Source organism: Peromyscus leucopus, chromosome 1 (genome assembly GCF_004664715.2).
Source record: "Peromyscus leucopus breed LL Stock chromosome 1, UCI_PerLeu_2.1, whole genome shotgun sequence".
Taxonomy (NCBI): Eukaryota; Metazoa; Chordata; class Mammalia; order Rodentia; family Cricetidae; genus Peromyscus; species Peromyscus leucopus.
In genome coordinates this window covers 64143075-64287253 of record NC_051063.1, presented here as the reverse complement: position 1 = coordinate 64287253, position 144179 = coordinate 64143075, and the positions used below count along the sequence as shown (strand labels likewise).

Sequence of the window (144179 nt, the reverse complement as noted above, 5' to 3'; positions counted from 1 at the left end):
ACAGACTCTGCTAAATATACCCTGCTGGATGTCATCAGTCTTGGTAGAGAAAATGCCGTCACAAACTCTATGAACCATATGCTTCAGTAATTATGAACAGTAGATGTGAATACTGCTCCCCTCTGTCTTAAGCAAATTGATATATGATAAAACTTACACTGGGAACTCTGAGTCAAGGGCATGTTTTGAAAAGACAACAATATCATTATTGCTCCTGAAATAATTGTGGTAATCTAATGGACCACCATTATTTATATTTCTTCAGCACTGAGACTGTTTTTCATGGCAGAACCTTCTGAATCGGGATCAAAGCATACATAGTCCATGCACAAGAGCCTTCATGACCCTGAGCATCTGGGATGGGTGGTGTGTCAGCTAGGGCATGGAGAGATGCTGGGGGACCCATCTGGGAGGCTGTGGGTGCCTCATACTTTGCAGATGGCAAGGACCCCTGCAGACTTTAGGGCCTGCTGGTCACTTCCAGAGTTTCCCATGCAGCTGGAAAAGTGAACTGCTGAAGTCCCATGTGAATGACTGGGCAGTGGGTACGTTTGGCCAGCTGCTGGTTGCTCCTGGTTCCTGATCCTTTTTATATATTTTATATAAAAGTCCTTTTCCAATTTCTCCACTGCCCAGCAAGTGGGTGCTCCTTAGCCCACAAAGCCATTGATGGGTTACAGTTTCTTCCCCAAGTGGTCTATGGGATAAAAGTGGCACCATTGCTAACGGACAGCCCCCCCAAGGGGGTGTTTGTTGAGGGTTCCGGACCAAAAGACATTTGCTGAGCACACACTCACTAAGGGGATGCTTGCTTGCTCAGGCTCACTCTTTGAGGAGACACTGGCTGAAGGACACTTGCTGAGTAGGCGTTTGCTGAGGGGACATTTTTCTCGTGGGACAGCCTCTAAGGGGATGCTGGCTAAGAAGGCGCGAAGGGGCCACTGGTCAAGGGCCCATCTTCTCTAAGCACTTGTTGAGGGACTTCTGCTGAGACACCTGCCCCTGACTGCTAGAGGGCCCTCGCTACACCTAAATCTGCCTGATGCTTCTACTTGACACTTGTGCTAGGGAACCTCAGCATCCCTGCTGCTGCGGCTAACAGGCCTGTGTAGGCAGCAGGTGGCAGTAGTTCACCTCTGGGGAGCGGGTGAGGGCGGCTCTGCTCCCCGTGCACAAGGCCCTGCTCTCATCACTCACACAGCCCAAGAGGGGAACCGCGCTCTTGCCTCTTCCTTAACCTGCTCTCCCCAGGGGACTGGCAGCACTGTGTGAGGAACGCTGTTTTTATTATGCTTGTTTTATTTTGAGCTTTGTTTCTGATAAAAAGTTCATGGGCTTTTGGTAACTGGGGACTAGTGTACAAACCTCTTGGTGCCCAATCAGACTTACAGTGTGCAAAGATTCCAGCCAACTTCTGCGAGGAGTTCTAAGAGCCAGGGGACTACCTGCTGCTTTCCCTGGGGCTCCATTAAAAAGCAGGTGGGAGGGGCTGTGGGAGGCTGAGCAGCCATGGGGCCCGGCCACCTTGCCAGACTCTGGGTCCATCAGGAAATCGGTACTTCTGGCTCGTTAGGCAAAAAGAGTCCCCGGTACTATCATGGATGGCGAAAACTATTCCAACTAATAATGCTTCAAATTCATCAAGGAATTAATTATTTCGGAGCATTTAATTAATTTTAAACAAGCAATTACGCGTCAGGCAACAAGCCTTCCTGAAGGGAAATGGCAGATTGAGATGAACTCATTTATGTAGAGGTTGTTCCTCTCAAAATGCCACCCAGGGGAGGGGCAGTGAGAAGATGTGAGTCAAGGGTGTCCTGGCTTGGCAGCCATCTTGCTTCCCGTCTTCGTGGAATTTGCCTCCTGCCTGCTGGCTGCACTGTAGCTCACCTGGAGTCTTCAGTTTGTCACAGAATAAAGCACGCTCTCATGTACCTGGAATCTGGCCTTTCCTGGACACAACCAAGCCACAGAAAGGGCTCTACATGCTACTCCTCAGGATGTTGGGGGTTTCCAGCCATTTCTTTTACAATCCATATTTTAAAGGAATCACATCCTTTTTCTAGGTGTGCAAACTATTTATTGAAGTGCATCACACACTTAGCAAAGTGCCAGAGCTGTAAAGGTCGGATTTGATGAGTTTCATAAACTGAGCATGTGGACAGTACCCCGTGGAGAACTGGCGGAGCCAGCTGCTGGCCCCAGTCTCCTTGCCTCCATCTGCGTGATGTGCAGGTTCTCTGTGGTGTTCTGTGGGATGGTTGACCACCACTCACTGCTGACTGTATCTGTTGCCTTGACTGGGAGCAGTTGCACTTCCTTCATTATTTGGCTATTAAAAATGATATTTTGATGATTATTATATGAATGGGGGAGATGTGCATGTTGGCTGTGTCTGAGAGCACAAATATGTGGCCATTGGGATGCAAATAGTCATCCGAAGTCCTATTCTGTTGTCCAGGCCTTTGGGAGTTCATGAGTTTCACTGACCTGGGTCTTGCAAATGGTAAGCCATGCAGTCATCACTTCATGCCTCCCTCTTGTTGTCCATTTGAAATGAACATGATATCTAACAAGCTCCACTGAGGTCTTCAGACATGCTGTGTGGGGCCAGAGCCATCCATGAGTGTCATGAGCCTTACTATGAGTGTCTATTCAGAGGCAGCGTCTATGAAAACTTTCTTCATGCATGGATGGCCTGGGTAGAGTCGAACTTCTACGGCCCTGAGCAAACCTACAGGCTTTAGTTTCTCATCTGGATTCCAGCCAGAGTGGTTATCATACTGTATTCTTTGTATTGACCCAGTGAGACAGAGATGGAATCTCCTTGCTGTGGAATCTCAGGGTCTGGGGTCCAAGCATCTGCCCACACGTCCATTTCCACCTACATAGAGCATTTCCTTTATGGCTGGCTTTGGCTGAGAGGGGGAAGGATGAAGACACATTGCTGTGTGGTCCCAACTTGGCGATGGGAGGATCAAGGTGAGTTTTCTTCATTCTGGGGAAAATTTATGACCCTGGCTGCTTAGTGGTTTGAGAGCTTGTCTGGGGATACTGTTCACCTGATTTGTTGCTGGGCTGCTCTGCACACAATCTTTTATGTAAAAACGTTCTTTTTGGCAGAAACCTCTCTTTAATCTGTGCTTACTCATTAGCCATCGTGATCACTGTTGCTATGATTCACACCTACATTAACCATTTTTTTTTAATGTTACGGTGCATGTGAGCCTCTGTGGGGAGCAAGCTGGTGAGTCTAGCTCTGGGCTGAGGCTTTGATATGAAGGGGTCCTGGGTCACAGGTACCAGAGTACTGGGTCAGACAAGTACCAGAGTCTCCTCTCCCAGGCAGTGAAAGAAATCCCTGCTTATCTCTGTTGCTCAGATATCAGTTTATATAATACACTTTGTGATGGATAGATAAGTTCTCCAGTCCTTAAGTGAGCTGGAAGTAAACTATCTCTAGCTATAGTGACTTACTTTGGAAATACAGCATGGAAATGTCCCACATAAGCATTTAAACACAAACTTAACATGACCCAGCAACTCCATAGCCGGGTATTTACTCAGGAAAAATGAAGCTCTTATCCTTCTGTGCAAAGACATTGAGTATGTTTTAAAATTATATTTTAACTAACAATAATAGCCTATGTGGATATCATAGAGTGACAGATTAGGTTGATTAAGGTGTCAGTTATTACAGCTACAAGCCAAATGTAGTCTACAACACTCAGCCTGTGAGGTGCATCACTCACAACATAGGTGGAACGCAAACAGCCTGTTAAGTGAAACATGAAGGATGCTGTGTCAGTCTCTTTGTTGTGAAGAGGAAGATGGAGGGGGAGAGGCAGGACAGAGCTTGTGGGCAGAGGAAACTGGGTGCTTAGCTAGAGGGGGCTGTAGGATCAAGGACAATCCTGATGTGACTACAGTGCACACATTATATTTTACTCAGTGACCAGAGTTCATTACACTATGCGTTTCACAGAGTGAATTTTATCACATGCCAATATTACATTAATAAGAACTGAGATGGTTTAAAGATGCCATTGCAATCTTATAAGATGAAATCCTCCAGTTTGCTGCAGAGACCACCAGCTACCACAGGGCAGCTTGGCCACATCCTGGCAGTTCAAGCCTCATTGGGCACCAGCAGGATAGAGTTGGCTGCTATCAAGTGTGGTCTTTCTTTTTCCCAGCCTTCAGGTTATTTGTGACCTCGAATCTATCCAGTTAGTCTGTGTCTTCTCGTGGTGTGGTTGGGGTCTAAGCAAATGGCAAGAGAACAACTTTGTAAACGGCAAATGGAAACACTCACAGCTCTGATCTTCTCCCCGAGGCACAGCTGTAGACTTTCTGTTGGTCAAGAACATGCTGTGCCTGCACACAGAATCTGGTCCGAGGGGACTCAAAGTTTAGAGACTCAAGGAAGCAGGTCTTGGGTCATGTCATGGATCTTGACCTGAGGATGACAAAGAACACCTGGAAGCAGAGGTGGGACTGTGACATCTCCACTGCCACTTCAGGGACTGAGCAGCTGGAACCAACCGCCTGCAGCTGCTGTTGCCCCTCAAAAACGCTCAGTCTTCATCGACTTATGTTGAGCCGTGCCAGACCTCACAGCTCAAAGGTCCTGCAGGTGGCAGGAGATGACCCCCTTATAGACAAGCAGTTCCAAACACTCCTGTGTTGACCTCCTCCCTCCTGGACCACTCATTTTCTTGAGATGATAATCTCATAAGAGATAGATCACTCTCAAAGCCTAGCATGCTCTCAGATAAGGGGAAAAGGCAAGATGTACACAGTGTCTCAATTCTTCTGTGGACTGCTTTCACGCAGAACATTCTTGGAAGGTTGAAGCGGTGGCTGCCTCGTCCAGTCTTTTGGAGACTCTATCTGTGACATTTGCTAATTATATCTCCGTGATTCCTATTATCATATAATTATACTATTATCATCTTTGCTTTGCAAGTGGAAAGTGGAAGAAGCCATGCTAGGTGCTGTCTGAGCAATGTACAGCCAAGATTAAGTTGTCTCAGCTGAGTGACAACAGGTGTGACCCAGGCAGGCTGTCTGTCTTCCACACTGCCCTTAAGTTATGCTGGAAATACCATTACTGCTTAAGACTTCATAGTAACTTAGTACATGACATTGTTTCCCCTGGAGGTCACAGAAGCCACTGTTACTCTCCTGTAGATCAGGAAGACGAGGCTCCATGGAGTTATGGAGGAAGAGGTAGTATAATAACAGGAAATGCAGATTTTTTTTTGCCAAGTGTTCCTTGCACATCAGTTACCCCAATTCACAGTATTATTTAATCCCCACAATGCCCACACCTGTCTTCAGCCCTGGCATCAATGCAGTGGGTGGGAGTTGCTGATGTTGCTGGTGCCAAGACAGCAGAGGCTTCTTCCATGTGAGGCCAGGATGGATAGTTAGTTATTGGCCCTCTAAGAACAGGGTTAATTTGGTGCTGATGCTGCGCTCAGTGCCCTCTCTGTTCACTTGAGCATGGTGCTGTACCTCAGGGTTGACTCTTCAAAGGTTGAAAATGCAAGAAAAGTGCTTAAAGTTCATCAGTAGGCATGCTGGGGTCCTTTTTTTTTTTTTGATAATCATATGAATTGATTTTCCTATGCTGAGAAATCTGGAAGATCAAACAAGCAGCCATAAGCCCGTCTTCTCAAAGGCCTCAGAAGCTTGCAGTTACCATGTTCTAAAGAGCAAGAATACAAGAGAGGGAAGCCCTAACTGGGAACCCTAAAACCCAGGGCCACTTTCCCCTGGAGGTGACTTCTGACCATCTGAGACAGGTGGGAAGGGCAGAAACTGGGACTCCGAGCCTGGGATTATCCCGGATTTGGTCTTGACAAGGAGGGACACGTATCTAACAGAGGGAGAGTAAACTGGAAGTAGATCAGCCTTTCGAGACAGGGCCAGCCTTGTGTTACCTCAGCTACTGAAGGTCCCCGGGGATTTGGACCTGTCAGTGATCCATCCTAGTCACTGTCCAGGAACCAGGAGGAACTTTCTTTGGAGAATGGCAATCCATTCAGAGCCTCAAATCATCTCTACAATTAAAAAATGCATGCTGTCTGTGCTATTAGTGGGGGCATGCCAACTGGAGAGAGCAAATTGTGTGACTCCCTTGATGTTCAAGTATGTGTTTACATTTAGGCAAGCTGGCCTTTGAGTTGTTGCTCACAAAGGGTTTGTTGGGGACCAGGAAATATCTTCTGATTTTTCTTAAGATTGGCAAGTGTTTATGGAGTTAAATCCATGATGTGCCAATTTAATCAAGAATATCCTGAGATAAGTGCATCATACAACTGAATGTGTCAGTGTGTCACCTTTCCACCTGGAAGATAACTTGTATTTGGAAAACTTCTGTCCCTTAAATACATATGTTATCAAATGAGCCATACCATGGTTTAAGGAGTTGCATATAATTTCCTGTATGCCCCTTCAGAAACTAAGTAATTTGTATATTATTGATTTTTAGAAGATCTTGTAGCTAGGGTTTGTCTCTGTTATTAAGATCAAAGTATAAGCATATGTGTATTTGTATGTGCATATATTTGCATATTTATATGTATCTATATATGTGCATATATGTTTATATATATATTACTGTGTTTTCAATTTTCAAATGGAAATTTCCTAAACATTTATTAAAGAAAATGTTGTTTTGCCATGTGGTTTATTACAAATGCTTATTCTATGCCAAACCCCATCAAAATAGCTAAAGTGATGAGCAAAGAAGACACATTGAAAACTAAGAAAACAAGCTAGTGACAGAACAGTCTCCCACAATGGAGCTAATCAGAGGGAATTTGATGCACTCATGTATAACACATGTGGAGGGTTGAATAGACACATGTATAACACATGTGGAGGGTTGAATAGACACTTGTATAACACATGTGGAGGGTTGAATAGACACATGTATAACACATGTGGAGGGTTGAACAGACACATGTATGACACATGTGGAGGGTTGAATAGACACATGTATAACACATGTGGAGTGTTGAATAGACATATATAACACATGTGAAGAGTTGAATAGACACATATAACACATGTGAAGGGTTGAATAGACACATATAACACATATGGAGGGTTGAATAGACACATATATAACACATGTGAAGGGTTGAATAGACGCATATATAACACATGTGGAGGATTGAATATAACACATGTGGAGGGTTGAACAGACGCATGTATAACACATGTGGAAGGTTGAACAGACACATGTATAACACATGTGGAGGGTTGAATAGACACATATATAACACATGTGGAGGATTGAATATAACACATGTGGAGGGTTGAACAGACACATGTATAACACATGTGGAAGGTTGAACAGACACATGTATAACACATGTGGAGGGTTGAATAGACACATGCATAACGCATGTGGAGGGTTGAATAGACACATATATAACACATGTGGAGGGTTGAATAGACACTTGTATAACACATGTGGAGGGTTGAATAGACACATGTATAACACATGTGGAGGGTTGAATAGACACATGTATAACACATGTGGAGGGTTGAACAGACACATGTATGACACATGTGGAGGGTTGAATAGACACATATATAACACATGTGGAGGGTTGAATAGACACTTGTATAACACATGTGGAGGGTTGAGCAGACACATATATAACACATGTGGAGGGTTGAATAGACACATATATAACACATAGGGAGGGTTGAATAGGGAATTGAAGAAGTTAGCAGAACATTGGAAACAAAACCAAAAATTAAATAAAATACTTCATGCCTTTAGAAATCATAGAATTGAAAACCACAGAAGTCAAAATAAAGAGCAGAATGGATAGGTTGGTTAGAGGACCTAGCTAAGCAGTGCATTAGGGAAGAGAAGGACGGATGAAAAGGAAGCACCCTGACGGAGGCAGAGAGAAACACAAGAGTCACGGGAGGGTCCCTGAGATGGCTCAGCAGGCAAGGCGCTTGCTGCTGAGGCTGTGGCCTGAGTTAGGTCCCTGAACACTGTGGCGGAAGGGAGAACATGTTTCTGCAGGTTATCTTCTGACTTGGGTATGTACACAGTGACACATGTGTGTTCCCCAAACAAATAAATGTAATAAATAGGAAAGGAAAAGCACAGGAGGTGCATCCATCACCCCCGAGAGCCCCAGAACACACATTCTTTCCCTCTTTCATATTCATCCAACCATTTGGCTTCTACAGTTCATTTCTGCCTTGTCTATGTTTTACACATCTGTATTCTCTTCTGCCACATGGCAACCCCCTCCAAGTGCATAGAACCACAACGAAAACATCTGATTATTTCTCTGGATTCTGTAGACTGATGGGCATTTCCTAGGTTGCCCTCTCCTGGCTTTCTCTCTGAAATGGCCTCTGGGCACAGGCTGGGGTGGAGGCAGCCAAGCTGCTCTTACGGTCTCTCACCTGGATACTTTTGTGGCATGGTAGCCTCAGGTCTTCCTAGAGTGACAGCTCGTAACAGAATGCCACTCAGTGCCATGTCACGGCATGTCCAAGACCAGCCCAGAATGCAGTGTGTGAAGAAGCAGTTTTCACCTCTGGGTATATGAGCATCCATGTTACCCCACAGAGGAGTTATGTGTGGGAACAGAGCTCAGGACCATGTCTGGAACTGCATGGCACCTCCATTTAGGCAGGTGTAGCTACCATGGCCAGACCTGCTTGCTTCCCAGTTCTTGTGAGTCAAAGCTTTGCTCATAGCTACCTTCCCTCAGTGCTAGGCCTGTGGAGTTCATCTCTTAGATGTCGCTGTTCTTGACTCTTCATTTACACAATGTCTATCTACTGATGTAACCCCAGCCTGATGGGCATTAGACTGTTTGAGGTTTGGCTGTTCAGATGCTGCGACCAAGTGTTCCCTTATGTTTGGTGCCTGAGGTTGCATAGGATGGATGGCCTCTTCCTTGGGCGCCCTGTGGGACGAGGCCTCGCCTGTCTATGTTTATAGAGTCTGACCATCTCCTGAGGAGTACTAGCTCTATCCGTGTGGCAGAGAGGGGGTTGTCCTTGTCACTCTGTAGATTTGCCCCTGTTTGGCATTTCTGGTCTTTTTGCTTTTGTTGGTCACAGTGTCTTTGCACAGTTTGCTTCCTATTTCCTCAATTCTCAGTGAGGTTGAGGACCTTTGAATTTGCTGACCTTCAGCCACCATCTTTTGTGAACTGTCTTTTCCCTAACAGATCACCTCTGTTAGATTCTATAATTCTGTCTTCATATCCTAGATTTTTGTCAGTTAGACAAGTAATTTCTTCTCCAACTTTGTGCTTGCTTTTAGACTTTAGTGGTGTTTGTGGAAATAGAGATGTTTGTAGTTCTATTTTCATTAACCTAATTTCCTTTCAGGGCAGTGCAGTCCCCATCCCGCCCCCCCAAGATATTGTCACATTTAGTTTATACAGCAAACCTCACTGTGCCCACGGGTGCAGCTAATGCACCGCCGGGCTAAGCTCTGGTGTTTGGAAATGAGTTCTTTCCCCTCTGTTCTCAAACCCAGTCTCCTCTGAGCATGGGGTTCACAGCATCGGGTTTCTGCACCATGGCAGCGCCACCGGTCGGCTTCCGACTTCCCGGGGTGCTTTCCTTTCTGTCCCCGGAGCTTCTCCTTGGACGTGGTGCTCTGCATTCCAAATGAGATTCTGTTCATCCTACCAAGTACGCAATGCCTCCAGGAACCTATGAATTTGTCTTGTGTCGATTCCGGAATGTTTTCATTCACCATCAAACATTTCTACATTCTTACATTCCAACAAAGATTTTTCTGGAGAAGGTCAGTCAGATAATCTCTGTTTTCAACATGGGGCATCTCTCACTGGCATTCCTCTCTACCACAGGATGGACATTAAAATGTTTTCACCATCTGCTTTTCCATCTGTTTCTCTGTGGTTTATGTGAGCTTCTAAATAAAAAAATTAAAGTGTAGATGATGGGGTAAACTGAATATAATTAAGGAATTGTTCTACGTTCTGCCAGTGAAACTGTCATTAAAATGAACATGATGAGAAGTCTGTGTCCTGGGTGGAAAGATGGGTCCTCAGTCTTCTTGTCACCTACCCCCAAACAACCACAGGCAGCTACTGATCTGTCACCATCTCTGCTGATCAGATTGTACCTCCTAGAATTTTATATTGATGGAATCATGCACTGTCTGTTCTTCCTTTCAATTATTTCTTCCTTCAGTATAGTTACCCTGACTTCACCTCTGTGGTATGAATTGATGGTTCATTCTTCCATGGCTGAGTGCTCCACAAGTGGATCATGGTATGGATACATCAGGCTTTGCTTATCCAGGCCCCCTTTTGATGGACACCTGAGTTTTTTCCATTCTCTAATTACTCTATATGAAGCTGCTATGGAATGACAGTATCACAACTTTACAAGGACATATGTCTTCATGTTTCTTGCAAGAAAAATGGCTGTGCTATATCTTGGCTGTATGTTTAAGATTTAGTAAACTTCCACTTGTCTTTCAAAGTGGCCGTTCTGTTTGTTTTCTGACAGGCATCCTGTGAGGCCCAGGTCTCCCAGAGCCTCACTCATACTTGAGTGGTCAGCCTGTACTCTAAGCCACTGTACCAGATGTCAAGTGGTTTCTTGTTGTAGTTTTCATTTATGGTTCCTTAACGACTAGAGATGTTCATCAGATTATCGTGTGCTTATCCCTCATGTCTCTATTTTCTTTGTAAAATGCTCATTCAAATTGTCCATTTAGAAACACTTGGATTATTTGTGTATTATTGAATTTTGCTTAACTCGAGATAGAATCTTTTTTTCATATGTATTTTCTATTGGAAGTTTTTAGATTTTTAGATTTTTAGATTTTGCATTTAAGCCAATGATCATAGTTTTAAAAAATTTAAAAAGATGCATGAATCTTTGTATGTGTTCATATGAATACAGTGCTCACAGGGGCCAGAAGCTAGAGTTACAAGTGATTGTGAGTCACCTGACATGGGTGCTGGGACCTGAACTTGGGTCCTGCTAAGCCATTTCTTCAGTTTCCTTCCTCACCCCCCATAATGTGATGTAACCCAGACTGGCCTGGAATTCACCGTATAATCCAAGCTAACCTTAAACTAACAACACTCCTCCTGCCTCAGCCTCCCAAGTGCTGGGGCAAAAAGCACAATCCATCCTGAGCTATCGTACCTTTTACACCTGCTGACTGTTCTGGGGTGCTGTACTACAGAGCTGCGTCCCCAACCCTGTGATCTATTTTGAATTTACTTGTGTAGATGATGTGAGGTATTGAAGCCCACGTTTTGAAATCTGGGTATTTGCTGATTTTTTTCCAGCATAATTTGTTGGAAAAAGAAGTTCCTTTCTGTACTGAATGCCCTTGAACCTCTGTCCCAGCCTATTGGTCTTGTTGGTGTAGTCTGTTTGTGCAGCCTCTGCACGGCCTTGGCTCATTTGCCTCCTTTACACCTCACTGCCTTGGCCATCATCTTCCCCAAAAGTCTGAGAACAGTCCTAAAAGCTGTCTGACTTTGTTGATGCTTTGGAGGTTGTTTTCAGCATTCCAGGTCCTCTGCTAAGGGTTTCGGAGAGAAGTCTGATGAGATTTTGATTGATGTTGTGATTATGCCAGAGACTAATGTGGCATCGTGATGATATGAGGCTTTTGATCATGAAGACGGCTTACTGCTCTACTCCTGTAGGTCTTCTGTAACTTTCTCTGCAAAGTTAAAGAATCATGTGAAATTAAATTTAATAAAGCAATTAAAAATAAAATCATAAATTAATTTTTATATGAAATAGGTTTTATTATAGTTTTTGAATGTCTTTTGTGAGATTTATACTTAGCTTTTCTATGATTTTGGTTCTATCAACAATGTTTAAAAATTTCCTATTGCTTGTTGGTAATATGTATACACATTTGAATTATGAGCATCTGCCTTGTAGCCTGCAAACTTGCTGAACAATCTGTTATCTCTACCAGCTTTAGATTTTATTTTAGATTCTGTTAGAGCCTCTGCATGGCTGATCATGTCAGCCTTGACAAGGGATTGTGCCTCTTTCTTTCCTACCAGATTTCCTTTTCTTGCCTTTCTGGACTGTCAGGAGCCTTCCGTGTAGTGTTGGAGTGGTGCACACAACACTGCTTTGCTCTTGACACTGGGTGAAAGTGTCTGGACTTGACTCTCAAGTGTGGAGTCAATCGGGCTTCCTGTAGGAAGAGCACCTCTCAAGGTCTTATTTTGCAGAGAGCGTTTTTGGTTTTTTTTGTTTTTGTTTTTTCAGGCACAGATGTTACATGTTCTCTGTTTTTATGCATCGAATGAGACATCAAAGCTTGTGTCTTTTAAAATTTGTTGCTTTGATGAATTGTACAGATTAGTTCTGAGATTTAAATGATGTGTCTGTGTGTGGGTATGTATGAATATAGATGTTTCTGGAAGTCAGAAGAGGACGCTGACGCTGGAATCCCTGGAGCTGTGAGCCATGTGACGGGAGCTAAACTGTGGTCCTTTGCAAGAGCAATAAGTGCTCTTAACCAATGATCCATCTCTCTAGCCCCCAAGCCATGACTGATTGATTGACTGACTCCTTCCTTCCTTCCTTCCTTCCTTCCTTCCTTCCTTCCTTCCTTCCTTTCTTTCTGACAGGAAGTCACTATGTAGCTCAGGCTGGCCTGGAACTCACCAGGTAAAACTTGAACACACAGAAATCTGCCTGCCTCTGCCTCCTAAGTGCTGGGCTCAAAGGGCCATAGCACCATGTACTGATTGATTTTAAAATGTTAGTCCAACCTGACATCCTAGCACAAACTTTACTTGATCGAGTGTGTTATGCTTTCTACCTGTGGAGTTTACAGACTAAACTTTATCTAGAAATCTTGAACCTATAGTCACGAGAAATGGCTTATAGTTTACTTTGCAATTCTTTTTTCTTTTGAATCAAAGCAATGCTTCCTCATGATGACTGGAGAAGTATTTTCTTCAATTATCTCAAGAGGTTTGTGTGTTATTTCTTGGGTGCTTTGTAGGATTAACTAGCAAAGCTACCTTTCCAGAAGTATTTTCTTAGGGGGAAATTTATTTGCTTACAAATTTAAGATATTTAGATTTCATATTTTTGTCTTCAAGCAGTTTGCTACTTAATCTAAGTTGTCAGTTTATTGGCATAAAGTGGATGTCACTCTCAACCTCATCCCCAGTCATTCATGTGTGATCTCATTTTAATTTTTCCTGATCAGCTTGGCTAGAGATTTATTGGTGTCTCTAACATTATCAATGAACATGTTGTTGGTCTTAACTAATTTGGTATATTGTCATTTCTGTTTTATATTTAATTGCTTTCTGCTCTGACTGTTAGTACTTCATTTTTCTTGTCTTCTGCTTATTGGTATATTTTTTTACAGTGGAGGCTGAGCTTACTGATTTAAGCCCTTTTTCTTTCTATAGGTCTGTGGTGTTATGAATCTTCCTTAGGTACTGCTTTTGTAGTACCTAAATTTTTTAAAGATTTATTGATTTTTACTTTATCTGTATGAGTGCTTTGTCTGTCTGTCTGTATGTCTACACTGTATGCATGCATTATTCATGGAGGCCAGAAGAGGGTGTGAGATTCCCCTGGAATTAGAGTTACAGATGGTTGTGAGCTGCCATGTGTGTGCTAGGAATTGAACCTGGGTCCTCTGGAAGAGCAGCCAGTGCTCTTAACTGCTGAGCCTTCTTTCTAGCCCCACATCTCATATCATTTACTTATTGTTTGTTTGAACTTTTACTGATTCTTTGTGGTTTTCATATCATGCATTCTGATCCCACTTATCTCCCCATCTCCTCGAATCTGCCCTCTGTCTTGCAACGGCCCCCCAAATCAAAACCAAATGTAAAAGAAAACCCAAAACCAAAGAAATAAACAAGACAAACAGAAAAAGAAGAATCTCATCATGGAAGCTGTGGCGTGGCCTGGTGAGTCACCCAGGTTACCCTTTAGTCCATTCATCTTTACTTCCAAGTGTTCATTGCCTTAAGTCCTTGGTCTGAGTCAGGCCTCTGGCTTCTGCTACACCACCTGTAATGGGCTCTCCCTGGGACTCCTCTTGGACATCCTGTTGTTGACCTGTGTCATGGAGATCCTGCTGTTTGGGGTCTGTAGGTTCATCCCCTTCACACACTCCAATTTTCTTTACTGTAATCTCAGATCATGTTCTAATTTTTCTTTTTAATTTTTGTTTGCTTAAAAATGTGTTGTTTCTGAATATTTGGAAAATTTCTAGAAAGATTTCTTTTTCATTGTTTTTTGTTTGTTTATTTTGATTATGTGGTAGTCAGAAAACACACGATGGACTGCTTCTAACTATTTCAGATTTGGGATTTATTTCACAGCCTAGAATGTGGGTTTGTTTTGGCAAATGCCCCATGGATACCACAAAAGAATATGTAGTTACATTAGGATGGAAGATGAACAACACAGGATCCAACACTTGTGGACCTAGACCCTGCCAGCCAGAGACCCTCGCCTAGACATCTACCCAGTCATGTGACTTCATGTTTACTTGTGTACTTCAGTGTTCTAACTAGTGATCCTAAGTTATCCTGCATCCTGGCTCACTGTTTTTGCGGTTTACTTGGGTCAGGTTTGGGCTTTGCCAGGTTCTAGGATGGAGAAGGAACTGATTCGATGTGTCCAGGCATCAGACCGGTTCCTCCATTCTCTGAGAAGCTTCCAGGACAGCCAGCTACCCCTGCTATTCACCTCCCGTAGCCAGAAGTTTCTCTGGTCCTGCCAGGCCCTGTGGTTGGGAGGAATCTCTCCCACCTGTGTCCCTGAGTTGCTTGGTCCCAAGTAAACACACAGAGGCTTATATTATTTACAAACTGTATGGCCTAATGGCTCAGGCTTCTCGCTAGCTGTCTCTTACAACTTAACTCAGCCCATTTCTATTAATCTATGCATTGCCACGTGGCTTCATGGCTCACCCGTACTTTCACATCTTACTTCTCTTAGCGGCAGCTCACAGCGTCTGTCCCACTCTCCTTTCCTTCTCCTCTCTCCAGTTTGAATGTACCACCTCACCCTATTCTGCCTCACCATTGGCCAAACAGTTTTATTTATCAACCAATCCGAGCAACACATATTCACAGCATACAGAAAGACATTTCACAGCGACCTCCATTCTTTGAGAAACTTCTGGGATAGACAGCAATCATTCACCAGTCTCTGTTCTCCTTCTATACCATGGGCTCCCACCATCCATTTCCCCATCCTCACAGGGCTCTGCTTTCTATTGGGCATATCCATCCTGGACAGCAGATGAACAGAATGTGTGTTTCCAGAGAAGCTCATGGGATCTGACAGTTTGGGAGACCTGATACTCACTGGAGTCAGGCTGATTTATGGGATACATCTTTTTTTTTTTTTTTTTTTTTTTTTTTTTTTTTTTTTTTGGTTTTTGGTTTTTTGAGACAGGGTTTCTCTGTGTAGTTTTGGTGCCTGTCCTGGATCTCACTCTGTAGACCAGGCTGGCCTTGAACTCACAGAGATCTGCCTGGCTCTGCCTCCCAAGTGCTGATATTAAAGGCGTGTGCTACCACCACCCGGCTATGGGATATATCTTGTCATGCCACTTGGAAACAAGTTGGTGGGAGGGGATCCAAGTGAAGGATACTCAGATGTGGGTAACTGGGGACAACAGAAACAGATGGGCCGAACTGATACCCAGTGAGTGATGTATGCCATATGGGGAACCCAAGGGGAGGGCTGGGGTAACTGGTCTGGATAAGAATTGTAGGGTTCATCCTATGCACAATCGGAGGCCTAATAGTTCATGGTGGGTTATGTTGTAGGGGTGAGCAGGCAGGTGAGGAGCAGGACTTTCAACCCAGTGGTGGTTTGGGGCGGAGAAGAGGGCCTCTCACTGGGGCCCAGGTTACGGAGTGTCTTCAATTGAAGAAGACCAGAGTCTGCGCACACCAGAAAAGGTTTCAGTATGGTGGTTAGTGATCATCATTTGGGGTTCTGTAGTGGATGAATTGTAGGACGGGACAGAGTCAGAGAAACCCCAGGGTCTGGCTCCAGGGTGGGTCTGGGATAGGAATGAGGTTGTTTCCGGGAGCCCTTAGCTTCTCCCCAGGGACTGTCTTGACCCTGTCCTTACATCTTCAACTGCTTCCTGAATCACCAGGGAATGAGCTAGTGTTACCCTGAGCAGGGCTCCCTACCACCCTTTGCTGAGTTGATTCTTGGTGTGTCATTTATAGAACTGAATTTTCTTTTCTTTTTTTTTTTTGGTGAGACAAGGTCTCATTGTGTAGCCCCACCTAGTCTGGAACTCGCTTTGCAGACCGGGCTAGCTTTGAACTCATAGAGATCCACCTGCCTCTGCCTCCTGAGGGTTGGGATTAAAGGCGTTCATTACTATGCCTGGCTCATAGATTTTAATTTTTACTCCCTCTCAACAGTCAACCAGTGCTGGATGGTACTGCCTCTGCATCTTTCTCTTTGACTGTCTCCAGTTCTGTCTTCCTTTGGTTCTCTCTCCATATCTTATCTCTTGCTTCCTCCCCTTCTCTCCACTTCCCTCTCCTCCCCTCCTCTCTCTTCTCCTCCCTTCTCCTCCCCTCCCCTTTCCTCTCCTCACAGGTGTTTTTCTAAAAAGAAAACTTGACCATGTCCCTGCTCTGTTCAGCGTGACTTGGTGACTCTATATTCAGTGAGAGACAAGATCAGCTCTGGAGAATTCAAAGACTTTGGTCAGCCTGAGCCCAAAGTCTTTTGGCTCTGGGATCGGCACTGTCCTCTCTATGGGCCCGTGGGCCTCTATGTTCAGTTGTACTGCTGCACAAACACCTGTCCATCCCCAAGAACACATGTCCCAACCAGGGTCCTGGCACCCAAAAGAGCCTGCTGGAGGCAGGCACCAGGCTCTGGCTGTCAGTGTTGGAGCCAGGCTGTGGGCTGACTGATTCTCTGCTCTCCGTGGGGTTGGGCAGCACCTAGACAGGATGGACACTTCACATACTTTACTAATGAAATGATGCATCAGCAAGTCAGTCTCCACTCGGCATGTTTGGAAGACTAGTTTACAGGTATTTGGAAGAGGGTGTGCTTGTGAATTTTGATCTAGAGGCATTCATTGATCAGTCTGTAGGGCAAGGTGTCTGTGCCTGGACATGTAGAGACAGGGCCCTTGACCTCCCTATTGCAAGTACCAAGATGAGTCTTCAATCAGCCAGGTGCTGACCAGCAGAAGACTTCGGGACAGTGTCTGCCTAGAGCTCCTAATTTGCTTGGCTTTGCTCCTCCCTTCCTTTTCTCTTGCTCAAATTTCCTATCAAAAGCCCTTTGGGTGCCTGCCCTGAAAAACTTTCTCCCAGAGTCCAGAGAAGGTGCTACAGGTGGCGGAAATCTAATCTGGTGGATATCAAATGAATCTACTTATCTGAGGGCATATCAATAAATCTACACACACCATGCTCCATCACATCATTGTTCTAAGGGAGCTTCAACTCTGCCTCTGATCTCTCTGCTCTTCTCTCTCTGTTCTACTGCTTCTCTAAGTCTACAGCTTCTTTTCAGCTCTCGTTCTTAGCTCCTCTCTTGCCTGACTCCTTACATTTCTCACAAGAGACTCATTGCAATCCTGAGAGAAGTTTCAAAATCCTCAAGGTCATAGCACATTGCTAGAATAGAGGATAAGGAGCACAGCCATTACCATGGTAACTCAAGGTTCCAAGGTCTCAGGACCAGAAGGAGGGGGTGTGGTGCCCAGTGTGACAAACTCTGAGACATAGCTTTTTATCAGCAGACTTGGCAAGTGAAGAATTGGCAGGTTTTTCTGCATTTTTTTTTTGTGTTAGTAGACTTGGTGAGATACCTGAGACTCTGACCTTGTGTGTAACTGTAAAGTTTTAAACTTATGATCTATTTACAAAGGCCTTTAGTCTAGTTTGAACTTGCTCTGAGGTAAAAATGAGCTAATTGTGTGCAGTTTGTATTAGACTGAGGAGAGATTATTATTTTCTGTGTTAGTCTGAGCAAAAGTTACAAAGCAGGCCTTAAGTGTCTACAGTCTCGTGGGACAACGGGCCTGGCGATGAAGCATATTCTAATATATTTTCTATATATCAAAATTATACAGCTAAATGAAAAATTCATCTTCCTGACCACCCGCAGATATATGTGCCCATAAGATTGAGATGTAATCATGAGATTACATATAAACATTTTATGAAAATGCATGGTAATGGGGAGCTTATAGCTGTAATTGCATAAGAAGTTTGCAACAAGAAACAGCCAATTCATTCAAAAGGCAATAACTCCAACACGTCTTGAGTGATGGCTTAGTTCTTTACCAGAACCCTTGGTTCTGATAGGTTGACCTTTTGAACAATAGTTGTCACCTGTTGTATACTCCCATGGCCTTTTGCCACAAGCTCTCAATAATCTCCCTTATAGACAAACAGCACCCCAGACCCTCAGGCCATGTGTCACCTCCAGAGCAGTTGAGACCATCTCCCAGGACTTGGAAGATTGTCTTCATATGCCCACACTCCATGTACATGTGACTCTGTGAGTCCCCTGCTCCAGGAGCTGGCTGTCACTTAGCATACCTGTTTTACACAGCTGAGCACTGTATCTAGGTGCCGACTGAAGCTTTGATATGTCTTGTGTGCTTCATGACAGTCTTGAGAGTGACACACAGGGCTTTTGAGTGTCGGTAGCTCAGGTGGACCGCTAGGTTTCTGTGGCTTTGCCAGCACTGCCTGTAATCATTGTCAGAAAAAAAAAAAAACACAGAATGCCACACAACTTCTGACCCACATACAGCTGGGCTAAGGGTTGGAGTGAGGGTGACATGAGTCTGCAGAACCTCTGATCCCTGTAGAAACATGGTGGCTTTAAAAGGTACATATTGCCTGAAGTCCTTTGCACATTTGGTAGGAATTAGGAGCCATGTGACAGATGGAGTCTGGGGACCCCACTGTCCTTAGCCCTCAAGAGGAGAAGACCAGTCTCCTCCAACAGAGATTGAGGTTTTGGGATCCCTGGTCAGTCCCTTGAGCCAAGTCTGTAACCAGCATGGACACTAACGGCTGGACCCTGGCTGGGGTCAGGGTCTTCTGAAGACACCTGCCCTGTAGCAGGCAGCCTAGCTCTTTCAGGGCAATAGGTGCTGTGGTCTGTTGGGTGGTGGGCTTCAGGAATGGTCTGAAGGTCAGGATACTGAGTTTGAATCTCTGTGGAAAGGTCATTCCCCAACTCCTGCTTTTTGTCAGTGTCCAGAGGTGTGTGTCCCGGGTCCCCTTTCTGCCCTGGTTTCGTTTTGACTTCATAGGCTCCTGGCAGAGCTGGAGACTGGCTGGTGCTCATCAGGTGGCTGGCAGGCTGCTTCTGCTTAGCAGTATTCTCAGTCTCTCCAGGTGTACCTACTTTATCTTCTTTCCCAAGCCTTTTGTTCTCCTCTCCTATTACCCTCTGCAACCATGAGGCACCTTCTGCTGGAGGACAAACCTCCCAGCAGAAGCCACTGGAACTGGGTTATGTGTGTGGAGGTCAAGGCTGCTGCTGGTTGTTGCAACCCCTGTATGGTATGCAGAGCTAGAAGATCTGTGTGTGTTGGCATCTTCATCTGGAATCCAGTGTGCCATGGTCTGTTCTGCTCTCCTCAGATGAGAGAGGCTGCAGCTACAGGCTGATCACGGTTGGTTGGAAAGAATTCTCACATGAACGCAGACTTTGCATCCTGAAAGGGTCCTGGCCTGGGACCTGAGAACCACGTTGTGGCAGCTGGCTGTGTTGTTCTAAGCAGGATTCAGGGACTGGTGGGAGGGTGTGCCAACCGGCCTGCTCATCCGACTCGGTTCTGGTGAACTGGTTAGCAGGTTCAGGTCTGGAGAGGTGTGGCTCCTCCTAGGAGGAGGCTCTCAGAGCCTGGGCTGCTCTGTGCAGCACCTTGTCAAGCGCCTGCTTGACTTCCTTGTTCCGCAGGCAGTAGATGATCGGGTTGATGAGGGGTGTGAGCACTGTGTAGACGACCGACACAAGCTTGTTGTAGTCAAAGGAGTAAATGGCACGTGGCCGGGCATAGATGAAGAGGGATGCCGAGTAGAAGATGACCACCACGGCCAGGTGCGAGGCGCAGGTGGAGAAGGCCTTCTGCCTGCCACCAGCGGATGGCATGCGCAGCACCGTGCTGAGGATGGCTGTGTAGGAGAAGACAGTCAACACCAGCGGCCCCAACAGGATGAGCAGTGCCAGGAGGAAGTCAACCAGTTCCGCAACTGACATGTCGGAGCAGGCGAGGTTCAGTAGAGGGGACACATCGCAGAAGAAGTGGTTCATGATGTTGGGGCCACAGTAACCCAGGCGAGAAATAAAGAAGACCTTCCCCAGGGAAATGGTGAAGCCTGAGAACCAGGAACCACCAGCCAGTAGGCTGCAGAGACCAGGGCTCATGATGACCGGGTATCGAAGGGGGTTGCAGACGGCCACATAGCGATCATAGGCCATGACACCCAAGAGCGCGCACTCGGTGCAGGCCAGCGCCAAGAAGAAGTACAGTTGTGCCATGCAGCCTGTGAAGGAGATGCGCTGGAACTTGGGTGATACCAAGCTGAACAGCATCTTGGGCACCGTGACAGAGATGTACCATACCTCTAGGAAGGACAGGTTGCTGAGGAAGAGGTACATAGGTTTGTGCAGTGAGGGACTGGTGCGGATCACTGTGATGATGAGCAGGTTCTCTGTGATGGTCAGCGTGTAAGCCAGCAGGAACAGCCCTAGAAGGCTTAGGTGGAGCCCCAGGGAGCCTGGAAATCCTACCAGGATGAACTCAGTCACATCTGAGCTGTTGCTTCTGGAAGACATGGTTGGCCACGACTCCACCTGAGGGAGCAGAGGGAGAAGAATTAGGTGTGGGAGAGGCCAGCAACCCCTTGAGCTGAGTTCCCTTGGAGACAGAAGAGACCTCATCCTCATATGCCCGTCCCCCACCACTACTGCCGAGAGCTTGGCTCACACTAGTTGTAGCATCTAGGCTTGCTTCTTGGGACTGACATTTCAGCTCAGCACATATCAGACAAATACCATCCACCCTGGAGGACACATCTTGGCATTGTGAGGCTATCTCTGAGGCCTGGCTATAGGAAGTAGCAAATAACAACCGAGATGGTGACCTGAGACACTCTCCAACTCCAGGCTGGCTTTTCTAGGCTCAGGCCACATGTCCCGAATTAGGGAGAGGCTGTGGCTGGGGTCACTTTAGGCTCAGGAATGAGTGAACAGGGGCCATCAGTATCGGGAGAAGGGGCTCGGGACGTCTTAGGGCAAGTGGCCAGGCTTGAGGAAAGGTAACAAGGAGGGAAGTCTGGGGTCACCAGAGGGGATATGTGGTCAGTAGAGAGGGCAAGGCCTCCCAAGAGTGATGGTGGCTCAGCAGGATTTGCCCCAGGATTCAGCTCACCCTGCAGCACTGCCAGCACTCAGAGACCTCGCTGAGGGTGGAATTGCTACAAAGACCGTCACACAGAAGGTAGAAGTCAGTTTTCTTTTCTGCCTGGCTGAGGAGAGGGATCATCCCTCTTTGCTGGCTCAGGGGCTTCCCAGGCTAGCTCAGGCCTTCCGAAATGCGGCTGCATTTAGTCGAGGCCTTTGCACTTATGGAAAAGTACACGTGTTGGGGGTTGAGAAAATGGTTTTATGAGTAAAGTGCTTGTTGAATGAGCATGAGAATCTGAGTTTGGAGCCCCAGAACTCATGTAAAACTGGACACAGGAGCATGAACCTGTAATCCCAGCGTTCTTGTGGAGAGACGGGAGGTAGAGAAAGGAGACTCTCAGAAGCTCACAGATTGGCTAGTCTGGTATGTGCAGTAGTGACAAGGAACTCTGTCTCAAACAAGGTGGAAGGAGAAGGCTGGCATCTGAGGCTGTGCTCTGACGTTTATCTATGTGCCACAGCATGTACGCGCCTGCACTCACACACATGGACATGCACACACAGGGATTAAGATACAAATACACAGATAAACCTATTCACTCGGAGTGGCTGGAAAAACTTCTGCTTGTTTCCATAGCTAGTGTCGTGGCTGTCCTTGCTGCATCCTCACATGACTGCACAGGAAAGTATGGCTCATTTGCTGAACACACTGGTTTATTTCTCAGAGAACACATTAGGCCAGTGTAGCTGGGGATCAACCTCCAGACTTTTCTCCATTTTCATTCTGTCTCTAGAGTGCTGTTAATAAACACAGCCGGTGACCGGCACAGAACCCAGCCGCTCCATACTCTGCAGTCCCCAGGTGTCCCCGGAAGGTGTTCTCAGACTAGAGCCCAAGCTAAGCCACGGGACTGAGCCTGGGGTAGAGAGGATGCTGCTGTAGGGGCCTCTGGTGCTAGTCAACAAAAAGATCCTCCCAGGGCATCTTCTCTGTTCTACAACCCACGAAGTGGCTTTCGGAGTAAGAATGCATGACGGGCTCCTGAGAGGGTGGCTTTTCAGCCTTGCCTAGGGCTTCTTAAGTACCCTCTCTACTGCACCAAGAATTTTGTGCCTCCAACATATCTCAGCATGCTGCTCAGTGCCTGAGCAAGGAGGATAATTGATGTGTAGTTTTTCTCCTGGAGATCACAGATGTAGCAGAATTCTAGGACAGGAGCTGGGTTCACATCCCACCCTTTTCTTGGACAGGACACCTCCTCCCCGCAAGCCCCAGATTTTTCTGTCAATCAGGGTTATGGTGGGACTCCCCCTGGGCTACCTGAACAGCCATAGCAGACACCATCCCCGCCACATCTGCTCACAGAATGGGTGGAAGGCATGCTCTAACAATAGGGAACCATGCAGGTTATACCTGCCCTGCTGGCTCCATAGAGCAGGGAAGATCAGGACTGCTACTGACCTGGCTGAACAGGACAAGTTCACTGCCAGCGTGGGTACAAAGGGTCAGTCTAAGCAGGGTTAGGCCTAGTTGTCTGGGAAGATCTTAGACGGTCAGATGTGGTGGTTTGGGTTGGTACAGAGACCATTATTTTGCACAGCTGGACCACTGATGCTGCTATCTCTAAGTGGCCTGTCTGGGAGCTGAGCTAGGAAAAGCCAGACATTTCCCTGATGCAGAGTCTGCAACCCACAACAATTGCTTTCTGCTTAGATCTGTTGCCCATCAGCTGTGGGCATGGGACAAATACCTCCCTCTTCCAGCTGTTTCTTTCTCTGAAAGAAGCAGCAGCTGTCATTTTATGTGACGGGAAGCACTGCTGGACTCACGGCAGCAAGCCTAAGTTTCTGCCATGTGGACAGGTGGAGACAAACTGGAAGCTGCTGGGACCCAGGAATGCTGAGGCCAGAGCAGTAGCGACACCATGGACAGGTACCCAGGAAGTTTGCATGTAACATACATGTTCCCCCAAACCTAAGACCTAATCACAAACCCTATAGTTAAACTTAGGTTCACATACAGGACATCTAGTCTTACCTTCATGCCATGTGTACACATACTGAGTACAGGGCCTCACAAGGATAGCAGACTCCTGCCACATAAACAGACATGCCCCCAGGCAAATCTCTGGCACACACAGATAGCCCAGGACAAACACCAAGCTCTCAGACGCAATACCACCACCACCACTTCCCACAGAAGCCAGTGGACAAACACAGCTTTGAAACAGTGGTGATCTTAAAAACACAGATATGTTACCCCTTCACATGGACATCTGCCCAGGAGGAGCATGGTCACCAGAAGTCAGCCCCAGGCTTACTGCTCAGCTAAGCTACAGCTCAGACTCATACTGACATATATGATACACACATAAGCACACACACACATACATGCACAGACACAGACACAGACACAGACACAGACACACACACACACACACACACACACACGTGCATACAGGTGTACAGCCAGGGTGAGGCATATGCAAATGCATGAAGCATCTGTACAGGCTCATGCAGATGCACACACAGACACATACAGGTGCACATGCAGGTGCACACATAGACAGATGCACAGAGGCACACAAACGCATGAAGGCACAAATACAGGTGCACACTCAGGCACATATATAAGCACATGTAGATACATACACACAGCCATATGCAGGCACACACAGATTCTTATATGCATACATGGGTCCACATAGACGCACTTGTACACCCGCCTCCCAGCTCTCACCTGCATGGGTGGGGTTAGGTGGCAGATCTGGGGCTTTGAGTCTGTGCTGACTGCCAGCTCACCCAGAAGGTGCCAAGGGCTTCATGGCTTTGTTCAGGATTTCCGGAAGAGCCAGTGTTGCTTCTGGAGACCTTACCCTTGAAGATGCAGAGGGGCTCAGTGTGAGAGATGGTGGCTCATGGTTCTGGAGGCAGATGGAGACCAAGACTGGTGGAGATGACTGGGTGTCTGACTGTAGGCTCCTGGGACCCCCTGGATCTCAGATGAAACCAGCCCCGGCACTGCACTCCAGGAGAGGGAGGTGGGGGGTTTGTCCTTGGATGGCGCTCAGCTTCTCCGTGCCTGTCTAGGTCTGTCGCAACAAGATCAGAACACAGAAGACACAAACCCAGAGTCTGGGTGCACATGTGACCCCACTCAATAAAAGAGACCCCCTCACATCAGAGACAAGTATCAAAGGCCAGAGACGAAACAGGAGCTCCTGTCACTCCGCACGGGTGGGAATTGAGACCCTGTGTTCTCAGGTTCCACCCCACTCTACACCCTCAGCATGGGGAAGGCGGCTGAGAGCTGGGAAGCTGCAGCCATTGCCCCGTCATGCCTCAGCCAAGCGTGCTTTTAGGGAAGAGACAGGGCATGTGTGTGGGAAGCCCTTCTGGCTCCTGGCAGAGCAACTAACAGGAGAGGTCTTGCCCAGCTGGCGCTTTGCAGAGGGCTGGAGCTAGGAGGAAGAAGCAGAGGCCACTCCCTATGCCTGTCCCTGGGTGGTTTCTGGTAGGTTGCTCTCACCTTATCCTCATGTGTTCCCCTGAGACCATGCTTGTCAGCCAGACTGGCTGTACCAGGAGAAGATGGACACTTACTCCAGCCAAAGACCTCAGGGGGCAGGGCCGGCATGGGAGGCATGACATGAGCAGACAGACCATTTAACACCCAGCATGGAGCCTAAAGAGCAAATCACCTGGGGGTCCCTGGGCCCCTTGGCCCTCTGCTCCACTTCAGGATCAGGGTCATGGGTATGGGCCCCTCTCAAAGCCATTATGTCCCATCACCGCTTTCCTGATCCCTCGGCAGTCTGTTTTGAGGATTATAGCATTGGATGAGCTATTAAAGGAGACACAGGACCCTCTGCCTTAGCACCGGGGCCCTGGGAGGACCACATTCGTGGCTCTGCCCTTGCTGGGGGCTGAGGTGCACTGTCTCTGTCCCTAGACCATGACAGGCATAGCAGGTATCTTTTCAAGTGTGCCCCATGGGTAGGTCTGGCTTGAAGCTCCATGGTGATAAGCTAAGGGGCCAGAGGGCTGTGGGTAGTGAGGGGAAGGTCTCTGGGTCTGACAAGGAGGCTTCTGGCCCAGCATGTGCAGGCAGAAGAGAGGCCATTCCAGTTGCAGAGGGTAGTGGACCAGCTTCCTGTAGCTAGTGGACCCTGCCACTTATTTCATGGTCCTGGGTCTGCTTGCTGATGCAGTCCAAACCCCGGGGACTGCCTAGGGTCGGCATCCTTGGCTCCATAATGCCTGCTTTAAAATCGTTTTACAAATGTTAGTTGCTCATTTGTTCCTCAGACACGTCTGTTGGGTTCCAGACCCCAGATCCATCACATCCTCGGTTTCTTCAGGGGTCTCGGGTGTGAGGATGAGGTGTCATAGGTTTTGATAAAGGGCAGCTTTACAGTGGGGGTGGTGGGGGTGGTACATGTAGGGGCTGTTTGGAGCTGGGCCTGAATGTGTAGAGACTGGGTTACCACCTAATTCTCAGGCCATTCTCCCCAGTTGACCCCCCCCCCCAGAACTCAAGACTGGGAGTACAGCCTCCAGCGCCCTTTCCCACCATTGCCCCAGTCTCCAGGCCTACACCAACATGCTCTCTCACTCTTAGCCAACCCCATTTCTCAGAGGGAAGCCACAAGGTGGGGAGCAACTTCCTGATTCCTGTGACCTTATCTTTGCCAACAGGCCCCCTGAAACTTTGCACGGTGTCCTGGTCTTTCCCAGTTCTCTCTAGAGCCCAAACTCTTCCTCTGCTCTGCTTCTCCATTCTCTCTTGGCTTCTAAGATCAGCACTGAAACAGCTCCACCCTTCTATACAAGGAGCAGAAATGCTGAAGCCCCAGCTCCAAGACCTGCCTTCTCTCTGTCTTTGTCTCTTTCTAGAGTCTACACTTGCACGTTCTTCTTCATGCCCATGTTAGGGGAATACCCAGGAAGGCAAGAAGAGGCCCAGCCCAATCTGTTCTCTGCTTGCTACCCTCTCTACTCCTGGGAAGACTCCAGTGAACATACCAAGTCTCAAACATGCTTCCAAATCTAGCTCCTTAGGCAGAGAGGCTATTCCTGCACATGCAAATTCTCAGTTTGTGGACTCAAAATTCCACATCTTTGTAAGTTTGTAAGATTGAGACTTCCAGCCCATCACCTTGATGCATTTTCACATTTATTTACACTCCCTTTAGTGTCTCTCAGCTTTCTGAATAAAGATGTCTCACATATTTGGGGCCAGTTCTCACATACTGGCTATTTTTGTGGACCTGCTGGAACTCATTTTCTGTGTGGCTCATGCAAAGATGCATGGCTGACTCCCTGGTCTTCTGCAGGCTGAACTCTGCGGTGCCATCTAGCTTTCATGCGTGTTCTCCGAACATTTCTACTTCAGTCACATTATCTGGTTGTGACTCACGCCTAACTCTCTTTTTTTTTGCTCATCTTTCTGGGCAGGTTTCCAGCTCTTGGTGCAGAGTCGGTCAGATCTGGAAGAGCAAGAAGCATGTTCGTGTGGGTGGGTGTGATGAGTGAGGAGCTTCCCTCTGCCCTCTGGTTCACAAGCACCTGGTTGTGTTTACTTATGATCATAAACAGACACTGAATTTTATTTATTTATCTATTTATTCTTTGCACCTCTTAAGATAGTAACACGATTTTCCTGTGTTGGTTTTTCCAGTGTGGCAAATTACCAGTGACTGGTTACTAGGGTCAACACTGCCCAAATGCTGGTCAGAGGAAGCAGTTAGGGTGTTGCTGCTTTGTGGTTTGGGGTCTGGAGTTTCCTTGGGGTGGCCTTTTGTTTCTTTAAAACAGCTTTAAGCAGATTTGATTGATGTTTGATAACCACACACAGAGTACACAGTTTAGTGTACTCTAGAACACACCCATGGGCTCCTCACTGCTGTCCACATAGTGAGTATCTCAGGGCTACACACTTGCCTCCTTTCTCCCCCAGGAGACCACTGGTGCTTTCTGGTACTACAGCCTAATTTGCATTTCCTAGAACTGCAAAAAGTTCAGTGTGAGTGAAATCAGGCAGTCTGAGCCTTTGATTATCCATGTCGCACACACACAAAAAAAATTTGTGACAATTTTCCATCATAACCTGTGGGTGATTAATTCTCATGCCAGTGGGTAGACATGGAGTTGTCTCAGTTATTGGCAGTTATGAGCAATTCGGTCATGAACACTCATGTACAGTTTTTTCATATTCCCAGGGTTTTAATTTCATAACTCAATGTTTTAATTTATTTTATGTAAACACCTAAAAGTAAAATAATGTGGCAGGTGGTAGGTGTATGTTTAGCTTATGAAGCTCCCAGGCCGTCTTCCCTCAAGGCACTCAAAGTGAATGATGATGAAGATAAAATATATTAATCTGGGGAATGTAGATAATGTAATGCCTGGAGGGAAAGCCATAGCTTTGGGGTGTTCATTTGAATAGAAGACAAGCTTAAGAACCAGGGAAGTCTTAAGAAACTAGAAAGAGAAGAACAGATCAAATGTAAATCATAGGAAGAAAGAAGTAATAAACAAATGTTAGCAAAAATGTGGATTATCAACAAGCCTGGAGGTCAACTGGATAAAATGTTAATAAAACAAAGTCTGTTTTATTCAGACTAGTTAAGATAAAGGAGAAAGTCCACAAATTATCAGTAGCAGTTGAGAGATTGAAGAGGGGTTTCATGTGGATTTCACTAATGATTAAAAGTAGTACAAGGAATTTACAAATAGTTTTATTACAATAAGTTCATTAATGAGGGTTAAATTTACACTTTCAGGAGCACTGATATAATCGCAAATACATTATTTAAATATCAAAGGATTTATCAAAGAAATTAAATTTATAACAAACACTTACCGCTCTGGAGGTTCCTCAGAAAAACCAAAAAGAGAACTTCCATGTGCCTCAGCTAACCACTCCTGAGTATTCACACAAAGGCCTCCGAGTCAACATTCCACAGAAATTCTTGCACATCGGTTTTATGCAGCAGTGCTCATGATAGCCCAGCTATGGGTCATCCTAGAGACAAAGATATGAAACATACACAAAATAGAATATTATCCAGCTATAAAGAAGAGCAAAATTCTGTTCTTTGCAGGAAAATGAATGTAGCTGGAGACCATCACATTATATGATATAAGTCAGAGTCAGACAAACATGTTTCCTTCACTTGTGGATTCTAGACTGCACATGACAAGTAATTCATGAATATATGGCATGAAAGCAGAAGTGAGACTGGGGAATGACAATGACTAGCAAGCAGGGGGTGGAGAAAATGGAGAGAGTGAGGGTGAATATGGCCAAAGTACGTGTTTTACCTATATGAAAGTATCTTCATTAAACCAAGTACTATGTGCAATGAGTATGTCAATAAACTATTTAAAAAACTTCCCACATGTGTCTCACATGAAAACATCAAACATGAAAATGGAGGGATGTAGCAGGAATCTTAAAATGTCTTATTAATAAAATCAAACCTGAGCCAGGTATTGGGGTGAATGCTGGAAGATCAGAGAAGCAGAACAAGCCACAGCTACCTCACCTCGCTAGTTCCTCAGCTGATCCTGTTTCCTCAGACTGGAAGCTTCTGTGTTCTCATCCCAATGGCTCTCAGCTGAACTGCTACTCGAAAGCCTGAATGCTTAACCAGTCAAATGCTTAACCAGCCAAATGCTTCTAGTTTCTGGTCCTCACGCCTTATATATCTTTCTGCTTTCTGCCTCACTCCCTGGGATTAAAGGCTTGCTTTCTGGGATTAAAGGTGTGAGTCACCATGCCTGGCTGTTTCCAATGTGGCCTTGAACTCACAGAGATCCAGAGGGATTTCTACCTCTGGAATGCTAGGATTAAAGGCATGTGCTACCACTGCCTATCCTCTATATTTAATATTGTGGCTATCCTGTTCTCTGACCCCAGATAAGTTTATTAGGGTGCACAATATTTTGGGGAACACAATACCACCACAGAGGGAGGTTACTGGCATAGAAGAGTCTAAATAGGGAGGGGATGAGAGGGTAGAGGAGAGCAAGGTGTGGTGGGGGGAGGAGTATCGGAACTAAGGATGCTGGGATGGAGAGATGGCTCAACTTTTAAAAGCAGTTGCTGTTGCTCTTCCAGAGGACCTGAGTTTGGTTCCCAGCACTCACATTTGAATGGGACACTCTCTATGGATAGATAATGCTTTCTCCAGAAGCCATGGGTTAGTAAATGAAAATCCCTGGTTCCAGAGACCCCCAAAACAATACAAGTGATTGTCATTACTCTTAGTTGTCCACTAGAAATTGATGATAAGATCCTAGAGCTGGAGATACCACTTGCTCATAAAACATAGGCAAATCAAGCTGTAGCAGAGCCAGGAGCTTCCTCCCCAGTGGCTAGCTTCCATATTACCAGAAGGTGCTAGTCAGGCTCCTGGGGGAGAAAAGTCGTCAGTAGTTTTACCTAGCTGAGAACCATGTGAACTACAATAATGACCTGCCAGACAAAGTACACCCTCTGGTAGAATAGTAGCATGATTGTTATGGGATTAACCAACCATTTTTTGATTGCATCTGAGGTCTACTCCAGAGACAAGAGTCTGTGGCTGGGGAGACCATAGGCCCTTGGAGGAGCCTACTACTATTATTTTGCTATATGGTCACATTGTCTAACTGCCTTCTCAACACTCGTGTGTGTATGCCCACAGGTTAGTGCTGCATCCAGTCTTCATCAGAGAAGCTTCTTACTGTGGGAGGTTATGGTTGATTCACAGACCCATAACTGACCAAAGCGCCAAAAATAAGCAATGGTACAGTGTTGGGGGGCGGGAAGGGGACTGCTGGATTACCCTCTCTAGTGCTCCGGGAGTGTCAAGGAAGAGGGGGCAGAAAGAATGCAGGAGCAGGGGGATAAGGAGGCATGCAGCAAAAAGATGTTATCTGGATAGCACACAACCATTGCATCCGTGAAGTCACTGCAGATGTAGTTATCTACAGACCTGTACAAGATTTAGTCCCTCAACATGCCATCACAGATGGTGGAGAACCCTGTGGGGCCCATCCCTCCACAAGGGACTATTGACAATTAATGATTGTTGGTGTGTGTGTGTGTTTGTGCGTGTGTGTGTGTGTGTGTGTGTGAGAGAGAGAGAGAGAGAGAAAATGACTAGAATTCATTATATAAATGTATAAAACTGTCAAACAATAAAAATAAAAAACTTTGCACAAAGAAAAATTCAAGTTCAAAGAATTTTTGCTAGTGAAATGTATCAAACATCCAAGGACACATGATGTGAAATGGGAGAGAGAGAGAGAGAGAGAGAGAGAGAGAGAGAGAGAGAGAGAGAGAGAGAGAGAGAGGTATCTTGGATCTCTCATGACCAACACAATCTTGATATCAAAATCTGTCAAGAAAATAGATTTACAGAACAATATCCCCTATGAACAGAGAATTTCTTTCTTTTTATTTAAATTTTTTCACTCATTTTACATACCAACCACAGATCCCCCTCTCACCCCTCCTCCTGCTCCCCCGTTACCTTACCTCCTAACCCACCCCATCCCCTTCCCCAAATGGAAACATGGCGGAAACAGCAAAGCCTGGTACATTCAGTTGAGACAGGACCAAGCCCCTCCCCCTGAACAGAGAATTTCTAATAAAATCTTAGCAACCTATAAAAGGATAACATATTGTAAGTGTCATTTCTCCCAGGAATGAGATGTTTAATATTAAAACATCATCTCAGCTGATAAAAACACTTAGCCTGATGTCCTGCTGGGTTAATTTCCTGGAGCCTATGGTATAAGGAGAAAACAGATTCCTAAAGGTTGTCCTCTGACCTCTAGGCACTATATGATTTTGTGTGTGTGTGTGTGTGTGTGTGTGTGTGTGTGTGTGTGTGTTTATGTAATATTTTCAATAAATTAAATAAAATTTAAAAACCCATTAACATAACTCATCATTACTTGATGGATACATGTTTCTGTGACTGATGTAGAAGGCGGGTGATGGGAAGGTGCTTCAGGATCATTGTCACAGCCTGGGTTCCACAGGCACTGACAGTTCTCAAAACTATTCTGCCTGGACTCTCTGCATTCCTCATCCCTAGCCTCGATGCTATAAATTGCTACAAAGCAAGCTTGGCCCACTCAGAGACATCAGCTTGTGTTTAGGGAAGTCCAGTAGAGAGTTCAGCTATAAGGACCTGCTGGCTGAGTTCTGGGGACCTGGACAAGCCCTCTCCCAGTTCTGAATTCAATGGACAAAGAGGCAGGGGAGGCAAACAGGATTCAACTGAGATATTGTATGATGTAATACATATGTCCATTTATAGCAATTTTTTTGTATTTAGTTTTTCAGTATTGAGGCTTAAACCTAGGGCCTCATATATGGTAGAGACATGCTGTATTACTGAGCCCCAGCCCCAGCAATCCAGTACTTAATTGTGCAGAATGTCTATGGTTTTTACAGACAGAGAAAGGAACTAGATGAGCCACAGAACAATGATGAAAAATAACAAAATGCCAAAATGTAGATTTGTTTTTGTTTTTTAAGACATCAGGATTTATCTGTGTATCCCAGGCTGTTCTGGAACTCACTCTGTAAACCACACTGGCCTCAAACTCACAGAGATCCACCTACTTCTGCCTCCCAAGTGCTGGGATTAAAGGCATGTGTTACCGCTGCCCAGCTAAGATGTAGACTATTTTATCTTAATACTTAGAGCTGCAATAAGAATAGTAGTGAGGCATGGGTATAAAGATAGAAAAGCAGATGAATAGAACACATGGGGACTCCAGAAATACTCCTACACACTCAGCTGATGGAGCCAAAGGGCAAAAATATCCTAACCAGGCATGGGAAAGACAGCAGTGTTAATATCCACTTGGGAGGATCCAAAGCCCCACTCTCTACCTTACTCCATGTGCAGAATGAGTTTGAGATGGAGCTGGGACCTCAACAGACAAGTAGAAGCTACAGAGCATCCTGAAAAAACAAAAGCAAAACCCTGGAGACATTTTTACAACCAGAGCATGGATGTTCTGAAAGAAACACGGAAGCAAGAACAACGTGAACTCTGCGGTATGTTCAGAAGCATTCCCCCGATTCTGCATTGCCAGATTTACACATTTCCAAGCAGGAACACTTCTTATATTTTTGTTCTTCCTGCCTCCCTGTATCTCACTGCTCTCAGAGTGATTGGTTTTAAAGCTTAAGATTAGTTTGAGGCCATGGGCCTGCAGGACTCTGATGTGGTGAGTGTATGAATGTTGCCTAGTCAAGGCAGATGTGTTTGTGGCTGCCAGATGCAGTGACCACAACGTCTTTTTGCAATGTTGTTAGTCTGTTAGTCTTCTTGTTGAAATGTTTTGATCTCTTCAGTGATTTTTTTCTGTGATTGTGGTATAACTTGCTGACAGATATGTTAAAATCTACCAGCTACATTTCCGTCAGTTTTGAGCACCCACAAAAATCTTTAGGTCATTTCCTTTTGTGCTTGCAAAATTAAAATTCTTGGAGAATTAGACATTTTTATGATGACAGAATGATTTATTTTGGTCCCTAGTAATGCTTTTTAAATGATTTTTGCAAGATATTAATATCTGTACAGAGTAACTGTCACACAAGTTGTATTAGTCAGAGCATCTACCAGATCAATTTCACCATTACCCCGGAAGGCTGGCTGGCGTCTCCACCTGCTCCGTGTTAATCCTGCTCTGTGGTGACTGTCCACTCACCACCCATTCCTGATGGACGATCTATTTCCTGCATTTTAAAATCATGCACTTCAGTTCTCTGGATAATTTAAACCCATGATACACAAGATAATTTTCTTGTCATTTTTCACTATGATTTACTTACGTATAATCTACAGAAAAAGGAAAAGCTGAATATAAAAGGCAACTGCCTCACGCAGGACATCTTTGAGTCATGAGAGCAGGTGCCCACAGCAAGCTTGGAACCAGTAGTCTTGGTCTTCCTGCGGCCTTGGTGTTCCTGCTCCCATATCTGCTCCTAAGGCCTGGAAGACTCTGTTCCTGGGCTACCATCCTGAGCCTCTGTGTCTGTGCCTTATCTTTATTTACAGAAATGTGTTCTTTGTAGAGCTGAAGTTTTTAATTTTGTTAATTTTTTGGAGGGGTAGCTGTATTGACTTTTTTACTTGAAGAAATAATTTTGTAAATAAAGCTGCAAAGAATGTGGTTGAACAAGTGTCCTTGTGGTAGGATGGAGCGTTCTTTGGGTATATACCCAAGGATGGTAGAACTGGGTCTTGAGGTAGATTGATACTGAATTTTCTGAGGAACTGACATATTGATTTCTATAGTTGCTGTACAAGATTGCGCTCCTACCAGCAATGGAGGAGTGTTCCCCTTACTCCACATCATTGCCAGCATGAGCTGTCCCTTGTATTTTTGATCTTAGCCATTCTGACAGATGTAAGATGGAATCTCGGCCTGGTGGTGGTGGCGGCAGCAGCAGCGGCGGCGTCGGCGTCGTCGTCGTCGTCGTCGTCGTCGGCGGCGGCGTCGGCGGCGCACGCCTTTAATCCCAGCACTCGGGAGGCAGAGGCAGGCGGATTTCTGTGAGTTCGAGGCCAGCCTGGGCTACCAAGTGAGTCCCAGGAAAGGCGCAAAGCTACACAGAGAAACCCTGTCTCGAAAAATCAAAAAAAAAAAAAAAAAAAAAAAAAAAGATGGAATCTCAAAGTAGTTTGGAGTTGCATTTCCCTGATGGCTAAGGATGCTGAACATTTCTTTTAGTGCTTCTTAGCCATTTGAGTTTCCTCTATTGGGAAACCTCTGTTTAGATCTGTACTCCATTTTTCATTGGATTATTTGGTTTTTTGATATTTAGTTTCTTGAGTTCTTTATACATTTTGGATGGGGGAGGGAAGGTAGGGAGAAACTGGGAGGAGTGGAGGGAGGGGAAACTATAATCAGGATATATTGTATGAGAAAAAAATCTATTTTCAAAAAAAGGAAAAACATAAAATACAGCAACATTATTAATCAACAGAAAAAAGAAACAATTTTGTGAAGTTTGCATTACTGAGGAAACAGCACACATATTAGAAAAAAATTCCTTCCAAATACTTCTCAATTACCTGCTTATGTTTTGAAGGACTCAGCTATTAATTTTTTAAACCTAGTGTAGCTTTAAATTAAATCATATGTTCTTTGCATGAACTTACTGTAGTTTTTTCCCTTAAAGTTTTCTTAATAGTTTTCTTTTATTAATGAATATCCATTACAAAAGTGTTAGATTTCTTTATGATAGTTTTGTGCAAGTGTATAATCAATCTACTTTGGTCTTGTTTCTGCTCCATCGCCCTCTTGTGTGTCCCCCCAAACCCAGTGATCCCCTTCTTCCGAATGATCCTTTCTACTTTCATGTCACAGATATATATTTTTATGTATATGCATATTCAATCACGTGAATGCATATTCAAATATGTGTGTGCACCTATATGTGTGTATGCAAGTATGTGGAGGCTCAAGGTCAATGTGAGGCATCTTTCTTGATCAAGCTCCACTTTATGCCTTGAGGTGAGGCTTCTCAGTTGAACCCAGATATGGTCTCTCTAGCCAGATTGCTTCAGGATCCTTCGTCTCCATCTTCTGAGGGCTGGGATTACAGGTAGGTCTTAAGTCCATCCAACATTTATGTGGATTCCGGAGATCTGAACTCTGACCTTCATACTCGTGCAGTGAGCACTTTGTCCACTGAACCACACTTCCTGCCCCTTAAACATGAATATTTTAAAATGTAGATGCCGCACATGAGAGAAGACATGATACTTGTCTTCCCATGGTGGGCTGGTTTTGCTTACACGTTGTCTCAATTTCCATCCATATTTCTGAAGATGACATGGCTTTGTTCTTCTTTACGGAATAATACTCCACTGTGTTTGTATACATCTCATTTTTGCATGCATCATTGACAGCTGTCTAGACTGGTTCCTTATCTTGGTTATTATGAACAGTACAGGAATAAGCAAGGGTGTGCAAGTCTCTCTGTGACATGTGGCTCACATTCATTCACATGTATTCACAGGTGTGATCGGGCTAGGTCAGATGACAGTTCTGTTTTTCAGTTTTTTTGAGAAACCTCCATGCTGATTTCGACAGAGGCTGCACTAGTTTATACTCCTGCCAGCAGTATATACTAATCCTTGCCCACATTGTTAATTTTGCTGACAGCCATTCTGACTGGGGTGAGATTGGAATCTCAGCAGAGTTTTGATGTATATTTCTCCAAAGGCTAAGGATGCTGAACTATTTTCCCCACGTAAACAAAGCGTGACAAGCAGAACTCAAAGCCTTCTCTTCTATTGTGCTTTCTTTCCTGTGAAGGGAAAATTAGCCTGCTAGGGTAAATTAGCCAGGGCAACGCTGGAGAGCTCCCCCTGGTGGTGAAGGCAGGGGAGAACTGGTGGGCTGACCAACCTTGCAACTACCCAGGCCCAGAACTAGGTTTATGTGTTGGCCCACCCAAACGCTCACCCCATCTGTGATCTTCTGGAGCATGGGGTGGGATAGAGGTGGGGTCCTGTGGACCCAGGGCTACACACACACAGGGTAGCAACAGGATGTCCAGGAATACTCCTCAATGGTGTAGTAGAGACCAGGGACCTCAGACCAGAGCAATGATTCTTTGTGATGAACATCTGCATGTAAGCAGGGAGGAGGGGCTTGGACCTGCCTCAACTAAGTGTACCAGGCTCTGCTGACTCCCTATGGGAGACCTTGCCTTGGAGGAGGTGGGAATGAGCGTTGGGTTGGGGAGGAGGGATGCGGAGTGGGAGGAGGGAGGACAGGGGAATCTGTGGTTGGTATGTAAAATGAATAGAAAAATCTCTTAATAAAAAATAAAAATAGAAGAACAAAAAAAGTATGGATAAAGGGGTTTACTGGGTGACTCACTGAGTCACACTGCCGCTTCTGTAACAAGATTTTACCTTTCTTACTTTCCCCTACTTTTCTCTTAAATTTTATTTTTTTGGGGGGAGGGAAATGGGTGGGATCAGAAGGCATGATGTGAAAGACACAGATAATAAAAAGAAAATTAGAAAGAGAGAGAGAGAGAGAGAGAGAGAGAGAGAGAGAGAGAGATCGAGCTTCCTCCAGCATGGGCAGGGCTGCTGGGCTTTTCGTCTGAGTTTCTTCACCCAGCATCTCTCACCCAGCAGGGCACTTTCATTAGGTGCAGGCTTTGAATTTGCTGGTGGCTGTCAGATGAGAGGTCCCCTGTCATTCAGTTCCTTTACAACAACAGTTCTCAACCTGTAGGTCACGACCCTTTCCGGGGTCAAATGACCCTTTCACAGGGGGTCACATATCAGATATTTATATTACAATTCATAGCAGTAGCAAAATTACAGTTATGAAGCAGCAATGAAAATAATTTTCAGGTTGGGGGTCACCACAACATGAGGAACTGTGTTAAAAGGTCACAGCACTAGGAAGGCTGAGAACCACTGCTTTACGGACAACATAGCCTTTTTGTGTAGCTATTTTAATGAGGTTTTCCCAGAGTCCCATTGTAATGTAAAATTATAGTATGTCTTGGTGTTTTTGGATTTATTCCATTTAGGATTTGCTCTTGAATCTGTAGGCTTGCACCTTTCACCACATTTGGGGAGTTTTCAGCCATTATCTCTTTAAGGGCTTTTTCAGACCCATGGTCTCTCTTTTCCTTTCTGAATAAACATTCAAAGATGAACAGTAGGTCTCCTGTTCCAGAGACCCTGGAGATTCCGTTTTCTCTCTGTCGTTTAAATTGAGCAAATTTTGGTGATCTTCAGCTTCACTGATGCCATCCTGTTGATCCACTTTGATTCTGGCTACTTTGTTTTTGCTTCTATAATATCTATTTGTTGTCTTAAGTAATAACTTTACCAAGATATAACTCACATATAACAAATATCCTCTTCAGTGAATAATGCAGTAGACTTCAGTGTGTTCAGAATTATACCACTATCACCAGCATTAATTTTAGCACGTTGTCACCTCCTAAGAATGGAACCTTGTGCCTTTCGTGGTCATTTTCCACTTTATCCTCTTGTGGCCCATTGACAACCACCATTCTGCTTGCTGGGTGGGTGGATTTGCCCATCTGGATGTTTCAGATAAAGGAATCACACATGGTATGTGGCCATTTGTGTCTCTCAAGGTCCATCCATATTGCTTTGTGTTGTGTCTTAGCATTTATTGAGGACGGTATTTCATGCATGGACATGCACTCCTTGTCGTCTGCTCCCTGACACACACTTGGCTTGTATCAGCTTAGTTTGCTGTGAACAACTACTGTGAACATTTACTTGTGGATTGTGTGATGGGCACATCTCCTAGACAAACATACAGGAGTAGAATTCCTGGGCACCTTTTTGTTTAACTTTTTGAAGAACTGATTCATAGGATGAGTGGTTCTGAGAAACCATTACAGTAGTTGCATTAATTTCCACACCAATAAAGGATGATCATCCAGATTTTACCATGTCCTCACATTCATCCTAAGGTTGTAATTTTTTTTGCTGAGATTTTTTTAAATAAAATTATTTTTTTAATTTATCCTGGCCACAGTTTCCCCTCCTTCCTCTCCTCCCAGTCTCTCCCTGCAGCTCCCCACTGCTCCCCGACTCCTCCTCCATTTCTATTCAGAAAAGGGCAGGCCTCCCATGGGTATCAACAGAACATGACATATCAAGTTGCAGTAAGACTAAGGACCTACTCTTGTATTAAGGCTGGGCAAGGCAACCCGGTATGAAGAATAAGGTTCCAAAAGCCAGTAAAAGAGTCAGAGACAACGCCTGCTCTTACTCTTAGGAGTCCCACAAAAAGACCAAGCTACACAACATATATATGCATATATAACATATATGCAGAGTGCCTAGGTCAGTCCCATGCAGGCCTCCTGGTTGTCAGTTCAGTCTCTGTGAGCCCCTATGAGCCCAGGTTAGCTCGTTCTGTAAGTTTTCTTTTGGTGCTCTTGACCTTCTGGTTCCTACAATCCTTTCTCCTTTTCTTCTACGAACTGGCCATCTCCTGTGACCAGATTGGTGCCTAACCCAGTTGTCATCAGAGAGGCTTCACCCACCAACTGATGGAAACAGATGCAGACCCACAGCCAAACATCAGGAGGAGTTTGGAGATTTTCTATTTGCATTTGTTTTGAGAGAGCTGGCAATTGCAGAAACATTTTCAAAGTGTCTGTTTTTAGATCCTTGCAGATAGCCCTAACATTTATCATTCAGTTGTGAGTTTCCTGGTTTTTCATAAGATGGGGGGGGTTTCTCTGCAGATCTCAGCTATTTTGGTTTTGTGTTATGAGACTCTTGGATTCCCTACATCCAAGCAGGTGAGCACCTGTTGGGCTTGGTGTGAGGTGTTGCCCTTTCTGTGGACTTTTTTTTTTTTTAATCAATGACAGCTTTCTTTCCAGAGCTCTGACAGAGTTATCTGGTCTGTCTGAGTTTTCTGTTTCAATTGAGACTCCATGAGTCCCCAAGGATACCACATGCATGACGGAGCTGCTTCCCTTGGGTGCATTTTCTCTGCTGGTGATGGGATCTGGGTAGGGGACACAGACACAGGCCTTCATTCCGCTATGCTGAAGTCAGATGAGCCTCCTGTCTGGTGGTGGGGTCTGAGTGAGGCTCTCCCTCAGCAGTTAACCGTTTGGGAGGAAACTACCCCAGCCCCTTGCTCATGTCTGGTGGTACTCAGGGCCATCAAGATCATCGGTTGCTTTGCTACAGACTGAGATGCAGAACTGCTGATGTGCTGTGAAGAGGCCCTTGCTGTACCCATTGGGCATAGGCTGGCAGTTCTCTTACATCTGTACAATTAACTCTAAGACAAGATCTCTTTTATTGCCACAGCTGAAATTCTGGCCACTGTGGAGGCATGAGGACAACTCTTCGAACTGCTGAGTTTGGGGTCCCTCCTCACTTTGAAGGCCACTCTTTTTGGTAAGTTTTTTTTTTTTCATATTTATACACATAACACTGAGGAGGCAGCAGCTCTTGGGTGTCCAAGTCCTGCAGCAAGAGATTCTCTAGTTATGACCAGCTGTCCTGCTCAGTTTGAGTTGAACTTTCCAGGGCTGGAGAGCTGTGAGGTGCAAAGATCTTGACCCTTGAAGATGCTTCCTCTAATATCGAAAGTGCATGCCTAGTCCAAGCCTAGACATGGGGAATGGAACCCAGTTTCTGATTCCTGTGACCCAAATGGACACTAAATGCCATGGATCTATGGGTCCTGCAATGTCTCCTGGGCTGTGCTGGGGCCACAGGATAGTGGGAGAACCTGGTCATTGAGCAGTGTGGAGTCTTAGGGAGCTGCCACTCTAGGGTAGGGATGTGGAGGGGCTGATAGAAGGGACAGCATAGGAGGTAGCAGTGAGCTCAGGCTGGCTGACTCTGTGTGTGTGTGTGTGTGTGTGTGTGTGTGTGTGTGTGTGTGTACCTGAAAATATGGCAGGGTTTGTGGCAAGTGGGGACAGCAGATTGTGGGTCCTTGAAACTGTGAGAAAACCGCTTCTCTCCCTAGTCCAGGAGCCAAGGAGGGAGGTGACCATGGTGCTGAAGTGAAGTCACCCAGTAGTAATGGGACAGCAGCACTGTGAGACAAGCTGGGACCTGAAGATGATAGTAGCGTGGGGCTGTGCACGGGGTTGCAGGTCCTAATGACTTGCTTTTATATTAAAGAAGCAAGACCAGAGATGCTGCTTCCAAGGAGGAGCAGGCTAAGGGGGATGAGGAGGCTTGGGGAGGGGAGCTATAATGATGGACAACCCCGAGGGAGGCCCAAGTTTCCCTCAGGTGGCAGAGAAAGAAATATAAAGAGTCCTGTTTTTCTTCTCCCACTGCCATATACGATCCTTTATTAGTGGCTCTGGAGGTATCCTTTTTATCCAGGCTGGGACCCAAGGATGAATACAGTTTGTGGGACCACATAGTCACACTTCGTCCTGGGGAGGTGCCTCTTATGCACTAACAGGGGTTAGGGTGGGTAAAAAGAACGGGGCTATGCAGACGCCTGGAAGCAGTGTTGGGGTGGTAGCCCTGGTGGACAGTGGCATGTTGGCCGACCCAGGCAGTCAGAGCTGCACAGTGGAGATGGAAGTGGCGGTGGGTGGGGTGGAACTGAAGGGACACTGGACACACTGCAATTGCTGATCACGTGGGTATGGGGGTGAGTAAGGAAGACTGGTAGGAAGCTGGGAGGACAGAGTCTCCAGTGAAAGCGGGGCTGGCATTTGGGAGTAGTGTTGAGTATGAGCCATTCCAGCAGGACCAAGAGATTTCATCCTTCATCATCACAATATTTAGGATCCAGAGTTGGAGGCAATAAGAAGTATATGGGGAAGTATGGATCAGTGGTCTGGCCTTTGTGTAACCCTTGTCTGTTGCCTTTCCAGAAAGGGTTGCTTTGCGGTTGAGGAATTAAAGCAAGGCTTTAGAAGGAACCCAAGATGAATACAGTTTGTGGTTGCTGTCTCTCAGATCCTGGTTGGTTCTGTTCTTTTCTGCAGGCATGTCCCCTGAAGGTGGTCAAGGTGATCTGAGGCTGGCATACAGACAGAGCACATCTGATGGAGGGGTGCTGGTCTGATGCCAAGGGGTGCGGGGCTACTTGTGCCACCAGGAGTGGACACTGGTGGAGGCCTCTGTGGTGTGTAGGCATCTGGGTTGTGGCTCTGCAGTGGGTGCCCCCAGGTATGTACCCCTACCTGGAGAGATGATCCAGCCCTGGCTGCACAATGTGTCCTGTTGGGGTAATGAGTCTTCCCTCTGGGAGTGCAGCCTCAGGGCATTGAGTCAGAGCGCTTGCCCCCATGAGTAGGTGGTGGTGGCTTTCTGTGCACATAAGTGGTTCTGGGGGCTAGAGAAGCTGCAGAGAGAAGAGGAATGAGGGATGAGGCTTTCTGGCCGAGGTTTCAGATGGGAACACTCTGTTAGATGCTGCCATCCATCCCTCCTCTCTGGATTCCTCTAATTCTTTCAACAAATGCTTAGATGACAAGCACTGTTCCAGGGGCTGGTGACTTAGCCTTGATCAAACCTGACAAATCATGCTGGGTGGAGCTTATGCTTCCAGGAGAGGCAGAGGGAACAAAAAGCAGAGTGAAGCCCATTTGGTGGGTCCCACTGATCTTGCAGACGGCTCCAGGAGCTACAGAACGCATGAACTGAAAGTTTCCAATTAAATGGTTGCCAGGCAAATGCTTTCCCTTGGAAGCTGACTTCTAATGCTATCAGCTGCCTCTGTGAGCTCATTTGGACCTCACAAGGTGTCCTGTGGCTGAAGTAGGACCCCTCCCTATATGATCTTGGGGTTAGTACCAAGCAAGGTTGTAGGCCTTGTTAAGACATGCTTCAGGGGCTGTAGAGATGGCTCAGCAGTTAAGAGCGAGTACTGCTCTTTCAGAGGACCTGCATTTGAATCTCAGCATCCATGCAGAGCAACTAACAACTGCCTGTAAATCCATTTATTTATGTCCATATATCATATATATGGTTTTTGTTTTGTTTTGTTTTGAGAAAGGGTCTCACTAACAGTCCCTGCTGATTTGGAGCTTTCTATGTAGCTCAGGCTAGTTTAGAACCATTTGATTCTTCTGCTTCCACCTTCCAAATTCTGGGATCACTGGTGTGCAACACCATATCCAGCTCAAGTTCTACATTTAACTTGGGAAAGTTAATGCATTACATTTGAGGTCATTATTAATAAATAAGCATATACACACTCCTGCTGTTTCTTTGATATCTTATGGTTGTTAAGTCTGTTCCTTTTTCATTCTTTCTTCTCTGTTTCATCTCTCTGCTCTGCTGGTTTTTCTAATATTAGGTTTAAATCCCTTCCTCTTTTGTGTGTTGGCTATGCTGTGGTGTATTGTCTTTTTGTGTGTTTTAATGCCATTTCTCAACCTTTAGATCTGTCGTAAATTTCCTTGAACCTTTCTTATAGGGCTGGTCTGGTGCTGATGAAGTCTTCAGTGTTTCTTTGTGTTGGAAAAATATTTATTCTTTTCTGAAGGAACTTAGTGGGTCTGGTATTCTTAGTTGCTTATTTATTTTCTTCAGAACTTTGAATATACCCACTTTCTCCTGGTCTATGATTCAGAGCATAGGTCTGGTGGCAGCCCAACTCCCTTGTTTATGACTTGACATTCTTACTGAATTTGATTTTTTCCCCAAGTGTACATCTTTGACAGATCAACTCTAGTAAGTCTGAAGAGGATATTTTTGGGTTAAATTCGCAAGTATCGAGAGCTTACATGGACTGGATGTCCTTATTTCCCTAAGGATTGGAGAAAAGGCAGCAGTTCTGCAGCTGTGTATGTTTTCTGTGTCTGTCTTCTTGAATATCCACAAGTGAAAATTTCCTTACGTCAGGGTTTCCTTTAAGCTTCAGTGTTCTTTCTGTCTTATCTCTCTGGATAATTTTAATAGACTTATTTTCAAGTCTGAAAGTCATCAACTCTACCAACTCCACTGTTTAGATTCTCAATAATATTTTTAAAATTAAAAAAATTATTTGACTATTTCTACAGTGTTTTAAAAATTTCAATTGTTTTTCAAATACTAAATGGTCAGCCCTCAAAACATATATACAAGTAACATTATATAGACCAGGCACATTGTACTTCTGTACTTAGGAACATATGTGTATGTACACACATATATTCCTATGTATGTAACAATAATTAATGAAAAAAGAGGCCATGAATTTGACAAAGAGCAAGGAGGAAGTACGTGGGAGGATTTGGAGGGAGGAGGGGGAAGAGGGAAATGATGTAATTATATCATAATTTCAAAAATACAAGAAATACTTTTAAAAACAAGCGAATTTGCTTTTGCATGATCTTGATTTTTTTCCTGTTACATGTATATCCTGAATTGCTTTCCTAATTTCCATTTTATCTGCTTGTTTTCTGTAAATGAATTTCTAAACAGTCTTATTAATTAAGAAACACAGAGCCAAATAAAGGAATAATAGCCGAAGAGATCAGAGAATTAGCGAAGAGCCACGACTACCTTATCTTACCACCTTGCAGCCATCTCTTCCCCACAGAGTGAACTTCTTCCTGCCTGATTTGTGTTTTTATTGCCTTTCTGTTCTGCTTTCTCATTGGCTGTAAGCCCAGTCACATGACTTCCTCATCACTGCCTGTCTATACAGACCTCCAGATCTCTATGGTTGGTACTGGGATTAAAGGCTTGAGTAACCACGCTTGGCTGTGTCCTTGACCACATAGAGACTCTGCCTATCATGTGATCAGATCTGTTTTAGAATCTTTTTTCTCAGGTTTTAGGTGGAAACTCTTGCCAACCCGTTGGGTGCCATTTTTAGCTAAAGTTTTCTCCAGTCCTGCCAGCCCATGGTCAGGACAAATCTCTCTCACCTGCTCAGACCCAACCAAGTAAACACACAGAGACTTATATTACTTATAAACTGTATGGCCGTGGCAGGCTTCTTGCTAGCTATTCTTATATGTTAAATCAACCCATTTATATTAACGTATAAGTTGCCACATGGCTTGTGGTTTACCGGTATCTTTTATGTTGTTTGTCAAGGCGGCAGCTGGCAGTGTGCCTCCCCCTCAGCTTTCCACTTCCCAGAATTCTCCTCTTTTCTTGTCCCGCCTATACTTCCTGCCTGGATATTGGCCAATCAGTGTTTTATTTATTAACCAATCAGAGCAGCACATTTAACATACAGAACATTCCACAGCATGCTACCACCGCCTAACTCTGCTTATGGCTCGCTATGTGGCCTCTGATCTCCAAGCAAACTTTATTTATTAACATACAAATAAAATCACATTTTAGCACAATTAAAATATCACCACAGGACTGGACATCAGGCATCTCCTGCAGTAGTTTTCCCTATAAATCTTTTTTGAAAAATAATTTATTTATTTTTATTTTACATGCATGGTATTATTTTGCCTGCATCTGTGTCTGTGAGAGGGTGTTGGATCCCCTAGAACTGGAGTCACAGACAGTTGTGAGCTGCCATGTGGTTGCTGGGAATTGAACCCAAGTCCTCTGGAAGGACAGCCAGTGCTCTTAACTGCTGAGCAATCTCTCCAGCATCTGCCCTATAAGTCTTTAGACTATCTCCCATGAGCAGCAGCCTGACAAGGTATTCTGGAGATCCAGCTGTCCTGGGTGCCCCACCCCCTTTCTGCAAGGCTGAGGTTATTTAAACCTAGGATCAATTCATTTCATACAGCTAAGGCACAGCTGTCTCCATGCCACCACAGTTCTTTCCCTGGCCCCTCCACCCATTGCTGAGGTCTGGAAACTGCTTGAGATTGCCTGCTTGGTGCTTGGCTGCCTCTTGGGCATTGTCTTCCTGGTTATGGCTGCTCCGCAGTGCCACAGCAGAGATGCTTGCATGGGTATGGCATGTGCTGGTATGGCTTTCAGGGGGCAGTGTGACAGGAAGCTGGGGGAAGCTCAAAGAGATCCTGACCTCAGCAGGCATATCTGTTCTTGTCACTGCCCCACATTCTAGCAGATCTCTGGTAGCCACTGCCGAGTTGGATTCTGGGGAACCCTAAGGTGCGGTCTGGAGGATGCTAGGATTTTTCTCTGGGCTTCCAAGTTGGCTAGATAGGGACATTCTGCATACTTAGGACTTCCCTCCATCTCTTGTGCTCACAGTGGAATCTTTCAGAGATGAGATCCATGCCAGACCTTTGAACCTATGTGTTTATGGAAGTCAGTGATCTCAATGAGCAGTTTCAGAACACACAGGAGGCTGCAAGCCCCAGGAAGGGGTGGAGAAGGGGCTTACATTAGAGCAATGCTTGTTCTGCAAGGTTTTGGGATGGTCTCTACCTGTTCTGGAACATTGGGGCATCTACAGTCAGGTGGCATCTATGAGGACACTGAAGTTGTCCCTGTGCAGAAGAGACAGGCTACTGATGCAGGAAGAGCGTTATGATGCTGCTGAAGAGCCTGAGGACCAGCCCAGGATGATGATGGGCACTGCTGAGCTTGGTAGGTGTGCTCCTTTGTGCCCAGAGACCCATCATACTTCTGCTTCATTGCTTCCTTATGGTGATTCTGCTATAGTTGGCACTTGCATTTAAAGGATCAAACAGCGACTTCTTGAAGGAACTCTAGCCAGCCTGGTTCTGGTAGGCCTTGCCTTTTCCCTATTCCCTCTGCTTTCCTAAAAACCATTAGATTACATTCCTAAAGCTAGCCACCAAGGTCTATTCCATTATGGACACTTCTTCCTCCTGAGACTGACTACCAAGGTCCAGCTATCAAAGTTTTGAAGTTTAGCAATCAAACCTCTCTTTGGTTACCCTAATCAACATGCCCAGTTAAAATTCAGTGACTCATCCTAACACGGGGTTCCCCTTTGCCTGTATAAACCACAATTTTCCTATGGACCACATCCATCTCCTCTCTATCCAGAGTCCCTCCTACAGCCACCATGGACAAGGGTATGAAAGGACATTATGTGCAGCACATAAAGGAGCCAAAGGAACAGCAAGTACTACTCTGTCTGTCCTTAAGGGACTCTAATCTAAGGACCAGACTTGAAAGGGCAGAGGCATAGCTTAGTGTCCAGGACAGATATAGGAGCAGGGGTCAGAGACACTGAGAAGGGTAAGAGATCAGTATAAATTCAGGACCCACAAGACCAAGTTTTCAGCACAAAGGAGATTTATTTGCCCCAGAGGGACAGAGAGTAGGGAATAAGAGACAAAGACAGGGAACAGAAGATGAGGAAGAAGAGAAAGGAAGTCATTACCTTATACCACATCCCATGATCCTTCCCTTTGTGGATTTGATCTTCAATGGAAAACCTAGAGTGGATGATGCCTGTGAAATGCTTGAGTATCAGTGTTTATCTCTTTGCTTAAACAGGGAGGAGTCTTTGCAGATCAATGCTGAGGCTGAGAAGGAAGAATACGATAGTTCTCATCCCAACACCTGATGTCCTTGCCTGACCTTAGAGGTCACAAGATTAGCCTATTCCTGGGAGACTAAGGTCTTCCTAGCCCTCTTCTTTTAAACAGATGTTATTAAACTTTGAATTCACAGACTGTTACTCCGTCCAGAAACTGTTACCAGATTCTGCTATGGCCCTCATTCTATATTGGGCCATTTTTTTCTGACCTTTTGCCTTTGCTCTTTGTTCTATAGGCTTTACAGTATTCTCATCCATGATTCTGACAGTTCTCTTGAGAGGTAGCTGGCTTCCCAGGGAAGTGTGGTGTTGACTCTCCTATCAACTGAAGGCATAGCTGTCTTTCCTCTGTGAGAGGTCAAGGCCATGACACTGCAGCTCTCCAGCCTGTCCTGTCTTGGTCTTAGAATACACAGGAAACCTGATGGTTGTTGTTTGACAAAACTTTTCCTGGGAAGATGCACTACACATGCCTCTTCCCTCAGGGAACCCATGATAGAACAAAGTGCAGACACCACCAAAGTACAACTTGGCAAATCAATGAGTTTTACTGGGGCTACTTACAGGAATATAAGTGAGTGGTGCTGTGGGATAATGTCCTTGTACACTGGTTTAATAAAACACTGATTGGCCAGTAATCAGGCAGGAAGTATAGGTGGGGTGAGCAGATGAGGAGAATTCTGGGAAGAGGAAGGGCTGAGTCAGGAGTCACTAGCCAGACACAGAAGAAGCAAGATGTGAAGGCAGAACTGAGAAAAGGTACCAAGCCATGTAGCTAAACATAGATAAGAATTATGGGCTAGTTTAAGTGTAGGAGCTAGTCAGTAACAAGCCTGAGCTAATGACCAAGCAGTTATAACTAATATAAGCCTCTGTGTGCTTAGTTGGGGGAATGTGAGTGGGAGAGATTTGTCCCAACTGCCAGCTGACTGGGACACAGGAAAACTTCCAACTATAAATGGCGCCCAATGTGGGGCAAGAATTTCCACCCAAAACATGAGAAAGCTTTAAAAAAGGGTTCTAAAATGGAGCCAAGAGCAGCTTCCAAGTTGTGTCTCTCAGGAAAGCTGTGATACAGAGACACTGAGGCCTGTGGGCTTGAGCTACAGTATGGAAAGTTTGTGGCATATGGGCTTGAGTGCAGCATGGCGGATTCCTGCTGTTGTACAGAGTTGTCTGCAAGCCATGCAGCATGGTGTGTAATGGATATAGCTTTTGCTAGTATAGACAAAAAAAAAAAAAAAGGTTGTGGGGCTACATGCTCGTTGATAGAGGCATAAGCCCACTGCTTCTGAGAGTTGGCAGTACACATGGTTCTCCCAGAGCTGGCGGTAAGCTTAGTTCTGCCATGTTGGGAAGCTGAAATGGGTGGAGCCAGCAACCAAAGCTGCCATTTTGGTCCTAGTTATACTGCAGTTTAAAGCAATAGATACACAATACAGATTTGGATAAAATAAACCCTAAACAGTTTACAATGTGTGTAAAAATGTACATAGGCTTGGAAGACAGAGAAAAATGAACAGAGACAGTTATATAAAGAAATAGTTTTAAAAAATAAAGTCTTTTAAATAGACAGTAAAAGTAATATAAAAATAAGCCATATAAAGCTGGAAATCACATTGAGAGTCTGGATTATATTGTCTTTGGGATTTTTAGCTGCAGAGAGACATTTGACTGTAAAAGCTGCTGAGTTAAATCAATGTGTGTGTGTATATATATATATATATACACACATATATATATATATATATATATATTAAAGATATCTTGATTTCAAAATTTGGATCTAAGGATATGTTGCTTTGGAAAGGAGGCTCTGCCTTTGTTTCCACAGGAAGCAAGAAGCTATGGATTTGTTCCAGGTTAAGATGGATCAGATTTGATCAAGCCAGACCTCCTGAACCTTAACAGATGGTACTTATCAACAAAGGTTATAGCTGGTCTTCCCAGGACTTGAACATTATCTTGAATTTTCTCAGGATCCCCATAAGACTACCAGTGCCCTGTATCAGCAGGAAGTAGCCTGAAACACTACACCCACATTCCCCAAAAATGGATTATGGACATTTGTCTTTGTTTAGAGATTGGTTACAAATTGTTATTGGCTATAGTCAATATCTTTCTAAAGAAAAAAAGGGAGATAGGATATAGATATGATAGGATAAAAGGGTAGATTATTGAATCTACTTTTAAAGAGCAACAACTTGTTTAAAAATGTTTTACATTGCTATGGATTTTAGTTTATTAATACAATTTAAAGTTAATTTTGTTATACTGTATGTATATTTCTGCTCTTGTTTAAGGTATTATGTTTGTGCAGTTCATTTAAATTATAATGGATAATTAAGAAATATAGATTAATAATTAGTCTTCTATGATAGTCAAACTTATAGTCATGTTAAGTTTTCTAGGTATACAGAGATATAATTCAATTAGGTAGATAATCTTCAAACACTTCAAAGACCTACAGAATATTGCATTTAAAATGTTTTAAAAACACGTCTGTTCCTGGCAACACCAATTTACTTCAAAGAGAAAGATGGGCATCGAAGATACTCCATATGGAGTTTATCTTCTTCATGGCAAAAGTTAGCCACTGGGCAAAAAATGCCCTTACATCAATTGATTGACAGTATGTTGTATAGACTGGACATGCAGGACCCACAGAAAGGTGACCACTGAACTTTGCAAGGTGAAATGGTCCTTCAGGTTCCTGCTTCACAGAAGAAACTTCCAGACATTCTACAGGACACAAAGAAAAGTAAATGAGAAACTCGACCTATGGGCTGAATATGGATGCCCCAACATTGCAGAAGAACTTTGGATGACTGTCCAGGTAGACAGCTGTCTCTGTCATTCTAGATTTTTTGGAAGATACTTACAATGCTCTTCTTATTTAATTAGATAATATTATATCCTTCTAGGGTCTTTGATGTAGTTGAAGACTAGATAGTTACAATTTTCCTTGGTTATGATAAAAGATAAATTAGATACAAAACTTTAGACTCATAAATATGGGATAGATAGAATATTTTCTTTAAATTTGTCAAATATAAATAGACTAGATATTGTTACTATAATTCTTGCTTGATAACTGTTTTGTTATATGTAATTTTACTATGTTAAAGTTAAAACCTTCCTTTTTGTTTATACAGAAAACGGTAAATGCTGTGGGATAATGCCCTTGTACACTGGTTTAATAAAATGCTGATTGGTAAGGCTCCAGTGGCAGTATGACACTCAGATACCCACATGGCCCCAAGTGGTGGTCCAGACCCCTGGCATCCACATGGCTTTTGATGGTATCATGAGCCACAGACATCAACACAGAACCTGCCTATTGTAGAGCCACAGACCCAGACATGACCCCTTGCTGCAGACTAGGATTAGATGTCACCATGGCCCCAGGTAGCGGCACAGGTCATCCTGATTAGCATGGCCCCAGCAGAAGCATGGCCCTTGGAGACCAACATGGACTCAGATGTTTGACCAAACTACAGTCATCCACACAGCCTTCAGTGGTTACTGAAATCATGGATATCAATACAGACCCTGACTGCTGTAGGGCCCTGGACCAGACATGACCCCAAAGCAGCGGCCCAGGCCTGGATGTCATCATGTCCCTGAATGGTAGCATAGGTCACTCAGATCAATATGGCCCCTGTGGAGACATGACCTTTGGTAGCAGGAGTCTTAACAGTTCTTATTAATAAAATCAAACCTGAGGCCAGTTATTGGGGTGAACACTGGAAGACCAGAGAGACAGAACAAGCCACAGCTACCTCACCTCACCAGTTCCTCAGTTGATCTTGTTTCCTCAGACTGGAAGGAAGCCTTTGAAGCCTTATCCAAATGGGTCTCAGCTGAACTGCTGCTCGAAAGCCTGAAGCTAACCAGCTAAAAGCTTAACCAGCCAAATGCTTCTAGTTTCTGGTACTCACGTCTTATATACCTTTCTGCTTTCTACCACCACTCCCTGGGATTAAAGGCTCGCTTTCTGGGATTAAAGGCGTGTGTCACCATGCCTGGCTGTTTCCAATGTGGCCTTGAACTCACAGAGATCCAGAGGGATTTCTGCCTCTGGAATGCTAGGATTAAAAGTGTGAGTGCCACCATTTTCTAGCCTTTGTATCTAGTGGCTGTTCTGTCTCTGACCCCAGATAAATTTATTAGGGTGCACAATATTTTGGGGAACACAATACCACCACAACCTTTGGACACCAAAATGGCTACAGGTGACAGCCCACACCCTGAACATCCCTGTGGCCTCAGTAGCAACATGGGTCATGGACGTCAACTAGACCCCAGCTGTCTCAGACCCAGATATGGCCATAGGTATCAGCCGAGGCTCAAACATCACCATGGTCCTGAGTGGCAAGCAGGCCCCCACCATCAGCCCATTTCTCACAGCCCTCGCTTCCTCAGAACTGCCTCTTACCACAGCACATGAACCATTCTGCTTCTCTTTCTCTCCCATTTTATCACCACATACTTGCTCATCATATTGGTGCCTGACCACCCATGCCTCAAGGCACTGGGCAGACATGTAGATGCTTCAGGCAGGCTGGACCATGAGGACCCAGGCTACCCTGTGGGTGTCTTTTGCCCTCCTGAGCTGCATGACATCAAGGGGCTTGTGGATGTTCAGGCAGTCCAAACCATTCACATCTCTCTTTTCAAAGAATAGATTTATTGGTCTTAATGTAGTTGCATGCACCTATGATCCCAACACTTAGGAGGTGTAGACAGGAGGGTCAGGAGTGCAAACTCATTCTCAGCTACACAGCAAATTCGAAGTCAGCCTGAGTTTTGAGACCCTGTCTCCACAAACCAAAAGAAAAAAAGAATTACTGTTTTTATTAGCAACCACAAAGGTGATACATAGTATAACGATATAACTTAGGATATTTTATATTCAATCATATATATACAATCCACATCTATAGTATGTGTATCCATGTATAACACACAGTATGAAATTTGGGGATTTTAGAAGAACACAGAAATAGCCACCATTAATTATTCCATATGCAACAATCCTGAAATATATAGGTATATGTGCATCTTTTGAGCTCATACCATGCACAGTTGTGTGGTCAGCTGCTTTTCATTCAACATTTTAGTATGGATGTTGTGAAATTTGTTTTTGAAAACATGTCATTTAGTTTCTGCACACTGTCATTCCTTAAAATTGTCTTAAAAACAAATTATTCTTTGAGAAGTTCATATATGTTTGTATATATGTATATGTACATATATACATAATATGTTTTTATTATATCCACTTCCTGCCCCTCCAACAACCTCCAGACTCCACCCCCCAGTGACTCTCCCTCCCAACTTCATGGTCTTTTTCATTTTACTTTAACTCCTTGGGTCCAGTTAGTGCTGCCACTAAGTCTGTGGATATGAGGTCATTCACTGGAGTGTGAGCAACTTATCACTGGCCAAACCTACAAAGAGAAAAATTACTCCCTCTCTCAGCAGCCACCAATACTTCCCCAGGTAGGGGATGTGGCCTGGTGGGCCCCTCCTCCACTTTGTCATTTTTTAATAATTTTACATTAAAGATCCTTGAGTTTTTGTTTTCTTCTGGACCCCGTACATTTTATTGTGGGTGTATGTTTTTATTTATTGAGACTATTTTGTTTACACAACTGATGTTCATTATAGAATCTGGCCTGCTCTTTTCTGAAGGGAGATGGGGGAGTGGATCTGGTGGAGAGCGGATGTGGGAGGGGAAACTGTGGTTGGGATGTAACGTATGAGAGAAGAATTTTAAATAAAAAGAATCTATGTCTGTAGACAATGCATGGAAGGAAAATGAAAATCATCCCACACTTGACTTCTTATAAATGAATTCCTGAAATCGTGTGCTGTAGATTCATTGAGAACTTTCTGTGCAGTAATGCAGACTTGAACCTAATGAGCAAAGTTCATCAGTATGTGTTGCATGTTTTCCCTTTGAGAGAGGCTTATCAAAAGTAGACGTCTGAACCATGATGACATCATGTCCTCTCGTCTACATATTCTTTAGTTTGTCTACCGCCCTTGTAAAGTGGACTTGCTTGTGTGGCCATTTATTAGGTATCTTGTCCCCTCAGAGAGACATGCACTCTTCTCAAGACTGGGCCCAGGGCAAACATGTTGAGAGCAGCATGATTAAATTGCCAAGTCTGTCTATTGACAACAAACCGCTCTTGGAAGGAATCTGGTCTTCAGTCAGATCTTCCGTCTGAGGCAGAAGGCCTTTGATGTCTTTTCTGATATTGGCCTTGGCAGCTACAGACATGCAAGCCTTTCTGGGAGGAGACTCCTTGCTCTCCACACACCTAGGACTGCTTTGGGCACCAGCTGCAGGAAGCTCCGCACTGCTGGCACTGTCTGGGCTCTGACATGGTGGGTGAATGTTTGCTTTGGGTGGAGAAGAGAGCTCTAATGTGGGGGAGGAGCCTATGGTGCTGAAAGGACTCTGGCTCCCAAATATTGTCACCCTGAGTTGGAGTTCACCTTCTTCCTGAAGGCAGAGACAGGTACCTGTTCTGAGGTCGTCAGCCTGGGGAACTGCACTTACAAGGAGTCCTGGCATGGAACGGTCTTCTCTCGGGCTGTGGCCTCTGCTGCTGCTGGCCTGCTGGCCTCTTCCTCCTGGTGAGTGTGTGCTGCTGTGTGAAGGCCTGGGTGTCAGGGACACAGGTCTATAGAATATTAGTGACTGTGCTCAGGGATGGCACAGTGTTGGTGGTGTCTGATGCCTTACTTTGTGTGTGTGTGTATGTGTGTGTGTTTATTTTAACTAACTTTGATTTCACCAAAGCAACCATTTGGATTCTGTAACAATACAGAGTATTTATGGAATTGGGATGTGTAGTGAAGATAAGTCAGCTTCTTCTTCTTCTTTTTCTTCTTCTTCTTTTTCTTCTTCTTCTTCTTCTTCTTCTTCTTCTTCTTCTTCTTCTTCTTCTTCCTCTTTTCTTCCTCCTCCTCCTCTTCTTCCCTCCTCCTCCTTTTCTTCTTCTTCTTCTTCTTCTTCTTCTTCTTCTTCTTCTTCTTCTTCTTCTTCTTCTTCTTCTTCTTCTTCTTCTCATGGTTTCTCTGTGTAGGCCTGGCTGTCCTGGAACTTGCCCTATAGACAAGGCTGGCCTTGAACTCAGAGATCCACCTGCTTCTACCTTCTGGTGCAGGGATTAAAGGTGTGCGTCACCGTGCCAGTCTGAAGATGAGCTTTCTAATCGTGAAGCATTCTAAATGAAACCCAGAATGTTCTCTCTGTGTTTTTATTCTTATTCCTGAAGGTCTGGCTGGTGAGAACTTGGTGAATTTCCTGGGTGGTGATAATAAATGTGAAGGCCAAATACAATTGCTGTATGATGGACAGTGGGGCCTCATGTGTGGGGACGGCTTGGGCATGCAGGAGGCCTCAGTGATCTGCAGACAGCTCGGCTGTGGCTCTGTGCATTCTATTTCCCAGTATATTTTGACACCTGAAGAGATGAAACAACCTTGGCTATATGGTGCCCAGTGCCGTGGTGAGGAAGCCACCCTCTGGGAGTGCCTCCTGGGGCCCTGGGGGCCCCTCAGCGGCTGCAAATGCCAATGTGTGGCTGTGATTATCTGCTCAGGTAAGTTAGATGGAGACCTCAAGATCCTTACTCCCTGGGACTTCTCTATCTGTCTCGGTCATGGAAGCACGGAGGCAAATTCGTAGGGGAGGGTCTGGCCAGGTATGAACACATCCTAAGCTTGGAGTCTTAATCCTACTGGGTTCTCACCTTTTGTAGACACTTTCCTAGTAACTTTAAATAAGATCTCCGAGTTTTTAAAGTTAGCTACTTCCCTTGTTAATGTTGGCCACTAGAGAATGTTCCTATTCTGACTATGCATAAAGCAAAGCTCCAACCAAGGAGTTAGCCACATGGTGTAGAAGGCAGAAGCCCTGGAAGGATGGGGTTTGTTACTTTAGGAAAACAGCAATGGGTGGGGACACCTCCAGGGGTACTATAGACAGTGACTCAACATGGGGCAGTCAGTACCCATCCCTTGTGTTTGCCCTAGGGACACAATACCAAGACTCGGTTTCTCTTCTATGCCACCAGGTGGTACCACCCGACAAATTGGCCTAGCTGATGGTAGCAGCCCTTGTGCTGGGATTCCAGAGGCCACTGGCCTTTCAGGCCTTTCCCTGAGATGTGACTTGCAGAAGGAGGAGGCTGGCGTTCTCTGCAGACAGCTGGAATGTGGCACTGCTCTACAGTGGTCCAGAGCCCATCATAGAGCAGATAGGAAGCAAGAAGAGAAGTACATTAAATGCAAGGGAACAGAGCCTGACATTTTACATTGCCAGATCAATGTGAACTTCCTAGAGCAATGTGACCTTCTGACCTACACCCAGGTCATGTGCACAGGTAGGAGAACCCACACAGGGTATTCCACTCTTCATATTGTATATACATACAGGAAGAAAGGAGACCCAGATATCTGCTCCAAGGTAATGTCAATGGACCCCTTACCCCAGATACATAGCTGAAAATAATCCACTCTACCACCGAGATGTAGTTGTGGGAGACCCCAAGGTGTCCCCTGAAATCAGTGCTCACTGCCCTTTCCAGGACACAGATGGCCATGATTCTGTAGAAGCTGAGTGATCAGAAGGAGTGTTGGTGCTCAGGGTCTGTGTGGAGTCCAAGGTTCAAGGGAGGACAGAGCAGGGATCAGAGTATTTGGTCTGTAGTCCCCAGTGTTGTGGTCCTCTGTGTCAGGGCTAATGAAGGTGGTCCTGTATCCTCCTCCCACACCATTCATTTCTGGGGACCCGAAAGCAGCCATCAGGACACGTCACCTAGTGCCTGTGTGGAGGCTTCCCTGACCTCAGTCACTTCAGTCTGGCCTTTGTCCCAAGGACACCTGGAAGTCTCACTGGTGGGTGGTGAGCACCTCTGTGAGAATTCCCTGGAGGTTCAGTGAGAACTGACCTGGACTTGCTCATAGATCACATGTTATGCTGGGAGTTGGTATGGTGTGGCTGTGTCCACATCTGGGAGTTTGACTGGGGTTCAGTGCCTGGGTAGAAGCAGGTCTTCCACTGTGTGGGCAATGTGTCACTGATGTTCCATTGTCCATGAGAGCCTGGACACTGCTGTGGCCGTGACCAAGATGCTTCCCTGACTTTTTCAGGGGAAGTGAGTGAGGTTATGGACTGGTAGGGTGTGATGTGGTCAGAATCTGAGGTCTGGGCTGTGATGACCATGGATAGCTAGGCAGGTAATTCAAGGCCTGTGTTCTCTGATGCAGAGGTTCCTTGGCCTCCTTTTTACCTTCTCTAGCCTTTCAGGTTTGTTGACTTTCGTCAACCTTTGGACAAATGTCTCCTCAGTTCTGCTATGGATTTCAGAAATAGCTGGTCTGTCTTTTTTGAGTGTCATTGATGGTTTTGCATATTTTTATGGCAGACTTTAAAACTTGACATTGCAAGTCCAAAGTCCTACAGCATCACCTCTAGCTTTCCATGTCCTTTAGCACTATGTCCAGGGCTTTGATGGGCCTTGAGTCACCTTGTTTCTGGTGTGTGTGTGGGGGAGACCTGGCTCACATGTTCCACATGGATATCCAGTTTCTCCAGAACCTTGTTTGAGACACTCTTTTTCCTATGTGAATGGTCATAGTCCCTTTAAGAAATTTGATGACTGTAAGTGTGTGTGATGATTTTTGTACTATTATTTCTGTTCCACTGGTCTCTGCATCTAGCCTCATGCCATACCACATGGTCCACGTAGCTTTGCTGTAAGTTATGAAATGAGGAAGTTGAGTATCTAGCTGCTTGTATGGTTGTGGGTCTTTGGGAATTCTCATCTCTACAAGAATACTAGAATTAACTTTCTAACTTTTTGAGAACTTGCTTGGGTTTTGATAGGCATTGCACTGCATATGCCAACTGCTTTGGATGAGGTCATCATCTTCTTAGACCATGTCCTCAGCCCTTGATATAAAGCCTGTTCCCATCTATGTAGATCTTGTGCAATTATTTTTTCTTGATAAATTTAACTTATTAGAAGTGAAACAGATGGTATCATCTGTCTAGCCAGAGGCTCTTCATTTGATAAAGGTGGCTGGTATGTATTTTGTCTTGTGCAGTCAGCCTTAGAGCCAACCAGAAAGTGGGTGGTTACTCCCATAACATTCATGTCATTGTTGTGCTGATGGTCATGTCTTGCCAGGCCAGTCATTTTTATAGCTCTCAGGGCTCATGGATGGGTAAGACTGATGATTACTTTTCTTCTATGGCAGTATGCATCACACCATTCAGCATTATGAAAGCTGGATGGTAGCGATGAAATTTCCAGATCAGTACCCACTTGATTTCTTCATGTTCTATGACTCAAGTATGTGGTGTCTTCAGCAACAGAGACTTACTGTCAAATTCTGGAGACTAACCAAGAGCATTGGCAATAACAGGAACTATTTAGGGGTCTTTGTAACCTCAGTGACTAACAACTCTGAAAGAAGTAGCCCACTGACACTGGGCTTTTTTATTTGTTAGCCTGTGGCATCTCATATGTGTCCTGGTTAGTCTTTTGTCAGCTTGACATAGCTGGAGTCATTTGCAAAGAGGCACCTCAATGGAGAAAATCCCTCCATCAGATTCCCTGTAGGTAAATCTATGGGGGCATTCTTGATTAATGATGGATGTGGGAGGGTGTAGCCCACTATGGGTAGTACTATTCCTGGTCAGGTAGTCCTTGGGTGTATAAGAAAGCAAGCTCTGGAGAGTAAGACAGTAAGCAGTATTCCTTCATAACCTATGCTTCAATTCCTGCCTCCAGGTTCCTGCTTAGCCCCTGCCCTCATTTCCCTTCATGGTAGACTGTAAGCTATCTATAAGCTATCACTGCCCCAATCTCCTATTTTCTTTTGGTCATAGTATTTTGTCATACCAATAGAAGCCAAATTAGAACAGAGAATTGGTACCAGGAAGTGGGATAGATCTGCGGGGACAGACCTGGCCATGTTGTTTTTGGGATGCTTGAAGAAGGATTTTGACATTTTGGGCTAGAAAAGTCACTGAGTACTCAGAGCTTAATAGGCTGTGGTAGGAGCTTGGAAGCCAGGGATACTGAAAGAGATGCAGACAACAGGGGCCTGGCTTGGAAAGTTCCAGAAGGAAGCAAAGACTCTGTCTGGGCTGTGTATACACACACACACACACACACACACACACACACACACACACACATACACACACACATTTTGAATTAAGAATTTGTGGTCAGCTGGGGTTGAAGAATCAGCTATAATCAACAAGCGATCAGAACCATTGAAGATAAAACTTGCTGTATTGGGACAATTGATTCTGGTTATTTGGGACTGAGAAATCAGCTGCAATAAAAAGAGACCAGCATCCTTGAGGCAAAATCTTCTGGGCAGTATTTCTTCAGGGTCAGCACACAGAAGCTGTGGTCTGGGAGTAGGGTAGGGGTAAGGCTGCATCCCATGCTGGCTTCTAGACTAGGTAATGTGTAAAAATCTCCCCAGGTGGTACTGGTTTTGGCAGTGTGAGAACCCTAGGATTTAAAGGGTCATGGAAAAAAGTTGAGGCCTGGCACCATGTGGCAGGGTCAGAGTTTCTGAAGAGAGCTCAGGACAAGCTACTGGTGAAGATCAGTCTAGTTGCAGTGGTGACCCCAAAAATTTGGAGATCCCAGTACAAAGGGATGACCACCAAGGACAGCAGCAGCTGTGGCGTGGAGCTGGCTTAAGCCTATGAGGTAAGCTTTGTGTGCTGTGGATGGCAGATCTTGACAAGTGGACCATCCCAAGCCCATTGGAGCCAGAAGATCATGAGCGAACCCCAGCTGTCCTACCCCACTCAGAATGGCTAAGGTCAGCAAGAAAATGACAGAAATTCCTGGTAAGATGGGGGAAGAGGAACCCTCAGTCACTGTTGGTGGGAATGCAAATTGGTGTGGCTGCTATGGAAATCAGTATGGGGAATCCTCAAAAAGCTAAAAGGAAATCTATGATATGACCTAGTCATACTCCTTGGCATATGCCCAAAGGACTTGACAACCTACTCTACAGATACTTAGTCAGCAATGTTCCTTGCCACCCTATTTACAACAGCCAGGAAATGGAAACAACTTAAATGTCCTTCAGTAGATGAATGGATGATGAAAATGTGTGGTAAGTATACACAATGGAATACTATTCAGCTATAAAAAAATAAAATTATGATATTTTCAGGTAAATGGATGGGCATAGAAATGATCATACTGAGTGAGGTAACCCAGACCCCAAAAGATAAACACCATATGTTCTCTGTCACCTAGGTTCCTAGCTCCAAACCCTCAGATGTGAGTAAACAATGAGTAACCATAGAAACCAGGAAAGTATAAAGGCTTATAGGTGGTGGGATGCTATTGAGGGGAATAACAGGGTATAGGCAATATGAATCTAGAAATAGAAAAACTGGAAGGAGGCTCCAACTGGGCAGGCGAGAGGGAGGTCAGTACAGAAAGACATTGAAGGAGGAAGGATAATTAACATTAAAGTCATTTGATAAAGCCTCAAAGAATCATATTATATTTACCTAATATTATACTATATCTTCAGGGAAGTTACACCACTTGGGTTTACAATGCTCCCCACAAGGACCATAGACTAACAAACAACCCAGTACCTGGCACCAGAAACCTCCTTTTCAGTGGTTGTTCAGAGTACTTCAAGTGATTCCACAAATAATATATTTAGGCCACTGCCATTGTCTTTGGTTGCCTCTTAGAAGTTGAAGGTAAGCCCCTATTGCTGAAGACACAGCACGTTTGGGATACAGGGCTAGATTATTTGAGTTGCATCTAACCTGAAAGCCTCTTTTCTGAATTCTAGCCTCCATGCTACCAGAGAATACTATACAAGCTGCCAATTAATAGTCCACTGAGCAATGACATCCATGAACCACAACTATGACCAGTGTTATAAGCCATCTGTAAAGGTTCAAAAAGTGGCATTCACATATAGGTTGTAACCAACACCTGTCTAACTGAACTTAAGGCCCGCCAAGAGGAGGGAACTCAGCCTAGTCAATTGCCTGGGGCTAGTGAGGTCATGGATCTTAGAAGCGAATCTACTGAAGGGGTGTTCCCTTCTGGACTCCAGATTAGGCACAGACCATCACCCAAACACCAGTTTTCAACACAAAGAGATCTTTTATTTAGCAAGATAGAGAGACAGGGTGGCCGAATCTCAATAGGCAGAAACAGCAGCAAGTGCTCTGCAGGAGTAGTTTTTAAGGAGAAAAAAGGGAAGTCCACGTTGGGATGAGTTGGTAAGTTCTGATTGGACATGTCAGTCAGTGTATCCAAATACGGGATTTTGACAGCTGGACCTTGGTGGCCAGCCTCAGGGATGAGTCAGACATGAGGAAATGGTCAAGTAAGGAGTCTAGTGGTTTAGCAAAAGAGAATCAGGGTGTGGGGATGGGGAGTGGGGGGAGGGGGGCAGGACCTGTCCCCGTCAGCACTGTGTGTTTACCATTTTGGGCCTGTTAGAGCCCTTCTTTTACTACTGCTACTTGCTAGACCCTACTGCCTCAAACACATTCTAAATCTTATCCTTATGCACACAGATAAGTGCAGTTACCACCCCTTATCACAGGAGCCTCTCTTTGTAGGAAATGGAGACCATCATAGAAAACCACCATAGGACACACTATAGAATCGGTGGGTAGTGGGAGCTCAGCCCCAATGAATTCACCTACATCTCAGCTCCAGCATCTATGGCTCAGAGAACTGTAGCAGAGGGGAGTGGGAAGACTGTAAACTAGAATAGCAGAAGTCTCTCCTAGAAATGGATAGCATTTGTATAAACAAGACTGGGACAAAGCCAACATCAACGGACATGTTAATGCTGAAGGGGGAAATTTTCACAGTGCTCCACCTCTAGACAAAGAACCACTGGCAACTAATGACTGCAGGTAGGGAGAATTAGACTCTCCCAGGTGTAAGTCTCCTAATTATCCAATACAACCGGTCAGCACTGAAACCATGTATACACCACCAACCAAAAATACACTCATCAGGTGATGTATGTACATATGTGTGGATGTATGTACACACACATATATGTATGTAACAGTAATAAAAAACGAGACTATCAGTTTTAAAGGGGGGGCATGGCAGGAGTTGGAGGAAGGAAAGGGAAAATGATAAGTGATATAATTCTATGTTAATTAAAAAGATAGAAAAAAGATTATCATAGTAGCTATTTACTTTTGGGGATTTTCTGGATTTTAGAGTTTCTGTTTAGAAATTTAGTAATAGCAGGTGCATTTGCTTCATTTCTTGAGTTGGCATTTCCCCTTTATATATGTATTATATATTATATATTCCCCTTTTAATATTGTTCCTTTGTTTTGTGTCTTTGACATCACGACTCTAATGTGGTTTGGAAAGGCTCTTCTGGTCATATCTATTGCACTTATAAAAGTCCCGTCCTTCCCCTAGATGAGGGAAATTTTCTGCTATAATTTAACAGATATTCTGTCTTTATTTAATTCAATTTATTTTAAATCTCAATTCCTTCTATCCCATGAATTCTGAGGTTAATTTCTTGACCGTATCACTTCAGAAACTGTGACCCTGTTCATTTATTTTTTCTTTATTGAAGTATGAATGTGTCCTTCGACTTGGGGTTTTCAGGGTTCTTTCTTCTGCTTGGTCGAAACTGTTGGGACCCCTTTCACTGTTTCTGTATTTACTTCTCTCAGTTTCTCATTTCCAATATTTCTATTTTTTTTTCAAAATATCAGTTTTCCTTCTGAGTTCGAGTTTCCCATTGATGTTGTGACTTTCCATCATCGCTGCTCAATTTCTCACCCACCGAGTTAGAGTTCTCATCTGTTTCTGTCTTTCTTCTCCAGGTCTGCCTTCCTTTCCTTACCCCATTACTCTGTTCGTATTCCACCCATTTCATAGCTTTCACCTCAGTAGTTGAGAATCATGATTTTTGGGTTATGTTGCCTTTCGTATACGATTTTTGGTGTTTGTGTGTTCCAATCTGTTTATCTACTGGTTTGGATTCCCTTTCCTGTTTTATTGGGGAATCTTCTTAGTGAGCAGACTACTGCTGTGGACTCAAACCCCATTACCCATCAAGAAGGAGAAAAAAAACTTAATGTAGCAGAAACCACATCAAACTGAATAAGATACAGAAATACGCTGAAACAAACTAAAACACGTGAACTCACCAAGAGTCACCAAGAATCAGAACATGGCAAATGCTATAAAATTAAAAGGAAGTTATTTAGGGAAAATGTTTTTTCTTTCTCTTTATTCTTCTCTCATAGAATACTTTCCAATTGCAGTTTTCCCTCCCTCCCCTCTCTCCCAGATCCACTGCTCCTCTGTTTCCCTTCAGAAAAGATCAGACCTCCCAGGGATATCAAACAAACACGGCATAACAAGATGTAATGGCCCGGGCAGTGGTGGCGCACACCTTTAATTCCAGCACTCAGGAGGCAGAGCCAGGTGGATCTCTGTGAGTTCGAGGCCAGCCTGAGCTACCAAGTGAGTCCCAGGAAAGGCGCAAAGCTATACAGAGAAACCCTGTCTCAAAAAAAAAAAAAAAAAGAAAAAAAAAAAAACCAAAAACAAAAAAAAAAAACAAAAAAAAAAAAGATGTGATGAGACCAGGCACAAACCCTCACATCAAGGGTGGATGAGGCAACCCAGGTGAAATGTGAATGAATGGGGTCTAAGAAGAAAACAAGGGAAGGACAAACAGAAAGGTTAGCTGAGAAGAAGGTTAAATGAAAGAACGTAAAAGAAATTTGAGAACAGTGTTAGGAAGAGGAAGAGATTAAGTGTTTTTGTTTTGTTTTGTTTTGTTTTGTTTTTTGTTTGTTTGTTTGAGGCAAAGTCACACACTGTAGCCTTGGGTGATCTGGAGCTGAATATGCAGAGCAGGCTGGCCGGCCCCCAACTCATAGAGATTTACCTGCCTCTGCCTCCTGAATGCTGGAAGTAAAGGCATGAGCCACCATGCCCAGCTGAAAGCTTTTATGGGGAAAAAAAAAAAAGGATGAGAGCTGGCAAATCGGCTCAGCTAAGTGTTAGGAGTGCTCTTGCAGAGGACTCATGGCCAGCAGCTCCCACACTTCTCAGCTCCAGCTCCAGGAGAGCTGATACCCTCCTCTGGTTTCCATGGGCACTGGTGCTGATGTGAACATTCCTATACATAGTCACATACACATGTACATAATAAAAAGTAGAAACAAGTTTACTCAAGATGAAGTAAACAACCTACTACAAATACAGTAAAATGAGGTAAATATAAATTTAAAGACAAGAATATAAAATAACAAACAGCTTTTAAAAATAAGTAAAAAAAAATGTACTAAGATATGGTAAAGAGAAAATAAAGGGACATGCTGATTAGTTTTATATCAGCCCAACAAAAGCTAGAGTCATTTGGGAGGCTCAGTTGAAAAAATGCCCACACCAGATTCACCTGTGGAAAAGCTTTTGGTGCATTTTCTTGACTGATAGTGATATGGGAGGGCCCAGATCACTGTGGATGGTGCCACCTTTGGGCTGGCGGTCCTGGATGTTATAAGAAGGCAGGCTGACTAAACCATTGAGAACAAGCCAGTAAGCAGCACTTCTCTATGGCCTCTGCATCAGCTCCTTCTTCCAGGTTCCTGCCCTGTGTGAGTTGCCTTGACTTCTCTCAGTGATGGCCTGATATAGAATTGTAAGCTGAACTAAGCACTTCCTCTCCATGCTTCCTTTGCTCAGGGTGTTTTATCATATCGATAGAAACCCTAAGCAAGACATCTCCCCAGCGCTGGGTTATAAGCATGCACCACTGCATGCAGCAGTTTTTAGCCAGGCTCTGGGGGATTCAGAATCTGGTCCTCATGGCAGTGTTGCAGGCCTTTGTAGACTAAGTCATCTCCTTTGCCTAGAATTACTATTTGTTAGCTTTTTCTTACACTAATTTGAATGTGTTTTCCCATTTCCAGCTTTTGATGAGAAAATGACAGCTCATCTTTTATTCCCAACTATGTCAATAGCCACGTCCTTGTTGCTGCTTTGAACACTCTGACTTTTGAAGACTGATCATAGTGCAGTCTTCTTTAAAATTAAAATATAATTACATCACTTTCTCCCCTTTCCTTCTTCCCTTACTTCAACCCCTCCCATGTGCCCACTTCAGGCCCCACGATACTTCAACAGTGTGGCTCCCTACACAAGACCTAAACAACAACAGTATCAACAGGTATGTACTCTCCTTTTGAACTTCTCATGTTAGCATTTTCAATTTAGTACATTTTGATACTATTTCTCCAAATGACCAATAAAAAATATGTATTTAAGGTATACAACATGTTTTGATATATACATATTGTGCAATGTCTAATCAATGTAATCAATATATTAAGCCATATAATTATCATTTATTTATGGTGAGAACACTTAAAATCTACTTTCTGGTGAAGTGATAGTAATTATGTTGCACAATAGATCCCTTGACCTTACCTTTGTAACTAAATTACTGTGTTCTTTAACCAACACCCCTTCAATTCATGCCAATGACCTCCCTTGAGGAGACAGGAACTGAAGTCTTTCAGCTGAGTAAAGCTTTTCAGGCTGAGAAGTCCTAGCAGTAAGAGGTGTTCCTTTGTCTCTCTGATCTTCAGGCAAATTTATTAGGGTACACAATATATTACTACACTTCCTAACCCCAAGGCCTCTGGTAACCAAAGTGCTACTCAGCTCCTATGAGTACACAGAAGTATGGTCATGTGGTGACAGCCTTATGTCCCTGGCCTCTTAACATAACACGGTCCTTCTGACTCATCCATGTTCAAGATGACAGGAGGACCTTCTTCTTAAAGGGTAGAACACCACAGTGTGCACATAGACCAGTTTCCTTATTATTCATTCTTGAAACACAGGTTGTCTATTGTGAACAACAGATGAATTAATGTTGGAATGCAGATGTTCTAAACACATCAGTCATCTTTCAATAGGGTATTCACAATGACTACACTGTGTTTCCTATACATCTCTGTGCTCTTGCCCTGCCTCTCTCACTCCTTTTCTGCCCTTTCTCTCTCTTTTTTTCATTAAAATTTTTTCTTGCAGTATATTTTGATCATATGTCCCCTCCCCTCATAACTCCTTTCAGACCCTCCCTATCTCCCCAAGTTTATGCTCTGTCTTAAAAAAAAAACAAAATACAAAACCAAAACCCCCAAAACAAGAGAAAAAATACCCTCCAAAACAAAATGGGACAAAAATCCCTGCCCTTCCCCCCAAATTTATAGAGTTCCTTTTGTGTTGGCTAGCTACTCCTGAGCATGGGTCCTGCCTGGACTGTACTTGATACACTCAGTGAATCTCCACTGGAGAAAGCCTATGTTCCCTTTCCCAGCACTAGATTGTTTCATGGTTGGGGTGGGACCCTGTAACCACTTCCCCTTCAGCTGGAACCCCTCAGATTTGAACCTATGCAGGTCTTTTGTACGCTGCCACAATCTCTGAGGAGGACACTATTTCCTTGGAATCATACATTACTTGTAGCTCTTATATAGATCTCATTAGCCTTGAGGTGAGGGCTTTGATGAAGGCATCCCATTTAGGACTGAGTGCTCCAAAGTCTCACTTTCTTTGCTTTTTCTAGTTCTGGGTCTCTATGTTAATTACCATTTACTACAAAAAGAAGCTTCCCTGATAAGAGTTGAACAATGCACTGATTGATGGGTATAGCAAATGGCATTAAAAATCATTTTATTGCTACATTTCTTCAGCATAACAATAGCAGTAAAATTTCCCCTAGGTTCATGACCTATTTAGTCTTAGGTTCTTGGTATGGAATATCAGGTATAGATTACATCTCATTCAATAGATATATGATATTGTGAATGGTATTGTTGTCCTGATTTCTTTCTCGGCCTGTTATTTGTATATAGGAAAGATATTGATTTTTATATGTTACTTTTACATCCTGCTGTTATGCTGAAAGTGTTTATTGGCTGTAGATCTATTCCACTTGAGTCTCTAGTGTCTTTTATGTGTAAAATCACATCATCTCAAAGACTTTCAAATTCTTCTCTTCCTGTTTGTATTCCCTTGATTTCCTTCCATTGTCTTGTTGCTCTAGGTAACACTTCAAGTACTCTATTGAATAGATATCAAGAGAGTGGGCATCCTTGTCTTTCTTCCTGAATTTAGTGGAAATTCTTTGAGTGTGATCTCTGCTTAGGTTAATATTGGTTGTGAGCTTTCTGCAAATTTCCTTTCTGCTCTCCTCAGGATTTTTATCATGAAGGGATGTTGGATTTTGTCAATGACCATTTTTTGCATCTAATAAGGTGATCATGTAGTTTGTCTCTAAGTCTGTTTATATGGTGGATTATGTTTACTTATTTGTGTATGTTGAACCATCCTTACATCTCTGGAATGAAGCCAACTTGACTTGGGGGATAATCTTGTTGATGTATTTTTTAATTTGCTTTGCAAGTATTTTATTGAGAAATTTGATTTTGCATCTATGTTCATAAGGAATATTGTTGTATAATTTATTCTTTTTTTGTTAGGTCCTTGTATGGTATTGGTATCAGAGAATAGTGACTTTGTATAAAGAGTTGGAAAGTGTTCCTTCAATTTATATTTTGTGGAATCGTTTGAGGAGTATTAGTATTAGCTCTCCTTTGAAGGTCTGGTAGAATTCTAAGCTGAGCACATCTGGCCATGGGCTTTTTATTTTCCTCTCTCTCTCTCTCCCTCCCTTCCTCTCTCCCTCCCTCCTTCCCTCCCTTCCTTCCTGTAGGGATATTTTTAATTACAGCCAGCATCTATTTCACTAGAGGCTATGGGCTTGTTATTTTCATCATGATTGAACATCAATAGATCATACAGATTTAGAAATTCATGCATTTCTTCTAGGTTTTCCAGTTTGGTGGAGCACAGAATTTTTAAAGTATGTCCTTATGACTCTGAATTCATCAGTGGCTGCTGTGATGCCCTCCTTCATCTCTAATTTTATTAATTTGGACCCTCTTCTGAGTCTTTTTGTTAATTTGGATAAGGGTTTGTCAATCTTGTTGATTTTCTCCGAGAATCAACACTGTTTCATGGATTCTTCATGGTTTGTTTGTTTGTTTGTTTTGGTTGTTGTTTATGTGTCTTTATTTCATTGATTTCAGCCCCGAGTTGGAGCATTTTCTGCACCTCCTCTTTTTGGGTCATGTGTCTTATTGTTCTAGAACTTTTAGCTGCGCTGTTTAGTTACCAATATGACATATCTCCAACTTTTTAATGTAGGCACTCAGTGCTATGAACTTGCCCCTTAGAACTGCCTGCACTGTGCGCCATAGCCTTGGGTGTCTTGTGTTTTCATTTGCATTCAATTCTAAAAAAAAATGTTTTAATTTCCTTCTTGATTTCTGTCTTCAGCCAGTTGTGAGAAGACTGTGGAATTCCCACCCCTTGCTCCTACAGTTCTTTTGAGAGGTGGTTTTCTCCTCAAGAAACATGGTGTGAACCCTCATGTCAGCTGCAGGCTTGGCTGTCCCACCTCTGTGGGAAGTCAATACACCTAAAGTTGTAGCTAGAGTTTTCCTGCCTTGCCCAGAGTCAGGACAAATCTACATCACCCGCCAGTCCCACAGCCGCTCAGACCCAACCAAGTAAACACAGAGACTTATATTGCTTACAAACTGTATGGCCGTGGCAGGCTTCTTGCTATCTGTTCTTACAGCTTAAATTAATCCATTTCCATAAATCTATACCTTGCCACCTGGCTTGTGGCTTACCGGTGTCTTCACATGGTGCTTGTCATGGTGGTGGCTGGCAGTGACTCCTTCTGCCTTCCTGTTCTTTCTTTTCTCCTCTGTTAGTCCCACCTATACTTCCTGCCTAGCCACTGGCCAATTAGTATTTTATTTATTGACCAATCAGAGCAAAAGATTTGACATACAGGCCATCCCACAGCATAAAGTTGCTGCTCTCACACCTGTCCTGACTTGAGAATAGCACATACTGGAAGCTTGATGGTGTGACCAAAATTTTTGTGACTATGCCTTCACAAAACAAAACTTACCACATTCACTCAGGATCACACCTTCCATGTCTAGACAATTCTGGGCTTCTTTTCTCACTAAATTGGCCCATGTCATTCTCATGTTGTTCTCCATCATTGTCCCACTGATGACTCTGGGCATGATCTTCCCCATCAAAAGAAAACCTGTGAACACACACATCCAGATCACTGTGGTTACATGATTCCTGGGATATGTGTTTTCTCCAGTCCACATGGAGCAAGTTGTACAGGTATGTTAGCATCCACGGTCAGATCTAAATGGGCCCTGATGGGGTTCTGATGAACATTGGATTCACCTAGTATTTTGTGGTATTATTGACCTTTGAGGTGCCACTGTGGAGAGTAGAACCTCTTGGTCTGTCTGGAGTATGGGCTTTCCTTCTGGTGCCTATAGGATCTCCTAGCCTTCTGATGAAAAGAGGCTGCTCTAAGCTTGATGAATGATGGAACCTTCTTTTATCCCTGAACACCAGACTGCTCTTGAGGCAATTCAGCCTTCCATCCATGTAACACACACTGTTGTTTGACTTTTCCTGGGCAGATGTGAGCAAAATTTTATTCATCACAAACAGGGGACAGAAACAACAGATCAAAGAAATGCTTCAACAAGAGTCTAGTTCAGTGAACCAGGGAATTCACTGCGGTCACTCACAGGAGCATGGATGAAGAGCTGCTTTTGGAGCATCTGTGACACTAGGCAAATGCATCACCAAAAAGCTCTCTCTAGCATAGAGTCAACCCATGAAAACTATGTCCTTGGAACTCCCTGAGCAACCTGCAGGCAGCTTAACAGGCAGGAGACAGCCCAGCATTGTTAGTGCTTAATAACCTTACAAAGGAGCTGGTTACCAGCAGAGGGCAGCTTAGCGGAAGGCCTCAGATCCAGTGGGGATTCCCAGGCAGTGTAGTAGGCTATAATCTTCTTCTTGGTTAAGGGCTCCAGGCCTTATTTTCTACCACCCTTCTCTGTCCCCATTCTGACTAGTTCCTTTCCTCTCTGGATACTCCATAATCATCCCAAGTACTTTGCATGGTTAAGCTAGGTAAGGATCTAACTCCCATCAATAAAGTTGGAAAATATGCAAATTTGTTTTATTTGTGGGAAATCATGTGGACACTTTGTGCTGGCCTCATAAGATGGGACTTTTGGGTCCTAGGCATTGGCTTTATCAAGTTAGGGCATGGTCATGACTGAGGTGGAAAAGGCTGAGGAGAGGGGTGGTCATGGGTGTGAGGAGAGCCTCCTTCTGTGACCAGGGTCCCTTTCTTGTTCAGGGAATTGGAATCCCCTCTCATGAAGCATGACTCTGGAACACATTCTCACAATGGCTGACACTGAGGTAATTTGATACTCTATCAAGGTCTACTTAGGAGGATTCCTGTGGCCTTACATTTTGTGCCACCATTCTGTCATTCTTAATAATTTTTCATTAAAGAAAATTGGCCTTTAATTTGACTCTGGATATGTGTCTTTTGATTGGCTGAGATAATTCTATCTTGAGGTTTTTATAGCCCAGGCCCACTCCCTGTCTCCTCTTGGCCTACTTTAGGATGCAATGAGATTGCCTTTATGACTTTCCTGCTGCCATGCCTTCCCCTCTATGGTAAACTTTATCTCCCTGACTTATGTGCAAATAAATCCTTTCTCTCTTTACCTTCAGATACTTGGTCACAGTAACAAGTGAAACAATAAATAGTCATGGAACTTCCTAAATGGTTCCCAGGGCTGAATGTTGGGTGGGCGTTTCTGAATGTTTGTTTCTCGGGCTCTGTATGAAAGGGTTCTGAAAATGGGGCCTCAACTGCTTTTGATCACATGCTTCCTTCCCAGGAACCTGTGGGCCAAGACACCTAGAAAGGCTGTTGTGTACCTCCAGGGTCACAGGTGGCTCGTGGTTTGCCCCTTTCTCTCTCCCTTGAGTCTCTTGGGCAGGGCTTCTTAAGCTAAATTTCCTGACTAGGCTCTAGATTTATTTAATTTTGTAAAGCAAAGCTTGATTTTTTAAAATAACTCCTCCATATTTGGGGTTAAACATACTGCTAGATTTTTTTATATGTAATAAAGTTATTTTCTTTTTGACTGTTCAGTGCTAGCATACAAAATAATTGTTATCTAAATAATTTACATGTCTGTGTTGATATGTATTCTGTAACTTGGTGGGGTAGTGTGTTATGTCTGTTACTTTCTTTGTGAAGACCTCAGGATTTCCTACATATGAGATCCACCAAATACAGCTTTGCTCTGTCTAGCCTGGGTAATGCTTCTTCTCCTCCCCCTTTTTTTACTGTGAAAATTGTGTTTGTGTGTGTGTGTGTGTGAAAATATATATAGATAGTATGAATGCATATATATGTGTATTCATATATATGTGAATGTATATATATACATTCATTATATATATATATTGCCCACTTTTGATTTTGATAATGTGGGTCCTTGCTCTCCATTTTTTATTGGTCTATCCAAAGTATTACACAAATACTTTTGATGTAAATTTTTCTGGTCTCTATATTATTTATTTCATCCACAATTCATATAGTTCCTTGTTCTTAGTAGCTTTGCATTTTTCTTTATTCTAGTGTCTTTAAAGTATAAAGTTTTGCCATTAATTTGAGCTCATTTTTGTTTTAAAACATAGGTGTTCACAGATGAAAATATCCCTCTAAGCACTGCATATTTGTTATTTTTTAATTTGGTATGTTGTGCTTTTACTTTCCAGTGTTATTTCATTTTCTTTTTAACTTGTTTGCTTCTTAAATATTTACTTTATTTTAAAATTTTGTGTATGTGTGTATGGGTGCCTGTGGAGGCCAGAAGAAGGGCTCAGATCCCCTGGAGATGGAGTTCCAGGTGGTTATGAGCTGCCTGATGTGGGTGCTGGGAACTGAACTCAGGTCTCTGCAAGAACAGTAAGTGCTTTTTTTTTTCCATCACAGGCAATTTATTTTGTTCTATTCATTCACAGTTAATACAGAAAATACTTGGAAACATTTCCATATAATGTTTGACACAGAAATCATCAAATAGAAGTATACAATGTTGACAGGAGGCAGTACATTTATAATTTATAACCCCAAATGTATTTATAAATTAGAAATGGAAAGATCTACAAATGAAATTATGAAGGTTCACCAAAGTCATTTAATCTGTCAGTTTCTCATTCATTTTTATGTCTTAATAATATTCTATTGTATGAATAAGCCACATTTTATTTCTCTCCAGTATTTGATAGCTATTTGAGTTGTTTTAACTTTTTTACTATTAGCAACACACTGCTGTAAACCTTCATGTACATGTTTCATAGGTGCACATTTTCAGTAGTTTGAGGATATATTCCTAAGGGTAGAATTGTTGAGTAACAGAGTAACAATGTTTTGCATTTTGACCAACCACCAAACTGTTTTGCCAAAGTGGCACACCATTTTACAATCTCACCAAATCCTTGTTTTTAAGGCTCTGATTTTTGTACAAAAGCATTCAATCATTCTGTCAGACCAAACCAGGAAAAGTAAGCTATAGTTCAGAGCTGTTCTATTCTATGAACAGTAAGTGCTTTTAACCACTGAGTTATCCCTCGGGTTCTATGATTTGATTTTTTTTTTAAATCTCATTAGTTGTCTGTGTTACTTTGAAAAATGTATATATTTCTTCTCATATATTTTTCTGTTATCAATAAATTTTTCATTGTATTTAAAATGACTGTTTTCATTTAAACCAGCTTTTAACTTTATTCAGATTTGTTATGTGGTCTACGATATGTTTCATGCTGGGAAGTCTCCTGTGTGTCAATCAGCCTAAATTGGTTGTGAGGGTTGCTACAATTCTCTCCTTCCTGACCACATTCCCTATGGTTGTTTTGTCTACTGGGATGGCAGCTTCCTTCTTTCCTTTCTTTCTTTCTTTCTTTCTTTCTTTCTTTCTTTCTTTCTTTCTTTCTTTCTTTCTTTCTTTCTTCCTTCCTTCCTTCCTTCCTTCCTTCCTTCCTTCCTTCCTTCCTTCCTTCCTTCTTCCCTTCCTTCCTTTCTTTTTTTTGTTTTCATTTTTCTTTATTAAGAAATTTTCTACTCACTCTACATACCACCCACAGATCCCACCTCCTCCGACCCCCCAGCCCTTCCTCCTGAGCCACCCCACATCCCCACATCTCCCAAATCAAGGTCTCCCATGGGGAGTCAGCAGAGCCTGGCACACTGAGCCTAGGCAAGTCCAAGCCCCTCCCCACTGCACCAAAACTGCGTCACACCACAGGCACCGGGCTCCCCAAAGCCTGCCCATGCACCAGGGACAGATTCCGGAGATAGCCGCTTTCTAAGTCTCCAGTCACTATTGCAGAACTGTATACACTTCCCAGTTCCCTCAACAAAGTCTGTTTCTATTTCCCAAGGTTCTGCTATTTATGTCCTGAGCATTGTCATTTATGATTGGTGAAATGACACTTTGATCAATTTATAATGGTCCTTTTGTTCTCATGTCACAATTTTTCCTTATAGTTTTTCTGATCTGGTGTCAATTCATTACTCAATGTATAAGCACACCTCTCTGTCTGTCAACCTATTTATGTGTTAAAGTGAATCTATTGTAGATAATATATGATATATTTTTAATATTCTGGGATTCTTTTCCTTTGATAATAGATTTAATTCATTTTCATTCAAAGTAACTACTCACTAGGCATTGATACTTCTGCCATTTTGTTGTATATTTCTGTGTGTTTTATGAGGTTTGATTTTTTTATTTCTTCCAAATTGCATTTTGTGTTTACTGATTTTTTTTGCATGCTGCTTAGTTTTAGAAATTTAGTTTTCAGCATATTACATTTTTATTTTTTATTGTTTAAAAGCTATTCTAGTGATGTTTAGCATTGTATATATTTTGTGGCATATTCTGTGGCCTTTTAATACATATATATGTGGTATAATGTTCAATTTTGATAATCATATGTACTTAGTCAGAAATGTATCATTTTCTTTGAATGCATTCGAAAATTGTTCCTATGGCTTCTTTGGAAATATACAATACATTATACATCTTCTCTTTATTGTCCAGTAGAATAGCAGAACTTATCTTTCCTTCTTTTTTTTCCCCCTGAGACAGGGTTTCTCTGTGTAGTTTTGGTGCCCATCCTGGATCTTGCTCTGTAGACCAGGCTGGCCTCAAACTCACAGAGATCTGCCTGGCTCTGCCTCCTGAGTGCTGGGATTAAAGGTGTGCACCACCACTGCCTGGCTTATCTTTCCTTCTTAAATGTAACTTAGTGTCTGTTGATCAACTTTTCCCCAACCCTCTGTCTCCCGTGCCACAGTCTTTGGTACACACCATGCTAACATAAAATTCCATGAGATAACCTCTCAGATTCTATGTATACCATGAATGTTTTTCTTTCTCTGCATTTTTTTCATTTTTTAATGTAATGATCACCAGTTTCCGACTTGTTGAAAATGACAGGATTTCATGATTTTTATGGGCGAGTAATATATATATATATTTATTTAACCTATTTATCAGAAAATAATATCAGAAAATAAATATATATATATATATATATTTAACCTATTTATCAGAAAATAGGTGGTTATATTGGTTAACTATCTTGGATCTTATGAATAACATTGTAATAAACACGGTGAGTGTGGATTCAATATATTTAAAAATTGTTTTCCTAGAGCTACCTTTGGTACTACAATTTATGCATTTTATTTATAACTATATGCTTTGAGTTAACATCAACTTGACTTCCATAATTACATAATATAAATTATATAATTATATAAATTCTGTTCCTATATTATTTGTTTCCTCCTTTGAGCAATTTTCACAAATTATTACATCTTTTTTTTTGTACATTGATGTTTTGCCTGCATGAGGGTGTTGGGTACTTGGAACTGGAATTATAAACAGCTGTGATCTGTCATGCGGGTGCTGGGAATTGAACCTGGGTCCTTTGGAAGAACAACCAGTACTCTGAGCCATCACTCCAGCCTCCATATTTTACATCTTTTAATTAGGGGTTATCTTTTCTATAATGTAGGAGAAGAAGTTGCATTTCAAAACCACAGCATCATAGCATCCATGCTTCCTTATTTATATGCCAGTGTTCTTTTTTCTTCATGCAACTTCAGGATGCTCCTCAGGACCCTGTGGTGTCACCATGGAGGATGTGATGCTCCCCAGGGCCCTGTGGTGTTATCATGGAGGATGTGATGCTCCCCAGGGCCCTGTGATGTCATCATGGAGGATGTGATGCTCCCCAGGGCCCTGTGGTGTCACCATGGAGGATGTGATGCTCCCCAGGACCCTGTGATGTCATGGAGGATGTGATGCTCCCCAGGGCCCTGTGATGTCACCATGGAGGATGTGATGCTCCCCAGGGCCCTGTGATGTCATGGAGGATGTGATGCTCCCCAGGACCCTGTGGTGTCATCATGGAGGATGTGATTCTCCCCAGGGCCCTGTGATGTCATCATAGAGGATGTGATGCTCCCCAGGGCCTTGTGATGTCACCATGGAGGATGTGATGCTCCCCTGGGCCCTGTGGTGTCACCATGGAGGATGTGATGCTCCCCAGGACCCTGTGGTGTTATCATGGAGGATTTCTTTCAGGGTTGAATGTAAACAGTGGACTAACAAGGGGCTCATCCAGCCTTCATTTGCCCCAGAAAGTCTCAGTTTCTCCTTTACTTGGAAGATGAGTATTGCCAGAGATAAGAATCATTGTTTGACTTTTCCCCCCACTACTTTGAATATATTTCCCTACTTCTGGTTACTACTGTCATGATTTTGATGAGACATTGGCTCTCAGTCCTTTGAATCTGGAGTGGATAACAATGACTTCTTTGTTGCTGCTTTAGGACTTGCTGATTTTTGACAGTTTAATTAAAAATATATTGCCTTTGTGGTCTTAAAACTTCCTTACATGTTATTGTTTTCATTTAATAATGTTAAATTTTATTTTTTCTCCAATAGATCAACAAAATTATATACAGTTAAGGTGTCTAACACGATTTTTTTCTTGTTCTTTTGAGACAAGGTCTCATGTAGCCCAGGTTAGACCTGAGCTTTATTGAATATCCTGCCACCACATTCCAAGTGATGCTGTAGGCATGTACCACCACTCCTATCAAAACCATGATGTTTTAATATGTATATACATTGTGGACATAATATATGTGCTACCTCATAAGCCTATCATTTGTTTGTGGTTAGAACAGTTTAAATCTACTGTTTTGTTAATGTGCAAGGACAGAATATGTTGGTGTAAACTAAAGTCACCATGCTGTAACACAAAGCTCATGAATTTTCACCTCTCACCCCATTGTACTGGCAAACCCTCTCGAGACCCTTGCAGTCCAACTTGCACAACCAAAGTTCCTGGTGACCACAGTCCACGCAGCTTCTGTGAGCTTGATGCTGCAAATGTTGCTTACATCTGTGGCCACATGGCACTTATGCTCTCAGTGTCTGATCCCTACATGTTGGGTCTCAGCATGCATGGGAAGCTGTAGGTGCTAGAAAGAGTGGCTGAGTTTACAGCAGTGTTTGTCCTGTAAGTCGTGATGTGGAGCTCTGCAGGTTGTAGAATGTCAGGGCAACATCCCTCAGAGGGTGTCTATGAGCACATTGAAGTTGTCCTCATGGAAGAGAGTGGAAGGGCCTCCAGAATCCAAGAGCCTGGTGCGTAAAGAAGACAATGAGAATGTAGAATAGCACAAAGACAGACTGGAAAGGATGTGAAGAAGGCTGGGCACTCCTCATTCTGCAAAGTGTGTCTCTGTTTCCCTGGGTCCATTCGCTATTCCTGCTTTATTGCTTTCAATAGGGCCTTCATGATGACCAGTGCCTACATTTTACAGACCCAAATGCCACTCCCCTGTGTCCCTGACCAGTACTTATTTATCTAGGCTGGTATACTGAGTTGTATCTCATTTCTTTCAAGGCTGGTCCTTAGACTGGGTGTTTTATTAAGCAGGTAAAAGCCTCAGAGTAAGTGGTTCTTGCTCTTTCTCGGGGTTCTTCTGAGGTGTGCACACAGCTCCTTTAGCACCTGATTCCTTATGGCTATCCTTGTTAGTCCTTTCCAGAAACGTTGTGATTCCACCACGGCCCCTATTCTGGGCCTCTCTTCTCTTCCTAACCTGGAACATGTGTTCTCATTTGTGACCAAGGATTTTGGGTTTTCTACTCATCCTTCTTTTCACAGTTCTTTTGAGGAGAGGCTGACTCCTGATGAGGCATGGTGTTGACCTTCTTGTCACCTCCAGGCATGGCTTTTCCAAGGCCAGCAGCCTGTTAATGTACTGGAGGCTTTAGTATTTATGTCCACCTTGTCTTTTGTCTAGCACCCACTGGAAGATTAATGGTGGCCAATGTGATAAAACTTTCTCAGATCAATTGTGATCATATTTATTCAGGACCACATTCTGCATGTCCAGAGTATTCCTGGACCACAGCTCTCATGAGACCAACCCATGGTCACACCCTGTTTTCATCTCTCCATAGACTTCCTACTAATGACTACTGTATGTGATCTCACTGAATGAGAATTCCATGAAAAATACATCAACCTTTGTGGTGGTATTGTGTTCCCCAAAATATTGTGCACCATAATAAACTTATCTGGGGTCAGAGACAGAACAGCCAGTAGATACAAAGGCTAGAAAATGGTGGCACTCACACCTTAAATCTAGCATTCCAGAGGCAGAAATCCCTCTGGATCTCTGTGAGTTCAAGGCCACAATGGAAACAGCCAAGCATAGTGACTCATGCCTTTAATCCCAGAAATCGGCCTTTAATCCCAGGGAGTGATGGTAGAAGGCAGAAAGATATATAAGGTGTGAAGACCAGGAACTAGAAGCATTTGGCTGGTTAAGCATTCAGGCTTTCAAGCAGCAGTTCAGCTGAGAGCCAATGGGATGAGGACACAGAGGCTTCCAGCCTGAGAAAACAGGATAAGCTGAGGAACTGGCAAGGTGAGGTGGCTGTGGCCTGTTCTGTCTCTCTGATCTTCCAGTGTTCACCCCAATACTTGGCTCCGGGTTTGTTTTATTAATAAAGACTCTCTAAGATTCCTGCCACAAAGCTTCCTCCCCAAACGCAACCATATCCTGTCTGGGAAGTATATTTCCTGGAGTCCTCTCGCTGTGCCATATGGGCCAAGTTGCACATTGGTTTTAGTATTTGTTGTCTTATAAGCATGGGCCTGCATGAAGTTCTGGTGAAGTTCAGATTCTCCTGGCATTCAGCTGCAACATTGACCCTCATGGCGTGTCACAGTAGAAAACAGAACCTTTTTGTGGTTTGGGATAATAAACTGTCATGGAGCCTGGTTCATACACGTTCTTCCAGGAGTCTTGGTCCCAATTTTCATGGAGCGTTAAACACTGTTAAACTTCATGTTAGGACAATGGCAAGTAATGTGAGAGTTGGTGACCAGGATATGGCAGCTCAGTCAAAGGCCTGAGGGTTCACTGAGGATTCCCAGGTAGAAGAGGGCCTGCTTCTTGTCTGTCTTCACTATGACTGGATCCTGTCTCCTTCCTGGGAGTGGATATCAGCCTTCACTTCTCTTGCCTGTTTCCCTTCTCATACTTCTCATTCTTTCCCACCCAGGAGCTCCATATCACCACTCAGCACCTTTTTTGGGAGCGGCTCCAGCTCCTTTCATAGAGTTGGAAAATTTACAAATATCTCTCATTTGTTAGCTGTATTTGTGGGAATTTCGGTGGACCTCTGGTCAAGTGAATGGATAGGGGCTCCATGAGAAGCTCCCAGAGAGGGAGAGAAATGTGAAATGAAAATTTTAAGTCTATTTACTAATGACTAACACATCTTGGAAAGATCCTGGTCCTTGTGCAGATCTTCTGTTTGAGGGAGAGAAAGATACTCACTCTTCTGCTTGACCCCGATTTCACGAGGCACAGACACTGAGAGCTTGTTTCTTGTCCTCCTCACCTGGGGTTGCACTGGGTACCAGCTGCAGGAAGCTTCACACTGCTGGTGTTTTCTGGGCTCTGTCACAGCAAGTGGAAGCCTTCTTTGGGTTACAGATGACAGCTCTGATGTAGGGGAGGCTCCCAGCGTGCTTATAGGCTCTGACCCTGGAACAGCATCACTGTAAATTAGAGCCCACCTTTTGCCCGGAGGCAGAACAAGTACCTAAACTGAGACGATCAGTTTGGGGAGCTGATGCTGCAGTGGGATCCAGAATGGCAGTATCTTCTCTGGGTCTGTGGCCCCTACTGCTGACCTGCTGGGCCCTCCCTTCTGGTGAGTGTGCATTGTTATTTACTGTGTGTGAGGGAGATAGGTGTGCAAAATATTGGCAACCAAGGTCTGTAGTAGCGTAGTGCTGGTGATGTCTGGTGCCTCGTTTCTTTGTGCTAGTTTCCACTAACTTAGGTTTCATTAAAGCAAACATTTTGATGCTGTTATAAGTCAGACTGTTCATTGTGAGGGAATCTAGGAAAAGGAGTAAATGATAGACAGCGATGATGAGTTTTCTAATCAAGGAGCATTTTGAATGAAATTCCCAGTATCTTCTCCATCTAACTCATGTCTTATCCCGGAAGGACTGACTGGGGAGGATTCCCTGAATCTCATAGATGGTTCAAACCAGTGTGATGGCCGTCTGGAAGTGGAGCACAGTGGGCAGCGAGGCCTTGTGTGTAGTGACCACTGGGGCATGCAGGAAGCTTCAGTGATCTGCAGACAGCTTGGCTGTAGCCATGCACGTTCTACCTTCCAGTACGTTCTGAGGCCTGAAGAGATGACGGCACCCTGGCTGTATGGTGCCAAGTGCAGTGGTGAGGAGGCCACCCTCTGGGAGTGTTCTCTAGGGGCCTGGGTGCCTCTCAGTGACTGCAAGTGCCAGTGTGTAGTGTCAATTTTGTGCTCAGGTGAGTCAGATGGGGGCTGCTCAAATCCCTAGTCTCCCCTAGTCTTCTTTCCTACCTTGGAACTAGAGGCATTGAGACAGTGTCCAGGGGAGGAGGGGTGTGGTCAGGTGAGAGCACCTTGCCTCTATAGAGTACCATGATGAGAGACCACGGCAGAAGCTTCCTTCTCTGTTCTGAAGAATATCAGTTCTCCCTCTCCTTGTTTCTCTCATCAGTAATTTTTTTCTTATATATTTTTTAAAGTCAGCCATCTGCTCTGAATATCATTGCTGTACTTAGTTCATCTCAGGGAACACCTTGGGGTCCCTATGCACTGTCACTGTGCACCAGGCACAGCTCAAGTCAGGAAGACTCGACAGATCGGTTTGTGAGGAACGAGGCCCGTCCCAAGCTCTCCTGTGAGCTCCTGTCTCTCCTTAGCACACCCGGTCTGTGATAGCATTCTGGGAGGATGGGCTCTGTTTGCCTGTCATTCCAGGGTAGTAGTAAAGGTTGGCGACACCACCAGGGATCCTGTGCACATTGCTTCAGACGAAAACGGTCCGCAGACCCTGATCATGTACTCTTGGCAGTGGCTTCTAGGAGTGGGTTTTTCTTCTGTGCCACCAGGTAGTAACTTTCAGCAAGTCACACTGGCCAGAGGTGCCAGTCCGTGCGCCGGGTCTCCTGAGTTGTTGAGCGGGTCTTTCCCAATCCTGAAGTGCGACCTGCAGAAGAAAGAGGCAAGTGTCCTGTGCAGATACCTGGAATGTGGCACCGCGCTGCAGTGGTCCAGAGCTCATCATGGAGCAGGGACTGGAAGTCAAGAACAGAAATTCTTGTCTTGCCAAGGAACAGAGCCTGACACTTTCCACTGCAAGATCAATGTGAACTTTGCAGAGCAGTGTGACGTTCTATCCCCCACCGAGGTGGTGTGCACAGGTAGGAATTCCCTATTAAGAGCACGTTAGTGTGAATAGAGGGTGTCTGTATATGAAGAAAGGGGATCAGGCATCTGCTCCATAGTACAAGGTCCATAGAATCTTTGCTATATCATGGTTGACACCATTCCACATTGCTACGGGGAGCCACTGGGATATCCCTGGTAGGTAAATGTGTAGCTGGTACTGTTCTGGCCAGGATTTCTTTCCAGTCTGAACCTTGGAGTTAAGGGGCTATTAGGTCAGTGCCCATCTACCCTGCCTACTGAAACTGAGGTGTCCATTTCTTCCTTGAAGTAAAAGGAGAATGTTTATGGTCAGAATCTGTGTGGAGTCCATCCGTGATTTGAAGGAAGGCAAGAGGAGGGGTTCTTGTCTGGAGACCCCAGTGCTTGTCCTGTTGGTCTCTATGTCAGGGCTGGCCAGATTGTCCCACATCCTTCTACATCATTCCCATTCAGGAACTGGATATCAGCCAGCAGGTCACTTCATCTCAGCGGCCTGCATGGAGCCTGCCTGACTTCAGTCCCCCTTTCAGTGTCAAGAGTATATGAAGGCCAACTAATGGGGTGTGAGCATTCCAACTGTCATGCTGAACTCAGTCTTCTCATGGCTTGCCTGCTTTTCTGGGAACTGGGCTATGGGGTGTCCATGTTCACATCCTGAAGTTCCTACCTTGGCCTTTGTAGAGAGGCCCCTCCACTGTTTTGTCATTGAGCTGCTGTTGTCCCACTGTCTGAGGGAGTATGGGACTATTGTGGCCATTGCCAGAATGTTCTATTCACCTCCTCCAAGAAAAGTGAGTCAGATGACAGCCTGGTGAGATAGGGTTGGTATAGCGCTGGTTAATTCTGGGGTCTGGGTGATGGACTGTGGTCATCATGGACAACTGAACAGCCAGCTCAGGGTGAGCATTTTCTGTCCTAGAGGGTTTCTGACCTCTCAGTCATCTCCTCAAACCTTTCATGTTTGTTCACCTTTGGACACCTTATGGAAACTACTGCTCAGCTCTGTCACAGATTTCAGAACGGGAGTAGAATTTTGCAGGATAGTATTGATGGTTTGGCATATTTTGTATGGCAGACCTTGGTAACACATGCTTCACAGACCTACCATGTACATTGTTTCCCCTGGTGATGTGGTCCTTTTGTATATATAGTTCACTTCATTCCAACTAGTTTTCTGCCTTGTGCTTGTGCTTTGGTGTCACAACTAAAGCTTGACTTTGCAGGTCCAGAGTTCTGCAGCATCACCTCCTGCTTTCGGTTAAGACAGTTGTCCTTCAGCACCGAGTCCAGGACTATGTTGGGTCTTGAGTTCACATTGGTTTCTGATGTATGGAGTACTGGTTCATGTAACCCATGTGGACGGGCTGTTTCTGCAGCACTTTGAGTCATTATTCTTCCTACAAGGGTAGCCACCGTCCCCTTTCCAGAAACTTAGAGACCATATACGTGTGAGATGATATCTGCACCTTCGTTTGATTCCATTGATCTCAGTGTCTAGCCTCATGCCACACCACAGTGTTTTGGTTCATATAGCTTTGCTGTGCTGTAAGTTTTGAAATGAGAAAGTGAGTGTCTAGCTGCTTATATGGTTGTGGGTCTTTGGGAATCCTCATCTCTACAAGAATGCTAGGATTGACTATCTAACTTTCCAAGCACTTGGTTGGGGTTTAGTAGGGATTGCATTGCATCTGCAGGCTGCTTTGGGTGGGGTTGTCATCTTCCAAGACCATGTCCTCAGAGGCTGAATTTAGGCCTGCTCCCCTCTATGTAGGTCTAGTGTGATTTCTTCTTTTAAGATGTGTTCTGTAAAGTACTTATGTGTTTAATTAACATGTGCTTAGCATCTATATTTAATTGCCAGTCTGACGTGGCAATTCATGTTATAATGAGCATTGGTCAGTTATAATGGGTAAGGGGCATATCTGTCAGCTCAAATACATCTTCTTTGTTGAGAACATTTAACATCTTATCCACTGTGTATTTTGAAGTCTTCCACTGGTTGTGAACAACTATGTCTGTCCTACTGTTCTAGTGAATATTAAAAGTCATTCCTCTGTATAGCTATTCCCTGCATCTTTAACCATTCATTCTCACTTCCCCAGTCCTCCCTTCTTCGCACTGGTACCTGCTTTATGATTCTATCCTGCTGTTTGATCTACTATTCATCTTTCTCATGCAGATCAACTTATATTCTTTGTCTTTCAGTGGCTGACTTATTTTACTGTCCTTAGTTCTGTGCATGAAGCATCAAATGGCAGAATTTCAGTCTTTTCATTGAGTGGATGAGCCACCTATCATAAAGAAAATATATATTATATATAATATGCACATATAATATATATATATATATATATATATTACATTTTGTTTACATAGCCATTCTTCAAGGGATTCCTAGGTTGGCTACATGCTGGCTACTGTAAATTTTGCTGAGATAAACATGTGATATCTCTTCCACATGCCAATTTTTGTTCCTATAAATTGACAAACCATAGTGATGTCACTGAGTATTTGTCTTCTTAGGAAGTTCCTCTCTGTTTTCCATGTGGCTCTACTAATTTTAATTCCCACCATCATCTGAGAGTTCTCCACATTCACATCCTAACCAGTCCCTATATTTTTAATGTTTTTGATAATAGTCACTCTATGTGAGTTTAATGATATAAAATTGTTTTGGCTTGTTTCAATGATGATTCATGATATTGCATGTTTTTCCATTTATATGTTGTTCATCTGTGGGTTCTTTGTGGCAGGTGACAGAAAGTCTATGCTCGTTTTAAATATTAGATTATTTCATTTTACTAGGAGAATAGATTGGATATTGCTTTGTTCTGTGTCTTGTCTTTTCACTCTGCTGACTGTTCCCTGGCTATGGAGAGATTCTTAGCTGGATGCAGTTTCATTTCACTCGTTGTTTAAATTGAGTTTTGTGGGGTTATTTCTATTGTCTGTTTCATTTTTCCATGAGTATTTAACAATTTTATCATAGTGATCATTGATATCCTTGATTTAATTTATTGTTAGGTATTTTGTTTCCTAACTATTGTAATTGACTTGCTTGATTCATGGCATTCTTGGTGTCTTTGTTATAGCTGTATAAACAGATATTAATTTCCGAATATTGAATATTAATTTCCTGCTACTTTACTGAATTGTTGTCTTAGTTCTGAAGGTGCTTTGGTGGAGTGTTTGGAAATTTTATCATAGGAAATCATGTCTGTACATGAGACCTGTGGCCTCTTCCCTTTTGACCTTGATGTCTTTATTTGTTTCTTTTTCACTTTTGCTTTGCCTTAATACTCAGTCATACATCTGGCAAGAGGTAAAAGTCACCATCTCTGACTTATTCCTGCTATTGGAAATGATTTTATCCTTGCTCTGTTCAGGACACTGGAGGCCGTGGGACTGTCATACAGGTCCCTTATTGTGTTGTGGTACGTGTCTTATATATTTAATTTTTAAATCCCCCCCACTCCAGTGAAGACATTGCATTTGTTTATTTTAGAAACATTGAGAAAAATTGGTTTTGAGTTCTTTTTAAAAATTGTTTAGGAAAATTAGGAAAACAACCCAGCCTGGGCTTTTCTTTGTTGCCTGATATTTTATTGTCCTTCAGTCTCAGCACCTGTTATTAGCCTGTCCACTTTTAGTGGATTTTATGTATGCATAGATCATCTGTAGTATAGTTGTAGAAATATTTCATAAGGCTCCCCTGTTTTTATGTGGTAGAAGTTACGTCCTTTGATTCTTCTCTGATTTTATACATTTGAGATTTTTTCGTATTTTTTCTTGGTTAAGTTAGTTATAGACTAATAAATTTTTTTAACTTAAAATGCCAGTATATTTCACTGATAACCACTTTTAGTCTTCATTTTATTTATTTCTGTTTGATTCTTTATTACGTCTTTCTTTCTACTAGTTGTACATCTGGTTTATTCTTTTATTTTTCTAGTTCCTTGAGTTATACCATTAGGTTGTTTGTTGGGATTGCTTCATGGTTTGTTTGTTTGTTTGTTTTGGTTGTTGTTTATGTGTCTTTATTTCATTGATTTCAGCCCCGAGTTGGAGCATTTTCTGCACCTCCTCTTTTTGGGTCATGTGTCTTATTGTTCTAGAACTTTCAGCTGCGCTGTTTAGTTACCAATATGACATATGTCCAACTTTTTAATGTAGGCACTCAGTGCTAAGAACTTGCCCCTTAGAACTGCCTGCACTGTGCGCCATAGCCTTGGGTGTCTTGTGTTTTCATTTGCGTTCAATTCTAAAAAAAATGTTTTAATTTCCTTCTTGATTTCTGTCTTCAGCCAGTTGTGAGAAGACTGTGGAATTCCCACCCCTTGCTCCTACATTTCTTTTGAGAGGTGGTTTTCTCTCAAGAAACATGGTGTGAATCCTCATGTCAGCTGCAGGCTTGGCTGTCCCACCTCTGTGGGAAGTCAATACAACTAAAGTTGTTGCTCTCACACCTGCCCTGACTTGAGAATAGCACATACTGGAAGCTTGATGGTGTGACCAAAATTTTTGTGACTATGCCTTCACAAAACAAAACTTACCACATTCACTCAGGATCACACCTTCCATGTCTAGACAATTCTGGGCTTCTTTTCTCACTAAATTGGCCAGCGTCACTCTCATGTTGTTCTCCATCATTGTCCCACTGATGACTCTGGGCATGATCTTCCCTATCAAAAGAAACCCTGTGAACACACACATCCAGATCACTGTGATCACATGATTCCTGGGATATGTGTTTTCTCCAGTCCACATGGAGCAAGTTGTACAGTTGTGTTAGCATCCACGGTCAGATCTAAATGGGCCCTCATGGGGTTCTGATGAACATTGGATTCACCTAGTATTTTGTGGTATTATTGACCTTTGAGGTGCCACTGTGGAGAGTAGAACCTCTTGGTCTGTCTGGAGTATGGGCTTTCCTTCTGGTGCCTATAGGATCTCCTAGCCTTCTGATGAAAAGAGGCTGCTCTAAGCTTGATGAATGATGGAACCTTATTTTATCCCTGAATACCAGACTGCTCTTGAGGCAATTCAGCCTTCCATCCATGTAACACACACTGTTGTTTGACTTTTCCTGGGCAGATGCGAGCAAAATTTTATTCATCACAAACAGGGGACAGAAACAACAGATCAAAGAAATGCTTCAACAGGAGTCTAGTTCGGTGAACCAGGGAATTCACTGAGGTCACTCACAGGAGCGTGGATGAAGAGCTGCTTTCAGAAGCATCTGTGACACTAGGCAAATGCATCACCAAAAAGCTCCCTCTAGCATAGAGTCAACCCATGAAAACTATGTCCTTGGAACTCCCTAAGCAACCTGCAAGCAGCTTAACAGGCAGGAGACAGCCCAGCACTGTTAGTGCTTAATAACCTTACAAAGGAGCTGGTTACCAGCCGAGGGCAGCTTAGCGGAAGGCCTCAGATCCAGTGGGGATTCCCAGGCAGTGTAGTAGGCTATAATCTTCTTTTTGGTTAAGGGCTCCAGGCCTTATTTTCTACCACCCTTCTCTGTCCCCATTCTGACTAGTTCCTTTCCTCTCTGGATACTCCATAATCATCCCAAGTACTTTGCATGATTAAGCTAGGTAAGGATCTAACTCCCATCAATAAAGTTGGAAAATATGCAAATTTGTTTTATTTGTGGGAAATCATGTGGACACTTTGTGCTGGCCTCATAAAATGGGACTTTTGGGTCCTAGGCATTGGCTTTATCAAGTTAGGGCATGGTCATGACTGAGGTGGAAAAGGCTGAGGAGAGGGGTGGTCATGGGTGTGAGGAGAGCCTCCTTCTGTGACCAGGGTCCCTTTCTTGTTCAGGGAATTGGAATCCCCTCTCATGAAGCATGACTCTGGAACACATTCTCACAATGGCTGACACTGAGGTAGTTTGATACTCTATCAAGGTCTACTTAGGAGGATTCCTGTGGCCTTACATGCAAAGCTACTAAGAACAAGGAACTATATGAATTGTGGATGAAATGTGCCACCATTCTGTCATTCTTAATAATTTTTCATTAAAGAAAATTGGCCTTTAATTTGACTCTGGATATGTGTCTTTGATTGGTTGAGATAATTCTATCTTGAGGTTTTTATAGCCCAGGCCCACTCCCTGTCTCCTCTTGGCCTACGTTTGGATGCAATGAGATTGCTTTTATGACTTTCCTGCTGCCATGCCTTCCCCTCTATGGTAAACTTTATCTCCCTGACTTATGTGCAAATAAATCCTTTCTCTCTTTACCTTCACATACTTGGTCACAGCAACAACTGAAACAATAAATAGTCATGGAACTCCCTAAATGGTTCCCAGTGCTGAATGTTGGGTGGGTGTTTCTGAATGTTTGTTTCTCGGGCTCTGTATGAAAGGGTTCTGAAAATGGGGCCTCAACTGCTTTTGATCGCATGCTTCCTTCCCAGGTACCTGTGGGCCAAGACACCTAGAAAGGTTGTTGTGTACCTCCAGGGTCACAGGTGGCTCGTGGTTTGCCCCTTTCTCTCTCCCTTGAGTCTCTTGGGCAGGGCTTCTTAAGCTAAATTTCCTGACTAGGCTCTAGATTTATTTAATTTTGTAAAGCAAAGCTTGATTTTTTAAAATAACTCCTCCATATTTGGGGTTAAACATACTGCTAGAATTTTTTATATGTAATAAAGTTATTTTCTTTTTGACTGTTCAGTGCTAGCATACAAAATAATTGTTATCTAAATAATTTACATGTCTGTGTTGATATGTATTCTGTAACTTGGTGGGGTAGTGTGTTATGTCTGTTACTTTCTTTGTGAAGACCTCAGGATTTCCTACATATGAGATCCACCAAATACAGCTTTGCTCTGTCTAGCCTGGGCAATGCTTTTTCTCCTCCCCCTTTTTTTACTGTGAAAATTGTGTTTGTGTGTGTGAAAAAAATATATATATATAGATAGTATGAATGTATATATATATGTATTCATATATATGTGAATGTATATATATGCATTCATATTTTATATATATATATAGTGCCCACTTTTGATTTTGATAATGTGGGTCCTTGTGTTCCATTTTTTATTGGTCTATCCAAAGTATTACACAAATACTTTTGATGTAAATTTTTCTGGTCTCTATATTATTTATTTCATCCACAATTCATATAGTTCCTTGTTCTTAGTAGCTTTGCATTTTTCTTTATTCTAGTGTCTTTAAAGATACTAGTATAAAGTTTTGCCATTAATTTGAGCTCATTTCTGTTTTAAAACATAGGTGTTCACAGATGAAAATATCCCTCTAAGCACTGCATATTTGTTATTTTTTAATTTGGTATGTTGTGCTGTTACTTTCCAGGGTCTTTTCATTTTCTTTTTAACTTGTTTGCTTCTTAAATATTTACTTTATTTTAAAATCTTGTGCATGTGTGTATGGGTGCCTGTGGAGGCCAGAAGAAGGGCTCAGATCCCCTGGAGATGGAGTCCAGGTGGTTATGAGCTGCCTGATGTGGGTGCTGGGAACTGAACTCAGGTCTCTGCAAGAACAGTAAATGCTTTTAACCACTGAGTTATCCCTCGGGTTCTATGATTTGATTCTTTTTAAAATCTCATTAGTTGTCTGAGTTATTTTGAAAAATGTATATATTTCTTCTCATGTATTTTTCTGTTATCAATAAATTTTTCATTGTATTTAAAATGACTGTTTTCATTTAAACCAGCTTTTAACTTTATTCAGATTTGTTATGTGGTCTACCATATGTTTCATGCTGGGAAGTCTCCTGTGTGTCAATCAGCCTAAATTGGTTGTGAGGGTTGCTACAATTCTCTCCTTCCTGACCACATTCCCTATGTTTGTTTTGTTTACTAGGATGGCAGCTTCCTTCCTTCCTTCCTTCCTTCCTTCCTTCCTTCCTTCCTTCCTTCCTTCCTTCCTTCCTTCCTTCTTCCCTTCCTTCCTTCCTTCCTTCCTTCCTTTATTTTTTTTTTGTTTTTCATTTTTCTTTATTAAGAAATTTTCTACTCACTCTACATACCACCCACAGATCCCACCTGCTCCCTCCTCTGACCCCCCAGCCATTCCTCCTGAGCCACCCCACATCCCCACATCTCCCAAATCAAGGTCTCCCATGGGGAGTCAGCAGAGCCTGGCACACTGAGCCTAGGCAGGTCCAAACCCCTCCCCACTGCACCAAGGCTGCGTCACACCACAGGCACCGGGCTCCCCAAAGCCTGCCCATGCACCAGGGACAGATCCCGGGGATAGCCGCTTTCTAAATCTCCAGTCACTATTGCAGAACTGTATACACTTCCCAGTTTCCTCAGCAAAGTCTGTCTCTATTTCCCAAGGTTCTGCTGTTTATGTCCTGAGCATTGTCATTTATGATTGGTGAAATGACACTCTGATCAATTTATAATGTTCCTTTTGTTCTCATGTCACAATTTTTCCTTACAGTCTTTCTGATCTGGTGTCAATTCATTACTCAATGTATAAGCACACCTCTCCGACCCTTGTCTGTCAACCTATTTATGTGTTAAAGTGAATCTATTGTAGATAATATATGATATATTTTTAATATTCTGGGATTCTTTTTCTTTGATAATAGATTTAATTCATCTTGATTCAAATAATTACTCACTAGGCATTGATACTTCTGCCATTTTGTTGTATATTTCTGTGTGTTTTACGAGGTTTGATTTTTTTTATTTCTTCCAAATTGCATTTTGTGTTTACTGATTTTATTGCATCCTGCTTAGTTTTAGAAATTTACTTTTCAGCTTATTACTTTTTATTTTTTATTGTTTAAAAGCTATTTCAGTGATGTTTAGCATTGTATATATTTTGTGGTATACTCTGTGGCCTTTTAATACATATATATGTGGTATAATGTTCAATTTTGATAATCATACGTACTTAGTCAGAAATGTATCATTTTCTTTGAATGCATTCGAAAATTGTTCCTATGGCTTCTTTGGAAATATACAATACATTATATATTTTCTCTTTATTGTCCAGTAGAATAGCAGAACTTATCTTTCCTTCTTTTTTTTTCCCCCTGAGACAGGGTTTCTCTGTGTAGTTTTGGTGCCCATCCTGGATCTCGCTCTGTAGACCATGGTGGCCTGAAACTCACAGAGATCTGCCTGGCTCTGCCTCCTGAGTGCTGGGATTAAAGGCGTGCACCACCACTGCCTGGCTTATCTTTCCTTCTTAAATGTAACTTCGTGTCTATTGATCAACTTTCCCCCATCCCTCTGTCTCCCGTGCCTTTTCCAGTCTTCAGTACACACCATGCTAACATAAAATTCCATACATAAAATAACCTCTCAGATTCTATGTATGAATTATACCATGAATGTTTGTTTTTCCCTGCATTTTTTTCATTTTTTAACGTAATGATCACCAGTTTCCGACTTGTTGAAAATGACAGGATTTCATGATTTTTATGGGCGAGTAGTATGTATATATTTTTTTAACCTATTTATCAGATGATAGGTGGTTATATTGGTTAACTATCTTGGATCTTATGAATAACATTGTAATAAACACCGTGAGTGTGGATACAATATATTTCAAAATTGTTTTCCTAGAGCTACCTTTGGTACTACAAGTTATGCCTTTTATTTATAATGATATGCTTTGAGTTAACATCAACTTGACTTCCATAATTACATATATAAAAATTATATAATTATATAAATTCTGTTCCTATATTATTTGTTTCCTCCTTTGAGCAATTTTCACAAATTATTACATCTTTTTTTTCTGTACACTGATGTTTTCCCTGCATGAGGGTGTTGGGTACTTGGAACTGGAATTATAGACAGCTGTGATCTGTCATGTGGGTGCTGGGAATTGAACCTGGGTCCTCTGGAAGAACAACCAGTACTCTGAGCCATCACTCCAGCCTCCATATTTTACATCTTTTAATTAGGGGTTATCTTTTTTATCATGTAGGAGAAGCAGTTGTATTTCAAAACCACAGCATCATAGCATCCATGCTTCTTTATGTATATGCCAGTGTTCTTTTTTCTTCATGCAACTTCAGGATGCTCCCCAGGACCCTGTGGTGTTATCATGGAGGATGTGATGCTCCCCAGGACCCTGTGGTGTCATCATGGAGGATGTGATGCTCCCCAGGACCCTGTGGTGTTATCATGGAGGATTTCTTTCAGGGTTGAATGTAAGCAGTGGACTAACAAGGAGCTCGTCCAGCCTTCATTTGCCCCAGAAAGTCTCAGTTTCTCCTTTACTTGGAAGATGAGTATTGCCCGAGATAAGAATCATTGTTTGACTATTTTTTCCCACTGCTTTGAATATATTTCCCTACTTCTGGTTACTACTGTCATGATTTTGATGAGACATTGGCTCTCAGTCCTTTGAATCTGGAGTAGATAACAATGACTTCTTTGTTGCTGCTTTTGGACTTGCTGATTTTTGACTTAATAAAAAAATATTGCCTTTGTGTTCTTAAAACTTCCTTACATGTTATTATTTCGATTTAATAGTGTTAAATTTTATTTTTTCTTCAATAGATCAACAAAATTATATACAGTTAAGGTGTCTAACACGATTTTTTTCTTGTTCTTTTGAGACAAGGTCTCATGTAGCCCAGGTTAGACCTGAGCTTTATTGAATATCCTGCCACCACATTCCAAGTGATGCTGTAGGCATGTACCACCACTCCTCTCAAAACCTTGATGTTATATATATATATATATATATATATATATATATATATATATACACACACACACACACACACACATTGTGGACATAATATATGTGCTACCTCATAAGCCTATCATTTGTTTGTGGTTAGAACAGTTTAAATCTACTGTTTTGGTAATGTGCAGGGACAGAATATGTTGGTGTAAACTAAAGTCACCATGCTGTAACACAAAGCTCATGAATTTTCACCTCTCACCCCATTGTACTGGCAAACCCTCTCGAGACCCTTGCAGTCCAACTTGCACAACCAAAGTTCCTGGTGACCACAGTCCACGCAGCTTCTGTGAGCTTGATGCTGCAGATGTTGCTTACATCTGTGGTCACATGGCACTTATGCTCTCAGTGTCTGATCCCTACACGTTGGGTCTCAGCATGCATGGGAAGCTGCAGGTGCTAGAAAGAGTGGCTGAGTTTACAGCAGTGTTTGTCCTGTAAGTCCTGATGTGGAGCTCTGCATTTGTAGAATGTCAGGGCAACATCCCTCAGAGGGTGTCTATGAGCACATTGAAGTTGTCCTCATGGAAGAGAGAGGAAGGGCCTCCAGAATCCAAGAGCCTGGTACATAAAGAAAACAATGGGAATGTAGAATAGCACAAAGACAGACTGGAAAGGATGTGAAGAAAGCTGGGCACTCCTCATTCTGCAAAGTGTGTCTCTGTTTCCCTGGGTCCATTCGCTATTCCTGCTTTATTGCTTTCAATAGGGCCTTCGTGATGACCAGCGCCTACATTTTACAGACCCAAACGCCACCCCCTGTGTCCCTGACCAGTACTTATTTATCTAGGCTGGTATACTGAGTTGTATCTCATTTCTTTCAAGGCTGGTCCTTAGACTGGGTGTTTTATTAAGCAGGTAAAAGCCTCAGAGTAAGTGGTTCTTGCTCTTTCTCGGGGTTCTTCTGAGGTGTGCACACAGCCCCTTTAGCACCTGATTCCTTATGGCTATCCTTGTTAGTCCTTTCCAGAAACGTTGTGATTCCACCACGGCCCCTATTCTGGGCCTCTCTTCTCTTCCTAACCTGGAACATGTGTTCTCATTTGTGACCAAGGATTTTGGGTTTTCTACTCATCCTTCTTTTCACAGTTCTTTTGAGGAGAGGCTGACTCCTGATGAGGCATGGTGTTGACCTTCTTGTCACCTCCAGGCATGGCTTTTCCAAGGTCAGCAGCCTGTTAATGTACTGGAGGCTTTAGTATTTATGTCCACCTTGTCTTTTGTCTAGCACCCACTGGAAGATTAATGGTGGCCAATGTGATAAAACTTTCTCAGATCAATTGTGATCATATTTATTCAGGACCACATTCTGCATGTCCAGAGTATTCTTGGACCACAGCTCTCATGAGACCAAGCCATGGTCACACCCTGTCTTCATCTCTCCATAGACTTCCTACTAATGACTACTGTATGTGATCTCACTGAATGAGAATTCCATGAAAAATACATCAACCTTTGTGGTGGTATTGTGTTCCTCAAAATATTGTGCACCCTAATAAACTTATCTGGGGTCAGAGACAGAACAGCCAGTAGATACAAAGGCTAGAAAATGGTGGCACTCATACCTTAAATCTAGCATTCCAGAGGCAGAAATCCCTCTGGATCTCTGTGAGTTCAAGGCCACAATGGAAACAGCCAAGCATGGTGACTCATGCCTTTAATCCCAGAAAGTGAGCCTTTAATCCCAGGGAGTGATGGTAGAAGGCAGAAAGATATATAAGGTGTGAAGACCAGGAACTAGAAGCATTTGGCTGGTTAAGCATTCAGGCTTTCAAGCAGCAGTTCAGCTGAGAGACAATGGGATGAGGACACAGAGGCTTCCAGCCTGAGAAAACAGGATAAGCTGAGGAACTGGCAAGGTGAGGTGGCTGTGGCCTGTTCTGTCTCTCTGATCTTCCAGTGTTCACCCCAATACTTGGCTCCGGGTTTGTTTTATTAATAAAGACTCTCTAAGATTCCTGCCACAAAGCTTCCTCCCCAAACGCAACCATATCCTGTCTGGGAAGTATATTTCCTGGAGTCCTCTCGCTGTGCCATATGGGCCAAGTTGCACATTGGTGTTAGTATTTGTTGTCTTATAAGCATGGGCCTGCATGAAGTTCTGGTGAAGTTAAGATTCTCCTGGCATTCAGCTGCAACATTGACCCTCATGGCGTGTCACAGTAGAAAAGAGAACCTTTTTGTGGTTTGGGATAATAAACTGTCATGGGGCCTGGTTCATACAGGTTCTTCCAAGAGTCTTGGTCCCAATTTTCATGGAGCGTTAAACACTGTTAAACTTCATGTTAGGACAATGGCAAGTAATGTGAGAGTTGGTGACCAGGATATGGCAGCTCAGTCAAAGGCCTGAGGGTTCACTGAGGATTCCCAGGTAGAAGAGGGCCTGCTTCTTGTCTGTCTTCACTAAGGCTGGATCCTGTCTCCTTCCTGGGAGTGGATATCAGCCTTCATTTCTCTTGCTTGTTTCCCTTCTCATACTTCTCATTCTTTCCCACCCAGAAGCTCCATATCACCACTCAGCACCTTTTTGGGTTCGGCTCCAGCTCCTTTCATAGAGTTGGAAAATTTACGAATATCTCTCATTTGTCAGATGTATTTGTGGGAATTTCTGTGGATCTCTGGTCGAGTGAATGGGTAGGGGCCCTATGAGAAGCTCCCAGAGAGGGAGAGAAATATGAAATGAAAATTTTAAGTCTATTTACTAATGACTAACACATCTTGGAAAGATCCTGGTCCTTGTCCAGATCTTCTGTTTGAGGGAGAGAAAGATACTCACCCTTCTGCTTGACCCCGATTTCACGAGGCACAGACATTGAGAGCTTTCTGGGAGGCTTCTTGTCCTCCTCACCTGGGGTTGCACTGGGTACCAGCTGCAGGAAGCTCCACACTGCTGGTGCTTTCTGGGCTCTGTCACAGCAAGTGGAAGCCTTCTTTGGGTTACAGATGACAGCTCTGATGTAGGGGAGGCTCCCAGCGTGCTTATAGGCTCTGACCCTAGAACAGCATCACTGTAAATTAGAGCCCACCTTTTTCCTGGAGGCAGAACAAGTACCTAAACTGAGACTATCAGTTTGGGGAGCTGATGCTGCAGTGGGATCCAGAATGGCAGTATCTTCTCTGGGTCTGTGGCCCCTACTGCTGTCCTGCTGGACCCTCCCTTCTGGTGAGTGTGCATTGCTATTTACTGTGTGTGAGGGAGATAGGTGTGCAAAATATTGGCAACCAAGGTCTGTAGTAGCGTAGTGCTGGTGATGTCTGATGCCTCGTTTCTTTGTGCTAGTTTCCACTAACTTAGGTTTCATTAAAGCAAACATTTTGATGCTGTTGTAAGTCAGACTGTTCATTGTGAGGGAATCTAGGAAAAGGAGTAACTGATAGACAGCGATGATGAGTTTTCTAATCAAGGAGCATTTTGAATGAAATTCCCAGTATCTCCTCCATCTAACTCATGTCTTATCCCGGAAGGACTGACTGGGGAGGATTCCTGAATCTCATAGATGGTTCAAACCAGTGTGATGGCCATCTGGAAGTGGAGCACAGTGGGCAGCGAGGCCTTGTGTGTAGTGACCACTGGGGCATGCAGGAAGCTTCAGTGATCTGCAGACAGCTTGGCTGTAGCCATGCACGTTCTACCTTCCAGTACGTTCTGAGGCCTGAAGAGATGACGGCACCCTGGCTGTATGGTGCCAAGTGCAGTGGTGAGGAGGCCACCCTCTGGGAGTGTTCTCTAGGGGCCTGGGTGCCTCTCAGTGACTGCAAGTGCCAGTGTGTAGTGTCAATTTTGTGCTCAGGTGAGTCAGATGGGGGCTGCTCAAATCCCTAGTCTCCCCTAGTCTTCTTTCCTACCTTAGAACTAGAGGCATTGAGACAGTGTCCAGGGGAGGAGGGGTGTGGTAAGGTGAGAGCACCTTGCCTCTATAGAGTACCATGATGAGAGACCACGGCAGAAGCTTCCTTCTCTGTTCTGAAGAATATCAGTTCTCCCTCTCCTTGTTTCTCTCATCAGTAATTTTTTTCCTATATATTTTTTAAAGTCAGCCATCAGCTCTGAATATCATTGCTGTACTTAGTTCATCTCAGGGAACACCTTGGGGTCCCTATACACTGTCATTGTGCACCAGGCACAGCTCAAGTCAGGAAGACTCGACAGATCGGTTTGTGAGGAACGAGGCCCGTCCCAAGCTCTCCTGTGAGCTCCTGTCTCTCCTTAGCACACCCGGTCTGTGATAGCATTCTGGGAGGATGAGCTCTGTTTGCCTGTCATTCCAGGGTAGTAGTAAAGGTTGGCGACACCACCAGGGATCCTGTGCACATTGCTTCAGACGAAAACGGTCAGTCCGCAGACCCTGATCATGTACTCTTGGCAGTGGCTTCTAGGAGTGGGTTTTTCTTCTGTGCCACCAGGTAGTTACTTTCAGCAAGTCAGGCTGGCCAGAGGTGCCAGTCCGTGCGCCGGGTCTCCTGAGTTGTTGAGCAGGTCTTTCCCAATCCTGGAGTGCGACCTGCAGAAGAAAGAGGCAAGTGTCCTGTGCAGATACCTGGAGTGTGGCACCGCGCTGCAGTGGTCCAGAGCTCATCATGGAGCAGGGACTGGAAGTCAAGAACAGAAATTCTTGTCTTGCCAAGGAACAGAGCCTGACACTTTCCACTGCAAGATCAATGTGAACTTTGCAGAGCAGTGTGACGTTCTATCCCCCACCGAGGTGGTGTGCACAGGTAGGAATGCCCTATTAAGAGCACGTTAGTGTGGATAGAGGGTGTCTGTATATGAAGAAAGGGGATCAGGCATCTGCTCCACAGTACAAGGTCCATATAATCTTTGCTATATCATGGTTGACACCATTCCACATTGCTACGGGGAACCACTGGGATATCCCTAGTAGGCAAATGTGTAGCTGGTACTGTTCTTTCCAGTCTGAACCTTGGAGTTAAGGGGCTATTAGATCAGTGCCCATCTACCCTGCCTACTGAAACTGAGGTGTCCATTTCTTCCTTGAAGTAAAAGGAGAATGTTTATGGTCAGAATCTGTGTGGAGTCCATCCGTGATTTGAAGGAAGGCAAGAGGAGGGGTTCTTGTCTGGAGACCCCAGTGCTTGTCCTGTTGGTCTCTATGTCAGGGCTGGCCAGATTGCCCCACGTCCTTCTACATCATTCCCATTCAGGAACTGGATATCAGCCAGCAGGTCACTTCATCTCAGCGGCCTGCAAGGAGCCTGCCTGACTTCAGTCCCCTTTCAGTGTCAAGAGTATATGAAGGCCAACTAATGGGGTGTGAGCATTCCAACTGTCATGCTGAACTCAGTCTTCTCATGGCTTGCCTGCTTTTCTGGGAACTGGGCTATGGGGTGTCCATGTTCACATCCTGAAGTTCCTACCTTGGCCTGTGTAGAGAGGCCCCTCCACTGTTTTGTCATTGAGCTGCTGTTGTCCCACTGTCTGAGGGAGTATGGGACTATTGTGGCCATTGCCAGAATGTTCTATTCACCTCCTCCAAGAAAAGTGAGTCAGATGACAGCCTGGTGAGATAGGGTTGGTATAGCGCTGGTTAATTCTGGGGTCTGGTTGATGGACTGTGGTCATCATGGACAACTGAACAGCCAGCTCAGGGTGAGCATTTTCTGTCCTAGAGGGTTTCTGACCTCTCAGTCATCTCAAACCTTTCATGTTTGTTCACCTTTGGACACCTTATGGAAACTACTGCTCAGCTCTGTCACAGATTTCAGAACGGGAGTAGAATTTTGCAGGATAGTATTGATGGTTTGGCATATTTTGTATGGCAGACCTTGGTAACACATGCTTCACAGACCTACCATGTACATTGTTTCCCCTGGTGATGTGGTCCTTTTGTATATATAGTTCACTTCATTCCAACTAGTTTTCTGCCTTGTGCTTGTGCTTTGGTGTCACAACTAAAGCTTGACTTTGCAGGTCCAGAGTTCTGCAGCATCACCTCCTGCTTTCTGTTAAGACAGTTGTCCTTCAGCACTGAGTCCAGGACTATGTTGGGTCTTGAGTTCACATTGGTTTCTGATGTATGGAGTACTGGTTCATGTAACCCATGTGGACGGGCTGTTTCTGCAGCACTTTGAGTCATTATTCTTCCTACAAGGGTAGCCACCGTCCCCTTTCCAGAAACTTAGAGACCATATACGTGTGAGATGATATCTGCACCTTCGTTTGATTCCATTGATCTCAGTGTCTAGCCTCATGCCACACCACAGTGTTTTGGTTCATATAGCTTTGCTGTGCTGTAAGTTTTGAAATGAGAAAGTGAGTGTCTAGCTGCTTATATGGTTGTGGGTCTTTGGGAATCCTCATCTCTACAAGAATGCTAGGATTGACTATCTAACTTTCCAAGCACTTGGTTGGGGTTTAATAGGGATTGCATTGCATCTGCAGGCTGCTTTGGGTGGGGTTGTCATCTTCCAAGACCATGTCCTCAGAGGCCGAATTTAGGCCTGCTCCCCTCTATGTAGGTCTAGTATGATTTCTTCTTTTAAGATGTGTTCTGTAAAGTACTTATGTGTTTAATTAACACGTGCTTAGTATCTATATTTAATTGCCAGTCTGACGTGGCAATTCATGTTATAATGAGCATTGGTCAGTTATAATGGGTAAGGGGCATATCTGTCAGCTCAAATACATCTTCTTTGTTGAGAACATTTAACATCTTATCCACTGTGTATTTTGAAGTCTTCCACTGGTTGTGGTCAACTATGTCTGTCCTACTGTTCTAGTGAATATTAAAAGTCATTCCTCTGTATAGCTATTCCCTGCATCTTTAACCATTCATTCTCATTTCCCCAGTTCTCCCTTCTTGGCATTGGTACCTGCTCTATGATTCTATCCTGCTGCTTGATCTATTATTCATCTTTCTCATGTAGATCAATTTATATTCTTTGTCTTTCAGTGGCTGACTTATTTTACTGTCCTTAGTTCTGTGCATGCAGCATCAAATGGCAGAATTTCAGTCTTTTCATTGAGTGGATGAGCCACCTACCATTAAGAAAATATATATTATATATAATATGCACATATATAATACAATATATTATATACATATATGTATACATACACACACAGTACATTTTGTTTACATAGCCATTCTTCAAGGGATTCCTAGGTTGGCTATATGCTGGCTACTGTAAATTTTGCTGAGATAAACATGTGATATCTTTTCCACATGCCAATTTTTGTTCCTATAAATTGACAAACCATAGTGATGTCACTGAGTATTTATCTTCTTAGGAAGTTCCTCTCTGTTTTCCATGTGGCTCTACTAATTTTAATTCCCACCATCATCTGAGAGTTCTCCACATTCACATCCTGACCAGTCCCTATATTTTTAATGTTTTTGATAATAGTCACTCTATGTGAGTTTAATGATATAAAATTGTTTTGGCTTGTATTTCCATGATGATTCATGATGTTGCATGTTTTTTCCATTTATATGTTGTTCATCTGTGGGTTCTTTGTGGCAGGTGACAGAAAGTCTATGCTCGTTTTAAATATTAGATTATTTCATTTACTAGGAGAATAGATTGGATATTGCTTTGTTCTGTGTCTTGTCTTTTCATTCTGCTGACTATTCCCTGGCTATGGAGAGATTCTTAGCTGGATGCAATTCCGTTTCACCCATTGTTTTAATTGAGTTTTGTGGGATTATTTCTATTGTCTGTTTCATTTTTCCATGAGTATTTAACAATTTTATCATAGTGATCATTGATATCCTTGATTTAATTTATTGTTAGGTATTTTGTTTCCTAACTATTGTAATTGACTTGCTTGATTCATGGCATTCTTGGTGTCTTTGTTATAGCTGTATAAACAGATATTAATTCCCAAATATTTATTTTGTGTCCTGCTGCTTTACTGAATTGTTGTCTTAGTCCTGAAAGTGCTTTGGTGGAGTGTTTGAAAATTTTATCATAGGAAATCATGTCTGTACATGAGACCTGTGGCCTCTTCCCTTTTGACCTTGATGTCTTTATTTGTTTCCTTTTCACTTTTGCTTTGCCTTAATACTCAGTCATACATCTGGCAAGAGGTAAAAGTCACCATCTCTGACTTATTCCTGCTATTGGAAATGATTTTATCCTTGCTCTGTTCAGGATGCTGGAGGGCGTGGGACTGTCATACAGGTCCCTTATTGTGTTGTGGTACGTGTCTTATATATTTAATTTTTAAATCCCCCCCCCCCAATGAAGACATTGCATTTGTTTATTTTAGAAACATTGAGAAAAATTGGTTTTGAATTCTTTTTAAAAATTGTTTAGGAAAATTAGGAAAACAACCCAGCCTGGGCTTTTCTTTGTTGCCTGATATTTTATTGTCCTTCAGTCTCAGCACCTGTTATTAGCCTGTCCACTTTTAGTGGATTTTATGTATGCATAGATCATCTGTAGTATAGTTGTAGAAACATTTCATAAGGCTCCCCTGTTTTTATGTGGTAGAAGTTACATCCTTTGATTCTTCTCTGATTTTATACGTTTGAGATTTTTTCGTATTTTTTCTTGGTTAAGTTAGTTATAGACTAATAAATTTTTTTAACTTAAATGCCAGTATATTTCACTGATAACCACTTTTAGTCTTCATTTTATTTATTTCTGTTTGATTCTTTATTACGTCTTTCTTTCTACTAGTTGTACATCTGGTTTATTCTTTTATTTTTCTAGTTCCTTGAGTTATACCATTAGGTTGTTTGTTGAGATTGCTTGCTGTGAGCTTTCTTGTCAACATTGTCTTCAAACTATTGTACATGTTAGAAGTTTTATTTGTTTGTTTGTTTGTTTTAAAGTTAGGATAAAGCTTATAGCCTTGTACATTACTTGTACACATATTCTAACACTGAAGTATATCTAGCTTTGTTGTGTTGTGTTTAGTGAATAGACAAGGAAAGATTTTCAGTTTTAGAGTTTGAGAGTCTTCATTTTTGGCACATCTTATGATCTACTCTGTCTTAGGTGTGATGAGAAGTGCTTTGTGAAGCTATTAGTTGAAACAATCTATAAATCATGTCAAAACCATTGGTCTCTCCCCCGCCCCCAGTTTATCTGTAGGTTTCCTGTGTTGATTTCTTGTCTGGATCTCTGTTCTCTGAAGAAAGTGGCATCCCCTACTATGATTGATTTGAACCTGTCTCCATGTCTTAGTCTCATTGACAATTGCTCTGATAAAATACTTGACAAAAGCCACATATGGGGAAAAGGTTTATTTTAGTTCCCAATTCTGGTTATAGTTTGTCATTATAGGGAAGTCAAGGCAGGGACTTCTAACAGTTGACTATATCACATCCACAGTCAGGGCAGAGAGAGGAACGATGATCACCTAGTGCTCAGACTGGTTCCCCCTTTGTATATAGTTCAGGATCCAGTCCATGAAACGGTGCCACCCACTTTCATGGTGGTTTCCCACCCCTATTAACCAACTAAGAAAATCCCTTACCAGGGTAACCAGCAGCCAACCATTCCTGGTCCCCATTGAGACTCTTCCTAGGTGGTTCTAGATTATGTCAAGTTGGCAAAAGTGACCACCACAGTCTGGCTTTAAAGTTTGTTTCTCTCATAAAATTGGGTTATCTGGTTTGCTGCATACACATGTATAATTGCTATATATATTCTTTAATTAATTAATTTGGTTTTTCCAGACAGGGTTTCTCTGTGTAGCTTTGCACCTTTTCTGGAACTCACTCTGTAGCCCACGCTGGCCTCGAACTCACGGAGATCTGCCCTGTCTCTGCCTCCCAAGTGCTGGCATTAAAGGTGTACACTACCACCGCCCAGCAATTGTTTTAAATTTTTAAGTAGATGTTAAATTTTTGTGTGTATGAGTATTTGGCCATACGTATGTCTAGTGCCTGTGGAGGACAGAAGAGGGGGTCTAATATCCTGGGACTGGAATTACTGACAGTTATTAGTAGCTATGCATGTGTTGGGTATTGAATGGAGATGTTATTCAAAAGTAACAGGTACTTTTAACACGGAGGCAACTCTCTAGATCCTGCTATATCTTCTTGTTTAACTCTCTGCCCATTCATTATTTAGAGTAGGGACTTACACTTCATTATTTTGACTTAATATCTACTTTATTCAGTATAAGTCTAGTAGTTTTGGCTTCTGTCTAGTTAACATGTTTTTCTCTTCCTTCATTTTTAGTCTACCTGTTAATTTTCTGATAAAGTGAGTGTCTTGCAGGCAACATATTGGTATGCCGTGGTTTTAACTCATTTAGCCATGAAACAGCTTTTAAATTTTATTTTTTATTTAGTTTTTTTTTTTACATTTTTAGTTTTTTACTAGTCAAAACACTTTTAATTTTAAAAATATTTTGAGCATTTTCCTCCCTTCCCCCAAGTTCTTCCATATCATTTCTCCCTTCATACCCATCTAACTTTAAGTTCTTTCTCAAAAAAAAACAAACAAAAACCCAATACAACAAACAACCCTCCCGAAACCAAGAAAACAAAATAAAATTCCACCCCCCAAAAACCAAACACCAAACCATATCCAAATAAAAGCACACACAAAAAACTGCAGAGTCCATTATATGTTGATCAACTACTCCTGACCATGCGGTGGTTGATATATCCAATGTCACTTCTTTGGAGAAAACTGATTTCCTCTCCTAGGAGGTATAAATGACAGTTCAGCTGTTAACCTTTACCCTAGTGGCTAGGTTTGCATTCATTCATTTAAAAATATCAAAATATAATATAATAAGATAAAACAAAAACTATCACATTGAAGTTGGACAAGATAAACCAACAGAAGGAAAAGAATCCAAGAGAAGGCACAAGAATCAGAGACTCACTCATCCACAGATAAACCAACAGAAGGAAAAGAATCCAAGAGAAGGCACAAGAATCAGAGACTCACTCATCCACACACTCAGGAATGCCATAAAAACACTAATCTGGAATTCATAACATATTCACAGAGGACCTGCTGAAGACCCATGAAGGCCCTCTGCATGCTGCTTCAGTCTCTGTGAGTTCCTAAGAGTTTTGCTCATGTTAATTTAGAGGACTTTTTTTCCTTGGTGTCCCTTATCCCCTCTGTCTCTTACACTCTTTCTGCCTCCTCATCTGTGGGATTCCCTGAGCTCTGAGGGGAAGGATTTGATACTTTTTTATTAAGAGATTTTTCTATTCATTTTACATATCAACCACAGATTCCCCTGTCCTCCCTCCTCCCCCCCGCCCCCCGCCTAACTGATTTGATACATTTTTAAAATAAAATATAATTATATCATTCTCCCTTCCCTTTCTTTTCTTTACTCCCTCCATATATCCTTATTCTAATCCTTTTCATACATTCCCACTCTCAAATTAATAACCTCTCTTTATTTACACACACACACACACACACACACACACACACACACATATATATATATTGTTACATATATAAATAGATGAATGTACAAGTAAAACTTACTGAGTACATTTTTTTTTGTCTGTGTGTATGTAGTTTCAGGGCTGACCAGTTTAGTTTACATTGGATAACTAACTAATCAGGGCTTCATCCCTGGGAGTGGTCAATTCTCCCTCTCTCCTGCAGTAATTAGTTGCCTGCCATTCTTTGTCTAGGGGTGGGACCCTGTGAAAATTTACTCCTCCAGAGTTAGAATGTTAATTGATAATGCCGTTGTTTAGGTATTGTTTATGTAGACCTTTTCAAGAGAGGCAGTCATACAACAGACTTCCAGGCATTCTAGCTTGTACCATTGCCCATCCCCTCAATATTCCCTGAGCCATAGACATAGGAACTGTGCTGCATATGTATCTACTGTGGCTAGACTCCTCACAATCCACTAGTCTTTGCATTGTGCCCAGTTGTGGTTTTCTATAATGGTCTTTATTTGCTATAGAGTGTAGCTTTTTGATGACTGGTGAATGCTACACTTGTCTGTGGGTATAAGGATAAGATTTATAATGTAGTTAAGGAATTATGTTATTCTAACAAAGCAGATTTTCCTCTAAGATCCATGACATCACTAGTTGGCTAGGTTTCTAGTATTATGTATGAATTTCCTCTTGTTGAGTTGGCCATAAGTCCAATTAGATAACTATTATTTACTACTAACATATGAGTGCCACCTCTCATACCTTTACAGATATCTTGCCCTGCTAGTCATTGTTACGGTCACCTGTGTCACATAAGGGTAGGACTTTTTTGTTTTTATATATTTTAATGATTTTTAAATGATTGACTATCAAGTACAGAAAGAAACAGCAGAGAGAGCTTTCCTGAAAAAGGTTCAGGGTCCACACTGCAACCATTCATGCATTCTTGGCTGAGGATGTGATATCCATGTGCAAGATGGCGATACCTTTGGACATTCTTATATTGTACAGGATTGTTTTAGCTATATTGTTTTCATTTTTTCATATGAAATAGAGTATTGTCCTTTCAAGGCCTGTAAAGAATTGTGTTGGAATTTTGATGTGAAGTGCCTTGTATCTGTAGATTGCTTTTGGTTTGATAGCCATTTTTATTATGTTAATCCAACTGATTCATGATAATGGGAAATCTTTCCATTTTTTTTGATATTTTCTTCAGTTTCTTTCTTCAAACACCTGAAGTTTTGTCATACAGGTGTGGTGATATTGTTTTCCCCAATATATCATGCACCCTAATAAATTTATCTGGGGCTGGAGAACAGAACAGCCACTAGACAGACATAGAGGCCAGAAAATGGTGGTACTCACACCTTTAACCCTAGCCTTCTGGAGGCAAAGATCCATCTGGATCTCTGTGGGCTCAAAGCCACACTGGAAATAGACAGGCATGGTGATTCACACCTTTAATCCCAGGAAGTGATGGCATAAAGCAGAAAGGTATATAAAGCGTGAGGACCAGGAACTAGAGCTGGTTAAGCTTTTAGGCTTTGAGCAGCACAGTTTAGCTGAGATCCATTTGGATGAGGACTCAGAAGCTTCCCGAGGGAACAGGATCATCTGAGGAATTGGCAAGGTGAGGAAGCTGTGGCTTCCTCTGCTTCTCTGATCTTCCAGCATTCACCCCGATAACTGGCCTTGGGTTTGGTTTTATTAATCACTCTTTAAGATTCATGCTACATACAGGTCTTTCACTTGCTTGTTTAGGATTACCCCAAGATATTTTATATTGTTTGTGGCTATTGTGCAGGGTGTTGCTCCCCTGGTTTTTTTCTAAGTACATTTGTCATTTGTATATATGAGAGTTACTGATTTTTTAAAAGTTAATCTTGTATCCAGCCACTTTACTGAAGGCATTTATCAGCTATAGGAGTTAACAATTTAAATAGACCTATAATGGAAATAGAAGGAGTCATTAAAAGTCTCCCAACCAAAAAAAGCCCAGGGCCAGATGGTTTCAGTGCAGAATTCTACCAAAATCTCAAAGAAGACCTAATACCAATACTCCTCAAATAGTTCCAAACAATAGAAACAGAAAGAACAACATTGCCAAACTCTTTCTATGAGGCTACAGTTACCCTGATACCCAAACCACACAACAATGCAGCAAAGAGAATCACAGACCAATCCCCTTCATGAACGCTGATGTAAAAACACTCAATAAAATACTGGCAAACCAAATGCAAGAACACATCAAAAAATCATCCACCATGATCAAGTAGGCTTCATCCCTGAGATGCAAGGATAGTTCAACATATGAAAATCTATCGATGTAATCCATCATATAAACAAACTGAAAGAAAAAAAACCACATGATCATCAGGAACAAGACAAGCTGTGTTCTCTCTCCACATCTATTCAATATAGTACTAGAAGTTCTAGCTAGAGCAATAAGACACCAAAACAAGATCAAGGGAAATACAAATTGGAAAGGAAGAAGTCAAACTTTCACTATTTGCAGACAATATGATAGTATACATAAGGGACCCCAAAAATTCTACCAGGGAACTCCTACAACTGATAAACACCTTCAGTAATGTGGCAGGATACAAAATTAACTAAAAAAAAATCAGTAACCCCCTATATAAATGATAAGTGGACTGAGAAAGAAACCAGAGAAACATCACTCTTTCTGATCTTACTGTAAGTACTTAGTCTAGAACCTTCCCTCTTAGGACTGCTGTACCCCAGATGTTTTGTTGTTGTATTTTCATAGTTCCAAGAATATTTTCCTTTTCTATTTGGCCCATTCATCATCCAGTAATGAGTCGTTCAATATACACATATTTATGCACTTACTAGAGTTTTTTGCTGTCAATTTATGTTTTATTACATAATGGTCAGATACCATACCTCAAATTATTTTAAGCTTTTTACATTTCTTAACATTTGTTTGTTTCTCAGCATGTGGGACACTTCTCTGTTTTAGAGAAGCTTCCATGTGTTGCTTAGTAGAATGTATTTTCCTTGGTGTTTGGGTATAATATTTTGTAGATTTTTTTTGTTACGTCCATTTGTTGTAGGAGTCCATTTAATTCTGAAGTTTCTCTATTTTTTCTTTTGTTCAAATGACCTATCTACTAGAAAATGTGTTGGGTAGAAATCACTTACTATGCTGTTTGTGTTCATCTATGTCTTTAATTCCATTCGTTTGTTTTGTATGAAATTGGATGCCCCAGACTTTGGTGTATATATATGTTTAGTAGTGTAATATCTTCTTGATTGGTTGATCCCTTGATTAGAATGAAGTGTCCTTCTTTGTCTTTTCTGATTAATTTAGTTTAATGTCTGTTTTGTCAGATATTAGGATGGGAACAAGAAGATTTTTAAAATGCATGGAGACACCTGCTTTCTTCTTGATCTCATTTGCTTTGAATTTTTTTCTCATCCTTTCACTTTAAAGTGGTTCTTATCTGAAAACTAAGATGGGTTTCTTGTACAAACTAGAAGGAAGGATTTTGTTTCTTAGTCATTTAGCTAGCCCATGTCTTTTGATTGGAGACTGAGGCCATTAATATTCAAAGTTATTATTGAACGCTGTGTGTTGATTGCAGTCTCTCTGGTTTTTTTTTTTTTTTTTTTTTGCTGTTTGTATTCTTACTTCATACATATGCTTTGTATTTCATAAATCATAGCTTCAATTGTTTTCCTTCTAGAGTCCTCTGGTTGTGCCTATATAACTCTTTTCATTCTGAAGAATTACTTCAGTAGTTTGTTTAGCTTTTTTTTGTGTGTGTGGATATGAATTTTTAAGGGTTTTTGTATTGTGAAATGTTTTTCTTTCTCCTTCAACTCTAGCAGATATTTTTGCTGGATACAGTTGTCTAGGTCAGCAGTCATGGTCTTTTATAATTCAGTGTGCCTTGCTCCAGGGTCTTCCAGCTTTCAGAGATTCCACTGAGAAATCAGCTGTTATTCTAATGAGTTTTCTATTTATTTGACTTTTTTTTTTCTCTTACAGCTTTCACTATTTTTCTTAGCTCTTTATGTTTGGTGTTTTAGCTATGATATATCTTGGAAAATTCCTTTTCTGGTTTTGTCTAGTTGGGGTTCTCTGTGCTTCTTGTATCTGTATGGGTATATTTTTTCTTAGTTGGGGGAAGTTTTCTTCTATGATCTTGTTAAAGATCTGGTTTATGCCATTGTCCTGAGATTCTTCTCCTTCATCAATGCTTATAATTCAAAGAGTTACTCTTTTGATGGTATGCTGCATTTCTTGTATGTTCTTTTCCTGCGCTTTAATTTTTTCACATTCTTCTCATATTAAGTCTAGATTCTCTGATTTATCTTTGAATCTTGATCTTCTGTCTGCTTTAGTCATTCTGTTTGTGAGGCATTTTTGTAAGCGTTCATATTTAGTTTAGGTTTATTTGAAAAGCAAACAACATTTATTATGGACTTGATACAGCAAGAGTCACCATCATGATGAGCAGTTTGGCAGATACTCAAAGGTGGGAAAGAGTGGGAAGCCTCTTAGAGAGGCTGGTCCCAGTGGGAAGCCTTGTAGAGAGACAGGTTCCTATGGAAAGCCTTCTAGAGGGACAGGTCCCAGTGGGAAGCCTTCTAGAGAGGTGGGTCCCAGTGGGAAGCCTTCTAGAGAGGCGGGTCCCAGTGGGAAGCCTTGTAGAGAGACAGGTCCCAGTGGGAAGCCTTGTAGAGAGGCTGGTTCCAGTGGGAAGCCTTGTAGAGAGGCAGGTTCCAATGGGAAGCCTTCTAGAGGGACAGGTCCCAGTAGGAAGCCTTCTAGAGAGGCGGGTCCCAGTGGGAAGCTGTTGGTGTGGCAAAGCAGCAGCTGGAACAACTAGAAGTGGGGTATCATGTGACTGGTTAGGGGTGCATATTTATCTTTCTCTGGTTGGTCCCAAATTGGAAGCAAGAACAAAGAGAGAACCTGTCAATTATTAATCATGTCCTGGCCACTTGAGGCCAGTTGCAAAAGTTATTGTTTATATTCCCGGGTTACTACAAGAGAACAATCTAACTTTCTGATCCATGTCAAGCTATCTATGTATATATGTATGTATGTATATATATATATACATATATATATATGCATCTATCTATCTATCTGTCATCTATGTATCTATGTATCTATCTACCCACCTACCTACCTGTCACCTATTTATGTTTATTTATTTCTTGTTTTTGAAAATAGATTCTTTTCTCATACAGTGTATCCTGATTATAGTTTCCCTTCCCTCTATTCTTCCTAGTTCCTACTTCCCCTTCCCTAACCTCCCGATCCACTTCCTTTCTGTCTCTCATTAGAAAAGAACAGGCTTCAAAGAGATATTCTTCAATTCCATCTTCATTTCAGAGTTTGTTCTCTTCATTATTTCTATCTCTTTATTGAAATTGTTTTCCAAATCATGAACTATCTGAATCATTTTATTCATTTGTATATTTGTACTTTCTTGGGCATCATTCAGGCACTTATCAATGAAGTGTTCAGTGAAGTGTTTTCTTAAACTCCTTGAATTATTTGATAAAGTTTATGAATTTTCTTTTAAATTCTGTGCCTTGGGGTTCATCTAGGTAATTCTTGTTAGAGAACAACCTCTCTAGAACAAATGGGCTTGATAGGAGACATGCTATCTTGTCCATTTATGTTGTTTTTGTGTTTGTGATTTGACATGGGATGTGGGCTTCTTTCTTTGGTTGTGTATTAGTTGTGAGATTCTATTATGCCTTAGAAAGGACCAGTGTAGGATCTGTGTGTCTGGAGCTAGGCCAGATAAAGCTGGTGAATGTGCTGTTTAATTGGACCAGGCAAAGATGACTCCCAAACCATGGGTCTGGAGCTTGGTCTGTGGGTGTGGAGATAACAGCTGGTGGAGGGAAGGATAGCAGAAAAAGGAGCATCTCATCAGTCAAAGGTGGTTCACAAGGTAGGTCAGAAGGTCACAGATCAGGGAGCTAGCTTCGTGGGTGTGCATATGGTAGTGGGCAATGGGGGAACTTCAGCTGCAGAATCTTTAGGATGTGGATTCTTGATGCAGGAAGTATGTCAGTGGGGGTGGGTTTTGAGACTTTGTACCCTGGATCCACTTCTTATTCACTCCCCACTTCTAGGCTGCCTCCCCATGCAGTGTGACAGGTAAGTCATGCTCCTACAACCATGCCTTCTTTGCTATTGCAGTATTTGAGAACCAGCTCCAAGACCACATATAGAATATGCAAAAAAAAAAAAATCCATGATATCAGTGAGAACTGAACTTTTCTCTCTGAGGAGTAGGAAAGGAGCACACATGTTCTAATAGGAACTTTCTTTATTACTGCATCTTGAAACCTCTTCTTTGTCTTTCATAATATATATATATATATATATATATATATATATATATATATTCCTAATAGAAAGCTCTAGATAATATATGAGTTACATTCAAGGGTCACATTGTATTTCTTGAATAAACAATAAGAAGCAGAGTCTTTCTGATAACACACATGAAATCACATGATTTCTCTCACACTTGGAATGTTGCCCTGACCTGGCAGCTGGCACAGCTGGGAGTGAGTAACCATGGCAACACTTGGCTGACAGCCAAGCTCCCTGGCTGAGCAGGCTGCAAAGCAAAGCCAGGAGGCACATAGCCCCAAGTGCTTCAGCACCTCCCAATGGAGAGCAACATTGAAGGTGTCTCAAGCCTAAAAATATATTTTCCTATCCTGAATGCAACCCCAGATCACAAGAAAGGAAATTTGTAACTCTTTATTCAAGGATACAAGGTTAGATTGTCCTCTGCAGCCCTAGCTAAGTGTGAATGCTTTTCCTGTGGTTTAGCTGGATGTAAAGCTGTTTCTCTCTGGTTTGGTTAATTAATTGCTATTCTACCACCCACATAAATTGCAGGACCTAAACAATGAACAGTTAGTTGGCTGAACCTTGAGTCTCGTATCACAAAACTGAGCTTAGGAGTTCATGCAGAGAGTCAATTGCTGACAGAATTTGTGCAGGGAGTTATTTCTTTAATATTATTAGCCAGACTTTTGCAAACAAAGAACTGGCACTAAAGTTGCTTTATGCCTGACCTTGGTGAAACAATTAGACACCTGTGAATTTGTCCTTGTGCATTTTCTGTGAAGATTTATCTTATGAATTCATTTGCAGGGGCAACTAGTCTACTTTGAATTTGCTCTGAGGTCTTAAGTCAGTTAATTGTATGAAATTGTCTAGAACTGGGGAGATACTGTTGCTTTTCTTATGTCAGCCTGAGCTAATGATATAAAAGATATTTCTAAGTTTCTCACAGTTTCCATGAGACAAAGGCCTGGCTATGAAAGATATCCTAATATATTTTCTATTTATCAAAATTATACAGCTTAAGGAGAAATCATCTTCTTGACAATCCACAGATAAATGTGCCCAGTATGCTCATGGAGAGAACACATTACCAATTCAGGCTGTGGGAAAAATCCCATAGCTGTTTTAAGAGAGAATTGTGGTAGCACATAAGAAAATTACAGACAGAAGCAAACAGCGTTCTTAGTCTGTGGTCCTGTAAACCTTGCTTGATGAAGTTTCTCCATCAGAGACTTATTCATTTGGTGGGCTGACCTTATGAATATCATCTGCTGCATGTTCTTACAGCCTCTGGCACTTTGCCATGGTGGACTGTATTTCTTCTGGAAATATAAGTCAACCCTTTTCTCCACTACATTGCTTTTGTTAGGGTATTTTGCCATAGGACCAGAAGGAAACTAAGATGTTCATTGATGGTGCTAATCTTTTCAACAGCCATGGCTGCTTTGTATGCACCCTCTTTGTCTAAAGCTTTTCACATGTTCCTATCCTCATGAAATGGAGCATTTTTTGTATCTTTTTTCTATTTTTCTTTGGTGATCTGAATAATAATAGTGGGAAATAAATAATGCCACAGTTTGCATGCCACACTGTCTTGAAATTTCTTCCACCAAAGAAATTATTCTGTTGAATTTAGCCTCTCTCAAGATCTCAGAATGAAGCTGATTCTTTATCCAAATAAAACAAAAGTAGCCAGGATCTCAGTTCCTAGAATAGTCCCTGTTTGCCTCTGGAACTTCTTGAGGTTTGAGGTCACCCTTCAAGGACTTCCTCCACTATCTGTATTTCTTTAGTCATTCTGGTCTACTGAATTCCCACCAGAATGAACGTTTATGCTCTGTTTAAAGAAACCTAGAGCTTCAAATGATTTCACATTCCTTTCACAAACCAATACCAAATGACCTCAATCTCCCAATGATGGAGATGCTAGCTTCTATGCTACCTGGGTAGGCAGCTACTCCTGGAGGATATCTTAAATTATAAAGGACAAAACTTCCCAAATATGGAGCTTCAAGTGTTTCCACATTCCTCCCACAAACCAATTCCAAATGACCTCAATCTCCCAGGAACAGGGTGGTGTACCTCCAGGAGATGCTGGCTTCAGTGCTACTGATGGTAGGCAGCTACTCTTGGAGGATGACTTAAAATTTAAAGGGAAAAACTTCCAGGAAATCTAAGGTGCTCATGTTGAGGAGTAGAATAAAGATCATGTGGGAGGTCACGGGGTAGCACAGACTGGAAAGCACAGGCAGGAATATCTAGGAGAGGACCAAGGCAAGCAGAAAAGGAGAAAAGACACAGGTCTGGCATCTTGTTCTCAGCGCTGCTTTGAATACAAGTGGCACTATCAGAGAGGATATGACAAAGGCAAACCCTAAAGCCCCTGTTCATCGGCCTTGAGTAGTAGCTGTTATGACCTGGGGCCTCTTTCCATCATGGTTTAACCACACAGGAGGCACAGATAGAGGAGCTGCTTCCACCTCCGAATAGGTCATCCATCCACAACCCTGTTCTTTGTACAAAGGCTATGACTGTAGTTCTGAGTTCCAAGGATCTCAAGGGCAGGCCCCAACATAGATCAGACATGATCATTTCCTTGGGTCTTCTTGGCAATGATGCACAGGAAGTGAGCTTGGCTGAAAAAGATTCATCTACCTGATACCATGGGTTTGAGGTCACCCTTCAAGAAAAATGCTGGGTGGGGAAGTGTCAGACATGCACAGCAGCAGAAAATGTGGCAGCACCTCGCAGGTGTCAACCTGACCAGATTTAGGGTTGCCATGGAAACACATTGTTGGGCTTTTCTATGAGAGTGTTTCCAAAAACGTTTCACTAAAGAGGAAGAAATAGCTGAATACAGGTAAAACTTTCAATGAAGTAGCTTCCTGGACTAAATAAAAAGGGAGAACGCAAGCTGAGCACCAGCATTCATCTTTCTGTGCCTCATGACTGCGGGGTCACTGTGACGCTAGTCTCACACCCCTGACATTACTCCTTGCCCACTACAATGGACTGTATTCCTTATTAAACTGCAAGCCACCATCAACACTTTCTTAAGTTGCCTTTGCTAGGTATTTTTATTTTATTTTATTCATTTATGTAAAAACATTTTCATACAATATATTTTGATCATATTTTTTCTTCCCAAAGATTCACTTCTTCCAGATCCTCCCCACCTCCCTCCACCTAACTTCATGTTCTTTCTATCTTTGAATCTCTTTCCAACAAAACCACACACAAAAAAATCAAAATTAAAAAAAAAAAACAGTAAGACAAAAACTACCCAAACAAAACAAAATGAAACAAAAAGGCCACAAAAATCTCCATAGAATCAATTTTATGTTGACCAACTCCTGGGCACGGGACCTGCCCTAGAATATGGTAGACATATTCACTAACACTCTATTAAAAATTTTTTCCCTTTCCCCAGCAGATTACAAATAGTTTCTTGGTTAATGTGGGACACTGTGTGCACTTCCCCTTTTCAGTGCTGGGATTTTGCATGGTTTGAACCTATGTATGTCCTGTGCATGCTGTCAGAGTCTCTGTTCATGTGTCTATCAGTAAGCTGTCCAGAAGACACTGTGTCCTTGGAGTCAACTACCACCTCTGTCTTCTACATTCTTTCTCTTCCTCGTCCACACAGACACTAGAGCCTTAAGGAGAAGGGTCTGATGAAGATATGACACTTAAGACTGAGTGCTACAAATCTCTTACTCCCTACATTTTCCAGTTGTAGGTCTCTGTGTTAATTACCATTTACTGTGAGAAGAAGATTCTCTGATGAGGGTCGAGCAATGCACTGATCTGTAGGTATAGCAATGTATCATTTAGAGTCATTTTATTGACATGTTCCTTTAGCAGAATAACAGCAGTAGGTTTTCTCCTAGGCCCAGGTCTTGTCTAGTATCTGCTTCCTAGCCACTTTGGCAGTGTGAGGCATGGATTCCATCTCACGGTGGTTCTTAAATCCCATCAAAAGATGGTTGGCTAATCCTATAACGTTTATGTCATTATTGCATCAGTATATCTTATAGGTAGGCTGCTGTTGTAGGTCACAAGGTTGGTAGCTAGTGGTATTGATGATTACTTTTGTCCTCTGGTAGCATGCAGAGTACCTCCCAGCACCATGAATGCTAGTCAGTGAAAGTGAAGCTTCTAATTGGGCACTAGCTCTATTTCTCTATGTTTGAAGATATAAGCAAGCAGTGTCTTTAGCAATACATCCTTATTGTCAGGTTGTGGAAAGTAGTCAATATCCTTGGCAATAGCCCTGTGATGTTTGAGGGTGTCTATGGGATCCTTTTGGTCAAGTGCTTAACATGATGTAAACTGTTTCTGGTACTGGAAGTTTTACTTGGTAGCATAAGATATCTAGTTGAGGCATTGTCTTACTCATTTTATGGTGACTCTGTGGTGGTATTGTGTTCCCCAAAATATTGTGTACCCTAATAAATCTATCTGGGGTCAGAGAACAGACAGCCACTAGATACAAAGGCTAGAAAATGGTGGCACTCACACCTTTAATCCTAGCATTCCAGAGATAGAAATCCCTCTGGATCTCTGTGAGTTCAAGGCCACATTGAAAATAGCCAAGCATGGTGACACACGCCTTTAATCCCAGAAAGCCAGCCTTTAATCCCAGAGAGTGGTGGTAGAAAGCAGAAAGATATATAAGGCATGAGGACCAGAAACTAGAAGCATTTGGCTGGTTAAGCATTTGGCTGGTTAACCTTCAGGCTTTCGAGCAGCAGTTCAGCTGAGAGCCATTGAGATGAGGACACAGAAGCTTCCAGTCTGAGGAAACAAGACCAGCTGAGGATCTGGCGAGGTGAGGTAGCTGTGGCTTTTTCTGTATCTCTGATCTTCCAGCTTCACCCCAATACCTGGCTCACCGGTTTGATTTTATTAATAAGAACTTTTAAGATTCCTTCTAAATGACTCCATTTAGATTCTTTTTATATGTGCATATATTTTAGAAAGATTTTTATAATAGTGAGCTTCTATATGGCTGTTCAAAAGGCCTTTAGTTTTCTCTCCCTATATCCCCCCCTCTAGCATATTATTTCCCAACCCCCACTTAATCCTCCTATTCTAGTTTCCTCTTTATCACTTTATAACACTATATTCTGTTTCCCCTCCCTTGGAAGATTCTCCTCTTCCCCCATTGTGTCTTACTAGGTACCTAACCTCTATGCTTATTTGGATTGTAGCACACACATTGAAAGCTTAAAAGGTAGAATCAACACATAAGAGAAAATATGTAGTATTTATCTTTTGGTGTTTGTGTTAGATTACTCAAGATGATTGTCCTAGCTCCATCCATTTACCTGAAAATTTCACAATTTCATTTTTTCTATCAGCTGAATAATATTCCATTATGTACATGTCCAACGTTTTTATTATCCATCTATTAGTTGATGGACATCTAGGCTGTTTCCAGTTTCTGGCTATTATAAATAGAACAGCAATGAACATGGATGAGTAAGAATATTTACAGTAAGATGTAGAGTCCTTTGGCATACACACAAGAGAGGTATAGCTGCATCCTGAACTAGACTAATTTTCAGATTTTTGAGGAATTGCCACATTGATTTTTATAGTAACTATTCCAGTGCTCACTCCTACTGACAATGAAGAAGTGTTTCCGTTTCTCTACATGTGCTATCATTTGTTTTTCTTTTTTACCTTGGCTATTCTGACTGGGGTAAGATTGACTTAATTAGGGTTTTATTACCATCGCCATGGTAACTCTTATAAAGAAAACATTTATTTGGGGATGGCTTACAGTTCAGAGGTTTAGCCCATTATGATCGTTGTAGGAAGTTTCATCATTGCAGAAGTATGGTGGCATGCAGGCAGACATGGTGCTTGAGAGGTAGCTGAGAGTTCTACATCTGGATCCTCAGGCATCTGGAAGAGACAGTGAGCCATTAGATCTGGCTTGAGCTTCTAAAAACTCAAAGCCCACCCTCCAGTGACAAACTTCCTCCAACAAGGCCATATCTCCTAGAAGAGTGACTCCCTGGTGACCAACCATTCAAACACACAAGTCTATGGGGCCTATTCCTCTCAAAATACTACAGAGATGCAGTCTCAAAGTAGGTAGTTTTTATTTGCTTTTCTCTGATGGCTAAGGATATTAAACTTTTCAGCAAGTGTTTCTCAGCCATTTGTGGTTCATCTTTCGAGAACTCGGGTTCTATAACCCTATTATTATTTTTTTTAAATTTGAGTTGTTTTCTTGATGTTCAGTTTTTAAAATTCCATATATATTTTAGATACTATCTCTCTGTCTGAAGTAGAATTGGCCATTATTTCCCCCATTCTGTAAGTTTCTGTTTTACTCAAATGATGGTGTCTTTTGCTATGCAGACACTTTATAGTTTCATGAGGTCCCATTTATTAATTGTTGTTCCTAGTGCCTGCACTCTTAGTATCCTGGTCAGAAAGTCATTTCTTGTACCAATAAGTTCAAGCCTTTTTTCCAGGTTCTCTTCTGTCAGATTCATGGTATCTTGTCTGGTTGACATCTTTGATCTCTTTGGAGTTGATTTTGTGCAGGGTGATCAATATGGATCTATTTGCACTCTTCCATATGCAGCCATCCAGTTTAACCAGCTCCATTTCTTGAAGATACTGTCTTGTCTTTGACTTCATTGTATAAAGATCAGGCATCCATAGGTCTGTGCAATTATGTCTAGGTCTTCAACTCAATTCCATTGAGCAATGTGTCTGATTTATGCCAATACTGTGCTGTTTTTATTACCACTGAATTACAACTTGAAATTGGGAATGGTGATACCTCCAACAGTTCTCTTATTATTCAGGATTGTTTTAGCTTTTCTGCTTACTTTATTTTATTTTATTCATCTATTTATTTTACATCCTGGCCACAGCCTCCCTTTCCTATCCTCCCCTCCCGGTCCCTCTCCCCCATTCCTCTTCCTACCCCTAATCCCTTCCTCTTCCATCTCTATTCAAGATATTATTTAGTGTGTGTGTGTGTGTGTGTGTGTGTGTGTGTGTGTGTGTGTGTGTTTCCATATGAATTTGGAGATTGTTTTTCTATTTCTGTAAAGAATTTTGTTAGAATTTTGATGGGGGTTGCTTTTGGTAGAATGCTTATCATAATATTAATCCTTCTGATCCATGATCTGGTTCTGCTGTCTTCTTTGATGTATTAAAGTTTTTATTTTACAGGTCTTTTACTCACTTAGTTGGAGTTATCCCAAAATATTTCATTTTCTTGAAGTCATTTTGAAAGGTCCTGTTTTCTTGATTTATTTCTCAGTGTTTGTCATTTGTATATAGGAGGGATATTGATTTTTGTGTGTTAGTTTTGTATCTTACTACTTTGCTGAAAATGTTTATGAGCTGTAGAAGTTTCCTGGTCAAGTTTTTAGGGTCTTCCATGTGTAAAATCATATCATCTGCAAATAGAATACTTTCACTTCTTCCTTTCCTATGTATAGTCTCCTTGATCACCTTCAGTTGTCTAATTACTCAGTTTATGCAGATGTCTATTAGGTCCATTTGATTATGACGTTGTTTTACTCCAGCATTTCTGTCTAGGTTTTTGTCTGGATGACCTGTCTATTGGTGATAGTAGGGTATTGAAAGTACCCAGTATCAACATGTGAGGACCAACATATGATTTTAGCTGTAGTACTGTTTTTTGTTTTTGTTTTTGTTCGTAAATTTGGATTTCTTTGTTTTTGGTGCATAAATATATAGAGTTATAATATCCTCTGTGTCGATTTTTTTCTTTAATGAGTATTTCATGTCCTTCCCTATCTCTTGTGTTTAGTTTTTCCCTTTTCTTCCTTCCTTTGTTCCTTCATTCCTCCCTTCCTTTCTTCTCTCTCTCTCTCCCTCCTTCCTTCCCTTATTTCCTTTAAGATTTAACACTTTCTTTGAATGAGGTATCCTTGTCTTCTATTTATCTTCAAGACGTGAAATTTTCTTTCCACATCTTATATTCTATTGGTGAGACTTATCTCTGAAGTTTTTGTTTAGTTTCCTATATTTTTTAATTCCAATTTTATCTCACTTTGGGGTTTCCTTGGTGGTTTTATTTCTATTTTCATGTCTTGAATTCTTTTCATTATTTCACTCAACTGTTTCTTTGTGTTTTCATGGTCTACATTTAGGGATTTATTTATATTCTCCTTAAGGTCCTTGGACGTATTCATAATTGCTCCTTGAAGTCCTTATCATATGCTTCAGCTACATTGCATTTCTATTGGCCCACTGTAGTGGGGTTACTCAGTTCTTGTGGAAGTGTATTGTCTTGGCTGCTCACGTTTGAGTTTCTGTGCTGGGGTCCAGGCATCTGGAGTTGATGACTGAACTGATTCTAGGGGTTGATTTCTGGTCTTGTCTTCACTGGGTGTGTGCTCCATTCTTTGAATTTTGTTGCTCCTTCTGGGTCTTAGGAAAGTGTGGTGACTTCAGGCTCCTTGACAGAGAGTGCTTCTGCAAGTCAGGTGGTAGCTGAGGGGAATAGAGATGATCTAGAAGAAAAGGCTGAGAGGGGCTTTGGGGAAGAGCTAGGGAGATCCTGCCCACACCAAGCTGTGAGGTCCCCAAGGAGTTGGTGGTGTGGTTGGATGAGTGGATCCTGCAGGTAGGCTGCAGTAAGACAATGGATACATCTGGAAAGACAGTGACCAGAAGACCAGGAGGACCTAAGGTCTGTACCATGAGTTGGAGTTTCTAGCGAATGGAGTTCAGTTGGGAGGAGGGGAACCTGTGAGCCAGCTGCTAAAGTGTCTTAGTTAGGGTTACTACTGCTGTGATAAAACAACATAATCAAAAGCAAATTGGAGAGGAAAGGCTTCATTTCACTCCCAGTTCCATATAACAGGTCATCATCAAAAGCAATGAGAGCAGTTCCTATTCAAGCAGGCCAGGAACCTGGAGGCAGGAGCTGGTACAGAAGCCATGGAGAGGTGCTGCTTACTGGCTTGCTCCCAGTGGCTTGCTCAGCCTGCTTTCTTTTAGAACCCAGGACCACCAGCCCAGGGGTGGCCCCACTCACAATAGTTTGGGCCCTCCCACATCAATCACTAATTAAGAAAGTGCCCTACAGGCTTCCATAGCCAGATCTTATGGAGACATTTTCTCAATTAAGACTCCTTCCTCTCTGATGATTCTGGCTTGTGTCAAGTTGATGTCACAATGAGAATGAAGAGATGGTAATGGAGAACAAGAAGGATGGTGAGAATTGCCCACCTGACACTATGGCTAATTAGTTTGTTGGCACACATCCTAGTATTCTTTGTAATTTTTTGAGAAGAATTTTATGTGTGGGTACTGTATTAATATCATTCTTACCCTCCTTAATTATAATTGTTACATATATGTATACACATTTATAAATACAACCTGCTGAGATTATTAGTGTTACTTGTATGTGTCTAGGGCTGACTTCTTGGGACTGGCTAACTTATCAGGGGGTTTGTCCCTATAGAGAACTGATTCTTCTTCTCCAAGCAACCAACAATTGCCTGTAGTTCTTATTCTAGGGGTGAAACCCAAGAGAATTCCCCCATACAACACTTCATGTCATATAATTTTAATTGGCTGGGACTTCTGTCAGCACAACTGAAATTCACTATCTGTTCCTTGCACATGAAACAACTAATTCAAAAGAAGCAAATGAAAATCATTGCATACTCCACCTCTTAGAAACAAATGCTTGAAATCATATGGTGTACATTTATTGCCAACTTTCTTTGCAGAAAAACAGACACAAACTTACAGGGTAAAGTTCATCAGTGTGTATTGCGTTCCCCCCCCCCTCCGACATTCAATTGTTCATAATGGCTCACCAGTAAGTAGACATACAGGCCATGTTCGACATGATGACATCATATCTACTTACTCAGTTGTCCTTTAGTTTTTATACCAACCTCCTAGTATGGACTTTCTTGTGTGGCTGCTTTGTAGACAGGCATGTTTCCATAGGGAGTTATGCATCCCTGATGGCTATGCACAGGACAAGTATTCCAATAAAATCAAGTCTGTCTATTCATGATGTACTGATCTCAGACGAACTCAGGTGTTCAGACAGAGTTTCTGTTTGAGTCAGAGAAAGGTTCTTGCTGTCCTGCCTTGGTTCTAGACTTAGTAGCTACAGCCACTGTGACCTTGTTAGGTGGAGGATCCTTGACCTCCTCATACTGGAGCTGCATTGGGCCCTGGCTGCTGGAAGCCTCAGGCTGCTGGTGCTGTCTGGGCCCTGGCACAGTGGGTGAGTTCCTGCTAGGAATAACAGATGGCAGTAACAAATGAGTAACTGATGTAGGGGAGACACTCAGGGTGCTTATGGTCTCATGTCCCAGAGCACTCTCACTCTAAATTAGAGTTCAGCTTCTGCCAGGAGGCAGAGACAGGTGTCTGCTCTAACACTATAATGCTGGGGAGCTACAATGGGACCTGGCATAGCACTACCCTCTCTCGGGCTGTGGCTGTGGCTCCTCTTGCTGCCCCATTGAACCTGCCATCTGGTGAGTGCACACAACTGTCTCCAGGTCCTGAGTGTCAGAGACACAGGTGTAGAGAACATTGGGACCGTGTTCAGGGATGGCACAGTTGCTGGTGGCTCCTGATACCTCGTTTTTTACTAACTATCATTTCATCAACACACTGTACTATTTTGCATGTGTGTGTGTGTGCGTGTGCGTGTGCATGTGCGTGTGCGTGTGTGTGTGTGTGTGTGTGTGTGTGTGTGTGTGGTACACATTCATGTATATATGCATGTTTGTCGGTGCATGAGTACATGCATGGGAAGTGGGGCTAGAAGTCAAACTTGCTGTCATCCTCAGTTGCTCTCTACCTTACTTTGGTGGCATGGTCTCTCACTGAACTTAGAGCTGAGTGATGGGCTAGGCAAGTTAGCTAGCAGGTCCCAAGGAATATCTCTGACTTCACTTCCTCACCACTGAGATTACTGGCATGCTTCACTGTGACTGACATTTTATGTGGGTGCTGGAGATCTGATCTTAGGTCCTTGTACTCATTCAACAAACACTTTACTCATTAAGCTAGCTCACTGTCCAACACAACCATTTTAATGCCATCATGATGTACAGTATTAGTAGTAGAGAAAGTTGTGAAAATGGGGACTTGGACTTTTCAGTGAGGACAAGATTTCTAAACACTGAGCATTCTGAATGAAATTCTCTGTATCTTCTCCCCCCATCCTGTGTCTTGGCCCTGAAGGACCAGCTGGGAATGATTCCCCGAGTTCCCTATATGTTACAAACCAGTATGAGGGCCACTTTCAAGTCAAGTATGATGGGCTGTAGGATTTTGGTATGTGGAGACAAATGGAGCATGCAGGAGGCCTCAGTGACTTGTAGACAACTTGGCTGTGGCCCTTGCATTATGCCTTCCAGAATATTCCGAGGCCTGATAAAATGGAGATATCTCAGCTGTATGATACCCAGTGCCATAATCAAGCAGCCACTCTCTGGAAGTACTTCCTGGGGGGCTGGGGGCCTGACAACAGATGTGTGGTGGTGGTGATCTGTTTAGGTGGATCAAATGGACAGCATGAGCTCCTTACTCCCTGGAACTTCTTTCTTTGTTTTGGCCCCAAGGTCACTGAGGCAGATACCCATGTGTTGGGGGAAGTTCTGGCCAGGAGTGAGTATCTCATCCCCTTGCAAGCCCTTGGTGAGAGACCAGGTCAGGGATTTCCTGTCTGAAGGCAGCTCCCTTCTCACTCTTGTCGTCACTGGGCCCATCTTTGGTAACGTCTCATAGTGCCCCTGGTTTCTGCATCTTCTTGTTCTCAGATCATCTCAGGGAACACCCTGGGATTCCCATGCTGTCACTCTTCACAGTGCTTTTCAGTTGTTCAGGAGAATTAACCAAAAGGGTGCTTGAACCAGTATCCTGACACAGGCTCCCCTGGCCATTTCTCTCCCTGCTCAGACTCAGACATACCCAGTCCTAGGAGGATGACTCTATTTCCTTCAGTGCTCAGGGACACAGAAAGGGCAGTGATGATACCAGGGGCCCTGTGCATGGTCCATCAGGCTGGGGAAGTTAGCAGTCGACCCTGGGCATGTGCCTGAGGCAGAGGCGGTCAGGATTTGCTTTTCCTTCTCTGTCATCAGATGGCACCTGTCTGAGTGGCTGGAAGGATCAGTCCCTGGGTTGGGTCCCCAGATACAAGAGTCCACACATAGCTCAGTTCTGAAGGGTCCCTTGCATAAGGAGGAGGCAAATGCTCTGTGCAAGCAGCCGGAATTTGAACTGCTCTGCAGCAGTCCGGGGTCCACTATGGCAATGGCACTGCAAGGCAGGGACAGAAATTCACGTGCTGCTGGGGATCAAAATTTGATACTATGCAGTGCAAGTTCCACATGAACTTCCAAAATCAGTGTTTCCTTCCAACCAGTACAACAGGGAGTGTGCAGAGGTGGGGATGCCCCACCCCAGCACTTTAGTCTAGATGTTGGGTACTTGAGATGAACAAAGGAGACTTATCTATCTGCCTCCAAACATGTAGTCAATAGAATTCTCTCCCTTGCAGTGCTTGTCACCATTGCTACTGAGAGGTGATCCAGGGTGGCCCTGGGATATCTTTGGATGGTCACTGCACTGGGTGGTCTGTCCACAGCTCATGTCTAGTCTGTACTCTGGGTTTGAGGAGCTGTTGAGGTAGTGCCCATTTGCCTTGCCTGTGATGACATGGAGGCCCACGTCTCTCTAGAAGCAAAAATACTAGGAGAGTATTTATGGTCAGAATTTCTGTGGGTTCCAATTCCCAAGTGAGGTATAAGGAGGAGCTTCAACATCCTTCATCTGTAGATCTCAGAACTTGTGGGCCACTGTGCCAGGATAAAGGCAGGTTGTCCCCGTCCTCCTATACCATTTTTCACTGGGGGACTGGGTGGCAGTCATCAGGTCACATCACTCCAGTGACCTGCAAGAAGCCTGCCTTGACCTCAATTGCTTCACCCAGTGTCTGTCTTCAGGTCACGTGGAGGCCCGGCTGCTGGGTGGTACACACCCCTGTGAAGGACGCCTGGAGGTTCTTCAAGGCCTTACCTGGGGCACCGTCTGCTATGATGACCTGGACCTGCCCATGGCCAACGTGGTTTGTCGGGAGCTGCGGTGTGGCACCGCTGTATCCATACTCAGGAGTTCCCACTTTGGCCACGGATCAGGGCCCGTGTGGACAGAAGCCTTTCGCTGTGTGGGCAATGAGTCACTGCTGTTCCATTGTCTGAAGGAGCCTGGACACCAGTGTGGCCATGATCAGGATGCTGCACTAACCTGCTCAGAGGAAAGTGAGTCAAGTCACAACCTACAAGGGTGTCGTGTTGTGTTAGCAGGAGCAATGATCTGAGAGATGGGTTGTGATGACCATGGATGGACAGCTTGGGGTGGTGGGTGCTCAGGACTTATCTTCTCCTCTGTCCCAGAAGTTCTATGATCTCGTTCTAATCTTTTTTCTTTTCTCATGTGTTTGCTTTCCTTTTCTACCTTTGGAGGAATGATTGCTCAGCTCTACCAAATATTTCAGAATAGAGGGTAGTATTGATGGTTTTGAATATTATGTATGGCAGACTTTGTTGTTACATGCCTCACAGCCCCACCATGTATATTGTTTTCCCTGGTTACAAGGACCTTTTGTACATGCAGTTCAACTTCACTTCGTTCAACCAGTTTTTTTGTGCTTGTGCTTCGCTATCACATCTAAAGCTTGACTTTGCAGGTCCAGAGTTCTGCAGCATCACCTCCTGCTTTCTGTTAAGACAGTTGTCCTTCAGCACCGAGTCCAGGACTATGTTGGGTCTTGAGATCACATTGGTTTCTGATGTATGGAGTACTGGTTCCATGTAACCCATGTGGATGTGCTGTCTCTCCAGCACTTTGAGTCATTATTCTTCCTACAAGGGTAGCCACCGCCCCCTTTCCAGAAACTTAGAGACCATATACGTGTGAGATGATATCTGCACCTTAGTTTGATTCCATTGATCTCAGTGTCTAGCCTCATGTCACACCACAGTGTTTTGGTTCATATAGCTTTGCTGTGCTGTAAGTTTTGAAATGAGAAAGTGAGTGTCTAGCTGCTTATATGGTTGTGGGTCTTTGGGAATCCTCATCTCTACAAGAATGCTAGGATTTACTTTCTAACTTTCCAAGCACTTGCTTGGGGTTTAGTAGGGATTGCATTGCATCTGCAGGCTGCTTTGGGTGGGGTTGTCATCTTCCAAGATCATGTCCTCAGACCCTGAATGATGCCTGCTCCCCTCTATGTAGGTCTAGTGTGATTTCTTCTTTTAAGAAGTTTATTCTATATTTAAGGGGTACATTCAGTCTGACATGGCAATTCATGTTATAATGAGCAGTGGTTAGGTCTGAGTAACTGGCGTATCTGTCACCTCAGGCATGATTTTCTTGTTGTGGTTGAGAATATTCAGCAACTTATCCACTAGCTATTTTGAAGTCTTCCAGAAGTTGTAGTCAACCACGTTAGAGAACATTCTAAGTCCAGTCGTCCCCTGGCACCTTTGACCATTCACTCTCCTTCCCCCAGCCCTCCCTTCTTGACTCTGGTAACTAGTCTGCAGTTCTGTCCTGTTCTATCAACTATTCACATCTTCCTCATGAGGATGAGAACTTATGTTTTGTGTCACCTGGTGGTTGACTTATTTTGCTTAATGTCTTTTTTTCCATGTACATTGCTTCAAATGGCCAAATTCAGTCTTTCCAGTGGCTGAGATACCTATCATCTTGTTCATACACAGTCTTAGAGTTTCTATTGTTGTGAAGAGACATGACCACAGCAACTCCTAAAAAGGAAAATATTTAATTGAGGGTGGCTTACAGTTCAGAGGTTCAGTTCATTATCGGGGTGGGACATTGAGGCATACAGGCAGACATGGTGCTGGAGAAGGAGCTGAGAGTTCTACACCGCGATCTCCAGCCAAGAGGAAGTGGACTGTGTCACTGGGAGTAGCTTGAGCACAGGAGACCTCCAAGCCCACCCCGGGCAGTGACACAGTTCTTCCAATAAGGCCACTGCTACTCCAACAAGGCCACACCTCCTTATAGTGCCACTCCCCATGGGCAAGCATTCAAACCCATGAGTCTACAGTGGCCATGTCTATTCAAACCATCACACACACCATGCTTCCTTTATCAAGTCATTCTTTAAGAGAGACCTAAGTTGAATCCATGTTCTACTGTGGATAGTGCTGAAATAAACATGTAAGGGCCTCTGTCTCTTCCACATGCTCTTTTGAATGCTAGATGCCCAGCGGTGGAGTTGTTGACCTGTGCGGCCAGTCTATTCCTGGTTTTCTCGGGAACCCCCACACTGCATGTATGCTTGGGCTCCACAATTTCTTAATGGTTCATTTCATCATTCCTGTCAGTTTTCTGAGATTCAGTTTACAGAGACATTGTCCATCATCCTCACATTCCTTAGTTCTTCTCATGGTTCCAATTAGCTCTGAACAGACTGAAGATCTCGTGCTTAGGACACTGTGGTGTACCTTTCTGTGTGGTATGTTGCTTTTGGAATTTCTTTTCATAGGTAAAATGGTTATTGAGGCAACACAGAGAGATTTCCTTTAGTGACCAGAAAAAAAAAGCAATTCTTCTCTTAGCCTGTAGATGATTTCTATCTTGTATTACACTGGCTGGTATCCAGGCCACTTAATTATCTAGTTCTCATACCTGCTTGTGTGTGGCCAACGTTGAAGGCATGTATCTCACTAGAGACCCCCTCCCCCCAATATTCGGTTCCAAGAAATTTGATGTTTCTAGTTTTCCCAGCATGATCCCTGAGTTAGGCAGGGTAGAGGTGTTGGGGATGTGAGGGTGTGGGGAGAAAGGGATGGAGTTACATAGTCAGAACACTGGGCTACCTAGTCTAGCTTTCAGTATCAACACTCTGCAAAGACATTCTCCCATTTAGTGTGTGTGTGCACCCATTTTGCGTGTGTCCTGTAAGGAACCAGCACTGTGCATGGGTGTCCACAGCTCTGGGATGTGGAGGTGGCACTGACTCCAGCTCTCCCTTAGAGTTCCGACTGGTCAATGGCGGCAGCGGCTGTGAGGGCCGTGTGGAGCTTCGGGTAAAGGAGGACTGGAAGCCCCTCTGTGCCGCTCACTGGGACTCAGCAGATGCCACGGTGCTCTGTCACCAGCTCAGCTGTGGTTATGCGCTTGCTGTACCCCAAGGAGGACACTTTGGAAATGTGAGCGGTCTTATCTGGAAAGATGTGTTTCACTGTGTGGGGACAGAGCCCCACTTGCTGAGCTGCCCAGCAAGTACCCTAGGGGCCCAGGCATGCACCCTGGAAAATTCAGCCTCGGTTATCTGCTCAGGTGAGTGCATGAAGCCATGAGACTGTGAAGGAGAAGCTAAGTGGTACTGATGGACAGAGCTGTGAGAGGATTGGTAGGGTGAGGATAGGTGGGGCTGTTCAGGGCAATGGTCCTCTGCTCTTCAGAGTTTCTCTCTGTCAGGTCTCCAGGATGCCCTACGGCTGAGGGATGGACAGAGCCACTGCGATGGGCGAGTAGAAGTCTTCCTGGATGGTGTGTGGGGGCGTGTACTGGACAATGCCTGGGACCTGCGCGATGCTGCTGTGGTGTGCAGGCAGCTCGGGTGCGGAGAGGCACAGCGAGCCTATGACGCTCCAGCACCGGACCACAAGACAGTCCCTGTGGGGTTGAGCCTCGTGCGCTGCTCGGGCTCTGAGACCCATCTGACCCGGTGCAATGTGTCAGTGTCCCAGGTGGTGCCTGCGGGGACTTTGCAGGATGCGGGCGTGGTATGCTCGGGTGAGTGTGGGGTGTCCTCTCCTCCGCGTCCCGCCCTGGCCCGCCTTACTCATGTAGTCCAGTGTGCCTTGACTGGGTCCCTCCTCTCTGCAGGGAGCTTGCGCATACGGTTGGCAGAGGGTAAGGGCCGCTGTGCTGGGCGTGTCGAAGTGTTCTATCAGGGCACATGGGGCACTGTATGTGACGATGCCTGGGACCTGCGGGATGCCCACGTGGTCTGCAGGCAGCTGGGCTGTGGCTATGCCCTCAGCGCTCCTGGGGCTGCCCATTTTGGAGCAGGAACTGGGCGCATCTGGATGGATGAAGTAGGCTGCCTGGGCGAGGAGGCTGCTCTCTGGGAGTGCCAGTCAGGAGGCTGGGGCCAACAAGACTGTGGGCACAAGGAGGACGCAGGTGTGGTCTGTTCAGGTGGGTACCACAGGTCCAGCTTAGTGAGTCCAGTCCTCCCCAACTCCGCCTGGCTGACTGGGCCCTCTGTCTGCAGAATTCACTGATGTAAGGCTGCAGGAACACAGCCAGCCATGCACAGGCCGCCTGGAAGTTTTCTACAATGGGACTTGGGGTGGCGTCTGCCAGTCCCTGAGTGCTGCCTCTCTGAGGGTTCTGTGTGGACAACTGGGCTGTGGGTCCCAGGGGCAGCTGCTGGCCAGGCCAAGGAGCTCATCTACACTGGAGACTCTCTGGTTGAAGTCCATTCAGTGCAGGGACAAGCATGACAGGTCCTTGTGGCAATGCCCCTCGGAACCCTGGAACAGGCACTCTTGCCTCAGTGGAGAGGAAGCTTGGCTGGTGTGTACAGGTGAGCTGTGGTGTGGGTTTTTGAGGGGTGTCACTGTGGCTCTGGGTGGGGTGTGGATCATATGGACTCATCTCAGGCTCCTGTTGCTTCCTGCTTCTCCTAAAGACAGTCCATGGGGGAATAGTGTGTGGAATTCCCAGGCTTTGTGGATATCCTTTGAAACCTAGAGATTTTCTCCCCCTGGTTATGGGGGGGCAGCACTGAAAGGATGAACGGTGCTGGTGGCGGCGCTGGTTACCGGCGGAAATGTCACGAGCCACGGCCACGACTACCAGAGTGACAGAGAGCTTTATTGGAAGGGAGGGAGGGGATGGGAGGGAGGAGAGCCAAGCCTGGAGAGAGAGAGAGAGAGAGAGAGAGAGAGAGAGAGAGAGAGAGAGAGAGAGAGAGAGATGGTGGGAGCAGAGCAGAGAGGGAACAGAGAGAGCGTGGGGTCTGCATCTGGCTTTTTAAGGTGGGTACGTAGTCACCAGTGGCCCCTAATGATGTAAGATGCAAGATCCTGAGGTGGGCATGTACAGGATCCTAATAAGCACAAGGGAAAGAAAGTATTTCTTAGATTTTTTTTTTTTTGTTTTTTGAGACAAGGTTTCTCTGTACAGTTTTGGTGCCTGTCCTGGATCTCACTCTGTAGACCAGGCTGGCCTCGAACTCACAGAGATCTGCCTAGCTCTGCCTCCCGAGTGCTGGGATTAAAGGTGTGCGCCACCACTCACTGCCTGACATTTTTTAGATTTTTGATTTCTGAGCTTCTGACATTGGTGTGATTCTTAATTTCCACACAGAAAAGACAGAAGTTTCTCAGGATATGGAGCAGATTTCCAACTGCTCCTCAACACTTAGCTGCCCAGGTAACTCTCCCTCCGCGAGTCTCCTAAGAACCTGTCACCCAGAGAGCATCACGCATTGATTGCTGACCCCTTTTTCAGAGGAAGGTGCACTTCGCGTGTTTGGGGGTGACAATGGCTGTTCTGGACGGGTGGAGTTCTGGCACGGAGGATCATGGGGCACAGTATGCGATGACTCCTGGGACCTGGCAGATGCAGAAGTTGTGTGCCGGCAACTGGGCTGTGGCCCAGCCATAGCTGCCTTGCGGCATGCTGCCTTCGGCCCTGGTTCAGGGCCGATATGGCTAGATGAAGTGGGGTGCCGAGGCAGTGAGACGTCTCTGGGAGCCTGCCAGGCAGAACCGTGGGGATATGGAGACTGCTCCCACAAGGAGGATGCTGGTGTGCACTGCCTAGGTGAGTGAGGCAACAGTAGTGGAAAGAGCAATGCCACGTTGATAGTTTTCGCTATTTGCCACCCTTGCTCTGCTCAGACAAATCCTTGAGCACAGGACCCCAATGTTTAGGGCCCCATCGGTGCTCCAGGGACAGATTGCCATCCCCAGTCCTGTATAGCTCTTGCTGACCCAGTGGCTGCCACCCACAAAGTATGGGCCCATCTGTGCTGTCGAGGGTGATTGAGACTTTCCCAACTTCCCCCATGTCTTTTGCAGATATGTCCACGACCAAGGCATCAGGTAAGTGGCTCTTCGTTAATCCTTCCTCCTCTCATCCATCGTCACCTGGACAGGCTGCAGTGGCACTCTTTTCTGATCTTCCTCGAGAACCTCTGAGACCACATGCCATGGTGCACCCTTTGCATCAGGTATAAGCCTGTGGGGATGGACTCCCAGTCTGTGACGGAAACTACTCATCTCTACTGTGCCTGCTAGATAGGAAAACATGGGGGACCAAATTCCTGGGTCACAAGCAGCCCCTTCTAGGGGCCTTTAACTTGCTGACTATATGATTTTGTCTGAGTGTGCCATATCCTATTGGCTAGCATGTCCATAACAGAGCAGAGGGAAAGACAATGAGGATCCCCCACATGGACTTTCTCCCTCCTTCAACCTGGGCCTGGGCACTTGTGTCCTTTTTCCTAGGGCATCTTGCCCCGTTAACACAGAGGATCTTACATGAGCAACTACCTGCCTGTGTAACACTGATACCAAACTGTCCTGGGTTGCTCATGGGGATGAGCATCCCCATGATGTCATCCAGGCCCAGCACCCACCTGTCCCAGGCCGCCCAGGTACACAGTACCCACATTCATTTGCTACCTGATTCTGTGCTCCACAGGTAGTTCCCTGGCTCCTCCCTCTGCTCCTGAGGTCTGGACCCTGCCTGAGATTGCCTGCTTGGTCCTTGGCTGCCTCCTGGGCATCATTTTTCTGGTTCTGGCTTCTAAGTGGTACCACAGCAGAGCCATCAGCATGGGTAAGGAATGAGTTGGTTATGGTTCACAAAGGTAGTGGAACAGAAGTCCGGGGGAAGCTTTGTGAGAGTCTAGGCACCGCAGGCCCTCTCTGCTTTAATTATTGTCTTGAATGCTGGCAAGTCTCCATGATAGCCAGTGCTGAATTAGTATCTGGAGATTCCTGAATTATTCTGGTCTGGAGGGTTCTGGGTTTGTCCACTGTGCCGAGGATAGTCTGCATCTGCACAATGGGCTCCATTGCATCTCCCACCATCACTTGCGCTGTCCCGAGTGAGCTCTCTCACAGATGAGATGTCGACGTAAGACCCACAAGCCCTACACCAGACCTTTGAGCATTGTGTATCATGGGCAGTGGGAGGTCCCATTGAGGGCATCTGCAATCAAGGGCTTTTCCCTGTATGTGGGTTCTCAGCATACACGCACAAGAGAGCCGCAGGAACCAGAGAGGTGGCTGAGGCTTTAGCTGTGCTTGTTTTGCAAAGTCCTGGTGTGGTCTCTGCAGGTTCCGGAGTGATGGGGCAGCTGCCCTCAGATGCTATCTATGAATACATTGAAACAGTCCCTATGGAGGAAAGGGCAGAGGAGCCAGCAGCAACCCAGAGCCTGGTGCAGGATGAGGATTATGATGATGCAGAAGAGCCTGAGGACAACCCTGGGGAAGATATGGAGGCTGGGCACTGTTGAGCCTGAGGACAGCCCTGGGGAAGATATGGAGGCTGGGCACCGTTGAGCCTGAGGACAACCCTGGGGAAGATATGGAGGCTGGGCACTGTTGAGCCTGAGGACAGCCCTGGGGAAGATACGGAGACTGGGTACCGTTGAGCCTGACTGGTGTGCACCTCTGTTTCCTGAGTTCCAGCACATCCTTTCTGATGTTAGGCTCAAATAAAGTGATTCTGCTGTGGTCTGGTACTTAGAATCCCTGAGGACCAAATGAGTGTCTCTCTCTTTAAATATAGATGGGGCTGTTTGCTGCCCGAATGCTGATGTTGATGCTGAAATAGAAAACTGTGACGACCCCTACTGGCCTTGAGGTTATAAAACTGTCCAAAGTGTGATATCATCCTCAGAGACTTTAGTCTTCCCTGTCCCCATTTAACCAACCTGATGTATGTCATTAAACTTCTTTCAACTTAGAATCAATTGTCCACCCTTCCTAGAACTGTTATCACATTCAACCATGAAACTTGTTCTTTTCTGAGCCTCAGTCACTGACCTTGGACTTAACTCTCGTGAGTAGTTTTTGTATGTTTCCCACAATGTCTTAGTCGGTGTTCTATTGCTGTGAAAAGACACCCTGACCACAGCTCCCATAAAAGAAAGATTTAATTGGGACTTGCTTACAGTTTCAGAGGTTTAGTCTATTATTATTATGGTGGAAATCATGGTGGCAAGCAGGCAGACAGGGTGCTGGAGAAGTAGCGGAGAGCTCTGCATCTGGTAGGCAGTAAGGAGAGGGAGACTCGGGCTTGGACTGGGCCTTTTGAAACCTGAAAGCCCACCCTTCCTCCAACAAGGCCACACCTCTTAATCCTTTCAAACACTGGTGACCAAGTGTTCAAATCTATGAGCCTATGGGGGCCATTCTTGTTCAAACCACCACAGACAAACACTGACCACCTTCGTCTAGCCACCACCTCATGCCCAGACCAACCTGGGGCCACTCTTCCCACCAAACCTATCACAACCTGCCAGTGACCATTGCCAAGGAATTGGAGTTGAATTTTAGACTGAGCAGAACCAGGGAACCCAAGGCAGTGCAGCCTGGGAATGCTTTGACTGGTGTTTTATGCAGCTTTTATTCCAGAGTGCTCAGAGCGAATTCAAAGCAGGGACAGGGTGATGACAAAGGGGGAAACTTGAATTAGTAAAATTGAAGCTCTAGAGAGAGGATTTGCTACTATCTTGCTTAGGAAACACTAAGTTACATGAAGTAGGGTTTAGCTAAAGGAGCGTCTCCTCCATTACAACTGGAAGCTAGTAGTACACTGACCAGGCTTCTTAGAAACTGTAGGAAAGAACATTCATGCCATAATTGAAGTCTAGGGTGCTGAGAAAGTTTCTGCTAATGTTTGTTCACTAAGGCTGACCTACAATTATGCCCTGTCCCCATAAGGAGAGGAGACAGCCCTGACTTATAACCAGCCATTAGGCCCATCCCCTTATCTAAGAACATGCCTCCAAGGGGCAGCTCAAGGGGGTAGGCAGGGTCACAACCATCATTTAAGTCCTGGTCTGCCATTAAGTCCCCTGAGCCATTATCAGGAAATCATAATTCTGCCAAGTGGGCAAGATGGCCCTGGGGAACAACTACTGGAAAAGAACAACACAGGTGTACTTAAATAATCCTGGCAATATCTTTGCTGTGTAAATCTCCCATCTGCCCAAGTGTCCAGACTTGCAGTCTCCTGTCTGTTTTCCTGAAATCACCCTTAATCCTCCAGGGACCTACTTTAACCCTCCCTCGAAGATTGTGCACCTCATTCCCAGTCAATCTGGACAGCCTGTATCAGCTCCAATCCCTACTCTACTGACCACCATAGATAATCTGCTTACTTTTCTGCCATTTTTCTTCTCTCAGCCTTGCTCCTCTCATTCCCCCACCCCTGCCATAGCCTTGGCAGTTTTATTCCCAACAACTCTTTCTTTCCACCCAGATTTGGTAGTTTCTCTGCACCACGCTTATATCTCTCAGTGTACAGAATGATTTCTCACTGGGAAGGCATATTAATTCTATAACAACAGAAACAAGGAAAATATACAGAGTATTTCTCATTAGTTTTACCAGTTGTGTTCTGGACACAGGGGGTCTCGTGGGTGAATGGGGACTGTTCATACACTGCCCTTGAGAACTGAGTCTGACTGGGCCTCTGTCCCACTGAAGACTCTATGTAGCTCCTTTTTTATGGCCTCATTTTATCCTGGGTATAGGATCAGGGCAGCAGATTTAGACTGGTCTTGGCTGTGGTCTGAACCCTTCCATAGTCCCAGAGATGTCACCACCTTAGCCCTTTGTCCTGAGCCTTGCCTCATGATGCCTGGCAAGACCCTACTGCGGTGCCTCCCTGATCTGGATCCAGCATGTATAGGGACATGATTTCCTCCTGGATACTCCACAGACAAAAATAGCACATATACACACCCCGCAAACATGCTTATCTCCCACAGAACTCTCACTGCACCACATACATCTTCCTCCCATGTTTCTGATGAGGTCCCCCCATTACTAGAGCAATGCCAGAATTTGTTCATATGTAGTTTCACAAGTAACACACTGAGATGGGATGGAGAGTGCACAATGACTATACTCCACAAAGCCAAGTGTCTTTGTGACAGCCAGATGAAGCTTTCACTGGTAATGTGTGCCTAGGTGTGCAGAACCTGGATCAGGAAGAAGTGTGGCCCTGGAAAGGGCAAGAGGAGGCTGTAGTGTTGAGGAGTAACCAGGGATATGCATCCCCAGCTGAGTCCTCCCTATTTTAGGCCTTGGCAGGTGGGAGAGATCAGGGAAGGGAGCATGAGAGAATGTTGGCATGTTGGTGTCTTGGTGGGTTTATTTCTTTTATGATTTGCCCTGCAGATTCCCTATTCTGCCCAGATGGGTTCTAGGTCAAGGTGGCCCTTGTGTTGGATCCAGAAAGGGCAAAAAGAACCAAAAGATGGAATATCACCTAACAAAAGATATCAATAACAAGAAACACCTCAAAACATAATAACTCCACATGCCTAGACAATGTCACAAAACACAAACCTGAATAGCCAAGACAATATGCCTCTACCAGAAATCCAGTAACCCTCTTCCAGTAGGCCATGAGAAATGTGCTTTAGCTGGAGCACAAGATAAAGACTTCAAAATAGCAATTATGAATATGTTTGGGGACCCTGAATAGGATATTAATAAGTTCTTGAATGAAGTCTGTAAAAATATTTTTTAAAAATGGAATGAAATAAAAAAAATTTCAAGACATAAAAGTAGAAATAGAATTACTAAGGAAAACACAAACTGAGATAGAACTGGAAATGAAAAATTTAGGAAGCCAAACAAAACCCTCAGAGGTCAGCCTCGCCAACAGAGTACAAGACACAGAAAGAGAATTTCAGGTCTTGAAGACAGGTAGAAGAAATGGATATCTCACTCAAAGAAAATGTTAAATCTAAAAAAAGAATCCAGGAACAAAGCATCCAGGCAATCTGGGACAATATGAAAAAACAAAACATACAAATAACAGGTATAGAGGAGGGAGAAGAAACACAGATCAGAGGCACAGAAAATATTTTAAACAAAATCGTAGAAGAAAATTGCTTCAACCTAAAGAAGGAGGTGACTATCAAGGTACAAGAAACATGCAGAACTCAAAGTAGACAGGGCCAGAAGAGAAATTCCTCACAACAGATAATAATCAAAATACTAAATGTACAGAAGAGAGAAAGAACATTAAAAGTTGCAAGATGAAGAGATCAAGTCACATATAAAGGTAGACCCATTAGAATAACACCTGACTTCTCAATAGAGAATCTGAAAGCCTGAAGGGCCTGTGTGGATGTTCTATAAACTCTGAGAAGCCACAGGTGCCAGCTTAGATTACTCTACTCAGAAAAATAGCCAGTCACAATCTACTGAGAAAGAAAAAACGTTCCATGATAAAACCAAATTTAAACACTGTCTTTATCAATTCAGCTTTACGGAAGGCACTAGAAAAAAAATTAAGTGTGAGAAGGTTAACCACACCCAATAATCCCAGAGCAGTAAGTCAAAAGTGGGTGGAGCACACCATAACAACAAAATAACAAAAATCAATAGTATCTATTGCTTATTGATAACTTTCAATATCTGTGTTCTCAATTCCCCAATAAAAAGACACATGTTAACAGACTGGATAAGAAAATAGATCTAGGGGTTGGGGGTTTAGCTCAGTGGTAGAACACTTGCCTAGCAAGTGCAAGGCCCTGGGTTTGGTTCTCAGATCCAGAAAATAAAATAATTTAGAAAGAAAAAAGAATATAGATCTAGCTTCCTGTTGCATCCAAAAAGTATACCTCAACATCAAGGAAAGACATCATCTCTGGTGAAAAGGATGGAAAAAGTTGTTCCAAACCAATGATCCAAGAAGGAAAGAAGTGTAGCCATTTTAATACTTGGAATAATAAATTTCAAACAAAAACTAGTAGAAGAGACACTACATACTCATCAAAGGAAAAATCCACCAAAAGGATATTTCACTTCTAAACATTATGCACCAAACACAAGGAAAACAAAGCCCATAGAATAACCTATGGTGATATTTTATTTGTGCTGAAATGTGATTTTATTTATATGTTAATAAATAAAGTTGCCTGGGGATCAGTGATCATAGCCATTTAGCAGAAGTCTGACAGTGGTAGCACACATCCTTAATCCGATCACATGGCAGGCAGAGCCTGTGTGTTCAAGGACACAGCCAGCATGGTGATACACACCTTTATTCCAAGTACCAACCATAGAGACCTGGAGGTTTGTATAGACAGGCAGTGATGAGAAAGTCATGTGGTTGGGTTTAGAGCCAATGAGAAGGCAGAACAGAAGGCAATAAAAATACAGACACACAGGAAGTAGGTCTCTTTCTCAGGGGAAGGACGGCAGTGGGTGGTAAGAAGGCGGTCTTGGTCTCAGCTCTTAGCTACTGCTCTCTGACCTCTGGTCTTTTAACTCTGCATTTGGCTCTGTGTTTCTTATTTAATAAGACCATTCAGAATTACATCTACAATAACCACAACTAATACAGCTAAAAATCATATATTGGTCCTCACACGGTGATAGTGCGTGACTTCAATACCCAATACTATCACCAATAGACAGATTATCCAGACAAAAACTAAACAGAGAAATGCTAGAGCTAAACAATGTCATAATCAAATGGACCTAGTCGACATCTGCAGAACATTTCATCCTAATACAAAAGAATGTACTTTCTTCTCAGGAGCTCATGGGACTTTCTCCAAAATGGATCACATACTTGGACACAATGCAAGTCTCAACATACACAAAAAAACTGAAATAATACTTTTCTGACCTTTCTGACTACCATGGATTAAAGCTGGATATCAACAACAACACAAACAACAGAAAGCTTACAAACTCATGGAAACCGAGTAACTCACTACTGAATGAAAAGTGGGTCAAGACAGAAATCAAGAAAGAACTGAGAAACTTTTTAGAATTTGATGAAAATGAAAACAACATTCCCAAACCTGGAGGACACAGTTCAGACAGTTTTAAGAGGCAGTTTCACAGCACTAATTGCCTACATAAAAAACAAATAAGTTGGGGAGATTCTCTCTCTCTCTCTCTCTCTCTCTCTCTCTCTCTCTCTCTCTCTCTCTCTCTCTCTCTTTTGGTTTTTCGAGACAGGGTTTCTCTGCATAGCTTTTCGCCTTTCTTGGAGCTCACTTGGTAGCCCAGGCTGGCCTCGAATTCACAGAGATCCGCCCAGTTCTGCCTCCCGAGTGCTGGGATTAAAGGTGTGTGCCACCACCACCCGGCTTGGGGAGATCTCTTATTAGTAACTTAGTAACACATCTGAAAGCTCTAGAACCACAAGAAGATTCAATACTCCAAAAGAGTAGTTGTCAGGAAACAATCAAATCCAGGGCTGAAATAAGTGAAAAATAAACAAACAAGCAAACAAACAAACAAAAAATAAAGAATCAATGAAATGAAGAGTTGGTTCTTTGAGAAAATAAAAAAGACTGTCAAACCCTTAGACAAATTAACTAGAAGACACAGAGAAGATCCAAGTCAATAAGATTAGAGATGAAAAAGAGAGCATTATAATAGATACAGAGGAAATCTGGTGCTCCATCAGACTGGATGAACTTCTGGATATATACAACCTACCAAGTTAAATTAAGTTCAAATAGGCAATTTAAATAGAACCATAACCAATAGTGAAATAAAAGCAGTAATTTAAAGTCTCTCAACCAAAAAAAAGTTCAGGGCCTGATGGAGTCAGGGCAGAATTCTACCAGAACTTCAAAGAAAAGTTGATGCCAATACACCTCAAATTATGCTGCAAAATAGATATTTTGAATGTTCTTCAATTCTATTGAAGAAACATTTCCTAATTCTTTTTACAAAGACATACTTACTATAAATCAAAACCACAGAAAGACCTAACCCCCCAAAAAAGAATTTTATAGGCTAATTTCCCTTATGAACATAGATACAAAATTCTCTTTAAAATATTTGCAAACTAAATTCAAGAATACATCAAAAAGATTATCTACCATGAGCAAGTTGGCTTCATCTAAGAGATGCATGGACGGTTTAACATATATAAACCAATAAACATAATCTACCACAGAAACATACTGAAAGACAAAAGCCAAATGATCATCTCTCTTTGGATGCAGAAAAGGACTTTGAGACAATCCAACACCCCTTCATGATAAGAGTCCTGGAGAGATAGGGATACAAGGGTCGTACCATAACATAATAAAGGTGATTTACAGCAAGAACACAGTCAACGTTAACCTAAGAAACTCAAAGCAGTTTTAACTAGAATCAGGAATAAGACAACGATGTCTACTCTCTCCAATAAAGTACTTGAAGTCTTAGCTAGAGCAATAAGACAGCTGAAGGAGATCAAGGGGCTACAAACAGGAAAAGCAGAGGTAAAATCATCTTTATTTGCCAATGATATAATTATATACATAAAAGACCCCCAAAGACTCCAACAACAAACTTCTACATCTGATAAACACTTTCAGCAAAGTATCAGGACATAAAATTAACACACAAAAATCAGTAGCCTTCCTATATACAAATTACAAACATGCTGAGAAAGAAGTCAGGGAAACAGCATGTGGTATTTTGAATAAGAATAGCCTTCATAGGCTCATATATTTGAATGCTTAGTTATCAGGAAGTGGCACTATTTGAAAAGATTGGAAGGATTAGGCAGTGTAGCCTTGTTGGGGATTTGTGTCACTGGGGGTGGGCATAGAGCTTTCAAAAGTCCATGTCAAGAGTCATTCTCTATGCCTACAGATCAGGATATAACTCTCAGCCACTGCTCCAGCACCTGCCTGCATGCCACCATGCTTCCCTGCTCCAAGATGATAATGCACTAAAATTCTGAAACTGTAAACAAGTGCTCAATTCAATGCTTCCTTTCATAAGAGTTGCCTTGGAATAGTATGAACCAGGGAGTCAAAGATATCACAAGAAAACCCATAGAAACAACTAACCTGGGCTCATAGGAGCTCACAGAATCTGAACTGACAACCAGGGAGTCTGCAAGGGACTGACCTAGGCCTTCTACATATATGTGACAATTTGTGTAGCTTGGTCTACTTGTGGGACTCCTAACAGTGGAAGGAGGGGCTGTCCCTAATGCTTTGGCTGGCTTTTGGGAACGTATTCTTCATATCCGGTTGCCTTGCCCCCCAGCCTAAATACAAGGGGAGGTACTTAGTCCATAGTCAACTTGATATGCCATGCTTTGTTGATACCCATGGGAGGCTTGCCCCTTTCTAAACAGAAACAGAGGAAGAGTAGTTAAGGGGGGGAATGCAGAGGGGAGGTTGAGGGAGGTAATGGGAGGAGAAGAGGGAGGGGAACTGCAGTTGGAATATGAAAATAAATAAATAAATTTAATTAAAAATATTTTTAAACTAGAAATAAATCCAAAGAATTTTTATTTAAAAAAAAAGTTCCCTTAGTCACGATATGTCTCTTCACAGCAATAGAGCAGTGACTAAGATATAGTACCTTTCAAAATTGCCTCAAAAAAGAAAAAAAGAAAGGAAATATCTTTGAATAACTCCAAGTAAGTGAAAGACTTGTATAATAAAAGACATTGAAGAAAGAAATTGAAGATTCCTCATGCTTATCCTTGTGAAAATGGCCATCCTACCAAAAGCAATCTACAGATTGAATGAACTCTCCATCAAAATTTCAATGTAGTTCTTCACAGAAATTGAAAGAACCTGAGACGAGATAGGCCAGAAGACGAGGGAAAACCAATGCTGTTGTTCTGCTAAAGGAAGCTGTTGTGAAATATTAAAATGTGTTCCATTCTTTTATGCTGTGGAATATTTGTTTAATGGTGCAAAGGTGTGTTGCTTTCTTTTATGTTGCATTTGTTTAACTCTGTAAAGCTGTGTTACTTTGCCTGTCTAAAACACCTGTCTAATAAAGAGCTGAACAGCCAACAGCTAGGCAGGAGAAAGGATAGGTGGGGCTGGCAAGCAGAGAGAATAAATAAGAGGAGAGAAGAAGAGGGAGGAGTGTGACAAGGAGAAGGCAAGGAAGACACCAGGGGCCACCCAGCCAGCCACACAACCAGTCATGGAGTAAGAAGGAAAAAAGATACATAGACTAGAGAAAGGAAAAAGCCCAGAGGCAAAAGGCAGATGGGATAATTTAAATTAAGAAAAGATGGGTAGAAACAAGCCAAGCTAAGGCCAGGCATTCATAAGTAAGAATAAGTCTCTGTGTATTTATTTGGGAGCTGGATGGCAGGCCCCCAAAGAGTGAAAAAGAAAAACCAACTACAGAAACCTAACACTAAAATGACTCCTAAGGACATATACTCATTGATGAGTGCCTTGCGCAGCCATCATGAACAAAGCATCCTCTTGCCATAGATGGGAATTAACACAGAGTCCCACCACTGGGTTGTGCAGAGTGAGAGACTTGGAACACTCAGTCCTAAATGAGACGTCATCATCAAACCCCTCTCCTCAGGGCACATGGAGCTAGGCTGAAGAGGAGGTGGGAAGTTTTGTTTTGAGGCTCCCAACAGAGAAGACTACTCAGACACAGTCCAAGAGCCAATTGGAAGACGTTATTACAGCCAGCTAGTGACTACACCTGTGTGTTTGGGGTCCAAGTGTATCCCAGTGCCTTTCTCAGCGTCCATATTTAAGTGAGAAAACCACATCCTGGCTGGAGACCCCCAGGGGTCTTTTCCCAAGCTAAGCAGATAGTTATAAAAGCCATAATGTGGTTAGTAAAAAATAGGCCAGGCCTATCTTGGCCAAGAGCCCACATCCTTGAGCTGTTTTTCTTCCTGGAACTGTTTTTCTTAAGTTTCCTCTTACAGTTTCTGGCACTTTTCTCAGCAAGACAAAATTTATCTGAGGTACCAAAATGTAGTTACCAAAGTTAACTTACAGTCAAGGTTTGTAAGAACCAGAGATGACTGATGGATGACTTCAGGGAAACATTGCTTTCCAGACATAGCAGGACTGAAGTACAAAAGAGCTCAGGGCTGTGACAGTACCCACAGGTTCAAGCCTGATGGAGTCCCAGAGCTGAGACAGGGAAGTGACAAGGATTCCCACTCCTAATCAAAAAGCTAGCTGCAGAGAAAAGCTAGAGAGAACTCTCAGGAGTTCTCTCCAATGGAGTCTCACTGGGTATAGTAATCACACTTTATGGTAGGCCACCACACCCAGGAGTTGTTAGTCAACACAAAATGAACTCAGTGGTATGAGTATAAGCTTTAAAAAACCTGTTCATTTTTTCATTTTTTTTTTTTTTTGTTTTTTTTGTTTTTGTTTTTGTTTTTCCAGATAGAGTTTCTCTGTGTAGCTTTGTGCCTTTCCTGGAACTCGCTTTGGACACCAGGCTGGCCTTGAACTCACAAAGATTCTCCTGCCTCTGCCTCCCGAGTGATGGGATTAAAGGCGTGCGCCACCAACGCCTGGGGAGTATAAGCTTTTTGTCTCATATTGCTTTGTTTGGGTGTTTTTTTTTTTTTTTGTCTTATTGGTCTTTTGTTTGTATATTTTGGTTGCTATTTTTGTGGGGTTTTTTTTTTTTTTGGGAGGGGAGTATTTCTGGTTTTTTGTTTATTTTTTTAAAGAGAGAGAGAAAGGGTATAGAGTTGGGCCAGCGGGAAGGAGGGAAGTGTGATCAGAATATATTGTCTATAAAAAGGTTGTTTCAATAAAAAAATAACCATCTCATAAGAAATTTTAAAATTTGGAATGACCACCTGCAAAATAGTGTGAGACTGCTGCTAATTTTGAAGTCAAAATTGAGACAAAGCTTTATCTTCCTTGGTGAGTGCAGGGCCACTCAGGCTTATATTTTTCTAGAAGCTGAGTCATTCGGTGTCAGCTTGAAGTGACTCACAGCACTCTGCTCTGTGCCACATCTGCACTCTCCCTTATCACACACAGTGCTATTTGGATGTTTCTCTTGACCTGTCTTGCTAAGGACTGTGTTGTGATTCCTCCAAACTGGATGTTTATACTTTTATATTTTTGACTTAATTAGATTCTTCTCTTTTCTATCACTCACCTTTTGTATGGTTTATTGTAGTTCCCTTTTCATTCAAACTTCAGTTCATTCATTTACCTTCAGCAGCTACTTATCAAAACAGTTTTAATGCAATGGGCTGTACTCTGAACTGTTTTCCTGGAATCCTGCACGCTCTGATACACAGACTTATGTTATCATTCAATTCTACATATTTTTAAAATCCCACTAAAATTATTTTCCTGACTCTTGGGTTGTTGATCTGTATGCACTTTAAGCTTTTCAAATATATTAAAATTCTTGTTGATTTCCCTCCCTCTAATTTTGATTGTGGGAATTCAAACATATAACAGTGTTGAAGCATTTTACAGTGACCATCCTCACGTGCACTGCCCACATTTCACCTTTAGCATCTATGTGCTGGCTTAGCATGTACATTCACTTATCTATTGGTAAATTTACCTGTGAATTTATTAATTGTTTTTAAATGTTTTTAAATGAAATGGATTTACATCACTTCCATTCCTCTTTGTATCTCTGCCCAGCTACCTCGCTCAAACCCCCTCCCATGCTCCCCATTCTCAAGTTGATAGCTACTTTTAATTTGATTATATTTGTTACATATGTGCAAATTATATATATGTATACACACACACACACACACACATATATATATATATATATATATATATATATATATATATATATTCCATCTCTTAGATGTGTATGGTTTCAAGGCTGACCACTCTGCATCAGATGATCAGTAAGGGGACATAATATCTCTGGGTTAGGCTAATTATCCTCCTAGTAGTCAATAGTTGCCTGTAGTTCTTTGTCTAGGGATAGAATCCTTGAAAATGTTCCCTTCCATATTAACATATCCATTGGTACTGCCATTGTTTTGGTCTTGTTTGTACAGCCATTTCTAGAAGAGATTGTTCACAGAAGACTTCTTGGTATTTTGCCTCTTAAAATCTTTTTTTTCTTTCTTTTATTTATTTTATTTTACAATACTATTCAGTTCTACATAACAGCCACAGATTCCCTTGTTCTCCCCCTTCCTGCCCCCTCCCCTTCCCTGCAGCCCACCCCCCATTCCCACCTCCTCCAGATCAAGGTCTCCCCCGAGGACTGGGATAGACCTGATAGACTCAGTCCAGGCAGGTCCAGTCCTCTCCTCCCAGATTGAGCCAAGCGTCCCTGCATAAGTCCCAGGTTTCAAACAGCTATCTCATGCAGCGAGCCTAGGACCTGGTACCACTGCCTAGATGCCTCCCAAACAGATCAAGCCAATCGACTGTCTCACCTATTCAGAGGGCCTGATCCAGTTGGGGGCCCCTCAGCCTTTGGTTCATAGTTCATGTGTTTCCATTTGTTTGGCTATTTGTCCCTGTGCTTTATCCAACCTTGGTTTCAACAATTCTCGCTCATATAAACCCTCCTCTTTCTCACTAATTAGACTCCCAGCGCTCTACCTGGGGCCTAGCCGTGGATGTCTGCATCCAGATTCCTCAGTACTTGGATGGGGTTTCTGGCACAACTATTATGGTGTTTGGCCATCCCATCACCAGAGTAGGTCAGTCCCGGCTGTCTCTCGGCCATTGCCAGCAGTCTATTGTGGGGGTATCTTTGTGGATTTCTGTGGGCCTCTTTAGCACTTTGTTTCTTCCTTTTCTCATGTGGTCTTCATTTACCATGGTCTCCTATTCCTTGTTCTCCCTCTCTGTTCTTGATCCAGGTGGGATCTCCCACTCTTTCCCTCGACCCTCGCCCTTCATTGCTCCCACTCATGTCCAGGCTGTTCACGTAGATCTCATCCATTTCTCCGTCATTGGGTGATCCTCGTGTCTTTCTTGGGGTCCTGTTTTCCAGGTAGCCTCACTGGTGATGTGAGTAGCAGTCCAGTCATCCTTGTTCCATATCTAGCATTGTTTGTAATAGCCAAAACCTGGAAACAACCTAGATGCCCTTCAACTGAAGAATGGATAAATAAATTGTGGCACATATACACAATGGAATACTACTCAGCAGAGAAAAACAATGACATCATGAGGTTTGCAGGCAAATGGATGAATCTAGAAAAAATCATCCTGAGTGAGGTAACCCAGACTCAGAAAGACAAATATGGTATGTACTCACTCATAGGAGGATGCTAGATGTGAAACAAGGATGCCTCTTAAAATCTTGCTCCCTCTTCCTCAATGTTTCCTGAGCCACAGACTCAGGAACTATGATACACATGTATCCATTGGGGCTGGGCTACCCACAATCCATTGATCTCTGCTTTGTGTCTAGCTGTGATTTTCTATGATGGTCTCCATTTGCTGTGAAGAGAGAGCTTTCTTTGATGAGAGGGTCATAGCTACACTTATCTGCTGTTTTAAGGACAAGAATTCAAATATAGTAGGAGATTAACTGGTCTAGCAAGTTAGTGGTAGTAGAATCTTTTCTAAAATCTATGATCTCACTAGCCCCAAGTAGTTAGCTAGGTCTCCAGTACCAGGTGACTAAGTTATGGTTGTCTATTGCTGTGAATAAACAGCACAACCAAGGCAATTCTTGGAAAGGAAAGCATTTAATTAGGGACTTGCTTACAGTTTCATGTGTCTTTGCCAAGGCACCTTGTGATTGCTTTAATGAAGAGCTAAATGAGCAATAGCTAGGCAGGAAGAGGTTAGGCAGGACTTCTGGGCAGAGAGAGAAGAAGAGGAGATAAATTTAGGCTCAAGAGAGTCACCAGCTAGATGGAGAGGAAGCAGGATGTGCAATACAGAGTCAAGGTAACAGAGCCACATAAAACAAAGTTGATTATTAAAAAGATATGGGTTAAGCTATAAGAACTAGTTAGGAACAAGCCTAAGAAAGCTGAACTTTCATAATAAGTCTCCATGTCATTTTTTTGTGAGCTGGCGGCCCAAAGAAAAATCCATTTGCATGTAATAGTCTCATTTGTTTGTTTTTTTAATTTATCTTATTATATTGCATTTTATTATTCTCTAAGATGACTTTTTTATTTAAGAATTTTTTTTATTCATTTTACATACACAGATCCTTCATTCATCCCTCCTCCCTGAACCCTCCCACCCCATCCCTTCCTCCAAAAGAACAAGGGCTCCCATGGGGAGTCAGCAAAGCCTGGTACATTCAGTTGAGGTAGGGCCAAGCCCCTCCCTGCTGCATCAAGGCCTAGAAAGGTGTCCTACCATAGGCACTGGGCTCCTGAAAACCAGGATGTGGGGCAAAGGGAACATTCCTCCACTATTGGTGGGAGTGCAAACTTGTACAGCCACTTTGGAAATTAGTATGGCGACTTCTCAAGAAATTGGGAATCAACCTACCTCAAGACCCAATGATACCACTCTTGGGCATATACCCAAGGTATGCTCAATCATATCACAAGATGATTATTTTCTAATGAAAGACAGAAAGGGTATGTGTTAGTTATTTGGCGGCACTCTTACCCTGCGAGGAAATGTCAAGAAACATGACAGAATCCACTGACAAGAGTTTTATTAAGATAAGAGAGAGAGACAGATGGGCTCAGGCCTGTGGAAAGGAGAGAAGCCGGGAATATGGTGCCTGCTTATAAAGGCTGGGCTGCGCCTGCGTACACAGGCTCATGTGGCTACTCCACGCATGCACGCAGATCACATGGTTGTGCTGCATGCTTTATGCAACCATGCAAAGCCATAGGGTCCTGGTCACGCGAGACGTTTTGACCCAGAAATGGCTATTTGGACCCGGAAATGGCTAGGCGCAAGTGTCAAGTTCTGCTGGGCTTGTGCAACCATGTCCAACTGTGGGGGCGTGTTGTGAATCTATCAGTATGGATCCAGATGGAGGGGAGGGGAAGAGGAACTGGGATGAGTAGGGGGAGGGGAAACCATAATCAGAATATATTGTATGAAAAAGATCTATTTGCAATAAAAGAGAAAAAAAAAACTGTGGAGGAAAAGGAAGAATGTCGAGGGTCAGAGCCACAGGTCTGAAATAGGCTTGTGGCTTTTCAGATGGTGATGAGCTGGGGGAAGGGAAAGCAAAGGGAAGAAATGAGTGGCCAGAAAAAGCTTGCTCTCACACCAAGGGGGCCAAGCCTCAGGTCTCGAGTTAGGCTGGTGGGTTTGGAGATGAAAGAGGAGATTTATTTTTGTATGCCTTCCAGAGTACTTTTTGGCATGAGTGTGCTTCCTCCTACAGTCTTCAGTGGTTCCTTACTATAATTCAAAGTTGCTTATGATTTTTCTTTAGAGGTGGGATTTACATACATTAACCTCTTACGCATATGTTCCCAAATTTGACAAGAGTGTGCAGCTTTGTAGTGCAAATCGCCATACAACTGAGATCATTGCAACCACCCCAGAAGGGTTCCTTCTGTCCCTTCCTACCCTTCCCCCGCAACTGCAGTTTTAGCTCTGGTTACATAAGATAAGAGATAACATGTATATATACTCTGTGTAAGGCTTCACTCACTAAAGTGTGGTTTTGTGGAGACTCACTGTGGTGTGCCCATCATCTGCTTATTTACATTGCTGGGCTCTGTTCTGTGCCACCTTTTGCTTTTCTGCTTTTTTTTTTTTTTTTAATTTCCTTTGGGTGTGGATGCTGTGGGCGACAGCACTTGGCTTCATAAGGAATGCTGTGTCACACTCCTCAGTGACACCACCTCCTCTGTGTCCAGCAATGACTGCATGCTTCCTTGCCTTACATCCTGGTCAGTCGGGGCAGCTGTTCTCATGCATGTATATGGATTTCTCTCTAGTTTTAGTTTTAGTTTTCCCTGGAGCAGAGTGAGAAAGTGTTGGGGGAACTCTTTGAAAGCCAGCTTACTCTGTCATCAAGTCTGTCATCAAATGTTACCTTTTTCAGTGATGTTCTCATTTCTTGCATTAATGCTTTTTAAAAATATGTTTTTACTGTCTATCATCTATCTATCTATCTGTCTGTCTATCTATCTATCTATCTATCTACCTATCATCTATCTTCTATCTTCTATCTATCATCTACTTATCTATCAATCATATGTCTATAGCAATCATCTACCATATACATATCACATTTTAAAATAGACTTTATTTTTAGATCAATCTTAGGTTCAAATTAAATTGAGAAGACAGGACACACGCTAGCCCCATTCTTCACATCTTCTTTTAAAGTAGGTCATTTGTGACTATTGCATGTTGGGTCACAGAGTTTCCCTCCTTTTTTTCTATTTAAGGTCAGTGCTAAGGGGTGCCTTCTATCACTTTTACCACCTCTCATTCATCTAATTTACTTGCCAAATCAGAGGCTAGCGTGGAGGATGCTCACAGAGTGAAACTGAGAGATTACCGGAGGAGGAGGGAGGGAGGACTAGAGGTGGGAGAGATGG

The 144179-nt window shown here is 43.2% G+C and overlaps 2 protein-coding genes and 1 pseudogene across 2 annotated transcripts; 2 read left to right on the top strand and 1 right to left on the bottom strand.

Moving 5' to 3' along the window:
- Positions 1-19537: 19537 nt before the first annotated feature.
- LOC114694966 (olfactory receptor 226-like) lies at positions 19538-20881 on the bottom strand. Its single transcript, XM_028872084.2, has one exon. It carries the CDS (start codon positions 20860-20862, stop codon positions 19906-19908), a length of 957 nt encoding a protein of 318 aa, XP_028727917.1. The 5' UTR covers positions 20863-20881; the 3' UTR covers positions 19538-19905.
- A 32068-nt stretch (positions 20882-52949) lies between these two features.
- LOC119088711 lies at positions 52950-78556 on the top strand (annotated as a pseudogene).
- Positions 78557-78911: 355 nt separating this feature from the next.
- LOC114692211 (scavenger receptor cysteine-rich domain-containing protein SCART1-like) lies at positions 78912-128730 on the top strand. The gene is made up of 14 exons (XM_037202993.1): positions 78912-79275; positions 90325-90412; positions 93441-93673; positions 94380-94691; positions 120596-120988; positions 123735-124040; positions 124182-124499; positions 124593-124907; positions 124984-125298; positions 126084-126149; positions 126228-126542; positions 126800-126823; positions 127425-127562; positions 128066-128730. The coding sequence occupies exons 1-14, from the start codon at positions 78912-78914 to the stop codon at positions 128245-128247; spliced, it is 3369 nt and encodes a 1122-aa protein (XP_037058888.1). The 3' UTR covers positions 128248-128730.
- The last annotated feature ends 15449 nt before the right edge of the window (positions 128731-144179 follow it).

Bases quoted from the DNA above. Each gene is read 5' to 3' on its own strand.
- LOC114694966 (XM_028872084.2), bottom strand. From the start codon at position 20,862: ATGTCTTCCAGAAGCAACAGCTCAGATGTGACTGAGTTCATCCTGGTA.
- LOC114692211 (XM_037202993.1), top strand. From the start codon at position 78,912: ATGTACTCTTGGCAGTGGCTTCTAGGAGTGGGTTTTTCTTCTGTGCCA. The intron at 120,989-123,734 runs GTGAGTCAAGTC...GCTCTCCCTTAG, and splicing joins ACTAACCTGCTCAGAGGAAA to AGTTCCGACTGGTCAATGGC. The intron at 125,299-126,083 runs GTGAGCTGTGGT...ATTTCCACACAG, and splicing joins AGCTTGGCTGGTGTGTACAG to AAAAGACAGAAGTTTCTCAG.